Here is a 143472-nt window from a genome sequence, read left to right as displayed (position 1 = left end):
CATCCTCTGCATTGTAACTGTGGAAAAAACGCCAGAAAAAACGCCAAGGCAAAAAACCCACATGGCTTTTTCATGGCGTTTTTTCTCTCCCATAGACTTCTATTGGAGAAAAACGCCAAGATTTCCTTGCAAAAAACGCTAGAGTGTCAACATGCTGCGATTTAGAAAAACTGCCACAGAGCCCAAAAAAGCAGAAAAACGCCAAAGAGGACTGAAAAAACGCCAAACAAAAAAACGCCAAGTGGATATGGCATTCTGCGATTTCCTATTGAAGAACAGCTAACATCTGGCTGCTGCGTTTTTTTCACTAAAAAAACGCCAGGTGGCGCTATTGGCGTTTTTATGGGCGTTTTTAGCTAAAAAAAACCAAGTGGAAACCTAGCCTTACTGTATATTTTTAGTTTTCTATTCTCTTTCCTCTTTCCACACCCCGGTGGCGATTAATCTCATCGCACCCTGATACGTAAAACCATTTGGCGCTTTCTCTGAGTCATTTTTTTCCATGTGTTTCAGAATCACCATCTGTCCTAATACCTCTCCTGTCGTGAGGCTCATTACTTCTCCTCAACTTTCCCACTGACTCAGAAACGGCCATCATATTAAATATACAGCGTGTCGGCCTGAAGACAAATGGATTGTATCATACTAGGCAGCCTCTAGAACTTTAATAGCTTTGGACTAAGCTTTGTTAGGCTATTTGCTGGCTAAATGTCATAGGAGTTGTTACAACAGTTGTATAGTTAATCTTTTATAAGCAGTACGGGCTATTTTGTAGTTCTTCCCTGTGCTTTGTGCGCTAAAAGTAACTGCTTGTCCTATTACGCACGATCATGTTGAAAACATGCATTTACCATTCACTTACTACAATACCTGAAAATTTCCATATGGGACAGGAGGGGCGGGGCCATCCTAGAAGGGGTGTGGCCACCCACAGGCACTAGTGGTAAAGGTAGAAACATAGAATGCGACGGCAGATGAGAACCATTCGGAAAGGCTTGTCTTAGATTCAGGATAGAATTATGCTTATCCCATGCATGTTTACATTCCCTTAATGTATCAGCCTCTACCACTTCTGATGGGATGCTCTTCCATTTATCTACTACCCTCTAAGTAAAACTTCTTTAAATTATCTCTGAGCCTCTGACCCTCTAGTTTTAGACTATGATCTCTTCTAACATTTCCCCTCCTTTGAAAAAAACCTTCCCTCCTGTACTTCGTTAAATCTCTTTACGTATTTAAATGTTTCTATCACTTTCTAAGGTAAATTATATATAAAAGGCAAAGAGTGGGTTTAGCTAAAAGCCATTTCCCTTAACCCTGGAGACCAAAGACTACCCCTGGTAGCCAGTTGTTATGGGGTATCCACAACCTACGGGGCAGAACTCCTAAACACGCTTCCTGCATCTGGATTGACTTTTGACAATGCGTTGTTAATGTACCTACCTATAAACACACTATACACGGTTACATTTATGTATCAGTTTTTATTTATTATGTTTGGCCTTTTTTGTTTATTTATGTTGCTGGTTTATGTAAAAGTTGCGTTTTCCCAGGCTGCGAGTGCGGACCCAGAACCGCTTGGTACCCGTAACAGAACATTAATTATGTATGTGCTTTGGGAAGAACAATGTGCGCCGGCCCGCAAACTCTCGCTTACATAATAGTGACATTTGTAACAGAAGGGTCCCGTACTTTTTTTATTTTTGAGTGCCCAATTTCAGTCATCTGACTCATTTTGTCCCACATACCAAAGAGTTAATGAATAAAAATCAAATATAAAAATATAAGGAGCTCTCAAATACTGCATGACACTAAATCTAATCTATCTACTTATCTACCTATCTATCTATCTATCTATCTATCTATCTATCTATCTATGTATCTCTCTATCTATCTATCTACCTATCTATCTATCTATCTATCTATCTATCTATCTATCTATCTATCTATCTATTTCTATCTATTTATCTATATATCTATCTATCCATTCATCTATCTATTTCTATCTATCTATCTATCTATCTCTCTATCTATCTATCTATCTATCTATCTATCTATCTCTCTATCTATCTATCTATCTATCTATCTATCTATCTATCTATCTATCTATCTATTTCTATCTATCTATCTATATATCTATCTATCCATTCATCTATCTATTTCTATCTATCTATCTATCTATCTATCTATCTATCTATCTATCTATCTATTTCTATCTATCCATTCATCTATCTATCTATCTATCTATCTATCTATCAATGACCCTTATGAAAACCATTACTTCCCAGTAGATAAAGATATTCTCGCTAAAATCACCTGTGTTAAAGCAGAAAACCGTTGTACGCCAGTAAGAAAGGCAGACTAACCATGAATGGCTTTAGAACTAGGAAACACAGAAATATAGAATTTGGCGGCAGATAAGAACCACTCAGCCCTTCTAGACCCTAATCGGTATCTGGCCTCGTCAGGGTAGTCATATGCCTATCCCATGCTATTCCATCATTGCATTCGTTTCTACAACTTCTGATGGGAGGCTGTTCCAGTTATCTACCCCATTTTGTAAAAGTCACGGTAATTTAAAGGAAAGTATGCCGTTCCTGTTATGAAAAAGGAAACTTATATAACATTCCCTATTAAGCACACAGCGATGTGTTGGTCTGAATATATTGACTTTATTGTTCATGTAATTTTCCCAGCTCCTGTTTAATAATTAACTATGTCCTACTTTCTGATTCCTGCGGCCCCCGGAGGATCGCTGATTATTATGTTAAAGCTGGAGACATCTGCTGTTCAGAATGTGAATCGGTGGAAATCGTTCACTTTTTTTACATGAGTAAAAACTACATTGTAAGAAAGTGAATTCTTGTTTTTCCACTGAAATAGAGTTAATTTAATTTTACATAACGAAATTCTACCATCTTTAAATCAGCATACTTTATAAAAGTATTCTGCCGTTTATTTAAAAAAGTAACAAATATTTATTTGAGAAATAATCAGACAAAAAACAAAATATTGCAAGGATCTGCGTGAAAAAAAAATTAAACTTTTAGGGAAGATTTATAGCAGCGTTGGCTTATATCAAGTAATTTATTAACCTCAGAAAGGGGGGTTATTCTGCATCTTGCTACTTATGCTTGATTTTATCTTGGGTGGCACCAGGGTGGTTGTAGCTTTAATCAAAAAAGATTTAAGGGGGCCGATCTGCAATGTAAGTTATGATGTTAATATATATATATATATATATATATATATATATATATATAATTTTTTTTACATCAAACGCAATGATTATGATCCAAAGTTTGTTTTAAAAAATGTTAGATTACAGAGTTTTCACTTTATTAGGATTCTGTGTCACGCCCCTTATAATAGGGGGATCCCATAGAACAATATGGGCCTTAGGCGGGTGCTTAATCTTAATTATGTGGGAGTGCCGTCTACACAATTATCTCATATATGTGTCCATTATCCTGACCTTTACTTCTTTTGATGATCTGGTCAAATCTAAAAATGGTATCCATTATCATAAAAAAATAAAAATAAAAAAAATATTCTTTGATGGGCATAAATGTTCATTATATTCTTATCAAAGGTATGTTCTGATCTGTCCATGGTATTCCTAATTCAAGATCTTGAGAGAATGTCCTCTTCTCTGTGCCCAGGAAGAACGTGATAGGCCCACCATCACCTGTTCATCATCATCATCTCTTGGTCATGCAGATGGGGCTTCCATTGATTCACCACGGTCCTCAACTGTAGTATTTAAGCAAATCTAATAATGTTATACATATCGCCTTGTCCTTTCACCTCATACGATGCACATATTAGGTTTCTCCTTGGCAATATTTCTGGGGAATAGTCATCAGCTCCTACATTTTCTGGTATGACATATATTATAATAATTATCTTGTTTTGCTAAAACATTTTATTAATTATGTCACTGAATACCTTTTATTTGGTAATTTCAACAACATTTATTTTTGGTGGCACGTTATGCTTTAAATAACTTTGGTAAAATATTTGTTTGAAAGCAGGAAAATTAAGCCTACTTTTATTTTAAGAGACACTAATTATTACTAATTAAGTGGAACAGGAACAGTTCAGAAAAGCAGTAAAGAGTTGGATCTGCTGTGGCATCCATTACCTATCACTCTACTAGAGTTCACCCCGTGTGACAGGGGGCATTATATGCTGTAGGGGATGGCATAGAGAGGTAAATCTGATCTACAGGAGATCAGATTGTCTGATGACTGCTCAGTCTCCCGTCATTATACTGACACCATTTAAATGTCTGAACAGGATTACTTTCCTATGATGCCACAGCTGACCCTTCGGGAAACACTGGACAGTCTAAAGGTCTAAAACACTGGAGGTCTCTCATGACTGACAGGCGCATAGTCGATCCATGGGCCTTCTAGGAAAAAACCCACCAGAATACCCAAACCCCCCAAAATAAGACACTGACACCATAATTGCAGTGGAACATTATTTAAGTCCACAGCTTAAAAACACTATTCACAAAAAAGTAATTGTCATACAAAATACAATAGAACAATAATATCCCGACACCACCCACACCATGACAATGACCACAAACAATAATTTAACAATAACCAAAACAATAACAATAAAGTGCCAATAATTTACTTTGCCAAACTCCTAATAGGGGTATACCCAGATACCCCTACACCCCCATGTTCTGAGCCACAGACCAGCTTGAAACCTACGAAACATACCAACCAACAACCTTTAGTTAACTTTTACCACGAAAACCCCCATTCAAACTCTCCAAACCATAAATAGGGAGGGACAACCACAGGTCTGAAAAGCTGATTATAAAATGAGCTCACAAAATGGCTACCACCTATTTATATGACCCAGCCCTTAGCCTGGCAAGCCAATAAAATTAAAACAAAACCCCTTAGGCCCACCTCCTAGCCCTGTCAGGGCCCCCTCCACTAAGCTGCGCTTAGTGATGGGAAGTTCGGATCATTAAAGTGAATCGGATCATTTCGACTCGTTCACTGAAATGATCCAATTCATGATCCGAATCTTCGGATCACTCAGTGTGACTCACAGGAGTTACTGTTTTCCAGTAACTCCGTGCAGGCACACTAACGATTGGCCCCGCCCCTTTCATTAGTCAATGAACCCTCCTGCCTGCCTACTCGAGTGATGTCAATGAAGGCAGAGAGTCGTTCAAAGATTCGGATCTTACAGGGATTCGAATCTTACTGTAAGATCCGGATCACTGTAAGATCCGGATCTTTGAACGACCCTCTGCCTTCATTGGGATTCGAATCATTCAGATAATATCACCATACTTTTATAAATAAATACATTAATAATCACTGCCCCCAGGATTTACATTCCCCTTTACCTGCAACTGCACCTTAAGCTAACTTTATTAAATTAATTAAATTAACCCTCACCATTAAATTAACCCTTAACACCCCATCAACCATGACTGCCCCTAAAATTAACCCTTAACACCCCATCAACCATGACTGCCCCTAAAATTAACCCTTAACACCCCATCAACCATGACTGCCCCTAAAATTAACCCTTAACACCCCATTAAGTATAACTGCCCCTAAAATGAACCCTAAACACCCCATCAACCATAACTGCCCCTAAATTAACCCTAAATACCCCATCAACCATAAATGCCCCTAAATTAACACTAAAGACCCAAAGAACCATACCAATTTATTAGGTAATTTATCTGGAGTACATGCAATTAATTTAGGGGCAGTTATGGTTAATGGAGTCTTTAGGGTTAATTTCAGGGGCCGTTATGGTTGATGGGGTCTTTACGGTTAATTTCAGGGGCAGTTATGGTTGATGGGGTGTTTAGGGTTAATTTAGGGGGAGTTATGGTTGGTGGGGGCTTTAGGGTTAATTTAGGGGCAGTTATGGTTGATGGGGTATAAAGGTTAATTTTATGCTGATGACTGAGGGTTAATTTAATTAATTTAATAAAGTTAACTGAAGGTGCAGTTATAGGTAAAGGGGGGCAAACTCAGGGGAATCTAAATCCTGGGGGCAGTGTGAACATTATTAATGTATTTATTTATAAAAGTATGGTATCAGTAATATTCTCTGAATGATTCGAATCTCTGTAAGATTCGGATCTCTGTAAGATTCGAATCATTTGAATCATTTGAATCATTGAATCATTTGAATCATTTGAATCATTTGAATCATTTGAATCATTTAATCATTTGAATCTTCGGATCATTCGAATCTTCGGATCATTCCAATCTTTGAACGACTCTCTGACTCTATGAGTCATCGTTCCTCTGTGAATTAATGAGCTGTAACCTGACCCCAGAGTCTGTGTCTGAGTGTTCTGCAGATGACTCACTCTAGGATCAGGTTACAGCTGCATGATTCACAGACCGAACCGCTACAAATGAATCGTTCAGTCTACTGAACCGATTCATCTGGATCACTAAAAAGAATCGGATCAAATGAACGATTCGTTCATGATCCGGACATCACTAGCTGCGCTTGTTCCAGAGGCTTCATTCTTGTTGCTAGTCACTAAAGCTGAGCTGCAGACAGTGGCAGATTAAAAACAAGGCAATTGGAAAGGGGCCCTCAATTGCTGCAGTGTAATTTATGTATGTGTCTGCAATGCATAGCAAGAATACAGTAGTTCTTGTGCTCTGTGATATGGGAGCCCAGATGGGGGCCACATGGTGCATTGTGACCAAATACGGATTCCATTATGGGCATCAGTGGTTCATGCATTATCGACTGGCCTGTGCCTTGATTGTGTAAGAACAATAATGTGGTACAAACATTCTCAGCTCCAACAGCAGAAGGGGATCAGTTCAAAGAGGCAGGGCAGGGTAAAAACTGCCTCAGGCGCCGCAATGTGAGGGGGACGCTTGAGCTGCCAGGCTTCAATTGCCCCGCAACTCCTTCAGCTTCCAGAAGCAGGTGTAATGACAACATGGTGAGGGATCTCCTACTGTGCCCAAGACGCCTTGAACCCTAGTTAAAAAAAGAGAAAAGAGGAGCACATGATTTTGGTGGATATATATATATATATATATATATATATAGTGTGAAGGAATAAAGAGGGGAATGTTTACTAAATATTTACTAAATGTTTTATAAAGAGGGGAATATTTGTAATATGAAAAATGTTCACAATATTAACATTTTTAAGACATTCTTGGTTCTTCAGATCGACTGAGCTTTAAAAAGACAAGCAATAGTTAACGTTCAATCTGGTTGTTCAAGTCACCCTCGGTAATAATAAATGAAAAAATAACTACTATCAGGCACATTTGCCGGCACCCTGGTGTAAATGGGATGTGTGAGTTAATACTTATGAAATACTCAGCCCTTGCAAGCCCAGGCATGGGGGGAAGGAGCTGCATTCTAGGTGTCCCGGCGGCATTGACGTGAAATGAGAAGGCTGACCATGTTTCTTGCACATGTTTGGGTGGCAGGACTGTGGAGAATAAAAATAGCCAACCCTTGGCATTACAAGGGTGAAGTCTTTCAAAAGATGTTCAGACTAATTGCATTTGTACTCAAGATGATGAGCACTTTCCAGAAAATAATAAACCAACAAAACAGATTTATAGAGCAATATCATAATATATATATATATATATATATATATATATATATCAGCTCCTACTGAGAGTGAGTGCCACAGGGGAGACAGTACTGCGATGGGTAAGAGGGAGTAGTGTGTGTGTGTGTGTGTGTGTGTGTGTGTATGTATGTGTACTGTAGTGTTAGTCAGTGTGTGTATTTTAGATACTGTATATATTTCAATAATGTGGCCCTAAGTATAACTCATGTGATATACAGTATATTATATATGTATGTATATAACAGTATATTATCTCTACACAGCCATAAGTACTTAATAAAAGAAGTCTTCTAAAGTGGGTCATTAGATATATACATAAAATGTAGCATAACATATATACAATATATTTATATTTTCCCATACTAAGGAAATCCTACTAACTTGTTGGCTTTCACATTGGCTTTTCCTTACAAAGCTCATTGCCTGTTATTTTAAATAGCGCGGAAATGAATCCATTTTCATGGAAGATGATATTCTTGAGTTCTACTATCATCCTGACAAGTTAACCAGATGGAATAATAAGGTCCATTTTTGTGTGGTTTTTGGCTTGATAACTACTAGCAATGCATTTTGCAAAAGTCTTTCAAACATTTAAAAAACTCTTATTGTTTTCATCTCCGTTGGGCAGTCAGACCGCCTATTGTGCCGCTGCCCAGTGGGCCAGTTACAGTTACAGCCTCCATTCCATCTCTCTGTTGGAAGATGGAGAATGCGGAGTAGTAGGTCAAGGGCAGTGGCCTGGGTGATGCCTAGGGCACCACCAGAGGTACCAGAGGTCTCTGCGTGCACACCCATGTCTCTATGCACCTAATAAATATAGAAAATCACTGTGCTGCTCATTATTATTATTTATTATTGTTTTATATAGTTGGCTGTTCTTTTACAACTTTCATATGTAGATCTATTCGTATGATAAAGACAAGGAGGAAGGGCTAACCGTAGTATCAAGTAACAGCTGCTGACATGAAAGATTAATGAAGAAACATCTGGATCTAATCAAAGCCCACTAAAAAAATTGGCAACCACCAGTATTTTTTTATCAGACTAAAGCAGTCTATATGGAACAATAAGCTAGTCTGTGGCTTGTGTTCTCCTTAAGCTTCAAACAAATATCAAGTTTTGTTCTTAAGAAACATCACAAGATACGAGGACGATATGGAACCTTACAAATTGTGCGTCCTAATTCTATTCGTGTTAAATGTCCCTGAAGAAATGTTTATCACAGCTCAAAACATAAACTTGATTCATTACATCGAGAGGCGGATTTTGGCTCTAGAGGTATGTTTCACATAAGCTATCAATTGTTACATTTTGTGTTAAAGCGTTTTTTTGATCTGTGTATAGGCTCCAGGATTGCCACATTTTTGCTTTAATAAGCAGGATTATATTAAATTCCATCCTTACGGCTTAAAATATTATTGTGGGTAGGAGTTTTGTGCATTTCTGCGAGGTACATTTTAGTTTTAAACTCTTTAATAAAAATGTACAATTATATTTTTAGAATGCTGACTTGGCAGAGCTCACCGTGGTGTTTTACATCTAAAAATATAAATTATATGTCGTTCCACGTGTGAGAAACCAGAACTCATTTACATGCAGTCACATTATAGAGATAATAAACCATAAGTGTCAGAGATATGACAACAAACACCTTCCCTATGCCTGGTAATAAGTAATTAGAAAATGAAGTCTTTGGGGGCCCATGGGACCTGCCCCCTGCTTCGGTGGCCTACGTTATGCCCTTGGTCTTATATATTAAATAGTAAAATTGGAAAGTCACTGTTAGAGCTTATGAGAACAGAATTGGAAAAGGCACTCTGACAATCTATCAGCTTATATATATATATATATCACATGCATCGTATGAATTATGGAGCTAAAATACAATTGTTAGTAATGGGGGGGGATCCCCTTCTCACAGCCGTTTTAATCTAGCCCCCCCCCACACACACACACGCTCACACCATATATTTATAGGACCTACTAGAAAGAAATGTATATGTGAGCATTGTTAGAATTGGAACAGCCTAGACAAGAGGTGGGAATGAGAACTTATATAAAGCACCCCCCATCATAAAAGTGTCATGCCTCATTAGAAAGGCTCTCCTTTCCTTCACCACGTTCTGTACTTGTCAAGCTTGAGTTGTATCAATTTCAGCTCTTCAACAATTGAGTTTTCACAAGAGCTTCTGTTGTTTAGATTTCCACTTATTGGTAAATAGTAATGTAATCATTTTATCTTTTACCTTGAATGACAGTAGGCTTCTAATGCAATTTTTATGGAAAATAAAGGAAAATTAAATAAAATGTCCTGGCAGTGCTTTTGATGGAGGCAGACGTGATGTCACAGTTGGAAAATATGAATCAGAATAATTCTGTATGTGCTGGATTCAGCTGTGTCTTCTATTTCGTGTGACAGTTCCCGTTTAAACTATGCATTATTCCAGGTACAATAAGGATTTAAATTTCCTTAGAATGGTATATTCCTTATTTCCATAGGAATGGTATATTTTGTAACTTGATCAGTAGACATGTGCAAATGGGCCAACAATTATTCAAACTAATTTTTCTTTTTGGCCCATTTGTTTTCGGGCAACAAATTCCGTTCCCTGTCCATCCGCTTTGGCTGAAAAATAGTTTGAATGTGCCGGCATTTTGTCCTAACTTCAATTCAATATGTTCCATATGGTGCCGCTCCCGGGGCGTCCTCTCCCCGATCTTCTGTTTTGGCGGAAGGGTTATGTCTGCAGAGATGCGGACATGTTTTTGTGATCTACAGCGGTCACTACCTATCAAAAGTGGTCCAAAGAAGGAAAATCGGTGAACCAGCGACACTGTCATGGGTGGCTAAGACAGGGTCATGGGTGGCTAAGACCGTAGGCTTTCTAATGTAATTTAAGAAACGTAACTGTTGGATTTAACCACACGGGCCAGCCTTTGCCCCCTGCATGCCCGTGTGGTCGAATCTGTTGGATTTAACCACACGGGCCAGCTTTTGCCCCCTGCATGCAGGGGGCAAAGGCTGGCCCGTGTGGTTGAATCTAACAGTTAAGTTTCTTAAATTACATTAGAAAGCCTACGGTCTTAGCCACCCATGACCCTGTCTTAGCCACCCATGACCGTGTCGCTGGTTCCCCGATTTTCCTTCTTTGGACCACTTTTGATAGGTAGTGACCGCTGTAGATCACAAAAACACCCCACAAAAGCTGCAGTTGTGGAGATGCTCTGACCAAATCGTCTCGCCATCACAATTTGGCCCTTGTCAAAGTCGCTCAGATCCTTACGCGTGCCCATTTTTCCTGATTCTAACGCATCGACTTTGAGGACGAAATGTTCACTTGCTGCCTAATATATGGCTAATTAGTGTTTTTCACTTCACCTGTCAGTGCTCATAATGTTATGGCTGATGTATATAGTATATATATTATTTTAGTACACATAATCATAAAAACATATAATAAACATGTAATAAGTATACTAATTTAATACATTTTAGACTTAGAACATGTATTTCTTATGTAAACAAATGTATTATGTGTTTCAGGACAGACTATCCAAATGTGAACAGGACATACAGCAATACGCGCTGGAATACAGGGAACTTGCACATAAGCTTTTAATTCATCTGGATGGTTTCAGCAGATACAAAACGGAAGCAAAGAATGAGATGGACAATTTATTGGCAAGAGTTGAAAGAGCCGAGTGGGATATTGACTACCTCGAAACGACTGCCTCCTCTAACACATGTCTCGAAGTTGATGAACAGCTGGTGGAAAAACAAGAAGCAGAACATGAAGAGCAGAAGAGAATTGGTCTGAAACTTAATACAAGTAGGTAGCTAGCAATCTTTTAAAGGGTGATGCCAGACAGCAGGGCAGCAGATCGGGTACTGGCCATTATTCACAGTCCAGCCCTGGTGAAAAGGTCCTCTCCGCTTTCCACTCGTCACCCCTGTTTTGGTTGCTTGCAGAAGCCAATCACTGTCAGGAAAGCACTCCAATGAAAAAACAGTTGTATTGGGTTGTACCCCTGCTTATAACGAGAAGTTACTTTACTTAACTCCCTGCAACCAGTGGGCTAATATATCCTATATAGGCTGTGTTCAGAACTAAATATGTCATCGGCACTGATGCCGGCCTGTGGTTTAGGAAGCCAATGGCAGAAAAGGTTGCTGTCTGAACCTCAGTTTCTATATATGAATTTTGTAAAACTACTATATTTGCTACATGTTGGTCTTTAGTACTTTACTTCTTTTAAATGCTTAATATATTTATATTTTTCTTTAATGAATGGCATTTAGTGTTAAGAAATGAAAACTTTGTAGCAGACACTGGATTAGGTTAAACCCATAGGTTATCATGTTAGTTATTATATGGGTTATTTTAGTATTAATACATGTAAGGAGATATATTCTGTTGTAAGAATGTCTTTTTTTTAACGTGCAATTAAATATTCACACTTACTGTACACACTTCAAACATAAGTTATCTCATGCAGTTTAGATTGCGATTGCAAAACATGGTTATTGATGTGTTTTTCCACCTCTTTTATCCCAGGCTGTACCAATATGCTTGAGAACATAAAATCCCAGAAAACAGTAAAGAGAGTCAGCAGCCATATTGGTTCTTGGATGAGAAATGCGGCCAACCAATCAGATTCACAGAAGATATTCTTCTTTAATGGGGACATCAATAACACATTTTTGGAATTTTTCAATATTGAGGATTTCACAAGCACAGATTATATGCAAAGGGCTGAAAGTCATTATCTTCCGTTCTTCTGGCAGGGTACTGGTCATGTCGTTTATGATAATTTCCTGTTTGTCCTCAAAAATGGTACAGCCAACGAAATTGTGAAGTACGATTGGCAGAAAAATGTTACCCAGTCCTTGGAATTGTCTGGGGCTGGAGAAATAGCACCCTACCAACTCTCACCTTTCACCAAAATCGACTTAGCGGTGGATGAGCAAGGACTGTGGACTATTCATGCAGATCCAAACAATGATGGCTACATTGTCCTTACCAAAATTGACTATAACCACATGGTTGTTGAATACGCGTGGAACACGTCTTGTGAAAGTACTAATGCTGAATCAGCCTTTGTAACCTGCGGAACATTGTATGTCATATACAACAGTCCAAATGGTGGCCGGTCCCACATCGACTGTGTATATGACACTTCGGACATCATCTCCATACATCAGACACCAACTTTATACTTCCCTAAACGTTACAGCCATCATTCCTCTGTGCACTACAATCCACAGGACCAGACGCTCTATGCCTGGGATGAAGGCTACCAGACTCTGTACAAATTTGATACAAAAGAAAAAATGTAACTCATTAAATGGAAAAGAGAGCTTGGATGCACAAGATATAATCGGGAAAACGAAAATGTTTTGGGAAACTGAAAAATCAGAAGAAAAGAAAATGTTTGATTAAAGATAAAACGAGAGGATTTGTTAATGAAGCAAAAGTTTAACTATGAATTTGTGTAACCAAAATTCTGGGACTCTGACTTCATTCCCAGTGTACGTAGGAACTCACAATGAAGTCTTCATAGACTTCTTCAAGCTCTTAGATGCCTGATATGGTGATGCACCTTCAATATTATCCACGGTGACAACATTATCTCATCAAAAATTGTAATTAAGGCCCTGATTGCCCTGCTACGCTACAAAACACACACAATATAATAAATTCCTGAATATATAAAAACAAACAGGGACAGACTTAGACAAAAATTGGGATTTGATCCATACCAGCTCATAGTTAACGTGATTCCATGCGTCCCTGCCCACATTCTGTATTAGTAATCCAGCAGACCTGAGTTTTTAAATTCTGAATACACCTACATGTACACCCACCATTGATATTTTCAGGATCCTTTTTCTTTTTTAACACAACTTTTATTTCAGAGAAATCCTGTACTCTCACTACTTTAAAGATGCTGTAGAGTTGATTGTGCCAGCATGGTAGGCAAATAAACCACAGCAGATGAAAACAACACAGACACCTATGAAAAGTCTTTCTTATTTTATTTTAATGGTAACACCCTTTTTAATGTTTGTTTTTTTGTGTCACATGACAATTAAGTATGTCCTGTAAAATTGTGAATGAGGCAACAAAAAAAATTCTGGGAATGGTTTTTGCATCCAGAATACTGACATTTCTAAAGTTATATTTTATTTATAAAAGTGTTAAAATGAATCAGTAGGTGGAACCATGGATGCCATTAGCTGCAGTTTCAGCATCAGCCTGGAGATGGCAGTAGAGACCAACATTCCTTCTGTGCTATACAGTAAGCCAGAATATCTATTTACTGTTCTATTTAAGTATTCTGTTACATAAATCTCCAAAACACCAGGGACTGAGTTTAAATGGACACACTAAATACATTAGGTACTTTAATACGCATTCATTAAACCTGCAAAAAATACTCACCTTTGGGAGAAGCTGTTCTGCCGAGCACATCTCCTGCACAATAAATGATAGAAAAAGCATTAATATTTTACAGCTTCAGAAATCTGATTGCCTTTTGGAGTCAGGAAGGAATTTCCCCCACCTAAGTGGCAAAAGCAGAAAAAATAGCTTCATTGTTTCCTTAGCCTTCTTTTGGATCAAAAACAGGAATGATAGAGCGAAGGGTTGAACTTGATGGATTTAGGGTTTTTTCAACCTAAATGTATGTAATATGTGGGAATTCTACATATTCAAGAAGAGGCACCACAACAATTTAAAGGGACCACATGGCATTAATAGAAAGTAGTTGTATGTTCTCTCCATTACCTCTACAAGGTAAATTAAATGTATGGTATCTCTGTGGATTGAAAGGTTTATTTACTAAAGGCAGAGTTGTGGTTTCCACTTGACTTCACTATTTATCTTAAAGGGTCAACATTGGCAGGTGTCTCCAGCTAGAAGGGCTGAGTTGGCCCTGTATAATATATAAATCAGTGGGTGAGGAAACTTTGGCAAACTCTCAACAATTTAACTATGCTTTACATAGAGCCAGCCAAGTCCCTGCAGTAGAAGCTTAACGGTTTGGAGCTTCATGATGTAAATTGAAGTCAAGCAGTTGGAACCACAACTGTCCTGCAAAGTCTCACGCCAACTGTCGCTTTAGTGAATAGGACCCAATGATAAGCAAATGTATATTACTTAAATTCATTTTCAGAGCTCATGTGCTCACCATGAAGTACCCAACAGCGCAGTAGGGAAGAACCTGATGCACATATGATAAGACGTGATATGATATGATGTCATATGATATTACATTTGGTTTACAGTCTACACACCTGCATATGTTTGATTTGATGCTTATGTAGTCCTAAAAGTCATTTAGACGGGACAATTTCATGTAATGACCGGTCCTGGTAATTCTGGGTGTGCCAGGGTGGACTTGAGCCCCAGAGCCGGAGCCAAGCAAGAACTAGAACTCAGACGAACAGCTTCAAGATAATCAAATAAGGTACAGCTAGTTGCAGTGAGTGTGGTTAGAGGGATGGCCATGGGGTTAATTTATATGAAATCCATTAATATGAGTAAAATGTTACTGACACAGTTCTATTTCTACACGTTTTACTGCTGTTTAAATACACATTATTGTGACTTTTGATCCTGTAGAACCCTGTGACACACTCATACCCAGCAAACATTTTGAGCTCCTAGAAAAGAGGGACATCAGGGGAGACAGAGGCAGTCGTAAAGAGGGACTGTTTTTTCTAAAGAAAGATACTTGGAAGGTATTGCATATTGGAAGACAACACTTTGATGTACGGGATCTTACTGGACATGAACACAACCAGTGCACCGCATACCAAAGTTTAGATCCCACGCTGCCCACTTGGGGAGGCTGCTTGAAAGAGAGACGGAGATTAAAGGATGGGAGGGAGAAAATAAAAAGGGCAGATGAGAGAGGGAGGGAGAGAGGGAGGTGGGGGCAAGAAAAGAACGGAATGGAGAAAAGATGAAGAAAGGGGAAAATAAGGAGGGGAACAGAGAGTGGGCTACGGGGAGCGCAGGTCTCCTAGAGCCTTCTGGCACTGACTGGTCAGTACAGACCCAGCTGCCGCTGTCAGGCTGTAAACAGATAACTAGGAAGAGGGTGAATCGGAGTCCAAGGAATATAAACCCGTCACCTGCTGTGCCCGAGCCGGAGTGGGCTGTGACGTCACAGGTAAGAGGCAGACATTAGGGCAACAGCAACAGGATAGCACTCGGAAATGTGATAGAGATTTATACAGGGTGCCATGGAGTGGCGACTAAGTGACATGAGACAGCTCACTGATATAGTGTGACAGACATTGACAGCTCAGTGTGACAGAGACAGCCAGGGACAGCTCAGTGACACAGTGTGACAGAGACAGACAGTGTCAGCCCAGTGTGACAGAGACAGACAGCGTCCACTCAGTGTGATTGAGACAGACAGGGACAGCTCAGTGACACAGTGTGATAGATAGGTACTGACAGCACATTGTCAGAGTAAGAGACCACCAGGGATTACTCAATGATACAGTATGACAGAGACAGGCAGCGAGAGCTCTCTGTGAGAGCTAAGGGATGCAGTGAGACTGAGGCAGTAGCAGCTCTGGATTACAGAGTTACAGACAGACAGTGACAGCTTGGGGTACTTTGACGCAGTGGTGGGCTAAAAAATAAATGGTCATATAGTATGACGGAATTCCCTATATTTATGCCTTAGGTGTTTTTGAATGGTATTCACTGGGCATGCGCTGAATTCTTTGCATGCTTTGTTGTGTGTATTTATTGGTCATTATTATTCTAGTAGCAACCCAGGAATCTGAATGTTTATGCCTTTTATGCTATTTATGTTGTGCGCTCCCCATATATTATGTGTGGCTATCTGCAGGTTCTGACCAAACCTTGGGCTTGAGCGGCCCCTCCAGCCATACAGAAGCCTCATTAATGGAGTCCAGAGAAAGCTTTAAATTGCTTAAGAGTCTCTTTTGGGTTAAAATGCAGTCCAGTCCCACTGATTCAGCTCCTTGGTAAGCAATACAGACGTAAAAAATTAGATAGGACTCGATAAACTTGGGGTTCTTTGACGCATTGTCGGGGGAAGCAATATATGGGCATATAGTGTGACAGGATCCCCGATATTTATGTCGCAGATAGGTGTTTTTTAATGGTATTCGCTGGGTATGTTCTGAATGCTTGCCTTGTTTAGTGACAGCTCAATGTCAGACAGGGACAGCACAGTGACACAGTGTGAATGAGACAAGCAGTGACGCAGCCTTAGCGATACTGTAGCTGTCCTTAAAACGAGTGAAACAATTCATGTAATTTCAAGGATTCATATGCTGCTTTGGCACCCTAATAAAATGTTCTCCAAGGCATGATTCGTTTGGCTTACAAATTAACTGATTTTATCTGCTTCCTAAAATATACTTTCTCAAATCACATTCCTTCTTTCTTTTCCCGAGTTCAATCTTGTAAGACTACGGTAACTTTTAAGGATGTTTTGTAAACCAGATATGAGAAAACTTGAAGTTTATGCTGAGTTCGGCAAATTGGCTCAGGGGGTCAGATCTTTCTGACTAACTGCTAGCAAACAGAATTTGTAGACACATGAGAAATGATTGGCTTCAGAGCAAATAATATTATTAATACATCCAGCGCTGGCCCTTTGCGATGCTTTTCTTCCACTAAAGACATTACAATTATATTTTTGCTAGCAATTTTTTATGTAAATAACTCTTTTTAACAGGGGGGCGGGGGTACTGTAAAGGCAGCTTTGGTTATTTAAGGTAAGTTTTGGTGAACTAGAAGCAAGCATTGAGTTTGAGGTCCCTGACGTTGGTGATTTTTTTCTCTAGAAATAATGCAGATGTTCTTCCATGTAACTAACAGAGTAAATTGGGTGATGTCATAGACCGATGACACCCTACCCATTCAGACAATTAATAGCTGTGTGATCAGCACACGTGATAGCTCATGAATTCAACTGTGTTTAAGATAATAATGGGACTTTGTACGTCACCACTTGTTGCTTGAATATCTTAAGAATTAAAGAACAGTCTGTTTATCAGAGAATGAAAATGAAGAATAATTAAGAGTATTCATTCATTACATTTACACCTAAAGCAAACCCTCCTCTACATGTGAAAGTACTCCGCCGTATTTAGAGCCCCTTCCAATATGGAGTTTAAAGTGGAACCAATTTATTTTCGTTACTGGTATCAGTAATGTTTTTGCATAATTTAATGTTTTCAGGCAGTTGTATATTAGCCATGTTATATGTAGTATGTTCTAGTTCTACCTCTGCTATCTCGGCCTACTCTACTAAACCCCCTGACACCTTGTCATTCTGTCTGGGGTAGTAGAATGGCTCAGTGTTAATTATAAGGTTGAAAACTCTCATTCCATTGCCATAAAGTGTCAGCTCAGTGTGGTGTTTGAGCATGGAAAGTCACCCAAAATATCACATGACCAACAACAATGGTGGCCTCTAAGTCTGCAGATAAGGAAAGTTCATTGTAGTTAAATTAAATAAAGCAGGTCAATGGGGGGGGGGGTGTTATGTGAAAAACACACTTTTTAAATTAAGGGACAGTCAAGTGATGGATTTATCAAAAATATGTCTTCTTCTGATTTTGTATTTGCTAGGCATGGATGGAAGAACTGTGTATCTGCTACATTTGTAACAAAATATCACATAAGTGTCATCATTGAAGTTCCTCAAAAATAAAAATTACAAATATTCATTTGTATGAGAACTATTACAACTATTGGAATCTATTCACCTCCTCGTAGCCTTTCCACCCTATCTGTTCTCAAAATATTACCGCTTCGATACAACGCCAGAGCATTTCACATTATCCCCTAATGGGATCTGCATTTTCCACTTTTTACTTCCAGCAACAGCCAGTTACAGCTGGTTATGGTTCATATGTGGCCTGTAGGTGTTGGGATTACTGGAAACCAATGAGAGGTTTTGTTTTCTACAATTAAACTCATGAATAAAACAGTTTTGCTTTGAAATATTAGCACAAGACCTGGCTTTACCACCATAATCCCAAAATAGAATATTTAATGGAAACTATAGCCTACAGGGGAGGATTGTGTCTAGACACGGAAGTCACTTCATGAGCTGTTTTCATGGAAAATTTATTTTGTTTGTGCCACACTATCGCACCTCCAAATATCTCTATTTATGAGGACACGCGTGAGATTTCATCCCACCATCTATCGGTGGCATTCTTGACTAAGAAGCTTTCGAGATCTGTCCTTATCGGTTGATCTAGTGAAAACAGAAGGAGCACTGTCAGCGATAGTCCTAATCACTCTTGGTAGTGTTTCCAACTAACTGATATTTTCCTGGCAAGCCAATAAAAAATGCTTTAGGGCCGGACTGGCCCACCAGGTATGTGACCCATGTGCCAAATGGCCCGTCCAGGAGAAAAGATGCTTATTGAAAAACATGGAAACAGTAGAACACCTGCTATTTTTAAAAAAAATGTTTGAAGTTTAAGGGAAAATATTAAAGCTATTTCCATCCCTGCTAAGAAATATCCTAAAAACCCATGTTTTTTCTTAAAAGCCTTTCTCCACATTTACAAATTGTGCTCTGACTTTGTCAAAGTTCTTTAAATACTCAATTCTAAGGAGCTTTAGTCGTCATCCGCAATTAAAATTGAAGTCTGAAGACAATCGTCTTAAAGGTCAATATAACTCCAATAAAGCAGATCTGTCATATTTCCAAATACTAAATGTTACAGTTTATGATGCTAAAAAAACCTTTGTAATGGCATTTACAGATAGAAAAAAAGCAATATATATGTATGAGAATGTTGAAAACACACTATTTAACCTCAGTGAGACTAAAATGGGCAGAACTTAAATAACAATTTCCTATCCTTAAGTTCTTGATCCTCACTTGCCCTTTTGCTGAAGCAATCAGTTTCTACTAAAGGGGACGGATAACAGCGATTTTCACAAGAGCTGGGTTTCTCAACAAAATACATATTTAAGATAAAAGAAGGACATAGGTAGATTTTATACATGAATTTACAGCTAAAGTCTATAAAGTCTGGTTTTTTTCTTGAAATCAATTTATTTTGTCATCACGAATGAAAAAGTATGTTCCCTGTAACGAGCTGTTTATTTTTTCATCCGATCTGTTCTTGGTTATACTTAGAGATTTCTTCAGATAGCGGTGTTCATTTTGTTTTGTAGGAACTGTTGACAAAGCATAACCTGTGCCAAGTCTGTCCTGCATTTCCTTCCACGAAATTCCTAGTTTATTTAAGGAGTGCAATTAACAGCATCGGGTGTCTGTAAAATGTCCCTGTCAACTGTCAGAAATAAAACTTACTTAATTTACTTTTTCATTACTATTAATTCTGTTACCAGTTACATTAATCAACTGACTAAGTATATTCTGTATCTAAGCAAACAAAGTCAGGTTTGTCCCGGAGTCTCTGGGTAAAGTGCCGTTATCTTGGGTCTCCGGGTCAGTTTTGTCATTCTTTATAGACGGGAGCTGGGTTTAGTCGCAGGTACTTCCGGCCAACCTCTGTCCTCCTCTATCCCTCTATAAAAGCTATCTAGGGCTAGCCCACCCTACACATACCTAGCCATGTATCACGGACAACTATCCTTGCCCCTTCATGAAGTCACCATCAACAGAGGAGGTTTCTCTGCACACCATGAATGTTGCTATTTTGAAACAAATGATAATAACCCTAATTATAAAGACAACGCTTCATTTTACAAAGTAAAACATGGTGTTTTGTTATTGTGATGGCCCATAGAGATAATTCTGGAATACCAGCTGGAGAATTTACCAAGCTGAACCATGTTCATAGCCAAGGGAACTTAGCAGTTTAACTTGGCAGGATCCAGCAGCACCTAGAGAATCACTGCTGAGTCAATGGGATCATCAGCCAACTGATATTTGCTACAAAGAAGTGACCTTTTGAGATGCGGGATCCCAGTGGACATTACATTGGTTGCTATGGTGATAGGACCACTTTTCAAGCTTCACACCAGAATTGCTTTTTTTTGAGAACTAAGGCTCATTGTATTTGGTTATTTGTAGCGGGTTTATTGATGGACTATTTACATGTCCGCCTAAGGCAGTTAAGAATATTTAGTACCAAACAACCAAATAAAGATGTGTACGTAAACATGTAAAGGGACATTTTTTTTTATAAAATAAAATGCGTCTTTCTTGTTTTGTTTTATTAAGCAGCAGATCAGGGTGTGTTTCTTTTGCGAAACAAGATTTCCCAAGATCTGAGAATCTTTATGCGTTTAGCTAATACTTGCTTAATGAGCTGTACAGAATTTAAAGACAAACGCCGTTTGCTTAGATTGATGTACCCCAAGCTTTTTGCACCTCCTGGCATTGTGGAATGCATTGTCACTTTCTATGCTAACAAAAAAGTCTGGTTTTGTTAAATGTCCTGAAAATCAATGTTGTATTTTTCGGTAATACCGTCAACAACACTTTTAGTCTGCTTTACACAAAGGTATACAGTGTAATATAATTCCATTATGGATTCTTCAAAGAGGTCTGGGAAGCAAGGGGCCAATTGTCCCCCTGGGCCAGTACAAAATCTTCAAACAGTCACAACTCACCAAAGCATCTTCTAGAGGAGCAATTTCATCAAGACACAATTGTCTTTTTTGTAGCCCAGTCCCAAAGATCACACTTGGTCATAATGAGCACACTTGGTCATAATGAGTTACGGATCATGGTGTAAGTTTCATATATAACCCAAAAGAATGAAACATGATCAGAACGTACAATTTCAACAGCAGAAATTCTAGACTTCTAGAGAGGAACGACCTCTACATCTCTGCATTCAGCGTCCAGGTAGCTATTGGTGGCTTGGGTCGGGGCTTGGATTTGATGGTTTACCACAAAGAGCTCGTTACAGTATGTGCGCTTGGAGATACCCGAGATTTAAACTAAGCAATACATTTATCCCATTTATTTAGCTCCTTCATTTTGCTTCATTTTTTCTGCCTCCACTTGGAATCATTTCCTTCAGGAGTTAGTGTTGTCAACTAGATTGTAAGCTCTCAAGAGCAGGGCCCTCTTATTCTTTTGTACCAATTTGTTATTGCGTGTCATTTTAAATAATTTTACTGACTGTTGTAACAGCGCTAAGGAATCTGATGGCGCTATATAAATAAAAGTAATGTAGTGTGTTGACCTGGGCCAGGATTTTTGTGTTTTGCAAACAACTATGGCGTTTGTTGAAGAAATGCTGGCAGAGAAGTGAAGTAAACTTTGACAGACTTGCCCGCTGTTACGTTTTTCAACGCAGTGACATTTTAAACTACTCTAAAAATAAAACAGCAACTGAATCCCATGCCTTGCAAGGTCGATGGGAAGGGAGCCAGGCCCATAACACACCATTGTTACACTGATCGGCTGAACAGAAAGAATCTTTGTTGACGGAGAATATCCTGTTGTTTCTTTCTGAAAATTACAATTATCTTGGTGTTAAGAATTATACGGGGCGATCTGTTATGAGGTGGCTGGAAATCTTTTTTTCCAGATCAGATAAAGGCTTAACCCTGGGCAGCGCTACCATCCTCACTTGTTCCATCATCCTCATTGTAAACGGCGGGATTTGATGCCACATTCTGGCTCTCTACTTTTTAAGGATGCATGGAGCTGGGAGTAAGTAAGCCATGGACTCTTCACAGTCCAACATAGTCTTAATGGGCCAGTTGGAGACATCATTGATCTCTCTTTTAACCAGCTATGCTATTCAGCATTGGTACTGCCGAGAGCCTAGTTGCCCTATAGTATAACCGATCCAGAAATACAAATAAGGAAGAGCTTGTACAAAATGGGTTATTATTAAAGTCACGTGTTCTCTATGACACCTGCGAAAAGTGGAAATTAAGCTCTCTAGAAAAGCCCAGTTTGGCAGAAAAACTAATAAAAGCAGAATAGGGTTTTTAAAAAATATATTTGGATTCTATATGTTCTGTTTTATAAAATAGGCTTTAAATTCATGTCTACTTTCCAGGACAGATTATGTTTTAGAGTTTTGGAAGTATAACTAATGCACTCATAATTGACAAATTAAATTCAATTGGGGATACCCAAGCATCATATTTAATTACATTAAGAACACTCCTTGCTTGTAATGAAATATTGAAAGCACATTTAAAAAGCAACAAAATGCATTTCAGAGATGGACCGGTTATTCTGTCTTGATATTTAACATTTGATTTGATGATCTGCACATCCTTTCTTCTGCAAAACTTTTACTTTATGAGAACCCCTGGGACTTTCAAAGCTATGTCTATACGGCTGTTCTTTTTACTTTTATGAGGCATGTGTCTTTATTTTACTAAAATCCTCCGATCCTGCCCTTTCGTTTAAAAAACACAAAACATCTTTTTCTACTCCATAGCCAACAAAATAAGGGATCTTTGGGGTTGCGTATAAAGGGATTCATTTGAATAGTTTGCTCTAGCAAAAACTAAAATGTTCCTTCTGACTGGACCATTTCGATGGTTGCTATGGTGATAAGACCATTTTTAAAACTTTGCTCCAGATCTGCTTTTTAAAATGCTTTTGGTTATTCATAGTGGTTTAATTGAAGAGGACACACATGAACAATGTTTGTATCCATGTGAGACGCTACAAGCTCATGCATTTTGTGAGTTTTAGCACAAAGGGGTACATAAGTTGGGATGTTTTGATAAGTAACACGCAGCTTTCATATTTCCTATTTATTAAGCAGCAGATCAAGGTTTGTTACCTTTTTAAGGCAAGAATTCCCAAGATCTTAGAATCCGTACCTGCTAAATGAGCTGTAAGTGCTGTAAGCACTTTTTGCTTAGATCGATGTATGTCTGATGCTTTGATAACATGTGTCACTGTGGAATGCGTTGGTATGTTCTATGTAGATGTTAAAAAACATCTACAGTGCAGGTTGGTTTTGTTAAAAATATTCTGAACCTTATGCTAATTATTGCTTTTTTTATTAAAACATTAATACGCATCAATATAATTCCATTATATAGTTTTTTCATTTTTGATGGATTGCAGACCACTGCACAATTGGTGCAGTTCTAATTTAATTATGTAAATTATTGTACAGTAAAGGCACTCGTCTCTACATATTTCTAAGAGACATGCAAATCAATGGTACATTGATTTCATTTTGTGAATGACTAAAAAACAACTGAAGAATCTGTTAAAATCGATGATGCTCAGACAGCAATTGCCCTCACTCTCCCCCTTACAACCCATCCTTGTGGTAGATGCAGCTTAAGTTTTCACATTCATTGTGATAAAAGCTGTTTTGCAGATTTACTATTCCTTGCCCAGAGTTTAATAAGGTTAATGGATGGTCTGGAATTTATTCCCAGAAAATAGATTTATGACACATGACATAATGAGTGTATCTCTCAAATTACTCTACAGACTTTCTTCCAGAAACGCTTACAACGGGGCACCATTGAAGAAGCCTGACACCTAACGGGGTCTTTGCAATAAAAAGTTAATTGGTTAATCTGGTTAAGGGTAATTCAACTGACTTGCATGCTAACACTCATAATTCAGTGCACTCACTAACCTGTGGGCTGTTTTTAATAGCATATGAGGTCATGCGACTTTTTATGTTTTAGGCGAGGGAGTGCAAGATCAATGAGAACTTCGCTGTCATCACCTGAAACTCAATGGAAAGTTTACACACCCCATAATAAACAAAAATAAGAGTATGTCTTTTGTAAAATTATGTTCTGTCTTGACATTGCTTGATACCCTACTCCTGTTGATTAATTGCCCGCTTAATCATAGACCCTTTCCCCAAGATTCATTCTAGCACTACTTCGCTAATCTCAGTAACCAATCTACCTGTCTCCGTGTGATGTTAGTGTAGGACCACGTGTGTCTGGGCATCAGAGTCAGCTGAAATCATTGTGGAATAATAAAATAAAAAGTACATTGTCCAGGTCAAAAGATATACACCTCTCCCACAACAAAGTTTACTGAGATGCTACAGCATACTAGTATATTTAAAGCGTGTGGCTGGGAATATATCCAGCTTGTGGAAGCAAACCGCGGCACCCAATCTGTCGCTCCAGTATGTGATGCTGATGGCCAGCGTATGTGCCAGATAGTCTGTCCTGTTTGGGACCTTCCTCATTAGAGATCATACAGCTTCCTCTTCCGCATTATATAAATGCAAAGCAAGATTGTAACAACCTACCCTATTGAAGCATTCAAAATATTGCATGTGTGAACAAGACCACCTCTTGGGTAAAATCCAATTACAAATTATATCCTGAATTTAAGTGGCCTTCTCAACTTCCTCCATGGGTATCTGTCTGTGGTGAGAATTATTAGACTGGATATCAATCACCAGGATACAGTATTTACGGATGAATGTCACCGGCATGGATTTCTGCATTTCCTAAATATGCGGGGTGTTGGATAGCATGAATAATTGTTGTACAACTTGACGTTCTATTTCTTTATATATACACAGTTAAAGGGACATTCTACCATTTTCTTGGTCCCATCGATCACAATATCACCAGGTATAGTAAGGTTTGGAAACCCTCACTCATTTGTTTTATATCAGATGTCCCTATACTCTTAATATCAACATGATATTAAAATATTAATAAAATATTAATAATTAATAAAATATTAATAATTAATAAAATGAAAGGAGGAAATACATTTCCTTATGGTGTCTAATATATGAAATAGTTAGGCCACTGGAATTGTGCTGGCTTGTTTTTATTTAGTTTTCTGTGTACATAATATATATTTAATTGATTCACGTATCAGTATTGAAAGAATGTTAATTTTTGAGATAAGACCTTATTTGGGCCCAGCAGTGATAGCCTCCAATCACATGTGGTATTATTAAAAAGGCATACTGTCATTCCCATGATCCCTCAGCATTCATCATTACCTTTGTTGGGTGGGAGTGGCCAGAGGCAGGGAGGGGTCAGAGGTGAGGATGGGGCGGGGCCTTACTGGAAGCATTAGCATGCGGCGCTCTGCGCAAGTCACGTAGGAGCTTCGATGGAGCACACACTCCCATTTATATTTACAACTCCCTGGGCTGGTCATTGGAGATAACAGAATCTCCCTTGATCCCCACTGCCCCCAAAAGTGAAGATTAAATTAAATCTGTCATTCCTGGGACTTCCTGTACATCCAAGCATTTTAAATGCGTGGGGGGCATTTTAGTTTTAGGGGCTGTGGTTAGTGGCATAGCTAGGGAACAGGCCTTTTTAAGCAACATATTAATATCTATTATGTAACTGAAAAGATCTTTGGAAATTAAAGAATTTTCTTATTTATGGACGTAGAACATTGGCATATCCATCAAACATTCTGCGCTCCTACAAAAGAGAAATCTCATGGGAGGAAAAGAAGAATGTGGGTGCCTAAGAGGGACTCGCCCTTCTAAAGAGGGACACTTAGTTATGATGCAGATGTTTAAAATGTGATGTCACTTGCACACACCTCGACTTCTGGGCTAGGCCTACCCCCCACTTACACCCATTATAAAAAAAACAATACTAAAATTATTTTTGGGTAAGAAAAGGCCACAGCAAATGTATTTATTAAAGTCATTGTCAAACCTGACACAATAAACAAAGACAATGACTCCACAAACATGTAAATATATACAACAAACCCAATAAGCTTTCCAAGTTATCCAGATACGAGGGCCAAACAACAATTAAGCAAGGGACATACCCTGAAGCCCCCACCCGGACCTGAGGTTCCCAGCACCAACAAGCAATGTAAACCTCCCACCGGTTGTTACCAACAATCTGATCTTTCCACCGCATTAACCCCCTGGATACATGGCAACCTGCTGCCCCCTGTGACAAACATGCAACCCAGGTAAAAATGGCTTCCAATTCTGGGAAACCATCCCCTTAAATAACCTCCCACCTAAATCCCCAATTCCTGCCAAAAGGATAAATATGTCGTCAGATGTAGGAACTAATATGTATAATAATTCTAGAATGTGATCGCTCCTAAACTGTACAGATTTGTAGGTTTTCCAGGTATGCATTACCTGAGACATGAAGGGGTTAAATAGCCAGACACGAACAGGAGATGCTCCTCCAGCTCGGAGACCGTATTTTAATCTCTTGGCTCAGAAGGGCTTTTCAGGGAGACAGGATTTCACGGCAGAAATTTGACAGCAAATATTTTTATGCTGCGTCTGTGTTTAGGAAACGAAGCATTTCAGATATTACAGAACGTGAACTCCTGGGGGCTGTTGGTGTTGAGAAGGAGTCACTGCAGCATTTCATAACACAGCCCGTGTATTCTTAAGCATTACTTTACTAAAACACGGCGTCGGATAAAACATGTATTACCGGTTCTGTTCTCTAATTCATGTATACGTCTGGAAAACAGTATTTGGATCATATTATCCTTAAAAGCAGCTCAGATGAAATTCCTAAAATTGTTCTAGGGAGCCTATTTCCCAGTCTGGCAATAATACTTTTCACTATCTCACATTTAGTAAAATATGTCACATGGGTTTTTTTTTTCATTCTTGTACATAGATACATAGAGCCGAACTGGCCGCACATTACAGCTGGAGAAGCAGATCAGGTCAGTGTGGCACTGTTGGCCACCAGTCCACTGGGCTTCTGATGGGCAGTCCGAGCCTGGTTAGAAGCACGTTCAAGAATTTGTTAGTCTTTTTCTCACCTTTCTGTTCCTCTTTTTGAGAAGTTATTTTGGGAAAGCAGTTTATACCTTGGAAGTTACAGGCTGCTTTGTCAAAGCAACCGGCTTGTAGCCAGTAATCCGGTCACCAGCAGTCCCTTTATAAGTACGTCATCACCTATACGAATAGGTCATCATCATCATCACACGTCGTGATATTAGGTATGGTAAGCGCTTTGCCCCAAGAAAACCAGAGCCAATATGATGATGATCCAGGTCTGACTGTCTATATGTGTCACAGACTGGTACAGTTTACATGCACTCACCGGCCACTTTATTAGGTACACCTGTTCAATTGCCTGTTAGCACAAATAGCTAATCAGCCAATTATATGGCAGCAACTCAATGCATTTAGGCATGTAGACGTGGTCAAGACAACCTTTGTTGTTTTGTTCAAACCAAGCATCCAAATGGGGAAGAAAGGGTATTTAAGTGACATTAAACGTGGCATGACAGGCTTGTATTTACATGATATGCATCTTATTATTAATATACCTCTAAAATGATACTGTATCCAGGGCCGGCCCAAGGCAAAATGCCGCCTGGGGCGAATTTTAAAATGCCGCCCCCCCCATCCACCCTTTCTCTCCCTCCGTCCCTGCCGCCCCCCCCCCCCCCATTATCTACCCCCCCTTGTACTTACCTTTCAGCAGTCCTGCGGCGAGTCTCCCTGTTCGGTCTCGGTGCCGACTTGTAATGCTCAGCATTTCAAGCCGGCACCGAGACCGAACAGGGAGACTCGCCACAGAGGAGAGAGAGAGGGGTGCCGAGCGGGTACTGACAGCTTGGTAAGCGAAAACCACTCGGCGCCCCTTTCTCTGTCTTTCGCTTTAAAAAAAAAAAAAAAAAGGGCTTGGGGCGGCAAAGTGCCGCCCCTTCAAAAGTGCCGCCTGGCGCGGTTGCCCCACTCGGCTCCATTGTCGGGCCGGCCCTGACTGTATCAGCATACCTGGGAACTTCTGGGCTCTGGCTACCTGGAGCCTTCCCTTGCGGGACGAGGCCAGAACTGCACACTGACGTCGGTAGGCGGTCCTGCTGACGTCGGGGAGTTCCCGCTGACGTTGGGGGCGTTCCCACTGGTGGCTGACAGCAGTGGGAAACACCCCCATTAAAAAGATAAAATGGGAGGATTCGGGTCTTGACCCGGAGAACCGGAGGAGCAGCGCTCACCCGGCAATCTCCGGGTCAAACCCGGAGAGTTCCCAGGTATGTGTGTCTCATTACAGACATAGAAAAAGTGATTTTTTTATAAAAACATTTTACAATCTCAAGGTGTTCCTGCCTTTTAAAGCTGTGTTGGCTTCCATTTGGATAATAACAGATTACTTACATATCATGGGGTCTGGATGAGATCAAAGTTCTAGGGAGTCATTTCCACATGGGTTCGTCAAAAGCATTTTCCCGCAGATGTCATTACTACCTATCTGAGTGAGATAAGAGTGTTTTTCTGTGACATTCACCAGTGGGCATTCCATGGTTTATCTACACATAGTTTAACCTGTGTGACATTCACATTCCATCACTGAGAACGCCTTGCTTGTAAGATTTAACAGCAGCACACTGTGGAGTAATTTACCTCTTTTCAGGATATAATTATTCTGTTACATCCACACCAGACACGATTTCAGCCAGATTTTTATAGACGGTGTGCCCTGAATCATTAAATCTAGAGATCCCTGTACAGGTCCAACTATTTTAACTGTGGTTACATTCTGGTATAGTTTTGGAATCATACGGATAAATCAAGTCATATTTTACGGTCTTGGTGAATATATTTGATGAACTAAAATGGTCATTTAAGCTGCCAAAAAAGATGTTTCTGCTGCTGTGATACTACAATCCTTGAACAATCTAGAATTTGCTGAAATTATTTATACATACCTACCAAGTGTCCCTGTAAGCCTCTTTTTTTTGCTCCCAAATCCCTCTGTCCCTCGTTCTTCACCTCTTTTTGTTGAGTATGAGCGTGCAACAATGCTCTACAGCCCAAAAAGCCAAAATGATGTCTATATAAGCACAGAACATGTTTTTGTGTTAACTCATGCACCTTAAATGCATTATTATTCTTATAAAATCATTGTCCGTGTACATAAAAATTATTGAAAACAATCACTATGCCCCAAAGTTACATAAAAAGTCTCAGTACAGCCGCATCCTGTAGCCATGCCTCTAACTACACCATAGAACCAAAGTGTCACCATTTGGACGGTTGAGAAAAGGGCAGGCTGAGGTAAGGGCCAGCAAGGCTGCTCACACAGAATGTGTATGTAATGTATGTATATTTGAGTGTGTATGTAAGTGTGTGTAAGTGTGTGCTGGGGGAGTGCATATGTTTAAGTGTAGAGAATGTGTATGTGTGAGTGTAAGAGAGTGTGTAAATGTGAGAGTGGGTATGTAAATATGTGTGCCAGTCCGTATGTTGGTTACTGGGGGGTGGGGACAAATGGGACCACTTCCAACCAAGCCAGAAGGTGCCAGTTCTCCCCTTGTTGGGGGATGTGCTAAAGTATGATTTATAGATATGGCTACTAATAACTGTCGGGGGAACCTATGCGGCCGGTTAGAGGAAAACCTGTCCCCGAGCGTCTACGCTTTATCTGTAAACCTAATAAGGTGACATTCCATTCACTTGTTGTATCTCCCATGTTTCAGATGGCCTTAGAGGGAACTGACGATTACTGTAAACAGTCACATTTCTGCTGCCATGCCTGTTATCCAAAACAAGATAATCCTTTAGAATGCTAAACTACATTTATCAGTGTAGCTTTTAATATCTTTGTTTTTTTCATTGGTAGAGAATATTAATGGGTAATACTTTCTGTATCTACAGGTGTTATACAAAAAACAAAAAGGGGAGGAGGTTTAATTGCACTTCCCCCAACACATTAATAAGGTTTTGGTAGCAGTATAAACTGCTTTGTGTGCCCACTATGTAGGAGGTGAGCGTAGGTTCTCACCCTATTGAGAGTGTGCCTTGACGTGGCGGGTGAGCTTAATTATGCTTTGGCCAATTCATATAACCAAAACCTCTCATTTATATTATGCTTATATATTTGTTGCCAACTTTATTAGGGTGAGAAGCGCAGACAGTTTTTGTTTTTTGTATACATTGTACAGCCAATACACTGTTTTTGCAGCATGCTTACACCTGTTTGGTATGCCTCGTATTATACATTTGTATTATTTGAGCCTGTGACTAGCTTAGCGCACCAACATTTTTTCTTTTTCCTGTCTACAGGTGTTATGTAAGTAGTACTACATTATTATGTGTTCATTAATAATTTGTTCACACATCACTATGTGCATTTTAAGATATAATTGTGGTGAATACTAGCTGCAAACAATAGGACAATAACTCACATTAAGCCCAAAGGATCATACAGCGAATGCACTTACATGTGGGGACGACTACAGTCACTGCAGGTGGTGTAGGTAGCCATACCATACCATACCATAGACAGCTCTCCATGCTCTCCATGCCCTGTGGACCACTTATTTTGCTGGTCAACAAGCAATATAACGTGCACCTGCTCCTTTCCAGCCAATGGAAGCAGAAAATTAGAGCAGTGGATCAACCACTAGATGGAGCCACATTCCCCTACCATTGATGAAAAGTTAGGTTGGGGAAAGTTTGGACCAAGAGAGGAGAAACCGGAATAGGCACCCAGTAGGATTCCAATGCTTGCTTCATTGGGTTAACTATACAAAGACCACAGTCAGCATCCACAACCCTGTGACGTCTGTGATGGACCAAGTTAATGTCTGCCAGTAGGTCAAATGACCTAGACAGAAGCTGAGGTTCTCATTTAAATCATTTGTCCATTGATGGTCCTGAATTGTTCAAGTGTAGGCCCTATAACACTTTACAGTGGTAGGTTTAGACAATGTAAATGGTGTACCATAGTGTTAGTGTAATTGTGCTCTACTCCACTGCTTTGCTTACCATTTAGAACTTTACCTGGTGATATAGGTAGGAATTCCAGTTCTCTAATTTTCATCCATTAGTGTTATACGTGTTTTTTGCAAATTGATACCCTATGAAACCTTGGCTTTAGCAAACAATGAAGATTGACACAAAAATTTTGCTCACGTGTAAGCAATTCATCTACCAGCGAACAAAACCAAAAAAAGAATTGCTACGAACACACTTACCAAGCATGTAATATAACCATACCCCAAAAATGCATAAGATTCCATTATGAGCCTGAAAATGTTGAAGGAAAAACTCTTAACTCTTAGTGGGGGTCTTGCCATAGCTGAAGCTCATTACAGATAATTTGGTACAAGCAATAATTTTAATGTTTGTCCATGTTTGTTTTTTTTATGTTCTGGAATTTGCTTGTAAAAATGCACCCCTATAATACTAATACTGTGCGCACACCATTAAATCACTTAGTGGTACTTGACTTCTATTGATTTCAGTAAAGCTTTTTTAGTGGTTGCAGTCTAGAATCCATGACCGCAATTAGGCATTTGGATGCATTTTTCATCACCATTAACAGATATTAACGTTAAGATTGATGATTGAATCGAGATCCTTGTTGTTGGTAAACTTAATTTTAAGTTAGATGAGTATTTTATAGAACGGCTGTTCATATAGTTAACAAAATATCTGCTTTTTACTTTGGATTCAGATTTACTGTAATGGAATAGAGCATTCCTGCCACTGTGTTGTAGTTCACTCTGGGCAGAGAAAGTGTTTCCATTAAATGCTCTCAGAGTAAACAGTGACACAAGCAATGTGCCTCTCAAGTCACATGTGAAAGTTGGATCTTCATGGGAGAACTAGGGGTATTCTTTTAAGGTAACTTTTTCACTTAGAACTGTTCCTTAAACTCTACAAAAAATATTTTGATTAAATCATTTTCATTGTTATAAGTGAAACTTCCTACTGGAAGATTAGGAGTTAAATAAATGATGTTTTGGGACATGTGTATGTTTTGATGAATGTGTCCTGTAACTTTGTATAGATGCTGTAAAAAAAACAATGTTTAAAAAATAAAACATATAATAATAATAATAATAATAATAATAACATATAATACTATTTTCCAGAGGGTATAACTTTAAAGTAACCCTTTCAGCTCAGGTTTGTTGATTAACCGTGAAGTGTAGATCACAAAAAGAGCAGACAAGATATCACTGTGCACTTCCCCGTCAGAGACAGAAGAGGCTGAGCTTGAATATCAAAATTGAATTGTAGATGTTCTTGTTTTTATGGGCTGTGTTCAGCTTTATTACAAGCATGTGGTTTTGGTGTGATGCTCTTCTTTCAAAGCTTGTCATTAGCTTCACAAATAAAGCAGCGTGATGTGATTACAGGAAAGACTTTCCACAGATTAAAGACCTAAAGGAAACCTACAGCTCAAGAATAGAAGGAACATAAGGTAGGAAACGACAGTAACTTGTAAGGTGGACTCAGAACAAGTCCGTATGGTGTGTGTTTGAAGGATCGTGTCCGGTTGGTGTTGGTCTCATGGAAAGTTGAATGGGTCATAGATGAGGTCATATTTCTTTAACCAGTTTAACAGAAGCTCGGATATATCTATGCATTATTCATTGCTTGATACCTGAGTAGACTTTAAAGATAGAATGAAATGTAGTTAAGTCAACATATACAGTAAATGCAACAGATGCCAGACTCTTAGTACTTTCATTCAGTTTATTTAAAATGTCCAGAATTTGTCTTGATGCAGAATTAATTTAACATACGTGATGTATGGTGATACCCTCGCAATAACCCCTTCAGTGCCGGGGGGGGTGCAGCATATGTTTGGTTAGGTAGCATGAAGACTTTCTATGTTTTGAAGATGATCAGAATTCTTAATGGTTTGTCGAAAAGGGACAACGCTTCTGATTCTGGCGAAAAAGGGTTACTTCCTATATGTTTGCAAAATAGTCAGTGTCTTTTTTTTCTAGAATAGACCAATATAACTGGTAATACCAGAAAAGGTGTTGGTGCCAGCATAGAACGTATTCTCGTTATATATTCAGCAATCCACCCATTGCTTTTAGGCGTGTATTCGTAGATTTTGGGCTGGACTGGCAAATTGATGCCTTGCTGTGATGTGACACAATTTCTATAGAGGGCTGGGTAACCTGTCACCCAACACCAATCACCCATTAACTATTCAAGTGCTGCCTGAGGAAGATGAGTTCTTAATACCATTCTTAATCTCATACCTCCCAACAGATCAACCAGAGACGCTTTTTAGAAACATAGAATTTGAGGACAGATAATAACTTTTCAGCCCATCTAGTCAGCTTGATTTCCCTGCTTTAAAAACTCAAACCTTAATCAATCATGGGTCTCATCTTAGATTCAGGAGCTCTATGCCTACGCATGTATCTTTACATTTACTCACTGTATTAGCCCCTACCACTTCTGTTGGTAAGCTGTTCAATTTATCTACCACTATCTCAGTTTTTGCACAACTTTGTTACTTATTGATATTTATGTAATTAAGTAAAACATTCAGTAGATATTATTTTATCAAGTTTATAGCATATTTATTAAAACTGATTACATGTAATGGTATGACAGACAATACACAATACTTAGAATTAGGAAGCTTTTCAGCAGAAATGAGGTCAGCAATTCCACAGCTATCATTATCATAAGACCATTACCATCACAACGTATTCATCTGTACTATATTTTAACCAAAATGTGTCATATTCTATTAAATGTCCTGCTCAATGCAACAGATCTTCCAGTAGATTTACCATCTGAATTCACGTGGGAGTATAATTAACTCAGCTACTAAACTGGTGGTTCCCTCCTTTATAATAACCAGAGCTATATAAAACCCTGTGACATGTACACTTCATTAGTACTGGTGGTACTACTGATTTACATATTTTTCGTTTGTGGTAACTAAACATAGAAACAACACTTTCAGTAAGGCTGTTCCACTTATCTACTACCCTCGCAGAGAAGTAAAACTTACATTACATCTAAGCCTCTGATCCTCTAGTCCTAACATTTGTCCTCCTTTGTAAACAAGTCCCTTCTTTTGTACTTTGTTAAACGTTTTATGTATTTAAATTTTTCTGTCACATACCCTCTCCTTCAAGCTGTACATTCTGAGATACTTTAGTGTTTCCTGCAAACCATTTACCATTCTAGTATTCCTTCTCTGAACTCTCTTCAGAATATCTATATCCTTCCCAAGTCCATGTGTAAGTATGTGCTGTATGTGTTAACATGCATGTTTATGTGTGAGTGCAGGCCTGGACTGGCCATCTGTCACACCGGGAACATGTGTGTGTGGTAGCCCGAGTGTGTATGTGTTAGCATGAGTGTGTATGTGCAAGTGTGTATATGTTGGCAGGATTGTGTATGTGGGAGTGTGTCTGTTAGCATGAGTGTGTATGTGTGTCAGTAAGAGTGAATATATGTTACATGGATGTGTGTGTGTGTGTTAGCATACATGTGCATGTGTGTGTTAGAGGGAGTGTGCGTTAACATGAGAGTGTATGTGTAAGTGTATGTTAACATGAATGTGTATGTGTGTGTTAACATGAGTGTGTGTAAGAGGGAGAATGTGTTACAGGGATGCATATGTTAGCTTGATCCTGTATGTGTAAATGTGTGTGTTAGCATGAGTGTGCATGCGTGTGTTAGCGGGAGTGTGTGTTAACATAAGAGGGTATCTGTAGGTGTGTGTTAGCATGATTGTCTATGTGTGTGTCTGTTAGCATGAATGTGTATGTGTGTGTATGTAAGAGGGAGTATGTGTTACAGGGATGTGTGTGTAAGCATGAGTGTGTAAGTGTGTGTGATTGTTAGCATGAGTGTGTATGTGTGTGTGTGTTAGAGTGAGTGTGAATAAACAAGCAGTAAACATCTCTCTTGTTATTGCACGGGATGAGAACGCACGCTGTGACATAAACAGGTTATGCAATGATTCAGTTTGTGCAAAATAACATCTTTGCTTAGGGGCAAATTTTGACATCCGACTGGAAAGACAGGTTTATTATTATTTTTGTCCATGACAAATTAAGGGGTTTATCCTTTTTGATTGTTTCCAAATGTTCTGCTATAGGTCAGACTTCAAGTAGTTGATCTGCGGGGTATACTGATACCATATAACTAACGGGGTAGGCAGGTATGAACCTCACAGGTAACATCCAATTTTAAGGAAATACATTTTTTTCATGGGAAAAATATGGACACTACCAGGTGTTGTGACATGCATGGCATTATTTTTTTTTGTCTGGTTCTGTTTACCTATAATTTCACATAATTCCAAGAGGTAATTTAGAATACAAAGTAGCAAAATGTATGAACAAGATTATTGAACCAGTACTTGATTCTTGTGTTTTTTCTATGTATCCCCTCCCTTTAGTAAGTGCTACAGTTGGTGTTTGTCGCGTTTGAACAAAGACATTAATTACATTAAAAGTAAGGCTACTTCCAGCTCATACATTTAATTACACAATATATTCTCCCTGCAGACAGAAGATCTGGTGCAAGTATGGCTTCTGAAGCCAGTCACATGCTCGAGGCGGCCTTAGAGCAAATGGATGACATCATAGCAGGTACGTTTTCATCCACAACATCATTACATCAACAAAAGCCACAGTGGTACAGCTCGTTACCTCTATTCTTGATTGTTTTAAAGAACCATTTCAAGGAAATTATTATTATTACAGTGTTTGCTTACTATCAACAAGTCTTAAACTCAACTCACCTTCAATTGAGTTTTAAACAAATCCCATATATGTATATTCTATATCCACTAAGTACTGATTCATTCAAATCCATCATGCCAATAGAGTAGCCAGGCTGGTTATCATTGAACTATACCATGGCAGTGTCCGTATGGTACATACTTACATGCAGAATAAATTGATTCCAGTTTTGGATGAGTCTATACTGTTTGTAAATCTGACTGTCTGGACCGGAAATCCAGTTTTCTGTTGAGATCCCTGAATCGGACGGTCACATCTACCAACACTAATGATGGCTGACTGACATCTAATTTACCTATGGAGTCATGCTTAGCTGCTGAATAGTGTCCATTCTATTTGGTTTCTCTTGATATTATTAGATAATAGGACCATGACGTTGGATGTTGTGTTTCATTTCTAAAATTAAAGTCAAAATGTTTAACAAACTTTTCCTGGTTTATCCTACACTAATACACAGACTCCATTATCCCTGATAATGCTTTAGAAGTCCATGATGCCTAGTATGACATTTCCATGTCCACATTTTGGTATAGCTCTCTTGACTTACCCTACACCTCACTGTTTAGAAGACAATGTTGAAGATAACTCTTTGGGCGTCACACACTAAACCATGAATTATCACTTTGAGTACCTGCTAAACTCTAGTTGGCTGAACTCACCATCTCAACTCTAGAGTCTTTTGCCACCAACAGTCTTTCTGAGGTTAACTGTGAGTTATTTTGAGCAGCTAAATTTCCATAAAGATATGTCATGTTTTCAAGATGGACTCGAGAACAAAGCCCTGACCTAAAGTCAAAGGGACTTAAATGAAAGTTCACTTTAAGCTAAACTGAGTTACAGCTTAAATAAAATACCCCGAAAAATACCACGGGTTCATACTTTTATGAGTATAAATACTTACATGCTGAGGTTAAACAATGTACTGAGTTTCTTACCCCACCAGCACTAAAGGGTTAAGAGCACCAGGGAATATTATTCTGCCACATGAAGTTTTCCTCTTATTAATCGGATTATGCTTCAGGATTTATCTACTGTGGAATGTTACAGTTGTTTTATCAGGTCCAAAAGTTAATTAATCATAGGTAACAGTGAAACAGCTTGGTGCCCGAGAAGTGGTTTCTATTTACCAAGGATTAACAAAAACTATGTTCATCTCAACTTGGGTTTCATGTATTTTTTTTAGCTCTTTCTTCTTTTAACTAAAACTTTAAATGTAACCATCGCCAGCGTTAAACGCACAACCTTCACCTTGCCTTGTACAAACAGGCTTCTTAAATCAACATTGACTTAGTGAAAGCCAACATGATGGGAAAAGCAAAGATCCTCCTGGTTATTGCAACAAACTAAGAGATAGTATGTTAATATTATTAGGAAGGTATTGATATAGAAGCGAAACTAGAAGAGGTCCGCAATGACAGATCCCTAATTGTCTAATGGACCTTCTATCACAGGGAGATTAACCGCAAGGCAATTTAGGCTACTGCTTAATAAACAGATATTTAGAACTATGTGTTTATCCAGAGAATGTCGGTGATAACAACTGGACATCAAAAGCACCTTTTAACTTGAAGTTTATGGAGATACGAACGATTTTGAAAATGTACATCAAAGGTTAGATAGTATAGGGTATGTGTAAAACTAGACAACAGAGGTCCTTCGTGGTGCTCATCACCCACAGCAAACATAAACTCTGTCCTTTACCCTTAGGAGATGCAGCACCCAACCTCTTTGGCCTAAATTCCTCACCAACTGCTTGAAGCAGCCAATCGGTGCCAGGAGTGCTCCCGCTTTGATATTAATGGGAGTACTTTCTATGCATGCGCAAAGGGTTTTCGCTCTATGGCCATGAGTATACCACATGAGCTCTGTTGATAGATCCCCTGCTAGTGATTATAGGGTTCTTGAGCAGCTTCAGTATTTCTGATTAGGGTTACCCCAAAATGTACATTAGACCCATTGGGCCCATCCAGTCTGAGTACTTTCCTTAGTACCTGCCCTTATCCTGTATCTCGCTTGGCCTTATGCCTATCCCATGCTTGCATGCATGTCTTTACTGTATTAGCTATTGGATATTATTGGCTGGTGCTACAAATGTTTTATTGCATGACATTGTAAAGCTGGTGTTTTACCGGCCCTGGTGCTTTATAACTGAGATAAATATGAGTGATCTTAGGGTGTATATTTTACTTGCATTCTCATTACAAGCGCTCCCTTCAAGTCAAATTGTATAATCGGAATAATTTGAACTGCTCTACAAGGCTGAGTCGTTTTGACAACCAGGTCAGAGCTGGCAGCATGTTGGATTTTGATAATAGAAGGCTGAGATAGATTTTGAAAGTATAGAACCCTGAAATGTCAATCATTTATGTTTTTGTCTTTTTGATCTGCAAAACTGGTGCTATTGCTTGAAATCTCAATATGTCCTCAGTTTCATTGTGGGGCATTTAGGTTTCTTTACACAAAAACATTCATCAAGTATATAATAACAACAACATCAAAACCAGACATAGTAGAGGCCAACTCATGCCTCACCCAAAAAAGTCAAAAGCCCCCCACCAAGGATGACTGCCTGAAACAAAAGGTGTACGGTGATTACTTAGCAAAGTTTGGGGTTAGGTTCCCTGCTTGCTCTCTGATGCTCCACGCATACATTAGACCAGGTTTAAGTTTAAGAATAATTTACTGAATGTCTTACCTGTCCAGCACCCAAAGGGTTAATAAGATGTTTTTATGCTAAATGCCGTGTTCCTGTGATAAACCAAATTAATGTTAGGAACATTGAGTACACGTGGATCTATATCTGGGGAAAACATTGTGTAAGCCTTTCCCTAGGGCTAACCATCAATACTGCCCTCGATCTGCCCAACGCTCATACTCATAAGCCTCCAGTGTCTCTAGAAGGGTGACTACAGGGTAAGGAAATACCCTTCTAGGTGCCATAAGCAATTCAATCAGAAGGCAAGACTGTACCATACACGGGTTCTAGACAGTATTTGTCTCACAATGATTAAGGGAAGTATTAATTCGCCAAAACCAAGGAACTCATCTTGCACGGTCAGAAGAAAGCATCCATCAAACAGGTTGCTCATGCCAACTTTCAGCCATAATAGTATTATTATTATGATGAAAAAATATACTCTTCCTTCTTGTTGTAACTTGGATGTGTTCCACAGATGCTTTTTAATACCACTAAACTTCTTTACCTTGTTAAAATATGTATTTTAAATACCATCAAGACATTATAGTGTCACATTGTGTAGGAACCTACAGCTCATCAAATGAGAAATCCACACAATGCGACACTATGAGCAAATCAAATCAGAGGTTCCTTTTCTGTAAGTTAGTAGCAAGTTTGCTTTTCCCACAAGTTTATCGGCTTAAATTCACACTGCCTGCACTTTTACTAGCGAGTGGGGACACCCAGTGGTTACCGAAAGAGCACTAGAATCACCAAGAATAAAATTGATGATTTACTGAAAATCATGACCTCTAGACTCCCTTTATTTTAAGTGCCGGAGACGATGGAATGTGCATATTAGCATCATTTTGTAATTCAGTTTTTTTTTATTTTTGATGCCACTATGACTTCATGGTGACATCACCCACATTTTCTGACATCAAAATGGAGTTACAGGACTGCATAATGCTAAATGAGAGACTAGAGGTTGAATTGGTCATTTTTTTATGAAATAAACACTGCATATAAAGTAACATTAACTCTTAGAAATGTTATAGAACACGCTTAAATTTTTTTTTTATTGTATTGAAGGTACAAAGGCTGTCACTGAGTATGCAAATGGGGTCTTTGAAGCTGTGTCCCCGGCGGAATACTTTGGCTCTATATCAGTTTTGCACTTGGTCGAAGAGTTGAAATTATCTCTGGAAATGGTTTCCAGTCCTCAAGAAAGGGAAGCATTACGGAATCAAATACCGAATGCCACAGCCTCCTATGTCATGGAGTGGCTGGAGTGTAACTTGGTGAGTAACCACAGGTTTTATTTTTTTCAGATACGTAATCTTTTTCACGCTTGGAATTTTGCTGTCATAATTATGCAAGCAATCCAGATCTGTAAAAAAAAAAAATGCTTCTATATATATATATATATATATATATATATATATATATATATATATATATATAGGGACCTAGTAAGCCTAGACCAGAGTACACCACTGGGCCTGATTCATTTGGTATAAATATACTTAATCCTAATGTGTGCTCAATGACCAGTAACACACATTTAAAAAAAACCCATAGTATTTTGCAAAACATTACTCGCCTCATACGGCACGGGCAATCAGCATACCTGGGAACTCTCCAGGCTTGACCCAGAGATCTCCGGGTGAAGCACCGCTTCTCCGATTCTCTGCATCAGGACCCGAATCCTACAGGTCGCGGGGTCTGGACACTCCCCGCCCATTTTTCCTTTTAAATGGGGGTGCTTCCCGCTGCCTTCAGTGGGCAGTCCTGGCCACGTCCCGCAAGGGAGGGGTCTGGGTAGCCGGAGCTCCCAGGCATGGCAATCAGCATAGATCACCCCAAATGTTAGTCCATAAAATACATGATTGCGTCAAAAAATTCCCCTTCCTCCCATTGAAAAATGACCATACAAATACCATTGTAAATAATTACAATAAAACACTGACTTCTCTCCAATGTATAGAGATCTTTTGTACGCATTCCTTATACACTGGAAATATTTTACAATATTTTTACAATAATTATAATAATAAAAAAACCCTTCTAGGTTATATGACAGGTTTAAGAGACAGAATCTATCAGCTACCTGAGCTGTAGGATTAGCTAGTCATGTTTTTTCGAGCTCCACCCAATGGATGTTTGAGGTCAATGTTTACCGTTACGTCATTGGCTGTTAGAGGGCACATGATCAAAAAGAATGCCTGGTGTGACATAAGGAGCAGGAAAATACAGTTGCCGGTTTTGTCCCCGATTAGATATTGTTTTGAGTTACAAGTGTGAGGTGTGCGTACCTACCAAAGGGTATTGTTCTTCCGCTGTGGAAGCTAACGTGCGAAGGTAAGCACTTCTTCACTGGGCTGCACTGTATGGCTTTACTGGGCTGCACTGTATGGCTTTACTGGGCTGCACTGTATGGCTTTACTGGGCTGCACTGTATGGCTTTACTGGGCTGCACTGTATGGCTTTACTGGGCTGCACTGTATGGCTTTACTGGGCTGCACTGTATGGCTTTACTGGGCTGCACTGTATGGCTTTACTGGGCTGCACTGTATGGCTTTACTGGGCTGCACTGTATGGCCAGGTGTGTTAACTTTTCCCAGTATATTGCAAATCTTCTATATCTTTCCTATATAAATCATTTAATGTCCAAATTCCCTTACTACATCAGTCCTCACCCCCTCTGTGATATTATTGGTGTAATAGTATCGTTTACCTGTTTCTCAAGCTCCTATTGGTTGAAAAAATCTTGAATTTACCATGGGAAGGGTTGGTTTGGCGACGACAGGAAGGCCCTCGCGCTTTAAGGCCGGCACCGTCTGATGACATAGGTGCGGCCGTTGGCTGGATATGCACAGCCACACTCAATATTTTTATGCTCACAGTGGAGTGGCAGATCGAGTGAGTGTGTGTGTGGAGTTATATAATTAATAAAGAGCAGACATTGCTCTGCATCATATGTGTCTTTCTGTTAAACCATAGTAAATGGTATTGGTGTAAAAGTACATTATATAGATCAGGGGCGTCCAATGTGCGGCCCTCCAGCTGCTGCGGAACTACATCTCCCATACACCTCAGCCAGCCCCTTTGCTGAAAGAGCATTATGGGAGATGTAGTCCTGCAGCAGCTGGAGGGCCACAGGTTGGACGCCCCTGATCTATATGATATAGATGTTTGCTCACAGGGTGGGGACACCTGTATACCTGCCATACAACAAATCAGAATTAATAATAATCAATATAGATAACTCTACAGACACAAATCTGTTTTAACAAAAAATATGACACCTTTACACTCGGGGTGGCCCCAAGATCCCCAAAGGGTAAAATATCATACAAAACAAATTTGAAACTCTCAACCAAGAATGGACAGCCGCTTCATCAAAGCCTGTCCTGCGGTGCGTCACCGCTTGGGGGAGTCTCCAGCTCTTTTGTGTCATTACAGAGGAAAAAGTATGTCCATTCATAGTTGAGTGTATGTAGGATATTATGTACGTATGTAATGTTTACTTTCATGTATATAGATTGAAGTGCATTGTTCAGCTACACAGAGTACTCTAATACATCATTCTGCCATAGCCGGACCCATATGTATACAACTATCCATCGTTCATCATTTTGTACAGAAACAATGTTACATGTGTTTATATTATGTCTATTTTGCTGCCTACCGTTGAGCCAGAGCAGACGTAAAAGCCATCGTTTCTGCATTAGGACATTTTCTTTTTGCAGAAATGAGAAAGATTTTGGTGTTTCAGCTGGAACAGAGTAGGAGCTCGTAAAGCAGTATGGTGCACCTCGCTTAGAGCCCTGTGTTATGGTATCATTTGTAGACATCAATCCTTTTACTTTTAATAAATTATTATTTTTGTACACTTTCTTACAATGGTTTTTATTTTTCTTCAAGAATTAAGATCTGTTTGCCCCCTCCCTTGAAAGGAAAGGGCAGACAGGAGTGAAGGAGGTTTATATTTCTGTAAACAGGCATTAAGGGAACAGCTGGACTTTGCATTACGTTACAGGCTCTGCTGATGCAGCTATTCTGGGTCTGGTTAAAAGAGTATTTCTGAAAAGTTCATCTCTCATTATCACATTAAGAGTATAAGAGTTCTGTGCGACCCTAGAGGCATTTTTATTGTAAATTAACCCCTTAAATTAAAATCAGCCTGAGCAGGTGATGATGGTGAGTTGGGTATAGATGGGGGCTCCTTCCCAAGGTTAATTTTATATCACTGCAAAAGGAGTGGGGAAACTCCCAGTTTTAGGAATATACCTCAATATACCCCAAGTATAAAGAGTAAAGAATTTCTAGAGGAGACAGGGAGACCTTGTCGGCTGTGATCCAAAAGCCGCCGTGGATCTGTTATATCCACTGCCTGACCTCACAGATCTGCACCGTGAGACTCGATATCCGAGAGCTCTGTGTATTTATAATCGTAATATTCCGGGCGCAGCTGTGCTGAAAATGTGTTTATTAAGCTCATATATTTCCACCACATTTGTGCGGAAGCTCCGCTTAATACATATTTGTATCCGAATAATATGTCAAGCCAATCAAATCTCCGTATGGCTTCTTCCTAGCATTTGTTAAAGAGAGAGTAATGTGTGTCTTTCATGCTTAATGAAATGGCTTTGTTATTTGATATCCACTTAACTTTTCTGACAGTTGCTGTGGTCTGAGACAATATATTTTTGTGCTTCTGTCCCCTGCATCATGGAGAGCTTGAAGAAAATACCATTAAATAACACAAACATGTACTTAACAAGAAAAATTGGTATTGCTCCCCAATATTTTGAAGGTATATTGATTTTTAGGAGATACAGGACCAGGTATTCCAGAAAGAACAGTTAAGCTTTCTGGTTAGCATCCAAAGAAAGGTTGCCATGGTGATAGGACCACTTTTTAAACTTTGGACCAGAAGCACGCTTATTGCGTAACCCCGAGCTCACTCACAAAATTGATCTCAGTAATTCCACTCAACTTTTTCCGCGTCATCAGCTATCGGTAGAATAATGCTTCTTATCGATGCTATTTAAAATGTCACATCACAACAAGAAAAGAAATAAGTAAAAATAAGAAGAAGAACAGAAAAAAATAAAGCACAAAACTCAACTTTCGACCTCCACTCTCGACCCCCTTAGAAAACCTGAACAATGTTGACTATAGCTGAGTTAAACTTAAATGTCTAAAGTATTAACCCGAGCCCAGCATCTAGCATTTGTAACATGTTTTTGCCATTAAAAAGATTTATGTGTTTGTGTGGAATGTACAAGGCACACTTAACCCTTTGCTGGTTTTCATTTAACATGTTACAAGCACGGGGTAGGCACAAAAGCTATCGTCCATCTAAGCCGAGACCAAGGGCTGATTAGGATCAGACTAGATGGGCGAACGGTTCTTATCTGCCGTCAACATTCTATGTTTCTATCTCTATACTTTCTAAAACATCGATGAGGTTGTTCAAGGAAATAGCCACCCTGCCCCTTGGTTGGATACGTTTCGCGCCCTCCAGCAATGTTTCTTAAGTTAAGCACCGAGGAATAGTTCCTGTTACGAGGTCTGCTGTCACAGGCTGAGTCTGGCATGGACCGAGGATGGCGTGTCGTTATAAACAGCGAGAGAAATCGAGACAGGAAGTAGGGGGTCTTTAAGTAACGAGTTCCAGGCGAGCTAGACACCGACGGAAAATATTTCCCCCTTGGCTGCTTTGCAATATTTACCCTCAGCAAAAGATCTTCGTTACCACAGCTTAAGACTAATAGAACAGTCCTCCTTGTTGTAGAACGGGTTGCGTGTTATTGAAGTATTTCTGCCGTGTTAAAGGGATCGGTACATGCAACGTACAGGCTTTAGTTCATTCTGTCTCCCTGCGACAGTTAAAACCACTTTGGAGTCAGCCTTCGGGGCAAAACAAGGAGACTTCGTAAAAAAAAATGTGATCAGATATTTGTTTTCCTGGGAAAAGAGAAAAAAAATCTTACATTTTCCTTCATGGAACAAAAGCGATGTCACCGGTGGAACTAGTGGCTCTGTTTAAAAGTAGGATGTGATTTTGCGAAATGGACACAAAGAATGGATGTTGAAATCGATATTTACAAACACTTCAAGTGGCTTAAAAGGGTGAGTTTCTTATACACAGAAGCCTTTTATTTTAACATCTTTAACCTTTCATGAGACTTTAATGATAGATCTGCGTCATGATCGCATATATTCACTTTGAAGTTTATAATGACATTTTCTGAAAAGCCAGTAAAGTTGGAAAAATGAATAATATAAACGCGTTACAGCAGTAATATTAATTATTGTAATGCATGTCATCTTCCGCTGGTGTAACTTTTTTCTTTCTTATAGTTTTAGTAGATTTGTAACATTTTACATCACACTGTTAATGTTAAGATCAGGATAATTAAGATTCCAATAAGCAGCTGAACTATCAATGATATAAACCTCCATAACCATTGCCAAATCTTCCCTGGGGATCATAGGAATTGTAGTCAAATAACTGCTGGAGAGCTGTCCACTGGTTACCCCTGAGTTACAGTCTTCTAATTGAGTTGCTTGATTATTTTGAGTTGTTTTACTTGCTTTTTTCGTCTACCGAGGGGGTATTGTCCCCCGGACTGCCTTGATTTGCAGATTTTGGGACCAGCAAGTCAAAGGGGTTTTTATTTTTGGAAGGGAGGATTTTGCCACTCAACCATTGGGGTGTCTAGAATAATACGTTATTTCGGTAGCACGTGCCCAGTGGCTGGATGTCTTGGTGCTGCGCAGGATTAATAGCCCCCCTGGGCTGAAAGCTAGCAACCTTCAGCTGTCTTTTACGCCACAGGTGATTTTATAAAGAAATAATGATATCTGTAGAGTATGACAAGCATGTGCTCAGCTTAATGCTGGCTGTGGACCATGGATGTTTCGGTATACTCGTGTTGGAACGTATCATTTTATCACCCCATTAAGCACCCGCCTTAAATCCATAGACTCATTAAAGAGCAAATTAGGTCTGTTCTTTGTTTTGGAAAAAGTTTATGCTTTTTGTGGTTTATGTTTTTTTTGTAGGGGGGGGGGGGGTTAAGCTTTTTCCAATATTGGATTTCTGAATTTGTGCTATTAATGCTAATAAGTTGCTTAACTACATTTGTGTAGAATAGGGGAGATAAGATCGGGGACTGCATTCTAAGAACATAATAGGCACAGATACAATTAACCATGTATGTAACCATGTATGTAACCATATGTAACCAGATTATAATACAGTGAATAATATTGTATTTAAACATCAATACTATTTCAAAATATTTTTAACAAGTGATCTTTCCACCCAGATCCACTACTTTCAAAAGGCACCCATAATAGCTCCTGCCCCACACAATAGTTTCTTGTGTTTGTGGAGGCTGTGTATTGTAGCAATCACATTCTTTATACAATGCCTATTTGTAGTCCCTTTTGGAGCAAATTGTGTGCTCAGCCTAAAGCAAGGAGTGTATTGATCGGGCCTTTTGTTGGCTTTCAATGCCCTACCTGAGCATTGTCCCCATACGGTGCCGCTCCCTCTACAGCTATTTAGACACTGGGTGGGTTTTTCTTTAAGTGCCAACCTTTTAAAAGGCACATTTTAACTTTTTCATTGCCAAATGTATCGGGCAATATTACAGCACCGAATGTGTTAATTCTTGATATATAACCAAAGATTAAACCTTAGAATCTGACCTACCTTAATGGCAGTGCCTGGCACTTTTATCTCCAAACTTTCCGAGAATTAAAGGGGCCGGGAGGACAAAAGCTGCTTCTAAATTCAGCTATTTTGAAAAGTTTTTCAAATCCTAGATCATAGGTAATGTTCAGTTATATTCAGGGCTCTTGGCTAATGCAATATTATGTGATGATCCTGAAGACCCACATGTTGGCTATCCATATGCCTATGCCAATTCACTGTGTAGTTCCACTATATGCCTATACGTGTGGGGTAAGCCTGAGACATACTTCTTAATTCTAGGGTTCAGTCCATAGCATATGGAGCTGACGCCGAATGCAGCAGGTGTGTGAAGATGACCACATTAGCCATTTTCCACCTATTGCTGACCAGCACACGTGAAGTGCCACCTTGCTGCATGATGGATAAATGAGCCACGATCAGGCTCCCCCTGTAATGCCCCCCCCCCCCCGAACCTGTCACCCTATACCAGGGTTTAGTCAACTTAGACCAGAATAGGCTACTGGTCAAGAGTCCACAAGCTTGTCATGGGCATTTATGTTTTATTCAGAGGTTAATACATTAAAGAACTGGGATAGGCATATTTGAGTCTTTACAGGGGGACAAATGGGCAGACTAGATGGGCTAAATGGTTCTTATCTGCCATCAAATTTTATGTTTCTATTCCTGCACCAAAAAAGAAAGAAGGAATCCAGTTGCTATACATGCCAGTATATTCTTTCAGCACTGCAGCTTCCATGAAGAACTTTTCTTTTGGCCTCATATAAGGTAGAACCATCTTCAAACAGGAGAAACTTAAAAGGAATGAAAGGTCAGAGAGGGGAATGATCAGGAGTACACGTTGGATGTCCATTGTTTTAGATGTTCTTTTTGCTGTCAAGAATAGTGAATACTTTCAAGAAAATACTTTATACTGAACATAAAAAAAGTTTGCAAATTGTGTTAAGTTTCATACTAGTAGGTCATTGATATGTCGTGATCCAGTATTGGAATGTTCTCACATAGCTTGTGAAACATGAGGTTTTTGGAGCTAGATGATCCTTTCAAAGGCAGCTATTATTTTTAATAGCTGCTAAATTTTGCTTAAATCCAAAAAAAAGGTAAAACTGTGAAGGTCATGCTCACATTGTTACAGTGGAGACGTGTGAGTGTTAAAGGAACAGTCAGGGGGATACTGATGAGCGTTCCCAGTGGTCTTCATAAGATTCTGCACATCCGAAAAATAATTTAATTAACTGATTTCTGAAAAATGGGTTACGTTTGTCCCATTAATTTTGCTCACTGGAAAAATCCAAATAAACTATAGATTTAACCTTCCAAATACAAGTATATAAACACGGAACTGAATCCTGCATTCAAGTCACAAGTGAGCACTACAAATACTACCATATTTACATCTTTATTAACGCTGAGGTATTATGTGATGGAAAGAGATAAGCAATTTGAGAGAAAATAAGTACAACTTTTTTACAATCAGTAGTGAAAATACTTTGTGGGGTTTAAACATTTTAAACATTTAGTCCCCCTTTTGATTCTAATTAACTTGACTATAGTTGTATTATTTTTTTTTTAATCTACGATTTGTTATAAAGATGCTATGTTTTCCTTTTGTTTGTTTTTTCTCCATATCGTGGAACATTTTCTTTCACATTACAACATTAAAAAATACTGCTTATTGATTACAATTAACCAAGGTTTCTGAACCGAATCACAGAAAATAATTGCTTAGCATTGGCTAGGGAGCTAGGACCAGCATAATTCAAGAAGTTGTCCTATCACCATGGCAACAATGGGATATTATATCTGATTGGACCATTCAGTTAGTTGCCATGGAGATAACACCACTTTTCAAAGTTGGATTCAGAATATTTTTGTATGCTTAACCCCTATTGTTTTTTTATTAAAAAAGACTATATTTTGCCTGCGGGTTTTGTTGAGGCTTTAATTTTTTTGTAAAATAAATCAGCAAAAATACACTTTTTTCTTAATCACATGTGTGTGTACAAGATTAAATAACATTATGTATTAGCACATATGTTTGTGGACATGGAAATATATATATGCTGACATATATGAGGCTGTAGCTTTCATAAATTGACAAGCAACGTATATACACAACCCATGATATATTGGATCTATAAATGAATCAAACATTTCATTGAACTCCTTCATTCTCCAGTAACCCAATGATTCACACGCAGCGTTCGCTGTTCTTATAGATAACATACGGGATTTTATGGCCAATTACATGGCTATAGTTCTAGGTTTATTATTTGACACCGCAGCATGCGTTTACTTACCTTATCTCGCTTGTACAGTGCATTTACTATCACAAGCAACATATATATATTAAAAAGGCATTAAATGACCCATAGTTTAATTTTGTCTCACCCTTAGGCTTTTGGCTCCTTCACTCATGCTATATATATATATATATATATATATATATATATATATACAGATACAGAACTATTGTTGATATATACCCGTATTGGCTTGAATATAGGCCACACTTTTTTCCCCCACTTTAAGTCTTTAAAGTGGGGGTGCGGCCTATATTCGGGGTCTAGCGCCCGACAGGCAGTGGGGTTAGGATACAGATCGCCCGCAGCGGTGCAGGGGACCTGCATCCTACTCTCCGATACGCTCAGACAGCCTCCCCTGCCGGCACTTTCCACGGGGGGGTGCCGGCACGGGAGGTTGTCTAAGCGCATCGTGCGGACGGTCACCGGCAGCGGAGGTTGTTTACCCGCATCGCCGCAGCCGGTGACCGTCCGCACGATGCGTTTTACCTCTGCCCCCAAGACTTACCAGAGCAGACTCCCGGGTGTCTTGCGGGGCCGGTGGGGGACATCTACGCAATACGCGTATACAACTTCCGGTGCCGGCACATCCGCTGAGTGCCGGCACCGGAAGTTGTATACGCGTATTGCGTAGATGTCCCCAGCCGGCCCCCGCAAGACAGCCGGGAGTCTCCTCTGGTAAGTCGGGGGGGGGGCAGAGTGGCAGCATATCTTGGGGGGGGGGGACAGTGGCAGCATATCTCGGGGGGGGGGGGACAGTGGCAGCATATCTCCGGGGGGAGAGACAGAGTGGCAGCATATCTCGGGGGGGGGGGAGACAGAGTGGCAGCATATCTCGGGGGGGGGGGAGACAGAGTGGCAGCATGTTTTTTTGGTGCTTTTTTTAAAGAAAAACACTTTTTCTTTAAAAAACCACCAAACTTTTAGGGTGCGGCCTATATACGGGGCCGGCCTATATCCGAGCCAATACGGTATATATATATATATATATATATATAACAACATCCAATATTGGATTAATTACAAAATATAGACATATTGGTCCAAAACAGCCACTGTAATACTCTGCATTTGTAATGATAGTGTCTTAAAGTCAGTCCTAGAATACTGAATTCCTGTCAATTCTATAATTACATTAAACTGGTGTTAATACACACCCTCTTGGGTGTTGTTAATGTTGTTTCTTTTACTAATGGTCCAAAACTGTTCCCTTATATCTTGGTTATTTTCCAGCATTTTAGAGCATTGATGTGCAGTTTAAGGCAAAGCATTGTCTCATAAGATAGTTATGTTTTAACAATCTCTACAGAACCAGACTTTTGTATTTGCAATCCCTCCTGTGGCCACAGGGGGCTGTAGAGCCTTTGGGATGCCTTTTCAACATCATGGATTCTTTATGTGATCATTCTATACAATACATTTAGGTGAATGCCAGCATGCATACAATTTTTTTTTGTGGCTGAACTGTGAGACAAATGTTAATTTGAGCTGTTATAAATGATCCTTTTTGACTGGCATGATATATTTCCAACAGCCGTCTGTCAGGGAAAACTTCAATAGCATTATCAGCTCCTTATGACAATAGGCAGGTTTTCATGCTTATGCAACCAATTTAAATGTTTTGGGGGTTTTTTATGGATAAACATATACTATTATTATCTTTTATTTCTATAACGCCAACAATTTATGCTGCGCTTCTTAAAATACATATATTTGAGTTGAGTTTGAGACTAAAACTGCGACAGAGGGCCCAAGCTTACAATATATATATATATATATATATATATATATATATATATATATATATATATATATATATATATATAAAATCATTTGTTAATGTCATCAACCCTCAACAAAGCAGCTTCTTTGTGGAAAATTGATCATTTACTATAAGCATTTTGTATTAAAAACGTAGTGGAAAATCGGTCCATAAGCAATAACTCAATTCAACACTGCAGATGATATTAATAATAATATATTATATATATATCCAGTTTTACATACAGCACAAAAAGAAAATATAGGCCATTTTTATATTCTAAAAAAAGAATAATTAATATGTTGTAATCGTGTAAGAATTAGGATCGGGTATAATTTGGGGTGTGACAGTTGCCTTTTAACTACAATAAATGTTTTGGCAAATTGCTATAGTTTTAGTGGCTTTTGAAAAATGTCACTCCATATAAATCAACAGCTGCTAAGTTTGACGACAACCATTCATGACTGTTGAGTGGAGAGAAAACACATACGCTTATCTGAGAGCTCTCGTTTGAAGTTTGCGGCCAGTCATTTCAAGGGGCTGGAGTTTGGTCGTTATGTGAATATGACAAGCATGGTGACACATGCCACCGCTCCCTTTAAATTGGCCGCTACCCTAACCATCCCCGCAGTGATCTCAGCCTAGTTCCGCTCAGATCATGTCTACAATTTGGATATGACCTCCATGAAATTATCCTGAAAGTGTCTCATGGGAACGATTTTTTCTTCTTCCCTGCAGAACAGAAGTAGTTGACACAAAGAAAAATGTTGACATTAGCGGAGTAACTTTTTTTCCGACTTCTTAAAATAGAAAGGTCTCCCATGAAGCTGCATTTGTGATTTGTGCTGAAGCTATTCCAACCCTTTTTCTTGCGTCCAAGGACACAAACCACTCTGCGTATTGCGGTAACAGGAAGTAAACATTATAAATACTTTGTAGCAGAGGGCAGTTGGATTAACTTCAGCATAAAACTTGTGCTTCTCTGAGAAAGACCATGGAACAGAGAGTCTTAACCCATTAATAGCTTGGTAAGTACTCACTCCTCTGGCCTATTAACTAATGGTAGGATGCCCTGAGTTACTAGACCTTAGGGGGTCTATTGTTGCTTGTTGAGTTGAATCTAAATTCATTGGCATTCCTACACCACCAAGCTGCTCGTCTTAGATCAGTCTTTATAGAGTTGTTGTCGTTTCCTGGTGAACATCAGAAATGCTTTACATGGACCATAGGACCACTTGAGTGGGGACTCATCGGATCAAAGGTCAGTAGAAATAAGTGTGGTCCACCAACCAAATGTCACAACTGGATCCAGACAAATTGGCCTAGTTATTTTGGTACCGACAGATATCGACATTTAAACACAGGGGATGGATGCCTCTAGGGTGTAATTCCCATCATGGTGGCAAAGAGTCAAGATAGTTGGTAGCCAACAAAGGCCACATGGCAAAGATACTTATTGTTTTAATCACACTGTATGATGATTACAATAATTTACTATCAGATTAACCTCAGAGAGGACACAAACAGGCAATTTTCTGATAAATATTCTTTTATTTTACAGGTTAACCTTACAGTTTCAAATAATGAAACCTATCAAGAACGTCTGACACGATTAGAAGGCGACAAAGAGTCTCTGATATTACAGGTAATCGCGATGCTTCCAGTTTATAGCTTTGTTATGTGTATCAGAATAGGTAACAAATATGCAAGTTACATTTAATCATATCTGGGATCTACCTGGGGTAGGCTACTCAGAGTTCTCACTCTAGGTTGTTGCTTCATGAGGGGGCACGGCTAGTGACACGGAAGGACCGGGCTAGTAGCAATAAAACATTAAATGGCTTAGGAATGGAATGGCTCGTAGTTCGCCTACCCGGAGGAGTGAGGCTTCACAAGGACTAAAGGCAGCATTTACCTTCAATTTGATCCCTTCTGAGCTCCATTTTTCTATGCTGTGTATTTTGGTAGCCCGAGAGCCTACTGAGTATAGTGCCTTCCAAATATAGCCCTATATTACAGAGCAGTTCATCTAGATTTGCCCCATCTACCCCAGTCAAATGCTGCCTGCCGTCTTCCGGCGCACACGCATTGTAATCTTGCCTCTTCTCACAGGTGTAGCAGCTACCCCATTAAAAAAATTAAGCATCGGTTTGGGGCCCCCACCAACCCATGGGGCCACAAAACAAGATAGAGGGGAGCAACCTGTGTAAGCCACAGTCTGAATTAATGACTACTAGTGGAGCTTATTCACTAAACTGCAGGTGGGATGCAGCATCTTAGATACAAGATCCCCTGCCTGATCCCAGGAACTCTAAGTGATTACGATTAAACCAGTAAGCCTCCTCTTTCCACTGGTCCGTAGTGGTGTATGTTTAATAATAACATTGTTGCCGAGACAAACACGCAAGAAAAATCCAACAATACCATTAACTAATTGAAACCAAATCTATTTCTAATCCCCAAAGCACAGCTGGTGCAAAGACTGTGCTATACGGAGAACACCTTCTGTTTAACCCGGGGCTCTCGCTTACCGACGCAGTTTGCCGTCTTTGCGTCCGGATGAACTTCAGTAAATAACCCCTAAATAAAAAATGTTGCGCGCTGATAGTTTCATTTTCTATTGACAGACTTCAGCATTTCTTTTTGACTCATGCAGTAACTTGCAAACCCACAGAGATGAGCTCAATAAACGCTTAAACATGCCCTTAACACATCACATCCTCACTAAGGAGAGGTAAGCCCGCTGCTTTATTAGCGAGAAGCAAAACAACTGCTTCTCCCCCTCCAAGAACCGTTTTTTATGGTTTTCCCCACTTAAAAAGAGCGTTGAAAGGGCATTAGTGACTGTCACGCTGGATTGCTTAACTACTTCAAGAAAACAGGTTGTGAAATAGCTTCTGCATTAAGCTGTTTGAACATTTACTTGTTCCTTTAAGTCCAAAACAGGAGGTAAGAATGTATTTTTTTTTGTTTGTTTGTTTCGTAACGTTACCAGTCTGTGTCAATTTTCCCTGGTAATGTTACTAATCCTTGTTTTGGTAAAGAAGATCGCAGCATTGTACTTTTTGTTTGCACTGGGTGGTGGATCGCTGGGATCTGTAACATATATGTTGCTGTCCTGTAGGTGAGCGTCCTGACGGATCAGGTGGAAGCTCAAGGAGATAAGATCCGGGACCTGGAGTCGAATGTAGAGGAACACCACTTAAAACTTAATGCTACGGAGGAAATGCTCCAGCAGGTAGGCAACCGGAATGAATCTGGGTCTTTCAGACAAAGCTCTGCTCTCAACACGTTCTTAATGCTTGTAAACATGCTTGGGTAACACCTGAGAATCCTCCGGGTGAGTGGGAAGATAAATATATTTATATGATATTATTGATAAATCAGGATCTTATGGGTGGATCACATTTGAAATCGCTGCTTGAGCACAGGTGACTAAATTCAGAATATCGTTTCCTCCAAACTAATAGTGGTTTTCTTAGTTTGGTTTTCCACCGTCGCCATGTCTCTGCAGTAGAATATATCTCACGGCTCGTTAATTGGTTAATATTCAAAGAGTCTCAGTGCCAGCTCGTTCAGAAAGCTGCCAAGTATGTTGGGAACGTGTGTTTTTTGTGAGTAGCGTTTGATTGCTGCTAGAAAGATTACATTTTCTTACAAATATACTGAAATATTTAACCTTTACTTCTGTGATCTGCTCTAAACTGTGTACATAACCTCTTTTTCACTTAAAACAAATGAAATGCTCTTTCCTGTGCACTTAAAGCATACAGAACTGTGATGTTTTGCACTCTTTCAATGCCAGAGTTGCAAAAAGTTACTCTATTCCTATATTCAATTATAAAAAAAAACAAAAAAAAATTAATTTATTTTATAACTTTTTTTTCCTCCTAAAAAAACTCTTTTAGGTGTGTTTGCACTTGATAAGAAATAGTTCCATACCACCCTTTTTTTTTTTTTTTTTTTTTTTTTTTTTTTTTTAGGGACTCCCTCTATATAATGCTGTTTTGGTAAAAATAGGTTATTATGACTATTTGATTTTACTGAGAGGGTGGTAGAAAACCGCTTCCCAGCAGAAGCGGTAGAGGTTAATACAGTGATGGAATTTAGACGTACACGGGATATGCATATAACTTTCCTGAACTTAAGGTGAGATCAAGGACTGTTTACGGTCTGCGCAGACCAGACGGGCCGCATGCTTCAATTGTTTTTATATTTTTTTGTATTGGGAATGCTGGCCGGCGTGGGTATTTAATTCCTCCCCGACTATTATCATGTGTGTATCGATTCCTGTTTTAAATTGAAATGTATACAAAAGACCTCTGTGTTGTTTGTGGATCAAAGGTGAAGCTGTGATAGGAGGTGGGGTTGCCTGCTTTTCCAGGTAACTTGTTAAACAGGTTACTCATAAAGCCGGCTTTCTGTAATCATTCACTGGATACGCTAGTTTAGTTTCTGCTCTCCGTTTCTTCCCGGGGTAAGACTTTCACGTGGTTCTCAATTATTCAGAAGGTTCACAGTCACATATACCATAGAACACACCGCATTATTATTATTATTATTATTATTATTCATATACATTGCACAAGGCATTTGGCAAGTCTGCGTTCTAGTTGTTGATTCACATGGCTGACATTATAAAAGGTTTAATTAAAGTCCCCGTTTCATGCGCTTTTAATGTTTTCTAATCATGTATCCTACGGGGTTAATGTATAGGGACATAACTGGCGTGTACATGACATAATGGTACGTATGCATGGAGCTACCAGGCTTTGGGAGGTGGTGGATGCGATACTGCCAATTAAGTGGATTTTTTTGGGTGCAAAACAAATATTCACTTTGACATTTTTCATTGAAACGCCTGTTTTGGTGCATGTGCCACAGGTTATTATTTATAGAGCCTAGCAGATGTAAAATACCATTACTTTAATAATGATGCCTTTTATACATGACCCCCTATGTGTTTTAAACTACTGCAAACGCTTGATTGGAAATTTGTATACCTTGACTTCTCTATACATTATCACCAAGGAGCTTCTGCTGCAGGAAGTGCTTGACTGGCCCTGCATAATGTATAGTGAAATCAGTGAGATTTCTTACCCTTCTTGCTGTTGAAATCTGCCGGCGTTAACCCTTCATCGTGAATACTTAAACCACATCTCTCCCTTTGGTGCTTTGGAGCTGTTATTGTCTTTGGCATCCCTGGCATTATTATTTTTTCCGATTGTGATATTGCATAGCGCTCGGTCACCAGGTTTTACTGTTTGCTATAGTCAGGACGCAGAAACCTGATAACAGATTGTAACATACAGTAGATCACTTTGTAACGGGCATCGGTTTATTCCCGTAATAATCCGCATCTACCGGCCAATGCAGCTCCATGGAAGCCGGGCTCAATACCGTAAATATGTAACGATGCGACTTGTAATGATAGACCTATTGTATGTAAAATTATTCAATGGGAACCGAGAGAAATAAATTAAAAAAGCCGCCTTTCTTCCCTCTACTTTATATACTAAAAAATACATCACGGGTCTTAAAGGGACAGTAATTCCTTTTTTCTTAGAGGCCTCTTTGAAGCAACAAATTATTTCCACAATGTCATCCGTTGGCACAATTGTTATTTTACTTATTTAGAAATTATTTATCATTATTATGCTCTTTCACGTGGAACCATGGAGCATGGAGAGGCGGGGGTTCTTAATTTGTGTTTTAAAATAAAGGAAAAGCAACATAAGTTTGACCTTTCTAAAGGATTATGATATCCACAAGGCAAACTGGCAGAGGTTGTGGTAGCAAAAGATCTCTATGGGTTAATATTAAAAGGAGTGAGAAAAATGCTATAAGGAAGTAATTCAACATGTGGACAAACATGACCAGATCAGAGCAGATATGTTGGGCTATATAGAATAATAATAATAATATAATATGTCCTAATGTGGCGTGCAATACTTTCAAATTAAATATGCAGATTGTTTATTTCATGTTGATTGAAGCCACCAGAACGTCTTGTAAGCCTCTGTCACGTGGAATCTATCTGGCGGGTAGGACGCAGTAAACCTGTTTAGTAAACGCTCAGCAGGTTGCGGGTTTTGATTCGGTATTTTGTTTCCATTTGGTGTTTGCTGTTTGGTTCGGGATTAACAGGCCTAGGGGCTGGGCTGAAGAGATGGAGGCCCTGGCACCTTAAGGCCAGCAGCCACCTGATAACTGGCCATACCCGGTCCGTAGCCACACTCTGCCGGTCGGGTGAATATGTGACGCATTTGCCCAGGCCTTTTTAGTTAACAACTCTACTTAAGAGTGCTTCTACCCCCATGTGTGTGTGTGTGTGTATGTATGTGTGTATGTATGTGTGTGTATGTGTATGTGTATATATATATATATATATATATAACTCTAACCCAAAGGTCTTGTCTGTTCTCTACATTAGATACACAAACAATTCTTCGGCGCCACCAATGCCAAATATCGCTACGTACGCATTGTGTTATATCTCAAAGAACTCAATGTTTTAACTCTTAAACGCAGTTTATGTTCCTAATCAAGGCCGAGGGGCGTGTTTTTCCCATGCGAGCTATGAAAATATTTACATTTTTATTGGCTAAAAGCCGGAGGCGTCTGATAAATCAGACCGTTTGGAATCTTGTACTGGGGGGGGGGGGGGACATGAAATCTATTTTGTTTTCTTTTAATTACGCAAACTATCCAGTGCGGAAGGGTGTCATTTTTTAAAGATTAAAATGAACGAGTGTTGTGTTCTTTATGTCTCTTTAATTCTTGTTAAAGTTGGCGTGTAAATGATTCTACTTAACTTTAAGCGGGGCCTTAATGCAGGGTGAGGGATGGATTACCATCCACAGCGTGTCGCCTGTTCTGATGGCGTAATGCTGTATTTAATTATATAGACGCGGCCTGCGTCAGTGTACTGGAGACGAACTGCATTTCTACATCGCCTTAAGTAAGAGTGCTATATATAGACTTCTTATAGACAAAACATACTGCACACGATGTATAACATGTACTGTCCCGGGGAACCGGCTTGATCAGCCCTCCGAAGGGTATGAGACGATGCTGAGAAGTCCATCCTGGTGCAGATATATTAATCATGGCGGGTGAATGAGACGGCATAGCTTTATACTGCATGCCAATAGTATGTACAGTAGTTCGTATGCAGCCTCTGACTCCCCCCAATCTCCTGTAGCTCCGTGATGATGGAACACATTGCAATAATTGATGTTTTTTTGTTTAATACCAATAAGAACGGAGCTCCAGGGTGGAAGTCCTGCTGCGCATGCAGGGTAAGCTGCATGTGGATCAGAGAGAGATCTCTAATGACAATGAAGCCTGAGGAACCCTGCCTGGTTGACTCCATGTCATAGAAGCTTCTCTTTTTCTAGACTCATGGACTCAAACTCCCTTTATTCATCTCAGAACTTTGTATTTAATGCGGTTCAAGGATCCCTTTGGGAAAAGCTATCGACCCTCAACAGTAGAAATGCCTTGAGTTTTAGCAGATGTAAATAAAATTTAGCAAAATTGTCAAAATATACTATTTTTTTACATTCTCCTGGTTAGTATGGCTTTGGTAAATTTAAGATGATGGCTACTTTGGTAAGTTTTTAGTGATGAGACGACTCTTTTGAAGTTGGAATAAACTCTGATATACAGTACACAGTTCTGGGTTCGGTGTAAACTCGCAGCGCTGTGGGGTTCGATTACATTCTATATCTGTCACTTTAAAAATAATGTATGAACGTGTGTTTATCTGGCAGTGCAGGATGGTGACTTCCTGTGTCGGGCGAGGGTTACGAGGCAGACGCGCGGGTGACCCACAATGCACTGCAAATAGCAATCGCTTTCCCCACAAAGTGCGAGGATGTTAGTAAACCTTGTTTTAAAACGTTACCAGTCATTTTACAGGCTGTTGGGTAGCAGAATGTATAGGGTTAAAACAGAACTTTGTAATATGGGATTCTATGTATCTCTTTAAGAATTAACTGCTACGGAGATGTGCCAAATATATATATAATGTGTGTACTTTGTGTCATTCACTATATATATATTTATATATGTACTCTATATAACTGGAGATACTGTATATATTGGATACTTCATGGGTTTAGTTACATTTAGCATACGGTGCACTCGGCGAACCCTATCCAGACATGCCCTCCACACATTTAAGAAGAACTGCATAGAAAATACAACACTGCGGAATATGATGGCGCTATAACAATAAACAATAGAAAAATAATATAAGGCGCACAGGAAGGATCCATTCAGGGGTAAATTCTACCTTTAGCCCTTGTAACTGTAGATATTGTGGTGTCCATATGTGGAATTTTTTAGTTGGCACCCAAAATGTTTACATCGGAGAAGCCCGTGGGCAACTGCCCTCCTTGTCAGCCCTCCCCTGAAACAGTGTATAGAAATATAATACGTAATACGATTACCTCTCATTTTGGAGACGGCCGGCACTGAACTTCCAGTCGTTGCTTCTGCTTTCTCGTTTTGGTACAGTTTGTAAGTTCTAACGATCCGAGCCGCCACACTCCTTCCCTCTAATGTTCTCTGATATTTATTAAGACCCCGGAAAAGTGTAAAGGGTTACAGAATCTGTCGGAGAAATATATAATATATATATATATATATAATCTCTCTACAGGGAGGTGAGAGATACTATAAAGGGTTTAAACTTCACTCAGAAATAATAAAGTATTGTTACTTTTAATTAAACTGGTTTCCAGGCATGACCTGTTACTGGACGGGTATATCATTTTAGAAATGCTGGCAAGCAATTCTTTGACACCCCCACCTGCCTGCGGATCCGCAGGCTTAAGTCCCGAATGCTCCCTCTCGTAACATGACCGCGCTCGGCTGGTGGACGCGTACACCTGTCTTTTGAGCGCAAGTTAGTTGCAGTAAAGAGCCAAAGTTACAACTCCCATGATTCCCAGCTCATCATTGTGTGTCTGAAGCCGTTGGACAGAAAGCGGTTAACGGCTGTAAAAGAAGCAGCCGTTTCTTCTGATGCAAACGAGATCGCTGAAATTACAATCCAATGTAGGTAGCTTTAGGGACCTCTTTACTCCGTCTAAAGAAGAGACCTCTGAGGTCCTGAAAGCTCATTTTTACTCTGCATCTTTTTATATTTTGGTCCAATAAAAGGCAACAGCTTCTACAGAAGCCATGTCACCATGACATCACTGGCTACAAAAATGTATGAGAGGTCTCCAAAAGGGCCGTGAGCCATACTGCACCAGGAACACCCCCCCCCAAAAAAGGAAAATATAATCTGCCTTCAAATTCTATGTTCCATATCAATCAGCATTCTCTGGCACACAAGCTGCTGTGGACTCTGACTCCCAGTGAGCTCAGCCAGTGTATTTCAGGAGTCCGAATACATAGCAGCTGGGATGCAGATGTTGCCTGTCCTTAACGTGGCCCCTGGTCTGAAGGAGAACTCCATCAACCTGTATGGCAGGAGCCAAAATGCCCAAAATACTTCCAAGCTGCCGGGGCCCACGTTGGATTTGGTAAAAGCCGCAGCGTGATCTAAATATATCGGCGCTGCTTCTCATCAGTGAATTACAAGCATTTGTTTTCTGTTTAAAGCGTCTCCGCTTGGCAGATGAGAGAGAGTTACACGTGGAGGCAACGTTCCCCATTGTTCAGTGCGAGGTTCTGCCTGCGCGACACATTTGGTTCTTATTTTCAGTGCACTCAGAAATAGCCAAAACCACAGTTTAGGTCTCAAAGCTTTTAATTATCTTTTGAAAATAGTACATGGTCAGCCTTTAACTCGAGCAGCTAGGTTGGCTTTTTTCTTTTTCTTTTTCGAGCGTTTTCATTTACCAGCCGGAGCATTTGTTGTCTTCAGACGTTTTCACGTGGAACTTGTTATCGATGTCTTCACGTTAGGATATATCGGCATGCGATTCCACCTTGTACCTCATCCCTCTGCACTTGCTGCTGGATGTGTTTGATCAGGTAGGTCGTATACCGTGGAACGCTACCATTTTTATTGACTATATAGGATTCCTCAGCTGTTGACCACTTTTTTGTGATCTCTGGGCAGCGTTTCCGCTTTGGTTGACTCCTATTTTGAGTTCCTTTCTATGGACAATTTAGAGAGGTTCAGCTCTGTGTCGGACATGACAACCCAGTGTCCAGGCTGCCATATGCATTTTGTGGCGAAGTACTTGTAGACCATTGTATAACGTGGCCACTACCTACCTGGAAACTTTTGAATAGGCTGACCTCAAGACTTTCCATGTATGAACCCTTTATGTGGCTGTCACAAAGACCTTATTGTGGTGACTTGCTTAGGGTTGGAGCCAAATGGCTATAACAATGATTCTGTTCATTAAATTAAGTCACCTGTATTCAGACAGGAATTTTAAATGTGGTACCAGTGAAGAAAGTACCAGTCGTGATTGTATTATTTTTTAGTGCTCAGTAAATCAGAGCGTAATAGTAAAGAGTCCGCTCCATACTGCGTGACCTTGATAGACTGCTCATTCTCCATAAGACCATGAGATTGGGATGAGACAACACAGGGTTGGACACTGAGGTATGGCTGTGTCCTTTGGAAACCACACATTCGGGTTCGGGTTTGTCACCGTGGCTCGTGGAACAACTTGACCCACAACACATTTCATTATATCCATGTCCAATAAACCAAGTCAATGTAGTAGTCTTAGTTTTATTAAACATTCATCAGTTACATATTTGTGTGGTTTTGTGACTCAAATTTGTTCTAAAAACCCCTAAGGATTTGTATAACAGCAAGTTATTTTTTATTAATGTTTTGTTTTATGATTCTGTATGTTTTATTTGTAGACAAATCACGTGTCAGATTTGTTAGATCGGCGTAATATGAGACGTACAGCACATCTGAAACCCTATTTTTCAGGGATACTAATGGAGTGTAGGTTTTTCTCTTTCTGGGGGACTCTTAGGGTTAAATTGATGCCTTGTCAGAAAATGCTTTCCGATTTGTACATTGCTTATGATGTGTGATAGCCATCAATTATTCCCTCGATACAGAGTTCTTTGGAATGGCAGGTGCTAAGTAGAACCCTATTACATTAAACTGCTTTCATTGGTGTAGTATGTTAATAATACTCGGAGGCCAGAATATGGTTTCATAGACAATTTCACACAAAATCTTGCAAATCCTCTGCTTTCTTTAACCCTTTAGTTACATCTGGTACACGTTACCAATGTGCTTTTCGTGACATATTCGTAGTGTAATGTTATATCGATTTACAGCTCTACTTGGCCAATGGCGTCTGACGTCTTTGCTCTGCAGTCTGTATTTAATGCTAAATGTTTAAATATATAGGATGATTTAGCGTCATCGTGTCCCTGTACCTATAATATAAGCCTGTCAAAGCAGGGCAGACGAATATCAAGTCTATAATACCCCGTAATCGCATCATTCAGAGAAAGTCGGATTATATACAGTGTGCACCCAAAGTTAGGATAATTCTGTTAATAAAATATATTAAGAACCTTTAACAAAATGGTATCCGGCCATATTGCCTTTTCCGAGTGCAAAGTTTGAAAAGTGGTCTTATCATCATAAGCAGCGAGTGTTCCTGCTGGTTGGATGGCTCTGTTTGTTGCTATGGCGATAACACCACTTTTCAGACTTTGCACCAGGATCCCTTTGTATACATCGTACCTGTTGTGCTTTAAATGAAGAGAACAATGATGGTACAACGTGTTTAAAAGAGCAACATCGCTGCCGCCGATCGAGTATCTGTCTCCATCATAGTTGCTCGTGATATACCGCCTCTGCCCGTAGTACCCAAATTTTAGTACTTTCTACTCTGAACAAATGTACTGCTTTTCTTGGCGAAATGAGATTCAGCGAGGAGTGACATTTTTGTTAAACATTAACTTTGGCTTTCGCCTCCTCAGGAGCTTTTGAGTCGGACTGCGCTAGAATCTCAAAAGCTAGACCTCATGGCTGAGGTTTCGGATCTAAAAGTTAACTTGGCCAGCCTGGAAAAGGACAGGAATGATTACGAGGAATCGTACAATAAAGCAGAGGTGAGTCTCCATCGTTTCCTTTTGGTGGATTTTCTCGTGTAAATGCATAACTTGTTTTAATTGATCAGAATTGCACCTACAGGGAGGTCTTTTTCGAGACCACCCTAAGTGGGTTTATCTTATTTTTTTGCAGAACGTTAATAAACTGTGTAGCGTGCACATGGTTTTCCAGATCACCATGCGCGAACACAGTCAATTATTCTATATTGTGGCATCGATATGTAATCAGACACAAGGGGGGCAATATTAAATCTTTGTTTTTTACTTTCTTCTCTAGAGCCATTCATTTTCTTACTGTTCTTCTAATGAAATTTACAGATATTATTATTACCAGTAATAATAATTATTATTATTATTAGATTTCAGGGACATTAATGGAATGTATTTGAAATGAGTGAAGTTATTTTTTGTTTCATATGTTGCATTTATCTTTGGTGTTATAATCACAGTATGTTCATCTTCTATTTTTTTTTTATTATTTTTTTTTGGTTCCTTTTTTCCCAAAAATTCCTTTTTGTAACAAAATCATATGGGTCATTCATTTCCACAGAGAATAAATGCTGTGAGTAATAAATGTACAACTAATCCTTTTTAAAAATACATTTTAAAGTGGGGAAAAAAAAGTGGTAAGGGGACTTTTTTAAAGGTGCGGTTCCACTTAGATTAAACGTTAATTGCACTCGCTATTGCTAGGCAAATAAACCTAAGCATGTATGTGTTCTTCTTTCCTGTAAATGATCCCCCATAAAAGCAACCAAGAACGTTTGTAAATGATAGAACCCTAAAAAGCTTATCGGTGCCTACTAGTGTCATGTGACATTTAAGGGCTCCAGGAAGAAATAATTGAAGGATACATTTATAGAACTATTTACGTTTTTGGTAATTTAACAGTGCTAGTAACGCTGTTTTAAATTAAGTAGAGTAGGTGGAACAGCACCTTTCCATAAGTCTGGTAGCCATGACAATATTAATGGAATCTGTAGTCAAATAGTATCCCGCTGAGCTTTCGTTATTTCCACCCCAGACTGTGGCCACTAGTGGAATTTTCACAGCTGTTTAACTATTCTTTTTTGCTCTAGTAACCGACACTCGATCTTATAAAGGCCTCTTGAGGATATTAATTTCAGAGTGTGGCGGATGTTAGCATGCCATTTGTCATCAACTCGTCATGTGCAGGAGCTATATATACTTAAAACTATATTGGTACCAGCACACCTCTTGTCAAAGCAAGCTCGGCTTAACTTAAAGTACAAAGAATCATGTCGGTAGAACCCACCGAACGTCACCCGGCACATCGTTCATCTGACTGGCGCTCAAAGGGGTTTATTCACTAAACAGTTATGTTTCAGCTCCCTCACTAAACGTTATGGTGGTCTAACCCCATTGAGCTTCTGCTGCAGGAAGAGCTTGGCTGGCCCTGTATAATGTATAGTCAAACCAGTGAGAGTTTAAAACCACGATTCTCCCCTTAGCGAATAAGCCCCCCAAAACGTAAAGGGACAATAAGAAGTTATGGCAATTAATGACAGTCCAAATTAACTTCAGTACATTGACCGTAAAGTTCTCTAAAAAATATTAAAAAGAAATTGTGCCGGTTTTTTTTCTAAATACAAGTATTTAATGATCTGAGTATCCCCTATTGGAATCCCACCTGTGCTGCTAACCTTTAAATAACATTTATTACCGAGTGCTGATGTAAACTTTTATATACTGTCGCTGATCCACTTAACTCCAGAACCTGAGTCTTCTCAATGTTCAGATAGCACAAATGGGATTGGCTGCCACTACTCCCAATTAAGATGTCCCTTTGGGAGCGTGTGTGCGCAGGAAGTGTACTTAAGTACACTTCCTTGTTCCAGCAGAGGTAGCTGGGGGGGGGGGGGAAATGAGACAGAATGGATTCAGTAAAATGTATTGCAGACATGTATATCACAGTAATATAGTTTCCTTAAGGCAAACTTACATTCCTAAATATTCTTTATTTTATGCATAAGTACTTTTTTATTACTTGTCCAAATGATGAGACCACACTAAATATTTTGGATTAGGACCCCCTAAAAAACTTAGAGCCGCCCCTGGTGATATTAACCTGCAAGGTTTTTATTGTAGACTTTGTTGATTTTTATTTTGCTTTTGAACCCAAGTAACTATTCATTTGAATTGCCAGGAGGTTTCTCCTCTGTCCTCTAAGCCTGACGAATGTTGTCTCTTACCTTTTGCAGTCGGTAGTGAATATGATCAATGAGCTGCAGGAGCAGATGTGCAAACTTCAACTGGAGATCAGTTATAAGATTCAAGAGAGGGACTTGCAGAATAGCAAAAGTGACCTAATTAGGACTCTTCATTCCAACACAAATGGCCTTGTTGAGCTCCCCCGACTGATGCAATGCCCGGGGTGTGAAGGGAACAATGTACGAAGTATTCTGTACCTTTGCATGATTCATATTTATAAATGCATTGCGAGAGTCAAAAAGAAAAAACGTTTCCGGCTGCCAACATGTTTGTTTTCCTATCCAGCTGCCCGGTATATTTAAACCAGTTTAACCCTGACAGCAGGTGTAGAAGGCATCTGATAGGAGTCCCTAATCCTTTACTGCTCACACGGGCTACTCCTAAAAACATAAAGCTGAGATGGGTGTTAAGGAATAGATCTCCTACCGCATCAGAGCAATGGGAGTTATAGGTCACAGGTGTTACCTTTTTGTGGCACCTAAATGACCAGCGAGCTTTCACACTGTATGGATCAGCTTATTAAACCTTACTAGATTTACTGCTTACAGACCTACAAAGCTAAGCTGTCATATCTTACCTGGCTTATGGCTCTACACCGCGGTGGCCGGACATGAGGGTTGCACTAGCCGAGATTCATGGGTTAAATATATATCTAACCTTGCCATGTTTTATATCACCGATTTTAACGTTTTGATGCAATGCTGTTAAATCCATCCCTTAATAGGCATCGCTGTGTGTTCTGTGCCACTTTCTTTTAACCAATTAACCTTTGGTAGGGGTTGCATGATGTACTAAATCTCCATGACCGCTTAGGCCTATAGCATCCATACAGAAATCGGTAGAATAACTTTACTCTTCCACAATAAGGTCACCAGACACAAAAATGTGGGCAAGGGCTCGGCCACAGCTTTATTGAACACATATTCACCTCCAGGCCAACGTGAGGACATTTAACCACCTGCCAGCTGATGGCTGGCACAATTACAGTCAACTAATACACCAAGAGCTTCAAACCAGTATTGCTCCTCAGCCCACACTGGCTTAGTCTCTCACGATTTCCGCAGTTGCGGAGACCATATAGTCCTCTCAGGCACTGGCAAGGTGACCACAAACCACAGCTGTGACTAAACAGAATATTAATCCATGTTAATCACCAGAGAAATTAAGGTAAAAACCACTGCCACTGCCAGACTACCAACCTAGCATGTCAGGCAAATACACCCAACGTATTCACCAAGAGCTTCAAACCAGTTGTATTGGCCACCACTGCTGCTGTTGTGGAAATACCAATATTAGTCTTCTTAGCAATCCATTTCGTTAAATATAATTCCCCTTTAACTGTTCGTTAAGAATGAACAATATCAAGGCGACTCGCACTATGCTTTGGATTCCAAGATGCAAGCCCCCTCTATTTTCGACACTTGGGTGCTCTTGTCTTGGTGGAAGAAAAAAACCCTTGTTTCCTTCATTAAGAATGACCCTTTTTTCCTTTTTTTATATAACTTTAATGTAATGTGATCTTCTGTTGCAAAAGAGACCACAACAAAACCAGTCAAGAGTAGCTATTACATGTAGGACTAATGGAGGTAGAGGGGTAGCTCTAGGCTTTTAGGGCCAAAAAGAAAAACATATTTCAGGGGTTTTCATCTTCAGTACATTTGATCATATTCTGTAAATATAATGGGGATTTGTGTTTTTCTGTCTCCCTGGGTGGGGGGGGGGGGTCTTGGACCAATGGCGGCTCTAAGCATCTGCTTAATGTGCCTATATGGTAGCAATACCCCTTGTAGATATAATGGATACATAGCATTTGGTCCGTCTATTCCACCCATAGTCACATCCTGCTCCTGGTTGGCCTTTTATTTAGAGCTGTATCTATGATGGGGGGGGCAGAGGCAGGGACCAGGAGGGGCACTCCCAGCAGCTCAATAATGCGTGTTCTTCCATGTAAAACAAGCAAAAGCAGACGGTATGTGTTTGATGTGGAAGCTATGCATGGACTTGCTTGGGCATATCGTTGAATGCTTATGTAAGTGATCTCAGAGCAGATGAGCAATATTTTCGTTCTTATGCGTAACTTCGGAATCAAGTGCGAACAGGCCCCTTGCGTGAAAACAAGTGGACGGGAACATTTTAATGAGTAATAGGTTTTTGTAAGGCATGCTGGTTGATTTGTGTCCGTGCCACTGAGCATCCGCAATTTGCTGTTGTACTATACAAGGGCGTTTGCTATGAAAGTGCCCATCCCTGACGGAACATGTGTTTTTTTGTTTTTTTTGGGTTTTTTTTCTTTCTTAATCAGAGTTTGCTGCAAGAACTGAAAAATCTCAAAATGAAAGTGGAAGAATTGGAAAGTGAAAGAGCGCAGTATGAATGGAAGCTGAAGGCAACACAAGTGAGTTGTGTTTAATCTAAAGATGTTGTATTTCTCTAAAATCAAAGTCTCTCTGGACTGGCCACCTTAGTGGAAGCACTGGCCACAGACAAGGTTTTGAAGCCACATTTAACTTTAGAATACGGACTGTGGCTAATGGCTTTACAAGAATAATGTTTGACTGTACAATATCATTGGCACAAACCCTTTGATCCGTCTGTAATTGTGTGTTTCAGGCTGAAATTGCACAACTTCAGGAGCAGTTGGCCTTAAAAGACGCTGAGATTGAGCGGTTACAAAGCCAAATATCATCCAAGACCATAGCACAAAACGAGTCTTCAGAAAGAGGTACAGACTATGTCAATAATATCATTACATGGCTGAGCACCGCTTTCTGAACTGCATATTGGGCATCAATATGGTGGACTGGGCTGGTGCCAGTATAGGCTGTTCTTGGTTAAGGGCTTCAAAGTACGTTCTATGTAGGCTGCTCTTTAGTTGGCTCAGGTGGATCTGTCACCTACAACTGAGTGAGTGACAGAACGTTCAGTCTCGACATGACCGATGCTGAAAACCTGGACTGTTTGTCCTTGAGGACCATAACTAGGAAACGATTGAGATTATGTATAAACAAGTGATTTTGATTTGGTGTGTTAAAAAGAGATCCAATCGCCATAGCAACCACTGAAATGTTCCTTCTGATTGGACGATTCCTTTGATTGCTCTCGTTCAATCGTTGTACCAGGATCACTTTAACGCAGAACCACCGATATTCTGCAGAATAATGTTTCTCGCTTTTAGGTTTTACGTCTACTTTTCTTCGAGTTAGCTTTGTGCGCCGAATATTATGATGTTAAAATGTAACGTTGCGTTATCTTATTTCTCTTTACCCTTTCCCATTGTGTAGAAGAAGTATTTAGGAGAAGGATAAAAGAAAAACGTAAGCCAAAAGACTGTTACTGTCTCGTCCTGCTTCCACCAGTCTGTTTGTGATGCCACCTTGTTGCATTAACCGTGTTTTTTGTTACGTGTTATTGTGTGTTCCGGTCGCACAAATCGCAGAGGGCTAACATCACGTAACGCCTGCCGCCCCGTGTACAATCCCGTCGGATTGCTATAGAGCGCTTCAGTGTTGGCACATTTCATGTACTCGCCTTTAACTGTTATAATTAGGCAAACTGGTTGCCTGCTACGTGGTGGTATTGGTAACCAGATTGTAAGTGTAATCCGCGGTTCTTGACGTGATAACGTTATATGGATGGATGTGTATGTACGTTATGTGTATATCAAATATATATAATCCGTGGCTGCTGCCGAGGCTGCTCTGGTTTTAAACGCTGGTCAATAACTCCCTATATTTGTGGGTTTTTTTCTTGCATTTACATATAAAAAAGTTCTATGGGGAAAAAACCTACCATCGCTTTAGAAAGTATTTCCATTTAGTTGATCTTTATTTTTCGGGGATTGGATAGAGACGTAGACATTGATGGCACACAAAGACCCATTCAGCCCACCTAGTCTGCCTTAAAGCCTCAGTCCTTGGTCGAGTCTTTGGGCATATGGCTATCCTGAATCTACCCTGTGCATGTTTACATTCTCTTACTGTATAACATCTACCACTTCTGCTGGGAGGCTGTTCCACGTATCTACCATAGAGATGTGCCAAATGTCACTCAATCTTGATCTGCTGGTTCCAATGGCAAAAAGTAATTGGACCTACAACCAGGACCTGATTTACAGCTTATCGTCTCACTAATTTTTAACTTGTGTAAAATGTGTGATTTTATAGTCGCTACTTATTCTCAGATGCCAATAACACGTGAAAGCGTGCGTAAATCTAAGAGAACGGGGAATGCGTTCTGAAGATCTTTGATTTACAATCTACGTATATAATCTATAAATCCGGATGAAATGGTTCTTGATTGCCCTAGCTGCTGCTTCTTTAATCATCTAACATTCAGCATTAGAAATTTCTGCTAAATGATGAAAAATATGCAATTGATTTCCTAAAATGCAAAAAGATTGCATCACAGGCTATAGGTATATAACCCAATTTGCTTTCCCCCCCCCTGACAATTAGATCAAGAAGTCCAGAGGCTCAAACTAGGAATGGAAACTTTATTAGCGGCAAATGCAGAAAAGGTAAGGTCGGCAAACTGTTTTTGTTTTTTTAAATATGTTTTTGGTTTGTGAATAATTGTAGTTCACTTTGCTGATGGCCTTTGCCCACCACAGCAGGGTTTGTATCCTTTGTCCTCGTGTGAAACCCCTACAAAATGATGTGGAATTTGGATAAAATCTTCCCATTTTGTAAATATTTATGAATCCTACATTTTGTGGTTCAGCACTCCTAATTAACATATTTAATGGTTTCTATAAAATAAACATGTGTAAGAAACCCAACTTCTTCTCCAACAATGTTATTATTTTTCCTCCCCATGAAGTTGCTCCTCCCTTATCTTATGCTAATATGGAATTCCCTATTTTCAAAGTAGTTTGGTAAACATAATTAATTGATTATGCTAAAATAGACAATTTTTTCCTTTTTTTTTTTTTTTTTTTTTATTCCTTTTGTGCTGTTTTATAAACCTTTTAATCCAAGCAGTTAACCCTTACATTTTTTGGCTGCTTTTGTATGAAATGACCCTTTATCCTCCGATGCCACGAAGCTGCGCGGATCCGTTGTAAGATATACCGTAAATTAGTTTGAGATCCAGGCTGGATTGATCCTCTCTAAACTATATAACCCAGATTGATTTTCCGACTCCTAGCAATAAAAGTGACTGTTATTTTGCGAGCTTGGCGAGTATCGTCTCGGGAAAGACTCGGCATCTCCTCTGGAAACAAAATTCCAGATGGAAATCTTAAGCGTTAAGCCGTGAACTCTGGAACCTGGAATCAATTTGGAATAAAATTCCGTTCAGGCAGACTAATCATTTCTGTTACTTCTCATGCAACTTGGAGCTATGCGGGGCCTATTTGTTAGAACAGTGTTGTAATTATATTAACTGTGAAAAAATGGTTCTATAACAGTAACAATATATATATATTTTCTCCAGGACCACCGGATAGAGGAACTTACGGTTCTCCTAAGCCAGTACAGACGGGTGAAGAACTTTGTGATGGCGGCTCATGGTAACTTCATGTTTAAATAATTCTACTCAAAATCTGTGCTGTTCATCTCGGCCAGCAGATGAAAATACATTGCCCAGGTTTTGGAATAACTTAATGTGTTTCCTATATAATTATACATTCATTTTCACTACTTGAGCCAAAACAGACACTGACCACTGGTGACTTCCCACTATTATATATTTTAGGAACCCTTAAGGGAAACATTGCGTTCTTCTCCAAAGGGTTATAGGTTATTGGTTTGTGTAGCGCCATCATAGTCCACAGCACTGTACAATGGGCAGGTGGAATATAATAACCAGTGCATCGGTTTGGACTCGTAGAAGGAAGAGGTGATGAGGGCTTTGCCCAAACTTACTCAAATCTGGTAATTCACTTCTGCACAAGTTCCTCATCGGATGGATTTTCCCAGCCCGTTCCGACAAGCAACGTTTTAGGTTATTTCAAATGAATAAAATGTTATTAAACATGCGTTAATTTTGAGGATACCGGGGATAAATCATGAGTAATAGCTCGCTAACTTCTCTATACGTAATTGCGATTATTTTATCAATCTTAATTCCCTCCTTTTTTGGGGTGACGGATACAGTGCGGGGGGGGTGTTGTGAAGTGCCTCTTTTTATATTATTTTTATATTTAATTTTTTAGGCTCATCTGAAAGAATACTTTCTGGAAGCAGTGATGATGAGGTGGAGTCGACGCTGAGGAAACTCAATCCAATGAATAATCAGAGTACAGAACCCGTTAAATCTGAGGTAACGTGAATGTATGCACACGCGTCTCACATTCCCGAAGCCTACATATAATAGTGTTTACAGATTAAATAAAGGAGTGTGAACGTTGCTCCACATACTTTGTGTTACGTTACTGTTCCTTTTTGGTGGAAGCTGGTTTATTCTGGGGAAATTAGAGCGTTTTGGACCTAATACGATAGCTTTACCATGTATTTCATTGTAGTTTCCCCAAAGTAAATTAAAATAGTTCCTTACCGTTTATTAATGCCCCAAAATGACTTCTTCTTCCTAAATCTAGATATGTTCCAAGGATCCTTCACCAGTCGTGTCTTCTTTGTCTCTACAAAATAATCTGGAAACAAGGTAATCCTACAGCAGTTGATTACCATCCTATGTTTTAATTCAGAATGTCTTCTGAAAACACGTGCGTGTCTTTCTCTCCTGCTCTCGTTCCCTTAGACTTTTCCATTTTTTGGATCCTTTTTTCTCCCTTTCTGCAGAAGTGATAGGGGCGGAATCAGTGTAGAAGTCTATTCTAGAGATAAGACAAGGTCAAGCACAAAATAATGTTTTAGGTTTTACATCAGACTGATAAGGAGGGAGCGTGGGCTTTAGAGGGGCTTCGTATTATGTAAGTGGCATGGGCCAGAGACGGACTGGAGATCTGTGCTGCCTGTCCTCGCTGTATTCTTCTGGGCACTATTGAGATGGCCTCAGCCGGTTCACGCAACAGCTTGGCTCCTTCCCCTATTTATTGACCTGTCCACTTTTAAGTTTCAGACTAGATGGGTCAAATCGGGCTAGTCTGCCTGTTTTTCTGCCCTAAGACCAGTTGGTGTCTTGTACTGGATGCCCCTTTGTGAGCCGGCTCTTTGCATCTCTTTGCTCTGAAATGTTACTGGAAATGTTGCACTTTACAGTTAACCCTGCTAAATGTTAAATATTTTTTATATAATTTTGACAGCGTAAACATGGCATCTACTCCCGACAGCCCTGTCTCCCCACAAGAGGAGCATTCCGAGAACAGAAATAGGTAAGAAAACCCATATGTGTGACTTTACTTTTGCCAGCCTCGCTTGCATTTAAAAGCTGTAATGATCTATAAATATTTCTTACAGATATAGAAATTTAGCATTGTCAGTCTTTTTCTTCTGATTTCCTTCTTTTCCACAGTCTGTTCCACAGTCCTAAAGGACACAATAATTTGTATAAAAACAGAAGAAATGTGTCCCTCTTTAGACATAAATTTAGTATATAAATAGTATATGTAGCTCTTCCAATTATATACTGGGTACTTGTAGATGTTGAGGGTATCTAAATTTATTGGTTGTATATGCTTCATTTGTACAGAACTGTATTTTCACAGAACAAAGTCCTCGATGTATTACTCAATTCTTTAAATTTGTAAAATTATTTGTTTCTTGTAAAACTAAGCAGATACCTTTTTTTTTTTTCTTCCGAAATTGTGTAGAATTCAGCCGAGAAAGCTCTCTACTAGTTTGGAAGATTTGCAGAGTGGATCTATCGAAAAGGTAAACTGTGATATTCAATTAAATGTATTTATTTGCTTACGTTAAAATTATTTTAAATGTATAAAGCCATTTCTAAAATATATATATATATATATATATATATATATATATATATTCATACATAGAGCTGCATATAGCCTTTTATACACTGGGCCATATTTTTAACAAGCAATCCTAATGCATAGCGTTTTATCTTCTTGAAACGGGGACTCCTGCCATCATACGTCCCCAAGTAATTTGCATCGTAGGGGATGTGTTTGGCTGAACACATCGCCCTGCATGTGAGATGCTTACCGCCAGTCCTCTCCAGCGCTGGCTCGGCAAACACAGCGGGCAGCGGTCTGTTCAGACCCCCGTGCAAACGTGCCGCAGGCATTGCCATTGATTTCAATAGGAGCGTTTTGCTGCCACTAATTGGCTGCTTCAAGCAGCCAATAGGTGGCAACAAATGTCAGACCACGGAGGAGGTGGGCAGCTGCTGCAGGAGGACTGCAGCTTCTAGGTCAGGTAAGAGTTTTTTTTATTTATCATTTTGGAGGAATACGTACTCACACAGAGCACTTTAACGTGCGTTCTGGGGGCGTGACTTGCCTTGCTTGGTGATGGCTGCTTAGGCTCTTAGCTCCTCAGCGTGCCCAAAGAAATCCGCATCCATCCTCACTAAAAATTCGCCATGGGTCGCCCCTCTCAACAACATGAAGCTCCAGACTCACAACCCAGGTCATCTGGGCATTCTCTGCGGCAATATTTTCAGACCCCCGCGGCCTTGGACATGCAGCCGCCATCTCCCGCAATGGCGCCTTCACCTGCCAGTACATCATCCTCGGAGGAGAATCCACGCACCGTACCCACGAAGGATGTTCCGCCGTCGGCCGCAACTCTGCAGGACATGTTCCGATCTCTTCCCACAAAAGCCGATTTTAGCAATCTTATCTCCGAAATGAAACTCGTGTTACACGAGGAAGTGGCGGCACTGAGAGCTGATATCACGGGTATAGACAGACGCACTACTCACCTTGAATCATCGCTGGACACCACCCTGAACCAGCTAACGGAACTGCGACAAACCACGGCACAACTGCGCACCGTGACAGCAGACCTACACACGGTTGAGGACCTGGAGAATCGAGGTAGGCGCCACAACATACGAGTAAGGGGCATACAAGAACCAGAAGGCCCTGAAGACCTAAGGGCCTCACTGACCCGACTCTTTAACTCCATCCTGGGCCGCACGCTTGACTCCCCCATTAGGATGGATAGAGCCCATCGGGCCCTGCGGCCGCGAGGTAGGCCCTCAGACCCACCCAGGGATGTGATTTGTTGCCTGCCAGACTTTCTCCTGAAAGAAGAAATCATGGCGCAAGCCGGTAATTCACGCACCTTCGAATTTGAGGGTCATACAGTATCGCTCTTCCAGGACCTCTCCTCAATAACCCTGCGTAATAGACGCACGCTGCGGCCGTTGACGACCCTCCTGCGTGATTGGGGCATTCGCTACCGCTGGGGATTCCCCTTCCAGCTGATTATTCCACATTCTGGCACGACACACTTTGTGAAACAACCTGGAGATGTCGAAACGGTGGCTAGATTGTTGGGGATCCCCACGCCTCAAGTGGAAAACTGGCTCCTTGCCCCCGGTTCGGCCTCCCGGGAACCGCAAGCTCCTCGGCGTCCAAGGGCTCGACGCATGGGAGAAGTAACTGAAGGTAGATACTCTGCATTCACACACGAAGAATGAAGGGCTGACCTGCCCAGAGCTAACTCCCACGGATATCTCAGCTTTGACATTACACATCTGAGTGCATCCATTATATATATATATATATATATATATATATATATATATATATATATATATATATATATATAATATATATTTAGTTTTAATTTTAATTTTTTTGTCACCTGTTGGGCTAAACGACTCTGTCTCGGTGACGCTGTGGCCCTACGAGCGTCGACTAATGCACCAGCTGGACACTCCTTCTCCGCTGCAACAGACATCCACACACAGACGAGGACCGTCCCCTATTCAAGATAGCGGTTGACAAAAACCTACACTCACGGGTACTCCTTTGCAGCCGCACGCTCAATACTGATCCCATAAGAAGACTGCTCGCACTGATCCTCGCGGATGGTATTCCGAGTCTTGCCCTCAACGTGTTCCTGACATCTCGGGTCACCACGCTCTTCTACTGACTACATCGGCTACCCTCGGAACGCACTCAACTGAAGATCTGGGGGTCCCGGCCTCGGCGCATAGGATGCATGGGACTCATCATTTGACTTCCCTACTGCTGCTATACCCACGTAGTCTTCTCCGCGGCAACTGATTCCTATGGACGTCAGATGCGGTATTCTTTGTATAAAATTGCCATGTATTAGCTAGATTCTTCTATGGGCCAGGGGGGTGGAGGGACAGTAGGACTACTTGGTTACCTCTAACTTTTTTTTTTTTTTTTTAGGAAGCACTCCATTAACGGAAGCACTCGCTCCATAGTGCGAGATTCCGCAGGTTAATAACACTGTTATTATTTTTTATTTTATTGTTTATTTTTTTACACTTCCTGAAGCACTTCGACCTATTTTGGCTACTCGGTTACTCCCGAGACCTACCTGTTACTTGTTACATGAGTCGTTAACTTACCTGTTTACTGGGATATGTTTGCTGGTTTCATTGACTCTGAGACATCTGTACTATGTATTTGCTGTGTTATGGGTTTGTATGCTACTACTGATCTACTATGCGGGGACCAATGTTACTGCCAACATCACCACTGATTAGGCCCCCCATTAAATAACCAGACATAAACGATTAGACCTCTGTGGTGTCACTCATTGACTGGGTGCTTCTCGATTAGTGCTTCTATGTTTGTTTACTCCCTGCTGCTTACTCCAGAACTCAGGACAATTTCCAGACTTTCTGGCATTCCTAGACACACTCCACTGGCCCCTGGCAGTGGAGACTGACCACACGCTCCCCACACATGGCTTGGCGGGTGCACACTGTTACCTGGACTAGTTACCACACTGCTCTTGAGTCGGGACATGAGCTTATCTTTCACTGTTGGGGGGCACTGCTCCGGCGACCCCATTTCTGCTAACATCGGATGGTCAACTGCATTGTTTATATGTATATGGGCGTATGCTGTGGAGCAATGTGATTCTCCCTTCTTGGTTATTTTCCTGGAGACTGGATTCCCGGGGACTCTGAAGGGGGTCACTCCGGGCACGGCTTCCATTAAACCCCTGGCAGTTCGGGACCCTAACGGAGCGCTTGGTCTCGGCTAAATTCCATAGACCTTGCCTCCGCTCTACCCGATATCTGCTGCTGACCGCTCATTTTGAGCTTCCCGACCTTATTTCGTCGGAACCCTTCCCTTTTTTTTTTTTTTTTTTTTCTCTACCCTTCTCACAACCCTTCCCCCCCCCTTTTTTTTTTTTTTCTTTTCTCTACTCCTCCACCCCCCACCTACCCTTTTGTTGCCCCTCTTCTCTTGTCTAATTTGTGCTTCAACTCTCCTTCACCATGCCCACTCTGGATACATCCTTTCGCCCTTCCCCCTTGGTGGTAACGAGCCTCAATGTGCGGACTTAACACCCCCAGAGAAGCGTACTCGGTTGTTCAGGGAGCTCCGTCGGACTTCCCCCTCGGTGGTGCTGCTGCAAGAGACCCACTTCCGGGGATCCCATGCCCCGACACTCCGTGATTCGTTGTATCCCCATGTGTACATGAGTAACTACGCGTCCTCTAAATCTAGAGGCACTGCCATTCTGATCTCCCACCGGGTTCCCTTTCAAATGCTTGACATCCAGCAGGACCCTGACGGTAGATACACGTTCCTCAAGGGTACGATAAATGATCAAATGTTCACTTTCGCCTCCGTTTACTTACCCAACAGCAGACAATGCTCTGCGCTTTCACGTATTCTTCGGGTCCTGATGGGGTTCAAACAGGGTGCGCTGATCCTAGGTGGCGATTTTAACATTCCTCCCGATCCCCGGGTGGACACCACTTCAGGTGCCCCTGGCTTGTCACAGTCCCATCTCAAACACTTCAACTCTATTATCCGACGGCATAAATTAGTAGACTGTTGGAGAGCCTTCCATCCAGAGGGCAGAGACTATACCTAGAGTGGGCGGATGCTTGCAAGGGCTCTAAAAGCTAGACAGCAAAATTCGGACGCCCCGAGGACTGACCTCCCGCCGACATTGCTGACTCCTTTTGTCAGTGTTATCAAACGCTCTATAATCTCCCTGGAGCTAACGCGGATGCCCAGAGGGAGTCTCTCATTAGGGATTACCTGGCGACACGTATTCGCCGCAAACTCTTGTCGGAGCAAATGGGGAACCTTGACTGCGAAATCTCAGGTGACAAAGTTGGTTAAACACTGATATGAAGCTCTTTGCGAAGGTCCTCGCCACTGGACTCCAGGTTGTCTTAGGCTCCTTAATTCACACGGACCAGACTGGCTTCATCTTGGGCAGGGAGGGTCGTGATAGTACCTATAGAGTTCTGAATTCGGTTCATTTGGCCCAGGCGACTGGTCAGAGGCTCCTCCTTCTGTCAACTGACGCAGAAAAGGCATTTGACAGGGTCGCATGGGACTTCATGTTGCAGACCCTGCGGGTCTTCGGCTTTGGTCAATCATGGCTCCTTTGGATTGCAGCCTTGTACTCTGCCCTTTCCGCGCGTATCCGCATCAATGGCGCTCTCACTAAGCCTTTCACCATTCACAATGGCACCCGACAGGGTTGCCCCCTATCCCTGCTCTTATTCGCCGTGACCTTGGAGCCTCTTTTGCAGTCGATCCGCGACAATCGGGATATCCACGGTCTGCTTTGCTCGGGCAGCACACACAAGGTGTCGGCCTACGCTGACGACCTGTTATTCACGGTGACTCAACCCAGGATTTCCCTACCGGGTTATGGGTCGCTCTCCAATTTTAAAACTAATACGGATAAGTCCGAGCTTCTGGACGTCTCGTTGTCCCCTGATGAGGCGCGGTCGGTTAGGGGGTCGTTCGGTTATAGATGGTGTCAAGGTAGCTTGCGATACTTGGGGACCTGGATTCCCAGTGACTTGAAACTGGTTTATCGGGAGAATTTCCCTAGGATCTTGGTGCAGATACGGCTTGAACTGCGACGTTGGTCCCTCCCTCATATCTCTTGGCACGGTAGAGTCAATGTGCTCAAAATGAACGTTCTCCCACGAGTCCTCTACCTTTTTCAGTCACTCCCTGTTTCCATCCCGAGGGAGTTCTTCTCAGAACTTCGATCCCTAATCATCAGGTATGTTTGGCAGGGTAAGAGCCCTAGAATAAGGCACTCTACACTTATTCGGCCGAAGGAGAAGGGGGGGGCTTGCACTCCCGGACTTTCGGGGATATTATTGGGCTACTCGCCTTCTGCGCATGCTCGAATGGCGCTTCGCTCCACCCGCCAAGCTCTGGATCTCCTTGGAACAGGCCACTACGCAGGTCCCTCTGTCATCTTGTGTGGGGATCCGCCCTGGGGCTCTCCATTCCTCCAGGTCAGGGAACCCTTTTGTCCGCGCCACGTTGATGGTATGGCACTTGCGGCGCGTGGGTGGGACTCTCACCTCCTTCCCCTCTCCTCTGACCCCCATTGAGGGTAACCCTGACTTCCCCCCCTGGCATGGAGTGGGGTTTCCTAGACTCATTGGGGTTGCCCCCGCGCACGCTCCTCTCCGCGGTGTGGGGTCAAAACACTATCCTCCCTATCGAACGCAAAATCTCTGGCGCGGAGCTCACTCTGCTAAAACGCTTCCGATATGCTCAACTTACCTGTTATGCGTCATCTATCCTGGACAGACACCACATCTCTAGGGCGTTGACACCCTTTGAAACGCTCGCTAGCCGAGACTCGTTGCTCAGGGGTGGAATCTTCTCGCTCTACCGTCTGTTGATGACAGCAGACCTCTCCTCGCCGCCGAGGTTTGTTGGCTCCTGGGAGGCTGCCCTGGGTGAGACTCTGACCGAACCACAATGGGATGGGGTTTGCGCGTTGGCACATAAATGCTCCATTGCAACCAGCATGCAGGAGACAGCCTACAAACTGTTGGCGATGTGGTATCGGACCCCTGTGACTCTTTCTAGGCTCTTCCCCCGGCAGCAATCCCTCCTGCTGGAGATGCGGCGTGGAACCCGGTACTTATCTACATCTTTGGTGGGGATGCAGCAGTCTCAAACCATTCTGGCAAGGCGTATTTCAAGGCTCAGAGGAAGCGGTGGGTCGGTTGATTCCGCTCTCCCCGTGCCTTGCTCTTCTTCTGCACGGTGGGCCCTCACGGACCCTGGTTAAATCTACGGTGCAACGTCATCTTCTCAATGCGGCCCGTAGCTTAATTCCATTATTCTGGAAACGCACAGAGACCCCTTCTCTGCGCCTTTGGGTATCCCGCGTAGAGGAGATACGAGTAATGGAGGAGCTCATTCATATGTCTAATGATAATGGAAAATGGCTGTCTTATCTGTCGTCCGATTCGCTACGGACTCTTCTTGCACAGCCCTGAAGGCATCCGGTCGCGCATGGCTCGTTCCCACCTACCGTCCAGACTTCGTTGTCTTTCCCCCATAACCTCACCTGATGTGTTTACCATCCCCTCCCCTACCCCCCCCCTTTTTTTTTTTTTTTTTCCCAGCAACGTATTCCGCTGTATCTAGTCCTTTCACCTCCTGAATCGCAGTGCTCCACAAAACATTACACCCTCACTTTATGAGTGTCGGGCTCATTTTGTGTCACATTGTGCCTGTATGTACTGCACCACTCTGTATTAACTTGGACACTAGCGCGCCATGAAGCTTCGCGGCCCCCAACATCCTTACGTTGTGACACTACCTGTACCTATTGATTATGTAACATCGTGGTTGACTGTAGTGTACCGAATTGTAATGTTGTCACACCAGGCGGACCACGGTGCACTGCAGAACGTCACATCCTCCTGTTATGATCACATCTTTGACCTATGTTCGTGTCCAACTTCTGTTACACAATGGCTGTATGTATCATACCGTACTGTATCGTGCTGGATCATCAACTCTGATGTTGCTCTCCCTCTTACCCCTTTTCTTCCTGTACCCTTCTTCGTTTGACATGTTAAAACAATAAACATTGATTTACCTAACATGCGTTCTTCTTTAGAGCGGATGTCAGGGACATTAGACTGTCCCTTTTAATGAAAGGAACATCTTCTCTGGGAAAGATGTTTATCACCAGGTGTCAGGAGATGCTTTGCCTTGAGTCTAAGGAATGATCTTATTATTTTTTTTTTTTTACATATATGGTTTGGATATTTTAATGCATGCTTTTCTAAGAAGTCTGTGGTCGGTTTCTTCCAACGGACTAGCACAAAAAAATATTTTTATATATATATATATATATATATATATATATATATATATATATATATATATATAATATAATATAAACTTGTATATCATTTATTTTTATTTTTGCACGTGTACGAATAACAGGTTCAGTTTGCAGCAGTGTTTTTAGTTCTACACATCCTTGTTACTTTTATTAACATTGAAAAAGTAACATGACTGTTTAGTCATTTAAGGGTATTATTATTTGTGCGATGACTATTTATTGCATGTTGTGGTGATGGTTCATGTTACTGTGTAGTTTGTTAAACCCTCAGCACGTTTTCATGTTGTAATGAAGAGACTGTCTCTGATATTATGTTAATTTCTTCATTTCTGGTGTATTTGGTTAGAAGAACATGTGTTACCAGAAGTTGTAATCATATATATCATTAACTGTATAGGTTCAAAATATATGTGGCTTCAAGATATATGTGCTGTATATAGAGCAAAATAATTATATTGTTGGTCATTTTAGGACCATGGTGTCCATATTTTATTAAATGAATAACTCAAACAGCACTCAAAACTGAGGGTTTTTTTTCTATAGCGAACAGTTATCTGTGATCAGTTGGAAAGATCTTATCACCGTAGCAACCAATTGAATGTTCCTTCTGATTGGACCAATCCATTTAACGGATCTGTAATGAAACAAATGTGGTGTCTTTACAGGTCCTACAACCATTAAAAATGTCAAGATTTTGACGTCAATATCAGAAACTAACCAAATGTACCCCCGTCTCTGGATGTCTTCCTGAGGGAGGGGTTCATTTATGAAAGGTTTTACCTTTTGGTGTTCGTTCGTAACTAAGGGGTTATGTTAATGCTAACAAGTCTCAATGTTGTGTTCTTACTCCGTACTAACAGATTTCTTTTGTACCTTCTTTCTACATGTCTTGAAATTCCCTTCCCTCTCCATAGCATGTTGATGTGGAAAACCCAGAGCCCATAGTAACGCCGGAGGTATATTAATCCGCTGCATATTATTTACGTGTTTCTTGTTCTTTTGTACTTTGTCACACGCTTTGTAAAATACTTACCATGGTACTGGGTACAAGTCTGGTGCTACCCTGACATATATATATAATATAATGATGAGATGTAACAGAAACAGAGGAGGAAAGTTTATTATAGAGGAGGAATGTTAGAACATGTTTTACTTCACTGAAACGGTGGTAGATAAGTGAGATAAGTGGAACAGACTCTTATCAGAAGTCATAGACTCTGAAACGCGGATGGGATGTAAACAAGCATAAGAAATGCATAAAGCTGTTCTGAATCTCAGACAGACCACAGACGGATTAAGGTCTGAGTACTCTTGCATCAGGAAAAACAGGCAGACTGAATGTTCTGACTGGGTCTTAACTGCTGTCGAATTCAGTGTTTCGATGTTACTATCCAAGTAGCCAATGCCACCCTCAACATGTAATGAACCCATCGAATGCTCCCAGGCTTAGTAGAGTAACCGACCAAGCACTTGGTGCTGAAACAGGTCGTTTGAGCTTGTATCATGGGCAATGATAATTCTAGAATAGAATTCTTGTTTCTTCCATGACAAATACACCTTGTACAGTTCTTCTTAAATTTGGAGATATGAAGGGCAATGAGAAGTCATAGTTTGGTGCATGTAATTAATATATACCTGCATTCTACGCTATTGAACAGCGCATGAAAAATTAGTAATTAACTTAGTTTTTCTTATCTACAAAGTATCAGCACCCTTTGCAAATGATCTCATTTTTTTTGTCAGAATAAACCTCATATAGAGGACCCCAGATACCAGACTTTACCTGGAAAGCTTTCCTGGTCTGTTCACAATGGGGCACATGAAGCCAACCAGAAACTCAACTCCCAGAATCTCCTGCATGTCGGGAGTGAAACCAACGGGATCCGGAACTTATGTAAGTCTACCTGCCCGTCTTTGAAATTGTAAAATACGGTAACAGTGAGATGCGCATATGAGGTAGTTTATAACAGGTATGATGTCGTGCCCATATCAGCTCGTATGATCATAGCAATAATCTCCTTGTATGCGGTTCTTTTTGATACTTGAGAAATGTGACCTAATTCTGTTTTTTCTTTTCTCACTTTTTTTTTTTCTATTTTTTTTTTATTGTATTAATTTTATTTCACATGCCTTCCATCTTTCTATCTTTTTTAAATAATTTTCCTTCCCATCACTCTTTTTCTTCTTCTTTCCTTTTTCTTGTGGTATTTGAAGATTTTTCAAGGAGTGCCAGTGCCCCCGTTATAGGTATCGTACCTGTGACCGCTAACCCAGCATGCGTAACTCACCATAACCTCATAGTGTGGAATGTCTCGGACATATCTTGGAATTGTGTTATATGTCCTTTACTTTTGTATTCACAATAAGTGGATTCATACTCTGTGCAAAATGTAACTTTAAAAAAGTATGAATCCATAAAACTGAATCTTTGAGATGCTTTAGTTGTTGTGCAAACTAACAGTGTTAAAGGTTACAAACTAAATGATCTGATCCAAATATATATATATATATATATATATATATATGCCATGTTTATAATTAATCCTGGAAATGCCGTTAAACTAAAAACCCTAAAGAGGATGTTTTATCGTTTATACGCGGAGGTATTTCTAATTTTCTTAGATTCTCAGCTTTTTTAAGGTCTCCTTTAGCTATAACTATAATGGTTAGTAAAAATTATTTGGTAACGTTCAACTCACCTGCGAACTCATAGTTCAGTGAACGTACCCAAAATGTTAGAGTGCTATGATTATGGCGGGGGGATGTTGGATAACGTATGTTCTTCCTTTAAGGAAAATCCTATTGCGATTTGTTGATTATTGTCAGAGCCAAAATATCTGGCCAGCGTTTTTCTTTTGCGCAAGTAAAATAATGAATTTCATGTTTTTAATAATGTCTGCAGAAGGGACTTCAGTGTCCTAAAAGCTTTTGTAAAATACCATATTCTTAGTATTTGTGTTTTTGTTTTTTATACACTTTTATGATTTTGTTATAAAAGTACCTTGGATTTTGCGTACTAAGCAACAATATGGTGCCCCTTCCTAAAACTCCAAGAATATGAGATGTCACATATAGATGCATATACAATCTGCTTATGGAACGCTACATCTCTGCACCCTCTAAAGATGTGAATAGCTTAACAGCACCAGCTCAGTCGAAAGTGTACATACCCCCACCTGACATTTGGGTCTATTTTGGGCCATTTTTGGTCTTTTTTCTTCAGACCTCGGCTTGGCCTTCCATTTTTTCCTAATGAGTTTCCTTTAAGAGGAATAAATCATTGGCAGTTTCTGCAAGTCGCTGTAAATACAAGTTATAATGCAGTTAATGCATAATATCTCCAGAGCCCTACACTGTGAATGTTAAAACACCCTTCTGTCTCTTTCAGGTGAAACTGAGAAGAATCTGGAAATGACATTCAGTTCGAATGAATATTCTCAGTCATCCGGGACAGAGTCCAGTCCGCAATCTCCCGTGTCCCCTGAAGGCAAGAAAAGTCCGAAAGGCATTAAAAAGTTTTGGGGGAAGTAAGTGTGATTTAACAAACCTAAAAACACCGACATTTTTGTTTCCTGTTCGGGATAATGTAATAACGGAGGACAAATCAAGTTAAACACTTGCTCGCCAATGTATAGCTTCATATAGGATTCTAATGCCCAAAATATTTTTTACAGCCAAAGACAGCAGCATAAAAATTGAGATTAACAAGTAATAAAAAAAAGTGTTTCTTAGAAAAAGTTATAGTTCATTGATAGGTTACGATACATATTTAGCTGCCCCCTCACTCTCTCTCTCTCTGGCGTGACTATATATGATGGATCTTGAATGCATTGGGTATCTTATATCTCATTATCTAAATGTTTTTGCTCAGGATCCGGAGAACCCCATCTGGAAACTTTAATACAGACGATCTTGGATTGTCAGAATTTAAAAGAGGAGGCCTACGAGCAACCGCCGGACCAAGACTTTCTAGAACGAAGGATCCCAGGAGTAAAAATTGGTATTGGATTTTTTACCATGTGATTTTAATGCGGGTTTCAAAATTCTTGGAGTTACTTGCTGTTACTGTTAGTGCCGGAGGGATTCTCCAAATAGATCTAGAATTGCTATTAATTCCTAGTTGACAAAGGGGATAAGAGTATGTTTCGGTCATATGCATGCCAGAGCTTTACATTGTATTCTAATAAATATCATGACAGTATGGTGACGGCTATAAAGAAATGTCCGTGTTTCAGTACGATGGATCCGGTAAATCAATTCCGTCTATTATTCCCCACCTGGATATAAGCATTAGAGAGCTTAGAGTTCAATGCTCAGCAGACTGTTACCTTCAATTCCCATTTATAAATGTTTCAACCATAATGACATCTTTAGTCGAAGTTGATACCTTTTTATTGGGTTAATGTGGAAAAAAGATGTAAAGTTACAAAAGATTCTGGGACATTAAAGACCTCTTCAGAAAGTTATATCCATTTTCCTTAACTATAATGACTAAGTGCAACTTTGTGAGGGAACGCTTAGTACATCCGGTACAGAATGTGAATCATCTTGAATTACATTTTATTTAAAAAGCAAATGGACTGATCATTGTTGTTTTTGTCTCTAGCGATTATAACGCCCCCTTTGCGCAGTGGGGCAACGAGCAGGTCTGTAATTGGTTAGAAGACCTAGGCTTGGGGCAATATGTCATGTTCGCCAGACAGTGGGTGAACTCCGGCCATACGCTTCTAACTGCCACACCTCAAGCCCTGGAAAAGGTGAGAAATTATTATATATATATATATATATATATATATATATATATATATATATATATATATATATATATATATATATATATATATAAACAATACAATTACAATGCTAAAGGTTTTTGGGTTGGCTATTAACGTGGTTTGGTGGAATAACCGATAACATGTCTGGTTCGGTGGCACAAAGTAGAATGTGGCTCTAAACCACAATGTGTTCGTAAACTTTTCAATTATGGTACTTTTACCTGCTTTCCCACATGAGAGGCCCGTATAGAAGTATGGATTGGCTGCTTTTGGATTCTAGTAATCGGTGTACAGAAAGTTGCCCAGATAGGAGTCCACCCCAGCAGTCAGAGACTAAAGGCGGCCAACCCATGGCCGTGATATCTTAATAGCGCGTATTCACCAAGCCTGATCACCATCCACGTTATTGGCTTGTAAGATAATGTAGATGAAAACCCAAGTGTAGCCACCATTGGACAGAGGCAGATGCCACAGAATATATTTATAAAATTACCTAAGATTTCAGGTTTAGGGAGTCCATTTGATGTTGTCTTACGCACTAAATCTATCTTCTTTTTAGGAACTGGGGATAAAACACCCACTGCATCGGAAGAAGCTTCAGCTTGCCATTAGCGCCTTAAACTCCAAAAAAGAGGAGAAATCGGCACAACTAGATCATATGTGGGTGACGCGTAAGTATAATATTTCCTCGCTTCTTTCAAAATATCCGCATGTTTTTAATTCTGAGTCTGAGCATTTCCTCGTTTTTGTTTTTGGCAGGATGGCTAGACGATATCGGTTTGCCTCAGTACAAAGATCAGTTTCACGAATCGCGGGTCGATGGGAAAGTGCTTCAATACATAACTGTGGTATGAGCCAACGCATCCGTTTTACTTTTGCCCAAAGCTACCGGTTATTCTTTACTGTGGTCCATGTACTTCACAGGCTTTATTTGTTAAACCCATGATGGTTTTTAGATGCTCCCCTAAAATTAAAGCCTAGACCTTTGATAGAATGTCTACTAATTACATTAAAGAAAGCTTACAGGCCACACATCAGTTCTATATGATTGGTTAAACTGGTGGAAATGTGACAATAAAGCAGGCCTGTAGGTGGCTGTTGGCTAAAATATAGAGATTGGTCAACCTGGGTATCGACAAAGTGACCCAATAGCTATCCTGAACTTGGTAATTGAGGTCTACAAAGTCCATGGCTGGTGAAGCCCGCTGTTGATGGTATTCTGTCACGCAGCATCAACTCTAAACCAGGACATTTAAAAAACATCACGATGTTTGTAGGAGAAACGTGATCCTTTCCTTCGGCATGTTTTGCTCCGGAGGGACAGGTGTAGGGCTTTGGCAAGTACGGATCTCTGCGCTGGAGAAGAGGAAGGAAAGGCTTAGAGCCACCGAGCTAAAACTGGGATGTGATAATCCAATAAACTAGCCTGAGACAGATGAGAAAATATAGCAAGGAAAAGAGAATGTTTCACGCGGTGCTGTTGGATAATTAACTGGGGCAATTTTCATTAAAAAAAAAAAAAAAGTGTTTTACACAGAAGTATCTGCAGAGCACAGTCGGGATGGAGCTACCTTCATTGACTGTTCCTTTAATTATTTAATTATTACCCACAGCAGATGACTTCATAATGTCTGTATATATAAGCATAGATTTTAAACCGGAGATTAGAACAATTTGGCCCAGCTTTTGTGCCATAAAGACTCGAGCTCTGCTTTGTCCGTTCGTATTGTCTTAGAATCGCGATAGCCATATGCATATCGTGTGCATGTATAAATTCCCTTACTATATTAGCCTCTACCCATTCTTGCTGGGAAGCTGTTCCACCTATCTACAACCCTCTCAGTGTTTATTTGTGTAAAGCCAGCATGTGTGCTTTAGAGTATGCTGTGTATAAAATACCCAAAACGATCGCTATAAATACTATAGATCAATGTTATCTGTTAACATCAAATCTATTTCTGTTTTTAAGAATGATCTCCTGTTTCTGAAAGTGACCAGTCAGCTGCACCATCTCAGTATTAAATGTGCCATCCACGTCTTACACGCTAACAAGTTTAATCCAAACTGCCTGCGCAGACGGCCGGCTGATGAGGTATCGTACCTGGTATTCTATTTCTAGTGAAATGATGGAGATCATATATAAGGATGGGGTGAAAAGTATTAATCGCGTTGTGGTTCCTATTCGCAGAATGGCATCTCCCCTTCTGAAGTGGTCCAGTGGTCTAATCACAGAGTTATGGAGTGGCTGAGATCCGTGGATCTGGCAGAATATGCACCGAACCTCCGCGGGAGTGGTGTTCATGGGGGTCTTATTGTAAGATATTGTCCAATTCTTGCTTGTATTTTAAATCTATATGACATATATAACAAATAACATACGGTTCAAGCAGTCTTTCTCATTTGATATTTGCCAGTTTTAACCAATTCAAGATTATTAATCACAATAGTTTGTTAATAAAGGGACGCTCCAGCCATAGCTGAGAAGTCCCTTAAATTCCAATTGTGTCTCTTTTGCAAATGCATGGGGTGACTCTGCAGGACCCTCGTACGCATTTACCTACCCCACAACTATTTTCCTGCAGGAGATGTTTTCGGATGAACACCCCGTTACATACGATTTTATTTAAATTATTTTTATTTAATTTATTGGAAATAAATTTTATTTCACTACCTGTCTTTGGTGCCGGCACCTGCCAATTGTATCAATTTCTGTATTAAAATCTTCAGGGTATCTGGGAACAGCTCCAATCCGGTGGTATTTAACAGCCTTTTTTTTTTTTTTTTCCTTTCTTCTCTTTCCTCTGTAACCGCTATACCCACTCCTGGCAGGGGCAGGGGCACACGCTTTATATATCACAGCAAAATGTAGCCACTAGAGGGCGCAACAGGCAGATGTGTTCCGAAAGAGAGAGAAATCCCTAAAATGATACTTATGCCTATATTTTGTCTCTTTAGATGCTTGAACCTCGATTTAACTCCGACACGCTAGCCATGCTTTTAAACATTCCGCCTCAAAAAACTCTGCTGAGGAGACACCTCGCGACAAACTTTAACTTGTTGATAGGACCAGAAGCTCAACAGGAGAAAAGAGAAATTATGGATTCCACAACCTACACACCTCTGTCTACTACTGCCAAAGTCCGGGTATGTGTCTGATCCCATTCTGGGAGATAATCTTCCAATATCATAACATTTTCTTCTGTCTGGGCGCCTTGTGCACCTGAGAACATGATATAAATAATTTGTTCTATATAGTCCTATATATTTTTTTTGAATGTACTGTTTTTATATTGGTGCCAAAAATTATCGGTAGATGGATGATTATGTGGGTTAAATTCCAAACTGTAGTGGGTGAAGGGGCTCAGCTGGATCACTGGTTTTAAACTGATCTATAAGGAACCATGTTCAAATTAAAATTCTCCAGTCTTAGCAACGAAGACTAAGACCAAACATTGAATAGCGTAAGTTCACTATGGGCTGTAAATCACTCAATGAACCTTCTCGAAACCCTTGGAATTCGGAGGGTGGGAGACATCCGGCGCGTTTCACCTAATCTCCACATATTGTCAATATATCAGCAACTCCACATCAGCCACTAGGCAACATAAAGCCCAACTCATAATGCTAATGGTAACATAGTAACATAGTTCATAAGGTTGAAAAAAGACCAAAGTCCATCAAGTTCAACCTATATACATATTGTGTCCCTACTGTGTTGATCCAGAGGAAGGCAAAAAACCCTTATGAAGCAGATGCCAATTGCCCCATACCAGGGGGAAAATTCCTTCCCGACTCCAAATATGGCAATCAGAATAAATCCCTGGATCAACGTTCTGTCCCTATTAATCTAATATCCATAACTTGTAATATTATTGCTTTCAAGAAACACGTCCAGGCTCCTTTTGAACTCTTTTATTGAGTTTACCATCACCACTTCCTCTGGCAGAGAGTTCCATAATCTCACCGCTCTTACTGTAAAGAACCCCCGTCTGTGCTGGTGTAGAAACCTTCTTTCCTCCAGCCGTAGAGGATGTCCCCTTGTTATAGATACAGTCCTGGGTATAAATAGGTCCTGGGAGTGATCTCTGTACTGTCCCCTTATATATTTATACATAGTTATTAAGTCCCCCCTAAGCCGTCTTTTTTCCAAACTAAATAACCCCAATTCTGATAATCTTTCTGGGTACTGTAGTCCTCCCATTCCCCTTATTACTCTGGTTGCCCGTCTTTGAACCCTCTCCAGCTCCACTATATCTTTCTTGTACACTGGTGCCCAGTACTGTACACAGTATTCCATGTGTGGTCTGACTAGTGACTTGTACAGGGGTAGAATTATTTCCTTGTCGTGGGCATCTATGCCCCTTTTGATGCACCCCATGATTTTATTTGCCTTAGCAGCAGCTGCCTGACACTGGTCGCTACAGGTAAATTTACTGTTAACTAAAACTCCTAAGTCCTTTTCCATGTCAGTCGTCCCCAGTGTTTTCCCATTTAATACATATTCCCAGCCTGGATTTTTCTTCCCCATGTGCATAACCTTACATTTATCTGTGTTGAACCTCATCTGCCACATCCCAGCCCAAGCCTCCAACCTATGCAGATCCATTTGTAATCGTGCGCTGTCCTCTATTGTGTTAACCACGTTACAGAGCTTAGTATCGTCTGCAAAGATTGATACTTTACTATGCAATCCCTCTACAAGGTCATTAATAAATATATTAAAAAGAATAGGACCCAAAACTGACCCCTGTGGTACCCCACTAGCAACAGTCACCCACTCAGAGTATGTACCATTAATAACCACCCTCTGTTTCCTATCACTGAGCCAGTTACTTACCCACATACACACATTCTCCCCCAGCCCAAGCATTCTCATTTTATGTACGAGCCTTTTATGTGGCACCGTATCAAATGCTTTGGAAAAATCAAGATATACGACATCCAGCGATTCACCCCGATCCAGTCTTGAGCTCACCTCCTCATAAAAGCTGATCAGGTTAGTTTGACAGGACCGATCCCTTGTAAACCCATGCTGATATGGAGTCATACACTTATTTTCATTGAGATACTCCAAAATAGCATCTCTTAGGAAACCCTCAAACAGTTTACACACAACAGAAGTTAAACTAACAGGCCTATAATTCCCCGGGTCACTTTTTGTCCCCTTTTTGAATATTGGCACAACATTTGCTATGCGCCAGTCCTGGGGAACAGACCCTGTCACTATAGAGTCCTTGAATATTAGAAATAGGGGTCTGTCTATTACATTACTTAACTCCCTTAGAACGCGGGGGTGAATGCCATCTGGACCTGGTGATTTGTCTATTTTGATTTTTTTTAGGCGGCACTGCACTTCTTCCTGCGTTAGACAGGCGACATGTACTGGGGCATTTATCTCATCCTGCTGTATATTACCTGGCATTTCATTTTCCTCTGTGAATACAGCAGAGAAGAATATATTTAATAGATTAGCTTTTTCCTGATCCCCGTCTATAACTTCTCCCTCATTACTTTTTAAGGGGCCAACGCTTTCATTGTTAACCTTTTTACTATTTATATAGTTAAAGAACATTTTGGGGTTTGTTTTACTCTCTTTGGCAATGAGTCTTTCTGTCTCCAATTTTGCTGCTTTTATCTGATTTTTACATATTTTATTTTTTTCCCGATAGCTTTTTAGTGCTTCCTCACTGCCTTCCTGTTTTAGTAGCTTAAATGCCTTTTTTTGCCATTTATTGCCCCCTTTACATTTTTATTTATCCACATTGGTTTTCTCTTGTTCCTGACTCTTTTATTCCCATACGGTATGTACCTTTCACAGTGAGAATTTAAGATATTCTTAAAAATCTCCCATTGAGCGTCTGTACTCTTGTTTTTGAGGACATTTTCCCAATTTACAGTGTTAAGGGCTTCTCTTAGTTGATCAAACTTTGCCCTCCTAAAGTGCATAGTTCTTGTGGCTCCTCTAAGAGTTCCCTTATTGAAGGACAAGTTATAATGCATCATATTGTGATCACTATTTCCTAGATGTCCCCTGACCTGCACATTAGTTACTCTGTCAGGTCTGTTGGTTAATATTAAGTCCAGTAGGGCGCCCCCTCTGGTCGGGTCCTGTACCATTTGGGACAGATAATTATCCTTACTTATAGTCAGAAACCGGTTTCCTTTATGAGATTCACAGGTCTCGGTTTCCCAGTTTATGTCGGGATAGTTAAAGTCCCCCATAATAACCACCTCATTGTGATTAGCTGCCTTGTTTATTTGCTTTAATAATTGATCTTCTGCTGCTTCCATTATATTTGGTGGCTTATAGCAAACCCCGATCAGTATTTTATTATTTTTCTTTCCATATATTTCTACCCATAATGACTCCACATTATCATTTCCCTCACATATATTCTCCCGCAGTGTGGCCTTTAGGCTGGACTTTACATAAAGGCAAACTCCTCCCCCTTTTCGTTTTTTCCGATCCTTCCTGAATAGACTATACCCCTGTATGTTAACCGCCCAGTCATAGCTATCATCCAACCATGTCTCTGTTATACCCACTATGTCATAATTTTCTTCAGACATTATTAACTCCAGTTCGTCAGTTTTATTGGTCAGACTTCTGGCATTAGTAAGCATACAATTTAGAGGTGTATGGTTTTTTTCCCTATGAAGCCTATCCCTATTAACTATTATAACCCCTCCCTCTGCTCCACCCCCAGGTACATTTATAAGCCCCAGCTCTCTATCTACACTATCTTCCCCTTCTATATTGTAGTTTCCCTCCCCCCCTTTCCCTAGTTTAAACACTCCTCCACCCTTCTGACCATCTTCTCCCCAAGCACAGCTGCACCCTCCCCATTGAGGTGCAGCCCGTCCCTACCGTAGAGCCTGTATCCGACAGAGAAGTCGGCCCAGTTCTCCATGAACCCAAACCCCTCCTTCCTACACCAGCTTCTGAGCCACTTGTTTAGCTCCCTAATCTCCCGCTGCCTCTCTGGTGTGGCACGTGGTACAGGTAATATTTCAGAAAATACTACCTTGGAGGTCCTTGCCTTAAGCTTGCTACCTAAGTCCCTGATCCCTACGCACATCATAATAGAACACAGGTTGTAAAACCGTATACTTCGCTTTAAGCTAATGTGAAGTCTTTTGGGGAGATTTGTTACAAATATTACAGATGTACCATATCCTTGACTCCTGAATCCACCCTTCTAATTGCAAGCTTGTTGTTGACCTTTCAGCCAAAGAAACTTGGACTCTCCAATTTTGGCCACCTTCGTAAGAAGAAGTCTGATGACTCCACCGACTACATTTGCCCCGTGGACTCAAGTAACGGTGCTCAGAAATGCTACGGAGATTTCAAATCCTCAAGCAATGTTCCCACCAAAGAGATGGACAAACTGGACCAGGTGGGCAGACTAATTTGAAGGCATCTGCATCCGACATCCCTGTCCATTGTCATCAGCCTCCACCAATGCTTGCAAATAACCATGCATCTCCATATAACTCTTCTTACCTGCATCAACAGCATGTCGTCATCAAAGACTTTAATTTATATAGAGATATTTTTATTAAATGATTATTAAAAGCAAAAAAACGGGATCGGTTTTTGTATTTTTATTATTATTTTTTAACCAAAAAAGAAGCATGTCTGTACTGCAGCTGCCTGAACTTATTGATCCATAGACGCTATACAGAAAATAAATCTATATTTTAGGAACTGAATATACTTTTTAAATTAACCCTGTGTATTTATTTATACGTCTAGGATTAATAATTGTATAAATATTGCTGCTTTTGTGTATTTTATTGCATGTGGAATAGACAGTGAGTGAATTGCGGACTGAGAAAGATCTGTATGGATAATGTTACATGTAAACGGCGCAAAAAAGATATATATCTTTTATAGAGTTAATTTAAAACACAATAAATGGAAATCACTAAAAGAAAAACCTTGCTAGTGTTTTATCAAATATCCAAATGTATCCACCTAACGCAATTTGCATGTTGTGTGTGTTTTCTGAAATGCTTGGAAAAACAATTCGCTGGAATTTGCCTAAATCATTGGAAATTACAGAGATGTATACAAGTGGTTTTAAAGCAGAGCGGCCACATGAAAGACACTTTAATTACTTGAGCTGTTTTAAAGAATTTGAGTGGTTTTCATTTTAGATGTTTATAATAATAAGTTACTGCCCTGCCCTGATATCTCTAGGCTTCTACGGATGAAATCCATGGGTAAGGTATATTGACGACACAATACAGTTTCCATTGAATGTTAATGATCATCATCTCTGAGCAAGACATGCTGGTTGTCCGTTTTATCATTGTATTCCATTTCTGTAAATGTTCTGCAACTGGTTTAGGAATCAGGATAGAGTTCTGATAAGTTAATTTTTCTAAGGAGTAGGGGATGAGAAACCGGTGCTGTGTTAACGCACATGGTCTTTCACCACTGCTGTTCTAGTTATTTTTTCTTTCCTTTTTTAATGGCCCACAGTTTTATAGATAGTTGTTTTTAAGGTGAGAAATCCAATGTCAGCGCATAACCTTTTTGAAAGTGCAAGAAGAGGCACAACCCTATTTTGACCACTAGAGGTCACTGTTATACTGACTTTTCCTCGGAATTCCGTAGTCTTATTTATGAAGGTAAAATAATGTAATAATAATGTAAGTTGATCACTTTGCAGGTGTATCTTGTTTTAATGTCCTGTATGAAAGACTGCCTTGATTTGATTTTTTTTTTTCTTTTTTTGCATATAACTATGGATATGAACAATCATTGTCATTGAGTGAGACCAGCTTTATTTCTGCTATTTTCTTAACCTTTTATTGTTTCTTTTTGTATGGCATGTTTTTTTGTTTTTTTTGGGGTTTTTTTTATAATTCCTAATAGCACTAAAACTGTTATTTTTTTCCGAATTCCCAGGGAAAGCAGCCGCTAGCACTCCAGTCACTGTGCGTTCTACTACGCCTCCTTCGGTCATAGGCTGATGCTGTTGGAGCTTGATGGGAGTTGTAGTCCACAGTAGCTGGTGTTCCAGTGGTTGCCAATACCTGATTGATAAGTGCAAAAGCTTATCTCTAGTACATAATTATGCCATTAACGACTGATTTTACAGATGGAGCATTCAGAAGGCATGGTAAAGCAGATAGGTGCGTTCTCAGAAGAAATTAATAACCTCACAGTAAGTAGTCTCATTAATAACTTGGCTAGGCGTATGGTTCAGATAATAGCTTTGATTACATGAGACAATGGATTGCGAGTAATTTATGCGTAAGCAATCGCGTCCATAATGCAGAGTAAATACTCAGATGAATCTTTCATGGTCTATGAATTAAACAGCATGTTGCCTGCCACCATGTAAAATTCATCTGCTGCCATAATAAAGGTATTTCAGAGAATTTTACATTCTGCCGGGAGTGCGGCTGACATTTCAATTACACCAACTAAGCTCTAAAAATACTTTATTTTTTGAATGTTGTTTTGAAGAAGCCGGTTAGTTTAAGCTCTCTCCGGAATTGTGAGAAAACGCAGACTTTATTGGATATATTCCCAAGCGGCCAGGCTAGAAGCTCTCGCATTAGATTAGAAGATTATAAATTGAATTATTATAAAACGGTACATTTTTAATTAAATAAAATTACATTTGTTGGTTATAACTTGAAATTTCTCAGAACTAGAGAAGGTCCCATATGCCTGGAAAATTTATTCTAAACATTACTTATAGTATTATATAGTTTATACCAGGAACCGCATACCACCTAATGCCAACTTTGCTTTTAAATGTCCTTTACAGAACATGCTCAGCCAAGATGAATTACTGAATAATTACAGATTTTTAACCTCATACGATGCTTGGAGGTAAAACGTCGTCTTATTGGTGCTAAAAGTAACAAGAAACGGAGGAAGATTTAATGGATTCCACTAAATTTTGTATTGGTGGAAAGGTGTATCTGGGGTCTCTCTACAAATTGGATTTTGGGATATTGTAGAAAGCTGTACATTTTCTATCCAGTTTTTCTTTTTTACTTTTCAATGTAAATCATGAGTTTCTATACACAATAAGATGTATTTTTTTCATTAAGAAGAACTGTTATGGATGTTTGATTTAAAAGGACTGAATCTATTAATTTACAGTGCTAAGCAGGAGACTAAATTACTACAGCAATGTATAGGATGCTTGTCATGCCAAGATATATATATATTTTACTACTTTATGATGTGTGATGTCACAAAAGAGGAGCTTTTAGTTGAATGCATTGGTAATACTGATGACCTCATACTACCAGAAACAAGAGTTCTGATCCAAATTTCTAACCAACGTTGCAACCGCTGAACAGACTTTTCAACCAATAACAAATTCTAAACTTTACTTGGTCCTTGGTTTGGTTTTATGTTCCAGGCAGCCTCTATCAATTTCTTCACTTAATAAACCTAATACCGTATCCGCTGGAAAGCTACTCCACTTATCCACCATTTTTACTGTTTGCCTCTTATATTTGCATTTCAAGTTTATGCTGTCACATTCTACATGACTCCATACTTTCTCTATCAGACCTGTCTTGTTACTTCTTTAGATTGTAAGCTCTCGTGGGCAGGCAATGCATCCTGTAAACACTGTATATTCAGTTGCTGTATTCTGCCGGTGTACAGCATCGTGTTTCTTGTATATTTTGTAACCTTGTACAGTTCAGCAGATTATATTGTTAATCTATAAATAAAAGATAATTGTTACTGCCTTGACCATGAATTGCCACCAAAACACTCAAGCATTGGGTAGAGCCCTTTCACACATAGGGGCAATAATAAACCAAAAGAAAGGCACAGGAGGAAGAATCCCATGAGCTTCTTATCTAATATGCTTGTAGCTATTGCCTTTTCATGGGTTCATATCAGGATAGTAGCAATATCTCACTCGTTACAACATATATCCCAACGTGCAAGAATGAAGACAGTCACCGGCGTAACAAGGTTTCTTTTTATTTCTTCGATGTCACATCCAAACAATCTCGTATTGATCTGAAGGAATTGCTGCTGCACCAGTTAGGTTCAAATGAAAACTTTAAGCCTGTGGGATTGGGACCTACACCCTACAGTAAGAAATACCCCAAAAAGTACAGTGTTTCAGAAAATGTAAATGGCACAAAAATCCAATGTATCGTAAACCAAATGGTAGTCCTGAGTAATCCCAGACACTCGGCGCGCGGGACCGTCTTTCACAGCTTCAGAAAATATATAAAAAGGTATAAAAACACGGAACTGTAAATGTTGGAAGTTGCGTAGGGATGGCGGGCGCTCGATGCCCCTCGGAGGGAGCGCTGGAAGCGCAGGGATCGGCACAAAATGTTTAAGATCTCTTCTCTGCTGAAACCCAAAATAAAACCGATGCAGTCTGGAAAATCACAGTAACAATGTATGGAATGATCCTATCGGCAGGAAGATTCCAGCGTTCAGCACAATCAGAAATTTGTTAAAAAAAAATATTAAAAAACGTTTCATAAAAATGTAATTTTCTATACACAAACCCTTTGTGTGCAGAACCGGAATGAATCGGGTGTGTTTGTGTGGCTGTTGAGTCCAGATCTAGTAAGCGAATCTTCTGTCCTCGGGGTATCCCAGTTTGGTCAGGTTCTCCTGACACGCAAACTGAATCATGGGTGGGGGGCCGCACATCAACACAATGCCGTTATCTGAAGGAGGTGGCAGGTGGGCTTTAATCATATCGGCGGTGACAAAGCCAGAGTCGTATTTCCAACCTGTTGGAAGATATAGTGCTGGTTAACAAAAAAAGCGTGAGCATCAAGGGTGGACATAAAAATATTTTACACGGGTCCTGACTGGGGATTTAAACTGGTGTTATGTGCACCTGGCTTCCCGCTATGCCCCAACGCGATTGCCGTGTGTATGTCGCAGGGGGCTTCAGACTAAACACGGAATGAAGGTGACTTGGGGGTGCCACCAGCCCACAGGCAATACCTAGTTTGCCCCAACGGCCAGTCCAGGACTAGTTTTATCCAAATCAAGCACCACATGGATGGGCCGGTCACCATACCAAAAGCGCTACAACGTTTATCCTAGAAAAGAATATCGTTGAGTGCACTAAATTCACTAAAGCTCCTTAGACCACATCTCATATAAGATCCGCTACAGAACCTTTAACACACAGCCATGAGCGAGCCTGGTTTAGGTTATACTTCATCTTTCTTATAAACTGCCGCTTTACGAGACCCGGCGCTTTCCTTTTTGAATTTTGGGATTTACATGCAATAAATACAGCACTGAAGAGCCACGAAAATCATATTGTTTGTCCGGTCCCAGTAGGACTCAAGCAACCCCCAACCCTACGGGACGCGGTAAATCTCACCTTTGGATGGCCGATCCAGGGTATACCACAACTTAAACTGGTCCGGGTGGCTTTTGGCAACAGCTTCAAGTTCCGGACGCAAGAGAATGTCTTCCTCGCTCTGCAAGTGAACAGGAAACGAGAGCTTCGTCATCATACGGCATGCGATGTGTAATGTTGGAAAGCAAATAACATTAAAGCAGAGACAAAGAAATACAGTCTGTAGCCGCATTTACTAGAAGAATACGAACGATTGAATTTGACGTAATACACGGCTTAAACACCTTCTCAACTACACACTGCCTAAGGATTGTGGGAGTTGTATTCCTGAGGCGGCAGTCACTACGCCGTGCATTTTAGAAGGGGTTATGTTTGTTGGCATCTTACATGTTTGAGGATAACGCTGATCTGTTACCTGGTTAGCGAAGATGAGGTAGCATTTGGTATCATCGTTAGGATCCTGTGTGATGTGACGGATCAGCTGCAGCATTGGAGTGATACCTGGAGAGGGAATAGTTATTGGTATGTTATACACTACTTATTATGTCCTGCGTGCCCATTGTACAGCGCTGTGGAATATGATGGTGCTATGTATCATCTTTGCTGCAGTTAAAAGCCGCTTCCCTTGTATCACATCCCAACTGAACACTCGAAGAGTTAAATTGTCTAGTATTAAAAATACCGTTCTGGGCGATCACGATAAATCCAAAATGTTACGCAATATTTATTGTTGCAAAGGCAACAAATAAAGGATTTACAGCAAACCCCAGCTCGGGATAGATGCACCGACATCCAGAATACATTCTAAAACCGGATAATAAACTCGGGGAAGAAACAACACAATAAGATTTTTTTTCCCCACTAATTGACTTTGAACACTTGTTTTTTTGTTTAAAAAGGCGAATTAGCCTGAGAATCAGCTTGTAACACCTTTCACTCGACCAATGAAGCTGCCAACTTTAGTCCAATGAACCTGGTCGAAACGCGTTGGTAAGTGTTGCAGGTAGTGACGAGTTAAGCAAACAAGCAAAGTTGAATAAATTAATCAAATGCAGAATGTGCTGAAGTCAAAAGATGTTGTGGTCTTCCGTGGCTCCAGCATAAGGACTTGGCATTAACTGATCTTTACCCCGAAACATCTTTCGGCTTCAAGATATAAATATGAGATAGTCTGCGGGTATCAGCACTCACCGGTTCCTCCTGCAATCATTCCGACGTGCTTCGTGTGCTTTATCTGAGCTTCAGACTTTTTATCGGGTCTGATGGCAAATTTCCCTGGAAGAAACCGGTCAGGTACTGATCATACTGGTAAAAGGAAGAGGAGTCCGTGTTCTCCTTCCTGTGGCTTATTCTCTAAACATATTTAAAGTGATCTCAAGAACAGAGATTTAATAGTAATTACCGTATTTGCTTGATTACACGACAAAGTTTTTTTCAGAGCAAATTAAAAAATACCCCTCATCTTACATTTGAGGTCGTCTTCTAATCAGACCTCAAATAGGAGGTCTGAGTACAAGACTAAGATCCAGATCCCCCGCAGCGCTGCAGGGGACCCGGATCCTCCTCTCCGGCAGCCGGTGGAGGTCTGTGCGATGCACGCAGACAACCTGCACTGCTGCCGGGGCTTCTATGACGGAGCGCCAGCATCACATGTCCTTCGGGTGCTCATTCATAGAAGTCCCCGGCGGAAGTAGCGGAGGTTGTCTGCGCGCATCGTGCAGACCTCCACCGGCTGCCCTACTACACACCAAGGGGGCCAAGTCTAAGGAAGCACTGGTATAAGGGCTTTCTGGAGGCATATAGGGGGTTAAAAGGAATATCAGGGAGTCAGAGTGGCATATGGGGGGGTATAAGGCATATCTGGGGGGGCAGATGTGCATAACTGGGGCAGGTTGGCAAATAAAAGGAAATAAAAACAAAAAATGCATTTTCCTCAATCATAGTTTTTATTAAATATGAAAAATTACTTTACATGTGAAATAACATTTACTTTTAAAATGTTTTTCTTATAGGGTCGTTTTATATTCAGGCTCCCTTTTTTTCCTAAATTAATATTCAAATAATACACGAAGCTCTGTCCGTAATGTAAACGTATCCAGCATCAAAACAAACATCCTACCTTTGCCTTTGTAGACAAGGAGACCGTTCGGCCCCCGGAAGTCAATCGTATCACCTATTTTCAAGCTGTCCAAATACTGGGACATTTTCCCTCCTTCTGGGAATTTAGGGTGCACGTTTTTGTAATAAACCTGAACACAGAAGAAAATGAGGCAACGCAACCACGAGGGTTTCTAACTGCAGACAAATTATATATATATTCAAATATTTTCGGAGATATTTCAGCATTTTACCTTCACAACCAAATCGACGTAGCCTGTGACCTCGTCGCTAGACACCGGGGTGTACGCCCGAATCACAAGGTTACCGTTGACTTTCGCAGAGAGGTAAACGTGTTGGCCTGCAGATACAAAAACAGACAAAATCCTTGAAATACTTCCCAAAATGCAGCGTCTGTAATATAAATATATTGGTATATATATATATATATATATATATATATATATATATATATATATATATATATATATATATATATATATATATATATATATATATATATATATATATAGGTATATTGGAGAGAAAAAAAATAAAAAATTATAATATATATATATATATATATATATATATATATATATATAGTTTCTTGCGGCACATTACCTATAGGGAGGCCCAGAATGTGCTCAGATGAGGGGAGGCCGAAGCGGAACTTCTTGGTGTCGTGACTGATTTCCTGATCATTGAGAGAAAAATAACTTAACCTACTTACAAGTAAATGAGCAAATTCAGAATTTGACATCATAGATTTATGACATTAATCTGGTGAATGTACAATAATTTAAAAAAAAATGTGCGTCCCGAGAGATATCCAGCCCAGGGATTGTTTTCTCAAGTTACATTTTGAAGGTTTTCTGCTCTCTTATTATTTACATTTAATAAATATACTAATATTATAAATTATTAAATTATTTAAACCACCGTGAACTACAACTCCCAGCATGCACTGCTAGCCATAAGGCAACCGCATGAAATATAACACTGGATCACGTTCACTAACTGCATTACGGTTTAGTTTTATTCAACTCTGCGTTTGTTTCCATTAATTCATTATTATTATTATTATTTATTTTTTTACAACAAATAGTTGAACGCATCTCCGCAACGCAAAAGGCCGGGGAGAGGGGAAGGAGATCAAACGCATTTAGGGGACCCTGATAAATCTCTCTATGCAATTGTAATTTATGGGTTACACTCCGCTATCATATGCTGGAGGAGAGGAGCGAAAGAGAGCGAAAGAGAGCGAAAGAGCGAGAGAAAGAGAGCGAAAGAGCGAGAGCGAAAGAGAGAAAGAAAGAGAGCGAAAGAGAGAGAGAAAGAGAGCGAAAGAGAGAAAGAAAGAGAGCGAAAGAGAGAGAGAAAGAGAGCGAGAGAAAGAGAGCGAGAGAAAGAGAGCGAGAGAAAGAGAGCGAGAGAAAGAGAGCGAGAGAGAGAAAGAGAGCGAAGAAAGAAAGAGAGCGAAGAGAGAAAGAGAAGAGAAGAGGATACAATAGAAAGATTTAAATAATTCAAGTGCAGGAGGGAAGTTTATTTAAAAAGGAGGAGATCTGTTAGAACAAGAGGTCATAAAATGAAGCTAGAGGGTCAAAAGCTTCGAAGTAATGTAAGGAAGTTTTACGTTACTAGGAGGGTGGTAGATAAGTGAAACAGCCTCCCGGCAGAAGTGGTAGAGGCTAATACAGTTATGCGTGGGATAGGCATATGGCTCCTGAATCTAAGACAAGATCGAGGACCGATCTGAGTCTTTAAACAACGGAAAAAGGGCAGACTTGGAGGCCGAATGGTTGTTACACGCAGACAGATCGTACGCGAGGGATCGGTGTACTAACCTGTTTCTCGATGAGAGGTAAGGGATACTTGACGTTGGGATCCAGCAGGGTGATCGGCCCTTTCTTGCTCTGAGATCCGAAGGATTTGATGAGGAAGAAGAGCAGTGTGGCTCCAATTACCACCAGCGCTATAATTACATTGGTGTCCTGAAAGGAGTAATAAGCAGCAACCGGTTATTACATGTCCTGCGGCTGAGGATCATAGGAGTTATAGTTTATATACCAAATATGGAAGAAAGAAATGTTAAAAACACTGTTATTGTAGGACAAAATACCCCTTTTTTACCTTACTGGGGGGTTTAAGGAATTTCCATTTCCTACAGTAGAGTGATTTGTAACGTTAGACATTATAAGTGGTATTGGATCGGTCTATAGGCATCTCACATAGTGGAGCTGGCATTTAACTGGTTAATGTACACTAGCAGACACCTGGATTAATATGTATTGTAGATCATTTGATTGACATTAAGCTGCGTTACATCTGGGTTACATTGTTTCTTCTTGCCGTTCCATGTGCATCACGTACAGAATGCTAGCAGTGAAAGGGTTAAATGAGTGATTTCCCAGAATCCCTTTTCCACCTCCTCCAACCCTCAGCAGTAACAGTGAGATTTGCATACACTCTAGCCCCGCCCATGACCTGACGCCACCTCACATCAGACCAGCGCCACGCCGCCTGCCCAGAGGAGGCTTGTGGTGCACCAATCACACACCGCTACCACATTGGGTTAACCCTTTAAGTGCCAATTGAAACACTTCCAGCACTTGACATGCATTTAACCCGGTAATGCGCATATATCAGCGACTGAGTGGGTCTATTCTTCGCAGGTATGTGTCGGTAAGCCGTTATATGCAGTGTCACTTTACATAAACCAAAAAGCATCTCACAGCCTTATTTATTAAACACGCTGTTTCCATGGCAATGAAGGGGGGTCAGTCATAGTAATGAATAGAGGGGTCAGTCATGGTGCTCATGGCAATGAAGGGGTTACTGGTTAATCTTCCCCAATGAGGGATATCTCTTGTTGTTATGTGATGCATTAGGTGCTCTGTTCTGTTTATCCATTGTACAGCGCTGCAGAATATGATGGCGCTATTCAAACCAATGCTCACAATAGATCCGCGCGCCAGTCAGTCTGATCATGCGGGGAATTAAAGTCTATTCATCTGTCACGGGCAGTGGGATGTATACATTACACAGTCACAGAGTATGACTACAGCCCGTACGGCATATACAGCATGCACTTACCAGGGCAGCCTCCATGGTCTCCTAATGACTCCAGCAGACCAGCACCAGCAGAATCCCTCCGCTGCCTCCTGCTTTAACCTGCCGCTTGTTCCCCGCCCAGGCCGCGCCCCATCCAGTCCCGCCACACCCACCGGGCAGTGCCAGACCGTCTAACTGGGAGGGGCGTGCCAGTCTGCGGACACCCAACTCCATCCTGTGCGGATTACAACGCGCAGTATCCTCAGCCCAGTGGCGGATCTACCGGGGTCGCAGGGGTCGCGACTGCGACCGGGCCCCGGCGGCAAGGGGGCCCAAGCCAAGGGGCCGCCCGAAATCTTTTTTTTTTACGTTTTTTTTTTTTTTTTTTAAATGAGGCAGGGGCGTCCAACATGCGGCCCGCGGGCCAAATGCGGCCCGCGAGACCTCGAGGTGCGGCCCGCGTAAGATCGGCAGCCAGAGCAACCGATCTTACACGAGCCGCACCTCAAGCCCTGCTACTTACTTGTGGGAGGGTCTTCTTGACAGCACGGAGGAAGCGGAGTTCACGTGACTTCCTACTTCCTCTGTGCTTTAGCAGAGAAGGCAGAGGGAGGCCGCGCCCCCTGCTGAAGTCTGTGAGCGGCATCGAGGGAGCTGCAGTACAGGTAAGGGGGTGGGGAGGGTGTTTGAATGAGTGTGTGTGATTGAGGGAATGAATCTGTGAATTAATGATTATATGAATAAATGAGTGTGTGTGTGTGTGTGTGTGTGTGTGATAGCATGGATGTGTAAGTGCTGGAACCTAGGCATGATGGGACTGTGATTGCTGTTAGCAATCACACTCCTATCATGCCAAGTCAGCCAGTACATGCTGAAACCTGGCCAGCTGCCCCCCTTGTGTAGTGATAATGCCAGCAGTATGGGGTCTGCACTTACAGCCACCCTGTACCAGCATGTACTGGCTGACTTGGCATGATAGGAGTGTGATTGCTAACAGCAATCACAGTCCCATAATGCCTAGGTTCCAGCATTTACTGGATGGATGTGTAAGTGCTGGAACCTAGGCATGATGGGACTGTGATTGCTATTAGCAATCACACTCCTATCATGCCAAGTCAGCCAGTACATGCTGAAACCTGGCTAGCTGCCCCCCTTGTGTATTGATGCTGCCAGCAGTATGGGGTCTGCACATCACTTACAGCCATCCTGTACCAGCATGTACTGGCTGACTTGGCATGATAGGAGTGTGATTGCTAACAGCAATCACAGCGAGCACAGTCCCATCATGCCTAGGTACCAGCATTTACTGATTGCCTAGGCTAACAGCAATCACACTCCTATCATGCCAAGTCATATTGCTAATTTTGTCCAATTGCGTGTTACCTACTTTTATTAAACATGTGAGTTTTTATTATTATTTTTAAAGGTGGGGGTCATTTTCGGTTTTGGCTAAGTGAACCCTGAATGTTTTGGTCCAGAATTTTCATTTTAGTTCATCCCTAGAATAAATCTAGGGAATCCTGAATTTGTAGTCGCAAAACTTTCAAGGCCCAGAAATCAGTGAGAGGAAGAGTAAAGGTTTTGTGTCATTTTACTTTATTTTAATCTGCATATTTTATTAAAGGCCATATTTTTTGTCACAGTGAAAAATTAGTGCGGCCCTCGCACGTATACAATTCTGATGAAGTGGCCCACTGCAGAAAAAACTTGGACACCCCTGGATTATGCCCTTTGTACATGCGCCCCTTTTTCTTTGATTATGATTCAATATGTAAATTGAATTTGTTGAATTAGTTGGAAAAAAATTGTTGGGTAAAAATCATGTTTTTTGGGGGGGGGTGAGGGGGTGGGGGGGCCCTTAACAGATTCTCGCACCCGGGCCCTGAGGCGTTTAGTTACGCCCCTGCCTCAGCCAAATGCCCCGCACCTCTTGTTACAACTGAATGCACTACATTTCTTTAATGAGAACGGTGGCTCAACACTATGAGCTGTAGGGTACCTGCTAAATGTCCCTCTTTTGGAGGGACAGTCCCTGTTTTGCCTCCATAGCCATCTGTCCCTCTTTTCTATTGTGTCAGAGTGTTTGCTGGGTATGAGGGTATCCCGGCGTTCTACGGCCCTAAAAAAAATGTGTTTATTAATGACACCGTGTGCATAAAATACATTCTTCATCCCCTGAATGCCTCAATCAGTCACATAAATAACCAGAGGGCATAAAGTCACATGAAAGGCTGGGTTAAAGTGACTCTCCAGCCATCATATCAGCCCTAATGCACATGGCAGCTGGGTGGCCCTTTTACATTTTAGTGATGCCCCCTTCTGCACAATCCCCTCAAAAGCCTTTGCCTATGATTTTCTTTCTGTTTGAAGCAGCCACTCAGTGGAGGTGTTCTGCTGCAGCTCTGGAGCTGCAGCTTCTTCTGAAGGCAAACGTATATACATGTATATTATGTATGTGTAAAGTTTTAATGTGATTTCTTTGGTCACCGGAACATTTCTAACCGCACCGACAGGACTGCCTCTTTGAATTGTTGGCAGGTATGATGCTGCTTATCATTTTAACCCCTCCTAGGGGGTGCCAAAAAGTTAACCCTTACCTTGAATGGACGGGACAATTTAAGAGCTGTAGATGAATTAGAAGGACTGTGGCTGTCACGCAGTACATCTCCGTTTACGTTGGATTTGCTTCCTTCTGATTAAATAACATCATTATTTCATGCCGCGCCGTGAATCAGATATTGAGTTTCAACATTTAGAGCCGACAATAAACTTTTAATATTTACTTAAAGCTTTATTTCCCATTCATTGTAAAGCAAACTGGTTAACTATTTCTATGACATATAAAAAGTGACATAATCATTCAAATCAACTTAGATAAGGAATTGCGATTACAATATGCACCTTGTGGAATAAATATACAGTATATATAAAGGCTATATAAGATCTATATAAAGGCTATAGAAGGTCTGTATAAGGTCTATATAATCTATATAAAGGCTATAGAAGGTCTATATAAGGTCTATATAAAGGCTATAGAAGGTCTGTATAAGGTCTATATAAAGGCTATAGGTCTGTATAAGGTCTATATAAAGGCTATATATGGTGTATATAAGGTCTATATGAAGGCTATATAAGGTGTGTGTATAAGGTCTGTATAAGGTCTATATAATCTATATAAAGGCTATATACGGTATGTATAAGGTCTATGTAAAGGCTATATAAGGTCTATATAAGGTCTTTATAAAGGCCATAGAAGGTCTATATAAGGTCTATATAAAGGCTATAGAAGGTCTGTATAAGGTCTATATAAAGGCTATATATGGTGTATATAAGGTCTATATGAAGGCTATATAAGGTGTGTGTATAAGGTCTATATGAAGGCTATATGCTTACAAGGCTATGAAAAGATAACATAGATAACATTCCAGGGGAGGCTACCCAGAGCTCTCCCTCTACAGGGAGGAGTGGCTTTGTGAAGGAGGTGTGGCTAGCCTCACATAGGGGAGGGACTAGCACCAGACAACCTTAAGTGGGCTGGGAGTAGGAGGGAAAGTGGGTGGGCAGTGGACGCAGCCAAACACAAACCAGATCAAGCCCAAAAAGGTCCCAGGTATGGCGATCAGGAGCATGTTCTCCAAGTAGCTTTATTTTTGGTCCCAGAGTAATATCATCTTTGTAACTCTCCGGCAAACTCCCACTTCTGTGAATAGTTCCAGCTACTCACTTCACTATGCATTGTGAAGAATTAACCTTTTCACGGGCAGCTGTTGCAAAGATGACTTGTCCCTACAAAACGCATATTAGTTCAATGAGACGCTTAATAAATCTCATTGATTATCCATGGCCAACCAAGTGTCCCTTCATGGCGGCCCTTCATAACGCCTCGTGAAATAGCAAATCTCCTGCAAAGTCCAGCTTAAGTGCAAAGAAATCTCCGAAAGAGTTCCCGGGGGTGAATGATCGTGTTCAATGGCGTCAAAACCAAGTCATGAACTGCGCTTGTCCAAAAGAGTCAAGAATTATAATAAAGAGGAGGGATTGAAAATCCATCATGTTAGAGCAGAGTGTTTATTATTATTTTATTAATATTATTATTATTGTTATTATTATTATAATTTTGTATTATTAATATTTATTATTGTTATTATTATTATTACCGGTCTATTTATATCTTATAACAATAAAACAATGTTATTCCACAATGTGCATTTTATTAGACTGTTCATTTATTACACTCACAAAGTTATTTTAAATGAAAAACCTAGGAAAGCCCGATGGAATAACTGAACAGGTTGGAAAACCCAAAGATAAATTCAATAGGCTGAATCACTAAATGAAACTATTCTTTTATACTGAACTATATTTTTGGACGAGATTATGACATCAGTATAGGATAATTAGACATAATTAGATAGTTAGATGTGATTATCTGGGGCATGCATGGAATCAGGTTTGGCTCCAACACATTGCAAAGACAAGAAGGTAGGTTCTTCTTGGTATGGTTTGTGCTGTCAATCAAATCACAGAGGTAACGTGACTAATTAAGTAGTAAACCTCCAGACAGCACTTAACCAAGCCAAAAACACTTATGGTTGCCAAAGGCTGAGTCGCAGTCGAGGCGAGTGCCATTGAGTTAGATCTTGCACGTCTCTTTTGCTGAGTTACTGTTGAGAAGAACTTGTCAGCCGGCGATTGATAATGGAGTTTGTCATCATATTGAGTGTAACGAGTTCTCTCCTCCAAACCAGTAACCAGGGCCGGTCCAAGGCAAAATGCCGCCTGGGGCGAATTTTAAAATGCTGCCCCCCCCACTTATCTACCCTTCCTCTCCCTCCGTCCCTGACGCCCCCCCCCATTATCTACCTTCCCCCCCCTGGTACTTACCTTTCAGCAGTCCTGCCGCGAGTCTCCCTGTTCGGTCTCGGTGCCGGCTTGTAATGCTGAGCACCGGAAATCTTCTCTCTGCCGCAGAGGAGAGAGAGAGGGGCGCCCAGCGGGTACTGACAGCTTGGTAAGCGAAAACCACTCGGCGCCCCTTTCTCTCTCTTTCGCTTTAAAAAAAAAAATAATAATAAAATAAAAAAAGGGGCTTGGGGCCACGAAGTGCCGCCCCTTCAAAAGTGCCGCCTGGAGCGGTTGCCCCACTCGGCTCCATTGTCGGGCCGTCCCTGCCAGTAACATTTGTCAAGCTGAGAACTCTTTGAAGTTGAGCGCCAACCTAACCTCTAATCTGTATGAACGACTGCGGTTGAGTTGGCACTCGAGCTTCTCAGCTCCGTTGGTCGGACACAAGTCACAAAGGTGGTGGTGACTAGTAACATCTGTAATTCACTTCTTCAGGACCAATTCATCTGAATTACAAGCATTCTAATGGCGTTCAGACCAACATAAACTGTCCAGGACATTCCCACCATTGTCCCAACTGGCAAAGAAATATAGACTACACATGTAGAACATCACAGAGCAACTCTACTCTGATGCCCCACTGGGCCATTCCATTCATATTGAGGATAATAACTCAAAAGTGAATGGAACCACTTCAAACACTAAAGGTAGAGCTGGTTGGGGAGATTGCAGGGGAGTTTCTGTATAAATCATAATTCAATGTTTAAGGAGACTGAACAAAGTATGCATTATACAGTGCCAAGAACGTTCTTCCTGCAGCAGAAGTTCACTGGGATTGGCCCTTCATAATGTATAATAAAGCGCTCCATTTTAGTGAATAGACTTCAATGGTAGGCTGACCTAAGAGGGCAGGTAGGCAATTGTCCCCAAATTCTTTCAAAAGGGTTGGCACAACATGGTCACTAATACTGGCATAGCCTGCACTCAAAGGTGGGTGCTCAGCGAGGATACAAACAGAAGTAAAGACATGAACCAGCAAGGCAAGGTAATTGAGTGTGTGTGTGGTCAGGGAGGGAGAGTGTGTGTGCGTGTGTGTATGTGTAAAGTGACATGAGATGGGAGGCACTGATGATATTTATATTTTAAACCTCCTAAACATATATTGTCAACAAATATTACTCACTTTATTAAAGTGCCACTCTTTAAGAGAGGGAAATTAAACTGCTTTTCGAATATTCTTTTGCTGAAACATTGCCCTTTTTTGTGCAGGTAAAAAAATCGCGAAAAATGTGAACTTTACTAAAACATAAATTTTTCTAATATCGACTTTTAAACTCCGACACTATAGCAAGATAAGCTGACAAGAGGAGAGCTACTATCATTCTTGAGTTCTTGAACGCGGCAGCGAGGGAAGGGCAACAAAGCCAGAGATCAACGACCTCACTTAGCTAGCAAAAAAACAAAAAAAAAATTTAATTGTGGATACTGTGTCAATAACTTTGTTTTTTGAGACCGCCACTATAAAGACGTTTACTTTAGGTCATGGAAACTGTAGACCATCCAAAATTCAAGCTCAGGATCGGTGGTGGTGGTCGAGAACTCGATGGTGACAGCAGAGCCCGAGGACCACGTGGTGCATGGAACCATGTCTTCTGTTAGCTGAGCTGCAAGGGGAGAATCCACGGAATTTACTACAGGTTACAGAGCAAACACGTTCTATCAGGCAAAGGTGAACACCGGTGTTTATCTACGGGACAGAGTCCGGCGCGGGCCATGCAAACTCACGCAGCTCTTCTAAACGTCCTGCAACGCTGCAGAGTATGATGGCGCTATATAAAACAATAATAATAATAATAACTTTATATAAATAACAGAAAAATACTGCGTCCATAATCAATAGGACGCAGATGCGCTAATTACATCCGGGCGGCCATTAGCCTTATTTGCTGCACTTTTCTTTCTCAAATAATATTAAGGGCAGGGGCCAGGGCATTCCCAGGGGCAGGTTTAGAGGGCTAGGACCCAGGTTTTTGGGGGCTTGACTCCTCTTTATTTGAGCCGTTTACCACCGCGCCACCTTGTTTTTGTATTGATGTATATTTTTGCGGGTACGGGATTATCTGTGGGGGGCTGTTTTAAGCGAATTAACTAGGTGGTGGGTTCCCCCCAGTAAGTGGTGTCCCTAGTGGTGCCTGGTGCACACTACAGCGCTTTTTAGAACGCCAGTATGTTATTCCTAGGTTTGCAAGAATACAAGTATGTCTGGAGCAGCCGCCTCTCCCTCATATATCGGTCACAAGTTCATTTATAGTTTACAGGCTATGTTTGATCAGTGCTGACGTGCCGGCCGGGAGGTGTTTCAAGTTCTTCTGTTGCTGTTATGTTGGCATTATGTTTAATAAACGCTTTGCCCTGTTTAAAACCCAACATTGCCTCTGGGGTCTTTATTAACAAACGTAATGGTGGACTTGGCTATTGGAGAATACCTGCCCTTGACAAATACGCATTCAAGTGCCAAAAACCCAATGTGCAAAAAATAAATACAGCAGCTCCTGCAAATGAAGCCTGTTACATTGCAACATGTTACTCAGATGGCAAAGGCATCTTTTACCTAAGCTGTGAGAAGACATGAATCCACTATATGCCAACGTATGTAATGCAGAAGAGTTTCTATGATCTGCTTATATGAACACTTCGTCTCCGATTCTGCGCTGATCTGGAACTAAATGTAATAAACTTCTTGGCTAATGTGATACGATCCTACAGCACACATCCAGCCATACATGATCCATAAACCCACAGCGGAACGATCTGTGTCAGGCTTGGGAATAAGGGACGTCAAGGGAAAAATCGCTTTCATCAATGATTTCATGAAACACAACTTCCAGATGCAGGAGGACCTCATCTCTTAAGAGTACTAAATAATTGTACTAAAGACTAGTGAGACCATTTTTGGGGATTCAGCTTCCTTTACGGCAGCTTCCATGATCGTCTGCCAGGGAAGAGGAGTGGCGGGAATATATTCTTGTAGAACCCTTTATGTTCATTTTAACAAATAGCAGGAGACTATAGTAGCATAAAATGCTTCCTGACGGCTAAAGAACGGCGAGCACAACCCTTTCCACTTAAAATCACATATCAAGAACACACCAGATCATCAATCCAACTGCGTAAATGTATTATGTCCCACCTTTCAAGCTTTTATCGTTGGATGCTCCCTCGTAAACCGCCAGGGAGTTACAGCATTTTCGGTTGTCTCTGGCCATGTGTAGGTGTTTAAGTTCCAGCTTTATTATTTGGTCTTTTGGGGCAATAATTCTCCATTGACAACTGCAAACAGAAATAAGCAATCGCGTTAGCTCTTAAAGACTTTTCTGTATCAAGATATTCATTCGGGTGTAATCAGAATTGTAGCTGTGACCAGGTCCATGATCTTCTGCACCCATTCACATCCTAGTTGACCACTTAGTGGTCAACAAGGACACAGGAATATATGTGTTCTTGACAAATATTTCAGTTGCTGCATCTTCATTGGTCAACATGCTCAGGATACCCAGGTATTTTGCCCATTTTTAGGGCAAAAGTAACATTAGTTTCTCTTTAAAACAGGGTACTACCGATCTTCCTTCTCGCTTTCCCTGACCTTTAGTGAGTGTATCTCACTAAACTGTAATTGCTGATGCAATACTTCTGACATTCAGAAGAAATGTACTGGTTTACTCCTTTAGTTAACTTGCCAAAATAATAAATACTATTTGAATCTATTAAATGTGACCTTCTTGGAGGGCAGTACTGACATCCAGTGGTCATTCGCGGGAACAGCAACACGCTACCATAACCTACTGTGTGGCAACATGTTTACCAAAATCCAATGTGTGAAATGTGTGAAAGCGCACAGAGCTCTGAATCACGGGGTTACACAAGGAATTTGCAAGGGACATTGGGAGGAGAGATTTTGCAGACCATAACAATTACGGTAGAGCATTCAATAGGACTGCATCATTCTGAGAAATAAGACCAAACATCACAAGTTATCTCGCTGTTGCCTGGCTTTCTAGGGCATCAGGAAAATGCATTGCATATAGGTGGCTGAATTGTTGTGTACCAAGTATTCATGAAGTGTTCTGATCCTACGTGCAATGCTACACAGGCAAGCCCAAGGTGTAACACATGTTACTAGCTAGATCTGTGTACATGGCTAACGGACACATACAAGTCTAAAGCCACTTACTTTCCGCGTCCTACTTTGCGCGGTTTCAAGTTACTTTTTTTCTCGAAAGTTACATGTTTCACATGTGCTGGAAAGGTTGAGACCTCTGTTTACTTCCATTTAATTAAAAAAAGCATTTTCTAAACTAATCACTGATAATAAACAGCCAATGACTCTTCAAATTCTTTGTAAAACCAAGTAAAGGAGAAAAAAACTAATTACTATGTGGCCTTCTGATTGCAACATGTACCTGAAGCCATTTGGGTAGACATGGCCCTTTGTATCTAATTTAATTTCTCCCGGGGATAGCAGCAGAACCACATCCTCGCAGCCAGAGGCAAAATAGATGTCCTGAGAAGAGCCGGAGTCATTAGAAGAAGCCATGCCTAAAAAAAATAAAAAAATAGATTGCCACACAAAGCAGCGAACATGTATACAGTGATAGATCGAGGCAAATCGAGGAATTAATAGTACATCTGAGTATCAGGAACCAGAATTAGCACATTCTAGACTGGATCAAACAAGTGATCCAGATTAGCGCCTGGGGCAACCGGGATTTGATTTAAAGCCATTGCTGGAGCCAACGGGGAATGACTTTGTACCCCAGTGTCAACATTAATAACAACAACAAGGACAACCTGCAAAAAACAAGTTATGTAGCCTCAACATCGGATCTGGGCGAAAGTCAACTATAGAGGACTGGGTTGACTGAGCAGAGTCCTCCATAGTGTTAATGGGCCGGCTGGGGAGAAATATCTGTCCCGAGTAACCTGATTAAGTCCATTGTGGTAATACTAAATCTGAATATTTTAGATCTTCTTTATGGTCCTTCTTAAAACATCCTTCTGCAAGTGTATAGGTGACTGGATGAATACCTGCACGTTCATCTTGATGAGTAAAGTGGCTATGGCCATATAAGCCCAAGATTGAAAGGAGTCTATGGTTGATACCTTTTATTTGACGAATCATATTTCCACCTGAATAAGAGACCTCTGAGGTCCCAAAAAGCTTGAGTAACTTAGCATCTTTTACTATGTTGGCCCAATAAAAAATATCAACTAAAGACTCTATTGTGGGATAAACAACATTTATCAATATTCTATGAACATAAAAGGACTGTCAAATATATGACCCTTTAAATAGACACCTGGGAGCTCTCCCTCTTTTTCGGGAGAGCAGCTTTATGTAGGGAAAACGCTAACCACAGATAGCTTTTAGCGGGAGGGAACGGGGCAGGACGCACGGAAAACCGGTCAGGAAACAGAGAGAAAGTGGCTGTGGCCAAACATCGCTCCCCTGCTGCAAATTAGAACAAACTGACTCGGAGACCCCGGGAGGAATGTCTTCAACCGGAGACTCCGGGTCCAATGTCCGCATGTATATTTATATACCCAAATTTTACCATTCTCTCAGCCTCGCTCTCAGCATTGTTTCTGTTCTCTGTATATAGTCAATGCTCAATGTAGATGAAAAGACATGGAGATACAGATTACAAAATACACTTTGTTAGACCAGGCTTTCTTCAGCCTTCCTACATATAAGGCTTCTTGGTTAGAAACAAATATCCCCGTAAGCGACTTTCTCAAAACAAAACTTTCCCCTCTTTTGTTTAATAAAAAAAACTACAGCGAACCTTGGAGTAAACTGTTGTTTGTTGCCTGGGTGTCTTGTTCTTCTCCATTTCTCCTAACGAAGGGATTCCGAAGGTCAGCACCTGATTTGTCTGATTCTTTATATACTTCAGTAAACAAAAGAAAAAGAAAGTAACATTTAGACAGATAACTACAAAAGATTTTCTGCAAAAGGGACCAATTGGCCAAAAAGTAAAACTCAGAGCTTTGTCTTATGTGATCGCACCCTTCCCAGCCCTTTATTATTTGCTGACTTTATGGCAGCTGTGGGTGGTTTTAATTCAGGACAGGTTGCTTCTATAATGACAAGTTTCTGTACAATATCTCTCACTACAGATAAAATAGCTAATAAAGTTTAAAAAAAAAAAAAGATGTAAATCCAGCATGTTTAACCGATCCAACATATCAATATCTGCGAAGTTGCAAGGACTGGCTACCCAGACCTCTACTAGCTAGTTGCACATAGGAGTGGGTCTAATTCTTGAGTGTGCGGGAAGTAGGCGCTAATCATGAGTGGATGTAGGGGGAATTGCTCCATTGCCATGAAAAGACAGCAGCATGTTTTATGAGTAAGAATAAAGAGGTAAGTCTCGAGCCCCAGAATTACCTCTTTATACCCCTAATTTCAAGAAGAAGGCAGGGTTGAGCAAAGTCGCTTAACTCATCATGTGTGCAAGCTGAATTCAGGACAGGCTTAAGACAGGGTGAGTTGCGTGTGTCTTTCTGGATGTGTGTCTGGTTGTGTTAGTGTGTATGTCTGTGTAGGTTAGTGTTTGTGTCTGGGTATGTTAGCCTTTGTGTTTGTGCGCCTGAAGAAGCTTGTGTGTCTGGGTATGTGTGTGTGAGTTAGTGTGAGTGACCTGTGTGTCAGTGTATCTGGTTGTGTTAGTGTCTGTTAGTGTGAGTCAATGTCTGGGTGTGTTGGAGTTTGGATGTATGTGCTAGTGTCAGGGCACGTTATGGTTGATTGTCTGGGGTGTGTGTGTGTGTTACTGTGTGTGTTCATGTTGAATGTCTAGTTGCGTTAATATCTGAATGTGTGTGTAAGTGTGAGTGTCTGTTTACATTAGTGTGTGTGTCTGGGTGTGTATTAGCGTGTGAGAAAATGTGTCAGTGTTGAGTGTCTGTGTGCTAGTATGAGTGGATGTGTGTGTTAGTGTGAGTGCCCCTGACACTAGCAGATGAAGAGTAAGTGGGTAGCACCTTGGTGGGGAGCAGTTGTCCTCAAATGCCCATCCCCTGCCACGAAATTGAAGATACTGACCCAGATCGAGCAAAACAAAAAAAACAAGATACGGTACCTGTCCCATTCATCATCTGACTAATCCAGTCAGTAAATACGGGAACTTTGGTGTAAACACCGGGTTTGGGGTTTTCCTTGCAGTTAACTCCCCAGCTCACAATGCCAAAAACCGAGAAGATCCCTGCTGTATTCTCCATTAGGCAAACCAGAGGCCCTCCGGACTGGCCCTGAATGAAAAATAGCATTTATTGTGTTATATAGTAAATACGTAGTTAGAAAATGCCAGGACTTGTCATTTGGGATCATTTTGTTTGGTGGAAGATTGCAGCTCCCGTACTTAAACAATGTAAACGAATGAAAACTTGGCACGGTGGCAGCCAGCTCTAAAAAAAGATTATATCAGTTTCTATAATCTATAGTATATCGGAGGGCATTAAGAGTTAAATCACAGGTTCTGGAACATTCTAAAGATTTGTGAATAGTGGGGGCGGATACCTGGCTATATTTTCTATTATAACACCAAACAAGTTACAAGTAAAAGCAAGTGGCACCGGGCAAAAATACCTTAGTTTGAATACATGATGAAAGACCAGGTGCCCTCCTCCTGCCCTGTTGGCCAAAAAGCCCCCCGCAATTGCCCATTGTAAAAAGTGGCTCTGGTTGCATGGGCCCCTTCTGAGCCTTAACAAAAAAACCTTACATTCTTTGTACTGCTCAATGGCTAAACCCTTGGCATAAAAAAGCTAAAACCTTGCCTTGTTCGTATGTTTTTCAGAAAAATGTATGCATTTTATATGCCTGACCAATAAAGCCATTTGTTTTCCTTTTTATCCCAAGTGTTAGCGTGAATGAGAAAAAAAAACACACTACATAAAACAAAGGATCCATAAAATATCCAGAGCTGTGACCCAGGTCATTGTGTCTCCTGCCCAGAGGGTAACAGTGACTCCCCTCTCTTTAGACAGAACAGACTGTCTGGCACAGGCTCAGTCATGGTTTATATAGCACTCCTCTCGCTTAGGGTTGTTGGGTTAACCCATTCTGTTACTTATTCTAAGCAGGCATTAAGGCAGTATACAATTAAAATGCACCCATCACAGTAGTACCCTTGGTCGAAGATGACTGGGACCTCTCTCAGAATGCAGGTTTTGGGTTTAGCCTCCAGGAACCCTGAGCACCAGGACTGAGGGCACTCTTAAATCAAAGCCTTAAAACATGCTAAAGGGTCGGAGCCACCACAGATCTAACCCGGTCTAGTTCGAAAGCCAATGTCAAAACTGAGAAGACACTCAGCACACAGACAAAGGCTCACTACACAGGCAAGGAGTAAATGTCTGAACGTACATCAAGCAGACATGAAAGATGCCAGCGTGAATGCTTGTGGGGCAGACATGAAACCGCGACCAGGAAGATGCTGAAAAGCGCAGGCCAGGACAGCGCCACCTCTGGAACACAGAAGGTCCTGCGGTTGGAGGTAAACCAAAGGCAATCGTATTGCTTGAAATATTTATTCACGTGTTCCTGGACTTGAAAATACTTACTGAGCAAGTATCATTGCTTTGTCCCACAGGAAATCCAGCGCAGAACATCCGTTCCGTGATCCCACCAGGATGGGTTTTATAGTAGCCTCTGCAAATATCATCGACAAGGATGGGAACTTCAAGCTGGTGGAGTTTTGTAGACTTCCCCTCTTCTGCTGTTTGAAAGAGATTGTAAAAAATTTAGGGGACAGATAATCCTGCCCCCTCATGGGGCAAAGTCCACCCTTCATGAAGCAATTCCCCAAAAAAGTTCCCAAGTAGGCAATGGCCTACCAGGCACTTGTCTGGGTTGACCAATGGCCAGTCCAGGCCTGGAGAAAAAGTGATACATATATAAAGATGGCTCACTCTCTAGACTGTGTTTGGTCTATGTATGTTTATACATTAGTTTAACATTAAGGGTAGGGGTGTCAAACTCATCCACAAACCAAGCAGCCATAAACAGACCATGATTTCCTAAGATGCCTGCTTGAACATAGGTGAGATAATCAGTGTCAAACCTATGATCACGAAGGGCTAGTAGGGAGCCCTTGAGAAACAATATACCTTTCCCCTGAAGACCCCATCCAGACACGACACACAGACTGGAAGGCTGTAATTCACTGCTTTTTTTGGAAAGACATACGGGTCGGAGGTAAGTATTGAACTGGAAGGGTTCTGTTAGTTGGAACAAAGCGATGTTATAGTCCATTGACTTCGGGTCAAATTGAGGATGAACAAATATTTGCTTCACGGAACGCTTCTAAAACAAAACATAGGAGGTAATGCCTCATTAACAACAAAATTGGCATTTAATATAATAAAAGAATAAAAGGACAGGAAGGATACTTAACCCTTGCAAAAAAGCCATATATTGTTTCATGAGCAACCAACAAAAATATATTTTTTATAAAAAAAAATTTTTTTTATAATGTGAAGATTTAAACATTTTCCTTACATTGGTTGCAAGCAAATACATAGTATTAACATACATTGTATTAATTAGTATTTATTAAAATGTATCCCTTATCCCTTTTCTAACACATCACCACTGACAACTTTGAGTTAATAACCTAAAGTTACCCGAAATACCTTGAGTTACCCTAAATGAGTGTGAGAAGGTTATTTCCTAGCAGGGATAGCAGGGAGGCAGTCTCGTGTACCTGAACGTGTTCTTTTTCATTCAGGTCATGTAATCCAGCGATCACAAGCCATAAATCCTCGACGGCTTTTCTAAAATAAACAAGAAGTTGTAAAAATTAACAAAAATAACGTTCCCTTGCTGTTGTACCAAAAAATATACATTTTCTATTCTATACATATAGAAGAACGCCTTTCATCCAGGGTTATACATTGTAAAGGGTATGACGCCCATTGGCTAAAAAGAGACGTTTTATAAGTAGGGTAAGGTTGTATCATTTTCTAAAACCGTTAGTTTTCTGGAAAACACATTGTTTGAGGATTTTTAACTTAAGTTTCTTTAAAATCACCACTGACCGCTCAAAAACACAAAAGGCAGATGTAAGGATCCATTCTTCGGAAATGATTGCTCCATCACATATATGTTCGCCTGCAAACTGTAAGCTCACGTGCCAAGGCCAGGAATAAGGCATTGCTTCCTCTCCTCCAGTAAGCCTATTGTATAAAAACCTGGGTGGGGTCGGAGACACTCCGCAGGTCTTGTCTATTAGAAAACAAAGCAGATAACTATAAACCCCTCAACACTAACAACATATGCGAATCTGTCTATAAACGGATCCTGTGTGTGTTGCCAGTAACCAAGAGCATGCGCAGCCAACAAATAGTTCTATATCTGTTAAAACACAGGTCCCACTATGTTCTGCTACTTTTAACATTGTTTAAAGAAGGTTTCGGCAACATCTACCAACTGATGTCTACCCATTTTTTAGACAAAGGTGTTATAGACAACGCCAGAATGTGGGGCCAGAAGATTAGAAGACCTGGCATATCATTTATTGGCAATCATCCATTTTTGTGTTTTTCTCCCCAGTAATTCCATGCTGACATTATTTATGGGGACTCTGGAACCTGGGACCTCCCATTCACTTAGCTATTTGCAGAGGAAGAACGAATGCAGCAAATTTACTTGCCCGAAATATCCATCTCTTTCTGATCATTGCGTGTCTGATTATACTCCTTCCAGTATGTTTGACTAAGAATGAAAGCTGCAACGTTAAATAACAAAAGAGCCATCAGCAAATGTATTTATTGTAATAGATATACACTTCCTGGCCACTTTATTAGGTACACCTTGCTAGTACCAGGTTGGACCCCTTTTGCCCTCAGAACTGTCTTCATTCTTCATGGCATACTTTCTACAAGGCTGCTGGAAGCATTCCTCAGAGATTTTGGTCCATATGGACATCATGGCATCACGCAGTTGCTGCAGATTTGTCGGCTGCACATCCATGATGTGAATCTCCCGTTGCACCGCATCCCAAAGGTGCTCTATTGGATTGATATCTGGTACCTGTGGAGGCCATCGGAGTGCAGTGAACTCATTGTCATGTTCATGAAACCAGTTTGAGATGATGTGAACTTTGTGACATGGTGCATTATCCTGCTGAAAGTAGCCATCAGAAGATGGGTTCACTGTAGTAATAAAGGGATGGACATGGTCAGCAACGATACTCAGGTAGGCTATCGTGTTTAATTGGTACTCAATTGGTACTAAGGGGCCCAAAGTGTGCCAAGAAAATGTCCCCCACACCATTATACCACCACCAGCCTGAACCGTTAATACAAGGCAGGATGGATCCATGCTTTCATGTTGTTTACGCCAAAGTCTGACCCTGCCATCTGAATGTCACAACTGGAATTGAGACTCATCAGACCAGGCAATGTTCTTCCAGTCTTCCATTGTCCAATTTTGGTGGGCCTGTGCTTAGCTGACAGGAGTGGCACCCGTTGTGGTCTTCTGCTGCTGTAGCCCATCTGCTTCAAGGTTCGACGTGTTGCGCAATCAGAGATGTTTCTCTGCCTACCTTGGTTGTAACAAGTGGATATTTGAGTTACTGTTGCCCTTTCTCCTCTGACCTCTGACATTAACAAGCCACACAACTGCCGCTCACTGGATATTTTCTCTTTTTCGGACCATTCTCTGTAAACCCTAGAGATGGTTGTGCGTGAAAATCCCAGTAGATCAGCAGTTTCTGAAATACTCAGACCAGCCCGTCTGGCACCAACAACCAACATGCCATGTTCAAAGTCACTTAAATCCCCTTTCTTCCCCATTCTGATGCTCGGTTTGAACTTCAGCAACTTGTCTTGACCACGTCTACACGCCTGAATGCATTGAGTTGCTGCCACGTGATTGGCTGATTAGTGATTAACAAGCAATTGGACAGGTGTATCTAATAAAGTTGCCAGTAAGTATTTGGTATTTACAGTATCCCCTTTGTATAACAATCAATATCATTTTTACCAATTCTTTGGTGGAGAAAAAAATATTAAAAATAAGGCCTTACCAAACCAAAATAAAAGTAATGACGTGCATATTCCTTTGATATTGCACATAGGGGCTCTCCTGCTCTTTCCATCACAAAATCGATAAACATATAAAGGTTGATGAAGAAGCTTCTATAGGTGGTGATTTATAAAGGTGTCACGGGTAAGTAAATGGAGAAATAATGGGCAAAACTACATCAAGTGTGCATTTTAAGATTGACCATAACCGTCTAGGAATTCTGTGTTACTGATGCATTCTTAAAAGTCTCACTTACTGCTCGAGGGCACAAATGAGAAGTATGCACGGAAGCCTATGTAGTTCTCCGTGGCGTCAGAGGAAAATTTTATGTGCATCACATTGCTGGAGCTAACAACTTGTTTTGGAATAGAAAATCCACAGTATCTTCCTACGGATAAACAAAAAGGTGGTAACAATGGCGAAAACAGCTGAATCCAATCAAATGGGCCCGCCAATCAAATAAATATATAAAATACCCACCCAAGGAAATGAAAATATATTAATAATAAGGGACTCCCTGACGACAGGACTGTATTCTAAAATCATCCAAGAATGTAAAGTATAACCAATTAGGCAGGCACCATGTAACACAAGCAGTAACAAAGGAAATACAGTGCTCGAAGAAGGTTTCAGTAACTACCTTCATCAAGAGGAAAGAGTCAATTAATACATTTAATCACGAGCTGACACTTGACTGATCCATACATCAATATTATTGTATTGAGTGTACTCATCTGAGACAGGACTGAAATAATCCGAAAGATCGGGATCCTATTAATAACATATAGACTAACCAATCTCGTCTTCTGCACCCAGGTCCTGATACACCCTCACACTGTCGTAAAAACAATCTGGACTCGCTTCAATTTCAAAGTCCTCAAAGGTGAGCTAGAGAAAAATGAGAAAACGATGATATGTTGTACATAGAGGAATAATTTAATTTCATTGTTAAAAGGGGCAAAAGATTTTATTGCAAAATGTTAAACAGTATGTGTTCTAAGAGGGATGACAATCTATCTTTGCGCTTGATGACATCACAGCAGAGGACAGTATATGTGGGAATCAGGATTGGAGGAGGCATGAACAGAAGGGAGACATCTAAGTCCACATTGGAATAATTTATGATAGTACATATACTCTATTTGGGATGTATAGTAATTGAGTTTAAAAATAGTCCATTAAGTTCAACCCTGGGGTTTACCCAGAAGAAGACAAAAACCCCAGACTGGAGTGAATTCAAATTATGCCTCAAAAAAGGGGAAATATGTCTACTTCACACCAAAATGTAATGAAAATCTTGTTTCTCACTTGATCAACACGCTATAAGTAATAATGACCTCATAACCCATTATAGCCTTAAATATTCTTTGCTATGAGATATTCCCTATCATCCTCCCCCTTCTTCATCCATATCCCTCCAGGTTGTAAAAGCCTTTTAGCCCTTTTTCTGTATTAACCTTACTATTTATTAAACCACAACTCAGTCCTGTGCTATATACCTTGATGGTGTGAAATTTTGGAGCGCTGATAAACCAGTGGCAGTTGGCAAAGTTGGCGTAATTCTGAGGGTAGTTCATACTTTGTATCTGTCCTTCCTCAAAGTGGACAGCCAACGATCCACACTGGGAATCTGGAAATATATATAAAAAAAAACACCACAACTATATAGGTAATATCCCATGCACAGAACTGACCGTCCATGATCTAGCGTATTACCGATACTTGAAACTAAGAAGGTAGCGATAACTAGTACATGTTAAAAATAAGAATACTAGAAAACTGGCACAACTGGATGGGAGAAAAGAAATGAAAGGAAATGTGTGTTAGCATTAATGTGTGTGTGAGCATGAATGTGTATGTGTGTGTGTGAGCATGAATGTGTATGTGCACACAACATACTCTGGCCATGTATTATTATTGTGGATTTATATAGCCCCATCATATTTTGTAGTGCTGTACAATGGTAATAAGAGGTAATTTAGAATTTAAGAAACAAAAGTTGAGCAGGGCCCTGATTAAATGGGCTTATAATGTAGAAGCAGGGTATATTAAACAAGAGGTGGATGCAAATATTAAAGGTGGACCAACCACACAACTGTACCCCATTAAATAAAAATAGTATAGTGGAAGATACCCAACAGCAGCAGAAAAGTGAGGCGGGGGTAGGTGTCCTCTTTCAGGGTGCCCATAATTAATTAGATTGAGTCCTGGGCTGAAAATAAGGGTGTTTCTTCGGGTAGCCGGAGTTAAGAAATTCCCAGGTATGCAAATATGTGATGACTTGAGTATTCACTAAAATCTAAGACATAGCTTAGAAGCTAAATTCAGCAAATGAGATGTTTCCGAGATCAGTGCAAACCATTCTAACACATCCCGCAACCTGCCGTCCGTTCTACTGAATGCTGAAAAGGTAACTGACTTCTTCAAAGTTTTAAGTAAACAATTTGGGGCTAAAAAACATAGTACTTGGTGAATAAAACCATTACTATAACAGTCAGGCCTACAAAACATTTCGCATTCACAGAACCTGTCCAATAGAAGATGTAATGTATTGAAAAAGCAAACATATATGAAAACAGTCCCATCATCAACTTTAAAATGACCGGTCACATCGCAGCATTAATTGTTCAGATTCTATTTTAGCTCCTCTGTGACCGTACAAAGGATAATCTCACCTGGGAACGTGAATGGTTCCACTGCAGAGTAGCTTAACACAAATCCTGTCCTGTACTCCTGGAAATCAGAGAGGAACTTCAGCATGATACTGTTGGACGAAATGAGGATGGGCCGAGGAGAAACACTACCACAAAACTTTCCTGCAAACAGAGAACAGGGTAGATTTTCTCTACTGCTAAAAGCTCAGGAATCAAAGGAATGATGGAATCAATTTACAAAGTTATGGCATTTCTGTGTATAAATATCTTTGTACAAAGACAGCATTCCCTAAAAGATATATTGAGGGGAGGACTAGCACCTTCTGGCCTGGGGCAGGTAAAGTCAAGTGGCCCCATGGCCCCTTTGCTCCTCCCAGAGAAGGTCACACTCACTCTCGCACCTACACATTCATGCTAACACACAAACACATATGCTCACATACACACATTATGCTAACACACACATTCATGCTAACACACAATTACATATACATTAATGCTAACACACATTTCCTCTCAATTTCTGCCTTTTCGGTTTTGATAAAAGGTTTTTTTCCCTTTGGAAACAAAATTATTTGTCAGTCACCTCCATTCACTCTCCCATGCTCTTTCTCAATGTCTCCCTACCTCATCCGCCAACCACCAACCACTGCGTCCCCGTCTCCTTTTCCGCAGCTCCACTTCTTGTCCTGCCTTTTCTTGTTCTCTTTCCTTCTGTATCGGCTCTTCTGTCTTCTTTCTTGGTCTGCTTCTCCCAGCTATCCACTCTGTTAACCTTGACTCCCAAAGCACTTTCCACAAAAGGTGGAGCCACTGCATCCCCCTCGAGGACAGCCTCTCCCCAATCCTCCAATGTGCAGGCGCTTTGGAAGACCTGGACAAAGCAGGCTATGGCGGGGAGAAGTGGACCAAGAATGAATACAGAAGAAGCTAAAAACAAGAAGCGGCAAGACAAGAAGCTGCAAATAAGGAGATGGGGACATGGAAGTAGTTGGCAAAAAAAGGATGCAAGAGTGTGAGAGAGCATGAGAGAGGATGCAAGAGTGTGAGAGAGCATGAGAGAGAGTGTGAGAGAGCATGAGAGAGAGTGTGTGTGTGTGTGTGTGAGAGTGGAAAATCCAACAAAATGTAAATGAAAATTCAGAGCTCTTTGCTTCACTTTTAGTTACATAGTTACATAGTTAATTAGGTTTATTAGCCCATCAAGTTCAACATTCCAAAAATGGCTATTAGTTGATCCAGAAGAAGGCAAAACACCCACATTTATGGAGCAGATTTTGTACCATTTTTACATCAAAGTATACGAGAATAGATTGGTACTTTTCTCCAGATTAATTTGGTTATGATGAACCAGAAAAGGGAAACTGTCATACATTTTTTGAAAAACTGAATTACTTTGTAAAAATTACCTTTGGGGTGATATTAAGTTTAAAAGTTCACCTAATAGAGGCGGAAATCAGTTTTCGAAGGTCTGGCACAGAGAACATTAAAAAATAATTTCTGGTCCTGAAGTTCTCTCCCTTGTTTTCACCCAAAGGCTCTTACAAAGGCTTTCCGAGCCAATAAAGAACAATCAGCAACTCAATAATATGGGAGAGATAACTTGTGTTTTGTCTCAGAATAAAATTTTCTTAATGAAAATGAAAATTCTACTTTGGCTATTACATCCGCGATCTGGATAAAGATACAAAACATTTGTCTATGTGAATTTTGTTATATCATTCGTGGGAAAAAGTTGGGGGGGTTTTGAAACATTACAAAATGTATTTTTTTTTTTGTACATCACAAATTCTGGATTTTGTGATCTGATGTTTGATTTATTTTTCACTCACCAACAAGTCGTCCTTCCTCAGAATAGATAGCCAGGTAATCCAGATCACAGGAGTAATCAGACTCCACATCAAAATGAGAAAAATTCAGCAAAATCATCATTCCTTCTGGAACATTTATATTCCATTGGCAACGCCTGGAAACAAACAAGGGTTCAGAGTACAGTTTAAATCCGATTTTATATTTATTATTTATATTATTATTTTTTATATATTCTGTTTTCTTGTTCTTTGTTACATTATATTTTTTGTTAAGGAAAATAAGTATACGATATTTATCTAACAAGCTTTTGGCTCTGATTTGCATGGGGCCTCCTATGCCTGTAGAGTGCAGTGGTTAGATTGGATACTCACATATTGTTTGCGTAATGCGCCATGCCATTATCAGGAAATATTATCATTCCTTCAGGTCCACTCAATAAACCATCTTCCACACTACAGCTCACTACATGATACAATAGATAGTTTTTATATGCAGGTAAAAAGATCCAATCAGGTTCATTACTCTTGTAGAAGGTACTAAATGAACTTACCTTTTGGAAAAGTCAGGCTGGTTGTATCTAATTAAAGGAAAAGAGTTGGAATAGGTTACATTATTATTTTTAGACATATTGTCCACGAGGGACCTGTCCTAGTACCTGCCTGGGGTGCCCGAATCAGGGACAGATGGCCACCAGTCCTAGCTTTAACTGGAAAGCCCAGGATCAAAGAGGCAAGTTCCTTAAGGGGTGGGAATGGTGGGTTCTCAAGATGGCCCCATGAGATTGGCAGCTTTGCCTCATTTGTGGCCTGTAAACTCTCCTTATTGAGATCCCAAGCTGGGGAACACCAGACAGTATCCCTGCCCGGGTTCCATTTGGTCTAGGACGGTATGAAGAAAAAGAGTAATTTGGTATGCTTGTGTATCTATGTATTTTGTTGCTACCCTTTCAGTTTGTGTCTCTCATAAACACTCATATTAGCTATGATGTGAAATAATATATACGGTATACTTTTATCACGATGTGGAAACTTGTTGTGATGGTTAGTATTGGATGGGAAAGACAAAGTTAATGTCCAGATCTTTTGTGATGTCCATTGAGATAGCTGGGGTCATCTCCACAATGCTTGCCACTGGCTTTCACCGCTTGTGTTTAATCATAAAAGTCTAACACTTAAATTGAGCCTCTCTGGAAGCCTTGGTGGATCTAAAACCAACAAAGCTTGGGCAGATACACATGGGCAGATTTTTATAAGTTTCCTATTTTATGTTAAACACGGTTATTTGTGATTCAGCTCATTTGAGGCTTCTATGAGGAACCTTAAAAAAGTTAAAATCGTGGCTCTCTTTTGGTTCGTAGTTGTACAATCTACACAGTGCACAGCTCAGCAGGTAATATTATAATCAATATTATAACAAATAAAAAATAACACTTCTACATTCAGGTTTGGATCTTGATCAAAAACTAGACTTATCTGGGATAAGTCCTTCTCATTTTGTCACCTGTTGTTGTTCCTAAAGAAGCTGAGTGGTGGTCCTGGGCCCATGATTCAATAACTTACACTGTTTACATGTTCAAAAGTTGGAACTCATGTATTATAGTATTATAAAAGTGAAAGACTCTCCAAGGTTTACCTAGGCAAGGGCTGACAGGTAATTCCTAAACAGAATGAAACCCAGAACAAATATTGTTTTACCTCTGTCCAAGTTGATATAGACCCAGAGGAGCACTTTCTGGATGTCCGTGAAGATTCCTGGGGATCCTCTCTTCTCTGGAAGCTGCAATATGTTTCTGTCCCAATTACGCCCACAACCCATTCCCCAAGATGTGACGCCAACTAAAACCCAGCTTCCGTGTGGTCTTTGGCAGACCAGTGGGCCACCGGAATCACCCTGCAATGCAGCAAATGGCTCAACATACATATATAGTACTTGGTGGTTGACATATGTGTGACGGCCCCGGGTTAATCGGTACCGTCTGTGATAGTTCTTGTTTGTGATACCTGCATTTCCCGGTATATGTTGTTTTTTTTTTTTTTGTGACGGCCCCGGGTTAATCGGTACCGTCTGTGATAGTTCTTGTTTGTGATACCTGCATTTCCCGGTATATGTTGTTTTTTTTTTTGTTTTTGTTTTTTTCCACGGCGGCGTACCCAGTCGGGGTACAGGTCGGTCTCGTCACATTGGTGGCAGCGGTGGGATGCTTCCTCAGAACCGGGAGATCCAAACCACCACCGGGACTACACTCCAGTGAATGGAGCGTCGTTACGAGGGCTTGAAGAGGCAGACGTTGAAAGACTTATTGGAAGCCCATGGGCAGACGGCCAGCAACAAGTCAAAGGCTACCTTGATCGCGGAGCTAATGGAGGGAGACCGGAACAGCCTCGCCTCATCGGAGGGCACTGAAACTTCAGAGCTCCAGCGAGAAATCCGGTGGCGTATCAGCCTCCTGGGATCAGAACCGCCACAGGCGCTCATCGCCCAGATAGTCAGCGAGGCCACCCAGCTTCGCATCACAGAGCTCCAGAGAGATAAAGAACGGGCGCCCACGACAGATCGGAGCGGCCCCTCGAACAAAGCTAAACTACCCTACGACGCCATTCCCCGATTTCAAGATGGCGTGGATGAGATAGATAGATACCTTCAGATCTTTGAGCGACAATGCGAGTTGCAGGGCGTGGAAGCGGCAGACTGGGTGACACTACTGGTGAGTCGGCTGTCGGGACGAGCCTTGGAGGCTTATGAGGCCACCCCAGATGCGGACAGTACCAATTACTATCGGGTAAAGGAACGCTTACAAGCTCGATATGGTATCACCCCCGAGGCCCACAGACTGAAATTTCGGAGCCTCCGACGCGCAGATGGGCAGCCCTTCACCGAGTGGGTGCATCGCATGACCCGGGCAGCCGAAGGGTGGATCCACGGGTGCCAAGCCTCCTCCGTCACAGATGTCCTCCAGCTGATCATACTGGAGCAATTCTATGACTTGACCCCCCCTGCAGTAAGAGACTGGGTACGTGACCGACGACCCCACACAGCAGACCAGGCAGCAGTTCTAGCTGACCAGTATATTGACTCCCGGAGGTCTACCCCACTGGAGCACCGATCAGGGGCCCGCTATGTACCACCCCCACTTCGGCCACCTCAGGCTCACCGCACCGCACCTCGACCCCCAGCACAACAGCGGCCCACTACCTTCCGGGACAGTCGACCTTCGGGTGTCCAGTGCTTCGGATGCAATTGAGTCGGGCACATACATAGGGAATGCCCCGCTAACCACGCTGCTAGACCGGGAGGGCGCCCACCAGCTGGGCCCATCCGGGCAGCTGCTAATTGCCTGGAGGCTCCATCATCCTCCCCACACCATGACTGGGTCGAAGAGGATTTCGGGGCACTATACGAGGCCGACCCGGTGCAGGCCGCCGCCTCGGACAATCGACATCATCACCGACAAGTCGTATGGCTTAACGGTCGCCCTGCTCAAGGATTACGGGACAGTGGGGCTACCATTACCTTGGTACAGCCACAGATGGTCGCCGCGACCGAGCAGACCAGCCACTCGGTCGCTGTACGGGTGGCGGGAGGAAAGGTGCTCCGAATCCCAACCGCCCGGGTGCATTTGGATTGGGGAGCTGGCGCTCGCGAAGTAGTAGTAGGTGTCATGAAGAACCTACCCGCGGAAGTTCTACTGGGCAACGATCTGGGTCACCTAACTACCGCGTTTCACCCGGATGACACCGCCGAGCAGTGTGGAGCCATCGCTCGCCAGCAGGCACGGAAGGCGGACCACGCCCTCGAGGACGAGACCCGGGTGAGTACTGTTAACCCTGACATCCCTCCCGACTATTCCCCGACGGCCCCTACTTTGCCCTGGGCCTCCCCCGCTGACTTTGCCCAGGAGACCTTACATGACCCGACCTTACAGGGCTATAGGGACCGGGCAGGGGCGGATTCGGGTGGGGACAAGGAAGACAGAATTGAATGGAGCCAGGGGCTATTATACCGACTTACGGATGGGCAGGGAGAGACCCGTGTGCCCAAACGCCAGCTGGTCGTGCCGCAAAAGTATCGGCAAGAGATCATGCGTATTGGACACGACATTCCCCTGGCAGGCCATTTGGGGAGGCGACGGACCCATCACCGAGTCACCCGGTCCTTTTTCTGGCCAGGGCTGTCCAAGGATATCCAGCAGTACTGTAGCACCTGCGACACCTGCCAGCGAATAGGGAAGGGGCGTGGCCAGACGAAAGCCACATTACGCCCGCTACCCATCATAGATGAACCCTTCAGCCGGATAGCGGTGGATATAGTAGGGCCCCTACCCCGGCCTAGCCCTTCGGGGAAAAGGTATCACAAACAAGAACTATCACAGACGGTACCGATTAACCCGGGGCCGTCACAATATGTATCTGGACTCAAACTTCAAATCATCCTCATCAACACACACAAAGGGAAATGAGAAAATCAAACTACGGCCTGGTTTCAGAAACATCTCATACTTCTTCTGATTCTTAATAAATAGCAGACTACATGGCTTTTATGCGCCAAGCAGACCACGACTGCTTTTAATAAAGGTGATATCAGTGGGGGGACTGGCAAAAGGGGGAACTTATTTGGGTTGGCCTAATTACCTATCGTATACTCCATTTCTGTCATCACCAACTCTAGACATTTATTGGCAACATTTGGCTTTCCCTAACCATAACAATTCTGCTAATAAAAGGATATTCTAGAGCAAAACCAGTCAACAATTAAGAACACACCTGGCAGGCATCTCTCCCGCCCTCTGGAAACCCAGCGCATAAGATGCTTTGAGATTGTAGGGCTCCTTTCAGAGTCGCCATCACATTTGTGCATTTCCTGGATTCAATAATAGGCAGGGAGACTTCTTGTAATGTAGTAGGGAGGACACCATCTAAAGGGCAAATACATCGTTAAGAGATACAAAGAATAATAAGAGGTATAAGCGCTCCCAAATCCCCGGCTGGATGTTTTTTTATTGTTTGATTAGATGTTTATTGGTATGATTCGATGTTAGTTGAGAAATCTAATCTGACAGCATTATTACTACATCTGGCAGGGCTAACTCTAATTTAGTTTCTCCTGCAAACATTTGGTCCTTTCTAATTCATAGATAATATGATAAAACTTGAAGGTTTTTTTATCAACTCGAGTAAATATTGACAAAGCCGCGTTGTAAAATTATTTTTATTTATTGATTTATATAGCACCATCATAATACACAGCAATGAAGTCGCTGAAGACAATTCTAAGTCAGATTTGGGACTACTGGGAAAGAGGGCATAATGATCAGATACCACATGGTAGCAAACGCCATGAGCAGTGATTGATGTTTCATTTAGGATGGTAAGATGAGCTTACTTTCTTTCAAACGTCCCCATCCAAGTGCAACGCACAGGAAACCAGGTTCAAATACATCATCGGGGTTTGGTAGACAACTAGGCTGAATCGTTTCATCTGGAAGAATACAATATATATGGTTTCAAAACCTACGACACAGAAAAAAAAAACCTTGATATCTATTGACTCTTCTGAGAAACAATGTAAATATATTACCAAAGGTTATGAAGCCTTCCAGCTCCAGGACTGCAATATCAAAGTTGATTGGCCTACTTGGGTTAAAGTTGGGATGCTTCAGGATCGATTTAACTGTGAATATCTTCTCTGATGGTTCCTTTATTGTAAAATCATAGTCACCAACATGAACTCTTATATACACCAGGACATATCTGCGAATAGTAAGGAGAAAATGAGTGTCAATAAGGGTTAAGCTCCTAAAACAGAAGGGTCAGCCGATACTCCGCCATATTGTATCACTGTATAGACTCCTGTTTGATTACTGATGTCCCATATGTAATGTATGCTGAGGACCATTCGATAATCTCTAGGACCTGCAGTAAATGCCCCTGGAAGAAATAGATTATTTAGCTCTGGTAATAATGGAAATATCTGTTACATACAATGTGTTCATTATACATTTAATATATATTTATTTTATGTATAGAGCACCAGCAGATTCTGTAGCATTATTACAACATAGGACAGGTAACAATAACATTATCATTGATAATATACGATTCGACAGTAAGATTGCTTAGAAAAAAAATTAATGAAACATATGATAAATTGAATTCATGGAGTTAATTCCCAACATTATATTTTGGCTTAAGCTGACTTAAACCACAAGTAAAGGGGGGCAGCCCCCATGACCCATTACATGGGGCAGGTTCCACAGTCGAGTGAGCTGCTGCTCAATTAGTGAGAAAGGAATGTCTCCGCTAAACAGGGACACTTGGGAAGTATGGAATTGTGGTAATGAAATACGCCTCTGAATCCCACTGACTGCAGCCTTGGCCCTCATACAATGCCAGCTCACATAGGGTTAAAAGATTCAGCTTATAATATTCAAGTCTTCTGGGAAAGACTTTATATTAAATTCTACATTTTTTTGTATTTTTCCTTTTTTCCTCTGATGCTGTTATTCCTTTTAACCACAACCATATTATTTTCTTTGTAGGAAATTGTGCAACTGGGTCACGGCGGGCGACAGCATCCTTTTAAAACCCCTTGAATGAAACATGTTCTGAATACTTACTTATCCGTTACACAGTGAGCAGCTGTGATAACATGGGTTGCGCTGACAATAGTCCCACCGCAGAAGTGCTTTCCGTCGCGTTTCAGAGAGACCTAAACAAGAGTTTTAAATGAGATCCGCAGTCGTTTCCAAACGCCTAAGCAAAATCAGACGGAGCGCTCCGTATAGCAGTGAAAGGCACCTTACGGCAGGTACCTTAATGTGTATCATTACAAATGCTTCATAAAATATTACTAGACCTTTTAACAAATTAAACAAAGCTCTAGATAATTTGCAAAGTTCTGTCAGTTGGGGCAATTTTTTGCACCAGGGCCCGGTGGTTTCTAGTTATTATTATTATCTTTTATTTATATATCGCCAACAATTTACGCAGCGCTTAATACACTACATATTGTTCAAGGGGTATGACAAGACGAGACTTGACAGACTAAAACAAACCCATACATTAGGTGGAGAGAGCCCTGCTCGCAAGCTTACAATCTTGAGGGACGCCCATGGAATTGGCACCTTTAGCCTCCAGGTGGAGGAACGATGTGTGTTCATGGCTAATTCCTCCCCAGACTCTCCCTACTATCATCTAATCCACAGACCTTCCAAGTCTAAGTGGGGCTAGCCACACCACACACCCTTACTGCAGCTAATAAAGAGCAGGGGAGATCTCAGTCTGGCCAGCAAGGCCTAAAGGACTTCCCGGGTATGAGCGTCTGCCTGTTCAAGCTTATGAGACTGAAAGTTGCTAGGCCACCCTGGTAACAATTTAGCAGACATGTTTGAAACCAAGTCAAATACACGCTGGCTGGTTGTACCCAACATAGAGTACATCACTATAACTATAGCACACAAAGCCCATGATAGGAGCTCGAATCATATCTGGTCATACTATGAAATCCAGTCTACAGAAAATGCAGTTATTTTAAAGAAGAACTATGTGGCTGTATGAGGAATTTCAATTAAAAACAAAAAAAAAATGTTCAAATCATTGCATTTTAGAGGTTTATCGATCTATTACACACTGCGTAACTTTCCACTGAATAAATGATCACACAATATATTATACATTCACTCACCATCCAAGGATGGCGACCTTTGCCAGTCGGCCGACCACCGACAATTCTAGATAGGATTTTGAAATCATCTGGTTGATTGGCCAAAGATAAATCTCCACATCTGGAAGCTAATTTGGAAATAGGTAGACATTTGGTCATTATACGAGTACAACATATGTTTGACAGCTTTGGAATTACATTCTGTTTATTAATTATATAGAAAAAGCAGATTAAGTAGAATTATATTAAATATCATATATATTTTTAAATTCTTTCGATTTCGTATGAAATTGGCATTTAAAAAAAAAAAAGAATTCCATTATTCACTTTCTCATACAGGTTGTAGTAGTTTACAAATTTCTAGACTTACATATTACAGAATTAGCTTTAATTTCAGGTAGCATTAATTTAAATTATAAATCTGAAATTATCCTCTAATCATCTAGAAAATATACGTTCTTACCTTTGTTGAGGTTGCTACGCAGGGTACCCCCATTCCCAATGCCAAACCCAGATGCCAATGCTAAAAGGACGAGACCTATAGGTGTTTTCAGTGCTGGCATCTTGGCACGTTAAGCAGACCAGGGAGATGTCTGCGGTAATTTTATACCGACTAACGTAACACTGTGGGAGTAAGGATGCTGACCCAGTTAATCATTGACCACATTATTTTTTTCCTTCTTTTTTATTTAATATAATTCTTCTGATTTCCAAAGAGTGATTATCTAGAACTCACAGGCAAAGGGCATAGTGATATAATCACACAGTTCTATACACGTTCCTTAAAATATCAAGAAATTGATAACATTGTATTTTTTCACAAAGTTTTTTTTTATTATTTTTTTTTTTTATTTTAAGTCCTTCAATGGTGTTCTTTTTCTAGCTAAAAGGCACATTCCCTGCTGGCAGACTAAGCTCATTTCTCTCATATTGTCTTTTGTTTTCAATCCAGAACTAGATATATCTATGATTATGAATTATCAATGTATTTAAATTTTTTTTCATTACTTACTCCTAAATTGATCTGCAACAAACAGAAATACAACATATGGTATGCTGTTTATTTTACATATAATGTGCCCTTATAACTGTAAACTAACAAAATAGAGGCAGTATCAATCCTCATGCAAATTTTTTTCTGTTTTTTTTTTAAATCATTTCTCATCTTTTATTTCTATAGCGCCAAAAAATTTTCTTACAGTCCATACATTGAAAGGGTCCAACAGAACTAGAACTGAGGAACAGATACATTAGATAAAGATGGCCCGGCTCGTAATCTTACAAATTGTCTGCATTTTATGGAAATGCAAACTTATTATTGATTTAAATTCCCATCAAGCACGTTATTTAAAACAAAATTACTGCCAATCTTTTAATGATGCCACAGGTTCAACACTTGTATCTAGAAAGTCAATAAGACCAAGTTATGGCCACACTAATTCATTACCCTGTAATCTTTCAGATCATCAGTTGTTTGTCCATTCTGGAAAGGTCACTGAGCTGATAGGGGCACCACCATGGACTCTTCTATGTTAGTAAGCAAGTGCCTCTACGTGGTTGGCGATGAAGACATAGCTGGTAACCGGTGATGCTCTTTCACGCCAGCCAGGCGATACAGAGCTTTGGATATGAGGGAGGAAACATTGGCCAAATCTTAATTCCATCATGAATTTGGAATTACTTTTCTGTGACCGGTCAGCCTTGGGCATTTCCAGCAGCTACTGAATACCAGAAGCCATCACACCAATCATGCATTTTATTATCTTAGAACATCGTTTTCCCGGTTTCATAGCAATGGTTTAGCATCACTGACCAAATAATTATCTCAGTTCTGCTTGGTACTAAATGACCCAATATAGTTAGTTAATTTTTTATTGTATCACAGAATGTTCTTATCTCTTAACTAGTCAAGATGGATATAATATTTTATGTTGACAGAAAGTTAATGATGCTTTTTACACTTTAAAAACTAAAATATACAAAGGTTGAGGGTTTCATAGTTGTGTTTTTTTTTTCTATTTCAAATACATTGCTTATGTTATAGCCCTAATTTCACACTTCCGTCAGTGAGGGTTATCCATGAACTCGTTGAAGATAATCCATTGTCATATTAGGAATAGTTCCGTCTTGCCCTGCGCCAATTGAAAATCTTCCACATCTATGTAATTTTCTAAGTTTGGAATAATTTTCCATAAAGATGGGAGTATATGGAGCAAAAGCAACATCAAGTTCCAGATGTGTTTCAGAGATTCTCAAGTCACGAGGGGAACGTGGCATCATTTTTATTAGGATCTGGAATTTCATTGCCTATAGTTCCAATAATTAGGTGACTGATTCTACCCTGAACGCGAAGACTTTCTGGGTTCTACTTTTCCTGGGTTTTCATAGAGTAACATGGTTCTTGCATAAAGCAAGCAGGCAACAGATGTTTTTTAACAAGTAGACCTTAAGTTCTTTCTTTAAATGCTTAAACAGTAATAGTCGCATTATCAATGTGTCTCTCAAGGCAGAAGTAGCTCAGCATGGGATTTTTTTTAATGCTACAACTCCAACTGTTTCATTCAAACTCTTCTTTTTTCCAGGTCTAATAGGGTGTGACTGCCCTTGATATATCCAGCCTCAGCAGGTGGCCAGAAGTATTATATGTCAATAAGTTCTTAATTATACACAGAAAAGGGACAACCACTTAATAAATAAATACTGGGCCTACGGAACTGATTTGAAACACCATTACAACAGAGTATGTGTATTGTATCCAGCGTGAGTCACAGAAGAGTCTGCAAACCAATGTTCTTCTGCTTTGTATAACAGGTATGCTGAAGTTGTGTAGGCCGAAGCGGTATTTCCAGCTCCGAAGTGTGAAACCATGGGTTGAACTTGCTATCATTTGGTTTGGATTTAAACACAAATACACCATGGGCTTTTTTCCATTTTCACAAGCAACATCCTATCAGTCCCTGAAAAATTATGAATAGGCCAATATTTTATAGACATATTTCTAGGAAGAGTTTGGCCATTCAGCAATACTAGGGATGATGATGTAATGCTGCAATTTGTGATGACACCTCTAAACGCATTACAGAAAATGCAAGGTTATGCGACTTTGTTAACTAAATAGCTTGTGCAGCAGGAATGCAAGCCAAGTAGAAAGAGGTTCCAGCACACAGATGGGAGGACGGTCAAAAATTGACTTGAGAGCACCTGACTTAAGTCCGCACTTAACAGAACCCTTCTTCGTCATGTTTCATCATTAACAATGTGGTCAATGGGGTTAGAGCCATAGTTGGAAGAAAAGCTTTATGAATACTTTTTATGTATTTGTGACCTATGTATAGTTTCTTATGTAATTAAGTAAGGTATTTAACAGAATAATGCTTTTTATTCATACATTTTAATTTATAACTCAATTTACTGCTGTTTGATCATGACTTTTGTGGCAGTAGAACGCTAATCACTACTCAAACTTTTCAAGCGCTAGAAAAGAGGGAACTGGGGTATTTGGGTCAAAAAGAAGTACTGTCCCTCCTGATCAGGGACACCTGGGAAGTATGAATGCCCACTCACTAGCTTGTAATGCATATGCAACTCTTTCTAGGGCGAAACCATTAAAACGTTAATGCACCCAAAGATCATGGCTTCATTCAAACTAATTTTAAATCTGGAACTCCAAATATGCTTATTCATTCCAGCAAAGGACAAGTTAAATATACAAACTCACACTTTCTGTCTTGTATTTGTTGGTTCCACGGCCGATAATGTCAAATTGTCCTCATTTTGTCACCGAGTAATTGTAAGTGTTCTGATTTTACCCCATGCTGGGAAAATCATCTGTTCTCTCTTGCAGTCTGGGGTTCTGTCTGCGAGGGTTTCATATATTAAACCTGTTCATCCACTACTTTCCCATGATGAAGAATTAAGTGCAATATGAAGGCTGTCATATCAAGAACACTGAGATTCTATTCTGGGAACATTTATTTCCTGCCAAAATTTTGGGAAATATTAGAGTAGATGATTAATGTTACGATGACCGAGGACCCAATTTGGCAATAGTTTAAAGCAACTTGTTACATGTAATACTTTTTTGTAACTATTTTCTTAATGGATTGCTTCCCATAGATGGAGGGTCTCGCTGTATATAAGAGTGGATCGAAGACTTAGCCTCTTCTTTGGATAAATTCTAGAAAATACATAACGTAGCTAAATGAGAAATGGTAAGAGCAAAAGGTATAGGGTAGGCTGGGATCGTCAGCAAAGGATGACCGACAGTGGCCGCCCGAAATCTTTTTTCCGTTTTTTTTTTTTTTTAAATAAGGCAGGGGCGTCCAACATGCGGACCTCGAGGTGCGGCCCGCATAAGATCGGCAGCCAGGGCAACCGATCTTACGCGAGCCGCAACTCAAGCCCTGCTACTTACTTGTGGGAGGGTCTTCTGGACTGCACAGAGGAAGCGGAGTTCACATGACATCCTACTTCCTCTGTGCTTTAGCAGAGAAGGCAGAGGGAGGCCGCGCCCCCTGCTGAAGTCTGTGAGCGGCATCGAGGAGCTGCAGTGCAGGTAAGGGGGTGGGGAGGGTGTTTGAATGAGTGTGTGTGATTGAGGGAATGAATCTGTGAATGAATGATTATGAGTGTGTGTGTGTGTGATGTGTGTGTGATAGCATGGATGTGTAAGTGCTGGAACCTAGGCATGATGGGACTGTGATTGCTGTTAGCAATCACACTCCTATCATGCCAAGTCAGCCAGTACATGCTGAAACCTGGCCAGCTGCCCCCCTTGTGTAGTAATGTATGGGGTCTGCACTTACAGCCACCCTGTACCAGCATGTACTGGCTGACTTTGCATGATAGGAGTGTGATTGTTAACAGTAATCACAGTCCCATCATGCCTAGGTTCCAGCATTTACTGGATGGATGTGTAAGTGCTGGAACCTAGGCATGATGGGACTGTGACTACTGTTAGCAATCACACTCCTATCATGCCAAGTCAGCCAGTACATGCTGAAACCCCTTGTGTATTGATGCTGCCAGCAGTATGGGGTCTGCACATCACTTACAGCCACCCTGTACCAGCATTTACTGGTTGCCTGGGTATGATAGGAGTGTGATTGCTGTTAGCTATCATGCCAAGTCATATTGCTAATTTTGTCCAATTGTGTGTTACCTACTTTTATTAAACATGTGAGTTTTTATTATTATTTTTAAAGGTGGGGGTCATTTTCGGTTTTGGCTAAGTGAACCCTGAATGTTTTGGTCCAGAATTTTCATTTTAGTTCATCCCTAGAATAAATCTAGGGAATCCTGAATTTGTAGTCGCAAAACTTTCAAGGCCCAGAAATCAGTGAGAGGAAGAGTAAAGGTTTTGTGTCATTTTACTTTATTTTAATCTGCATATTTTATTAAAGGCCATATTTTTTGTCACAGTGAAAAATGAGTGCGGCCCGCGCACGTATACAATTCTGATGAAGTGGCCCACTGCAGAAAAAACTTGGACACCCCTGGATTATGCCCTTTGTACATGCGCCCCTTTTTCTTTGATTTTTTTACAGATATGATTCAATATGTAAATTGAATTTGTTGAAAAAAAATTGTTGGGTAAAAATCATGGTTTTTTTGGGGGGGGTGAGGAGGTGAGGGGGTGGGGGGGCCCTTAACAGATTCTCGCACCCGGGCCCTGAGGCGTCTAGTTACGCCCCTGATGACCGATGTAACAAAGATGTGATGTGATGATGGGATCTGCACAACCGGTCACAATATTCTACTCATGATTTCAGCCAGCCAATTAAATATGGGGGATTGTATCTACTCCAGACCAGGAATGGAGCCATAAACCTATAAACATACCCTATTGACTCAGAACCTACAAATAATAACCATATACCCCACCTTCATGCTAACAAAGAGTACAATTTCTTCCCTAATAACCTCCTGATTCTTTTCAATCTGCTTTCAGATTTTGAGAAAAGACTCTCGGGATTCACAAAGAACTGCCATAGGAAGCCTGGCTTCGAAAATAATCACTCTCTTGTTTGTGACAGAGCAATAACGCAACCAATTCTGTTTTGGACAGCATCCTGGGGTATAATTCAATATGTAAGATCCTTGCTCTTGTCTAAGATAACCATATGCCTGTGCAAATTCCTAAATTACCTCTACAACTACAAGAGCAGGGGCATGCCTAGAGTATTTGACACCTGGGGAGGATCCTATAGTTGGCACCCCTGCACCCCATGTTATAACATCCATGCTCTCGCTCACTCGTTCTCTCACGCAGATAAAGATAGATAAACAAAAACGTACAAAAAAACTTTAAGCACCTATGGCAACAGCCTTTTATTTATACATGTGTTACATCCAGCAGTGCAGGTGGGCCAACATCTTTAAAGCAGGGCTCTGCATTGTGATGTCACACTTGTGTAGAATATAGGAGTCACTGCCGTTGGAGTCCTACTGCTGCAGTCCCAATGGCTACAGTTGGGGAGAAAGTACTTGCTTTCAGTCTGCATTCGACTTCCAGCACTCTGATGGCTGCCCCTGGTAAGTAGACAGGGACAACTAAATGGTATTTTGGTGGGAATTGGAGTGTGTGGCTGTTTTAGCGGTCTATGGAGACATCTGGAGCTCAAATGGTTTTATGGTTTGGCGGGTTTGTACATAACATATTGAGCTGCTATAAGCTAAAAGTGAATCTAAATTTTAAATTCACAAGAATCAAACCCAATTTTACTCACTTGCTCAAAGTAAGAATACATTGTGTGTAACAGATAGACTTTTTTGGTAGATATCTGTCTTTGTGGCTCATATCCCTCAGTAACATTTTAGCTATCGAGAACATAATACATAGAAACTTGTTTCACATTCTCCAACTATTTATTACTAAACATCAGGATTATGCCGAAATGACTTGCCCACTTTCATAAATGGCTTTCAGAAGCCTATCAAGTAAACAAAATCAATTAGCCCGTGTCTAGCATCCCCCCCAACCCTTCCCCTACAAAAATGTTTAGTTTCCGTTAAAAGTGTCCCTATCACTACCTGTTGGTAGAGCACTAACGTGCACGTCCGGGTACGTGATCTTCAGCTGGGATGAGCAGGTTATTTTCAAACTAAATGAGCTCATTTCTGTTCTGTTAGGTAAATACATTAAATTCCTTGTTTATTCTATATTTGTTGCCCAACTAACAAACAAAATTATTTGTAAAGCGTGTCTTCTGGGTAAGAAGGGTATTCGTGGCTCACATGGATTAGTTTTTTGAAAGCTGTAAACCTCCAGACTAAACTCTGGGTTAATCTATGTGTCTGTGATGGTACAGCGCTGCTTATATAAATAGTGCAGGCTGGGAATATGGCTAAATGTGCTGCTTTGTATTAGTTGACGTAAAGAGCTTAAATATGTAATTGTTAGTGGAGCTAAGTATGTCGGACGTACACAGGGCCGGACTGGCCCACCGGGATACCGGGAAATTTCCCGGTGGGCCGGAAGGTCCGTGGGCTGGGCGGCCGGCAGACTTACCATGAAGACAGCCGCTGAGCGGCTGCAAATGGCAATGAACGCCTCCCTCGGTGCCAGGGGCGGGCTGGGCAGGGGGGCAATTGCCCCCCAGGCTTCCCGAAATCTAATCAAAGCGGCCGCTGGGTGCTGATGCGGCCGGCCGGCATCAGCACCCAGCAGCCGTGTGCGATGGCCGTCTAGTGATGGGAGCAGTGTGAGGTGTGAAAGCTCCGCCCCCTCGCACTGACCTTTCACCCCTCACGCTGCTCCCATCACTATGCGGCCATCAGATTGCTGGGAATGTAATCTGAACGGCCGATGCGTGCTGATGCCGCCGGCCGGCTCTGCTTTAATACTTTTTTTTTACTTTATATGGCAAGCCGACCCAGCTTACCATATAATTAAAAAAAAAGTGTTAAAGTAGCTCCGGCCGGCGGCATCAGCACGCACCGGCCGTTTAGATTACATTCCCAGCAGTCTGATGGCTGCATAGTGATGGGAGCAGCGTGAGGTGGAAGCTCCGCCCCCTCGCACTCAGACTGCTGCAGCACCGGATGTCAGGTCAGTGGCATCCTGTCAGCATAGAGTAGAACAGTGTGCAGCTACCAGAGGACGGAAGTCAAGAGAAGTAGAAGGTGAGTAAAATAATGTATTTTTTGTACTGTATAATGTTTTTTGTATTTGTTAAAAACAAAAAAAATCGGCATGTGTGTATGTAAGTGTGTCCCCCTATATGCCACTCTGCCTCCAGAAATGCCTTATACCCCCCTATATGCCACTCTGTCCCATGATATGCCTTTTAACCCTTTTATAAGGCATTTCTGGATGCAGAGTGACATATAGGGGGTCAAAAGGCATATCTGGAGGCAGAGTGGGATAAAGGGGGTTAAAAGGTATATCATGGGGCAGAGGAGCATATAGGAGGGTATAAAGCATATCGGGGAGGCAGAGTGGCATATAGGGGGCATAAGGCTTTTCTGGAGGCAGAGTGCCCCATGATATGCCTTTTAACCCCCTTCATGCCACTCTGCCTCCAGAAATGCCTTATACCCCCTATATGCCACTCTGTCCCATGATATGCCTTTTAACCCCCTATATGGCAGAGTGGCATATAGGGGGTTAGAAGGCATATCATGGGACAGAGTGGCATATATTATTTTTTATTTAATATGGCAAGCTGGATCGGCTTGCCATATAAAGTAAACAAAAATGTCCCATGATATGCCTTTTAACCTCCTATATGGCAGAGTGGCATATAGGGGGTTAGAAGGCATATCATGGGACAGAGTGGCATATAGGAGGGTTGAGGCATATCAGGGAGGCAGAGTGGCATATAGGGGGGTATAAGGCTTTTCTGGAGGCAGAGTGCCCCATGATATGCCTTTTAACCCCCTTTATGCAACTCTGCCTCCAGAAATGCCTTATACCCCCCTATATGCCACTCTGTCCCATGATATGCCTTTTAACCCCCTATATGCCAGAGTGGCATATAGGGGTATAAGGCATTTTTGGATGCAGAGTGACATATAGGGGGTCAACGGCATATCTGGAGGCAGAGTGGCATAAAGGGAGTTAAAAGGGATGTCATGGGGCAGAGGGGCATATAGGAGGGTATAAAGCATATTGGGGAGGCAGAGTGGCATATAGGGGGCATAAGGCTTTTCTGTAGGCAGAGTGCCCCATGATATGCCTTTTAACCCCCTTTATGCCACTCTGCCTCCAGAAATGCCTTATACCCCCCTATATGCCACTCTGTCCCATGATATGCCTTTTAACCCCCTATATGGCAGAGTGGCATATAGGGGGTTAGAAGGCATATCATGGGACAGAGTGGCATATAGGGGTATAAGGCATTTCTGGATGCAGAGTGAGGGTATAAAGAGAGGGTATAAAGCATATCAGGGAGGCAGAGTGGCATATAGTGGGGCATAAGGCTTTTCTGGAGGCAGAGTGCACCATGATATGCCTTTTAACCCCCTATATGGCAGAGTGGCATATAGGGGGTTAGAAGGCATATCATGGGACAGAGTGGCATATAGGGGGTATAAGGCATTTCTGGAGGCAGAGTGGCATATAGGGGGTTAGAAGGCATATCAGGGGGGCAGAGTGGCAAGCCTGGGGGCAGAGGTGCATAACTCGGGGGTAGGTTGTCAAATGAAAGGAAATAAAAACCAAATATGTCTCAATCATAGCTTTTATTAAATATGGAAAAAATAGTCTACATGAATTAATAAAGAAATAAAAGTTTCTTACCAGAATATCGTGAAGAATAATGTGATCAGTGTTTTGTTCCACTAAATAAAATGGAACTCTTTCATCTAACAATGTTCGCAGTCGTAAATGTTTTGATCCTATTATGTGTAATGTATTTAATTTATTAGGGCCTTTTAACACTTTTGCTTTCTGGCATTTTAATACAAATAATGAGATAAAAAGAATTGCACATAGTGTGACTCGGGTGTGTATAAGGGGTGCGTGTGGGTATAAGAGCTTCACCGTGAGATAAACTATATGGGGCTGGTCTCCAAATTTTTCCAGGGCTGCTTTTCAGTCCCAGTCCGGCCCTGGACGTACAGGAACATTGAAGGCCATGCATCAGCGCAGTATTCTTGGCTACACCAACTATGCTAAATGGTCTTCGCAATCATGCTCCCTGACACGCCATTTCTCCTTGGGCAGGTTCGGAGATCTTAGTCAGTGGGGAGCACACTGCCGAACCGGTACAGCTTTCATAGTGACCTTATTCTGAGTCACACATGCATCACTTTGGAATATCATGTGATATCCCTGGGCAAATCATAGGGCAGCATTTAACCATTGATCTCCATAAAACAAAACTGTATTGGAAGAAGTGGGATGACCACATCCATGTTAGACAAAGTATGATTTATAGAGGAATTAGGTGATTTCATTTGATTTTGTATACTGTCCAAAAATTGTACATTGTGGGTATCTATTCATTGCCAACATTCTTTTAGGTGTTATAAGGATCTGTATTCCGCTGGTAGGCATGTTTTTGGAACATTCCTGCTGTGTTCAGTGTACTAATCATTGGTGATACCAGTCAACTATAAATTCATGATTAATTTTACAATAAAAATACAATTTATGCTTTTTCTTTAAACTGTGTGGACGTTAAAGCAAAACAAAATGCCCATGGGCTCCTATGGAAGATTAGACTATTACAAGTATTATCTTTCAAGAGTCTGTTTCAAGAAAGGTGCCCAGTAAGGAGCCTTTGGCAGAAGGGATCTGTTTCCATTTGCCAGATTATGGTTTTTTAGACCCTAATCCAGCATCCTAATTCCCTAGGGTTCAGCACACATGTGGCTGTTCCAAAGGGTGGAACTCCAGCTGCCATGTTCAGCTTCCAGTAGGCATGAAAGCCTCCTTGCGATGGTGGTTTCTCCCATTAATTTTGAACTGAACACTTTTAAAGACCAACCTGGCCCTAGTGATTCTGATCACTCCAGATTGACGCAGAAAACTCTGATACTTGGCTTCTGTAAGAATATACATTGCTGAACTAGTCAGACTACTTGACAGACCAGATCTATTTCACTAGAATGCAATCCTAACCGCTCAGCGCCCCTCGGTCTCCTTCGCGAGGCCTCTAACTCCGTCGCGGTGCGGGCATGTCATGCTGAGCGCCTAAATATTTCGGCGGTCAGCAGAGAAGCAGCGCAGCGGCAGAGCAGGAAGCAGCGGCAGAGCAGGAAGGTAAGTACAAAAACCTTTAACTACAAAGGGGGAGAGGGGGGTAGATAGTGGGGTAGATAGTAGGGAGGGGAGTAGATAGGGGGGAGAGGGTGGGTAGATAGGGGAGAGGGGGGGATAGATAGTGGGGAGGGAGGGGGAGAGGGGAGTAGATAGAGGGGAGGGGGGTAGATAGTGGGAGGGGAGGGGGTAGATAGTGGGAGGGGAGGGGGGTAGATAGTGGGGAGGGGGGTAGATCAAGTGCTAACACCTAGACTTAGCCAAGGCTTAGTACTATGCTCCGAACATGTATATCGTGAGGAGGGAGGGTAGATAGTGAGGAGGGAGGGAGAGAGGGTAGATAGTGAGGAAGGAGGGTAAATAGTGAGGAGGGAGGGGGCTATATAGTGAGGAGGGAGGGAGGGGGGTATATAGTGAGGAGGGGGGTAGATAGTGAGAAGGGAGGGAGAGGGGGGTAGATAGTGAGAAGGGAGGGAGAGGGGGTAGATGTGAGAAGGGGTAGAAAAGGGGGAAAGGTAGGTGAGAATGAGTGAGAGAATGAATGAATGTGTGGATGAATTGTCTGAATGAGGGAGATAATTAATGAGGTGGTGAGAATGCATTAATGAATGTGTAAATTTGTGTGAATGAGAGAGAATAAATGATTGTGTGAATTAATTATGTGAATGAATGTGTGAATCAGTGAGTGACTGTTAAAGTGTTTGTGTGTATGATAGATGTAAAATTGATTTGCGGAAAGGCAAAGATGGCACAAGTAGGATGTTTGAGCCTTGGGGACCAAGATGACACAGGCAGGGTGTTTATGGGACAAAGATGGCACAGGCCGGGCTGTTTGGGGACGAAGTTGACTCATGCTGGGCTGTTTGGGGACAAAGATGCTAAATCCTATGTGTGTAATCTGGGTGCTGGTCAGGTTCTATGTGGGCAGTGTGTACGCCAGAGCTGGCTTTGCGTTGTGCAACCTGTGATCTATGCCTGTA

At 40.9% G+C, this 143472-nt stretch overlaps 4 protein-coding genes across 4 annotated transcripts; 2 read left to right on the top strand and 2 right to left on the bottom strand.

Annotated features, from left to right (window-relative positions):
- Positions 1 to 8773: 8773 nt before the first annotated feature.
- On the top strand, positions 8774 to 12956 carry LOC149276952 (olfactomedin-like protein 3A). Its single transcript, XM_089503241.1, has 3 exons — positions 8774 to 8896; positions 11163 to 11448; positions 12175 to 12956. Exons 1-3 carry the CDS (start codon positions 8774 to 8776, stop codon positions 12954 to 12956), a joined length of 1191 nt encoding a protein of 396 aa, XP_089359367.1.
- A 22855-nt stretch (positions 12957 to 35811) lies between these two features.
- On the top strand, positions 35812 to 94593 carry LOC149276951 (liprin-beta-2-like). The gene is made up of 30 exons (XM_089503240.1): positions 35812 to 35875; positions 39798 to 40006; positions 47798 to 47803; positions 52064 to 52147; positions 53627 to 53740; positions 62434 to 62565; positions 67100 to 67192; positions 67408 to 67519; positions 68079 to 68111; positions 69252 to 69313; positions 70231 to 70306; positions 70952 to 71058; positions 73324 to 74275; positions 76174 to 76416; positions 77237 to 77577; positions 78686 to 78736; positions 80876 to 80917; positions 81705 to 81859; positions 82186 to 82208; positions 83350 to 83488; positions 83833 to 83961; positions 84568 to 84718; positions 85296 to 85407; positions 85496 to 85584; positions 86706 to 86828; positions 86925 to 87050; positions 87692 to 87880; positions 91966 to 92133; positions 93847 to 93912; positions 94525 to 94593. The coding sequence occupies exons 1-30, from the start codon at positions 35812 to 35814 to the stop codon at positions 94591 to 94593; spliced, it is 4260 nt and encodes a 1419-aa protein (XP_089359366.1).
- Positions 94594 to 96311: 1718 nt separating this feature from the next.
- On the bottom strand, positions 96312 to 102282 carry LOC149276950 (NADH-cytochrome b5 reductase 2). The gene is made up of 9 exons (XM_089503227.1): positions 102268 to 102282; positions 101019 to 101165; positions 99793 to 99865; positions 99423 to 99529; positions 99191 to 99320; positions 98263 to 98346; positions 97487 to 97572; positions 97093 to 97192; positions 96312 to 96484 (listed from the first exon to the last, which is right to left on the bottom strand). The coding sequence occupies exons 1-9, from the start codon at positions 102280 to 102282 to the stop codon at positions 96312 to 96314; spliced, it is 915 nt and encodes a 304-aa protein (XP_089359353.1).
- Positions 102283 to 108600: 6318 nt separating this feature from the next.
- On the bottom strand, positions 108601 to 131849 carry LOC149276949 (ovochymase-2-like). The gene is made up of 17 exons (XM_089503239.1): positions 131750 to 131849; positions 131308 to 131414; positions 130241 to 130332; positions 129202 to 129374; positions 129007 to 129102; positions 128388 to 128539; positions 125322 to 125517; positions 123648 to 123752; positions 121837 to 121977; positions 120661 to 120791; positions 119956 to 120049; positions 117172 to 117358; positions 116838 to 116907; positions 116242 to 116437; positions 115696 to 115847; positions 114213 to 114381; positions 108601 to 108734 (listed from the first exon to the last, which is right to left on the bottom strand). Exons 1-17 carry the CDS (start codon positions 131847 to 131849, stop codon positions 108601 to 108603), a joined length of 2295 nt encoding a protein of 764 aa, XP_089359365.1.
- Positions 131850 to 143472: the final 11623 nt, after the last annotated feature.

This window comes from Sceloporus occidentalis, unplaced genomic scaffold (assembly GCF_023333645.1).
Source record: "Sceloporus occidentalis isolate IW3139 unplaced genomic scaffold, rSceOcc1.0.p SCAF_223, whole genome shotgun sequence".
Classification (NCBI taxonomy): Eukaryota; Metazoa; Chordata; class Lepidosauria; order Squamata; family Phrynosomatidae; genus Sceloporus; species Sceloporus occidentalis.
The sequence above is the reverse complement of the archived record's forward strand: the minus strand, read 5'-3'. Positions and strand labels throughout refer to the sequence as shown.

Coding starts and splice junctions, on each gene's coding strand:
- LOC149276951 (XM_089503240.1), top strand. CDS start 35,812: ATGGCTTCTGAAGCCAGTCACATGCTCGAGGCGGCCTTAGAGCAAATG. Junction 77,578..78,685: donor CCCCTGATGAGGCGCGGTCG/GTTAGGGGGTCG, acceptor GACTCTTTCTAG/GCTCTTCCCCCGGCAGCAAT. Junction 86,829..86,924: donor GCAGACGGCCGGCTGATGAG/GTATCGTACCTG, acceptor TCCTATTCGCAG/AATGGCATCTCCCCTTCTGA.
- LOC149276950 (XM_089503227.1), bottom strand. Junction 98,347..99,190: donor CCTTGTCTACAAAGGCAAAG/GTAGGATGTTTG, acceptor GGTTTCTTCCAG/GGAAATTTGCCATCAGACCC. Junction 97,193..97,486: donor ACCTCATCTTCGCTAACCAG/GTAACAGATCAG, acceptor GTTCACTTGCAG/AGCGAGGAAGACATTCTCTT.
- LOC149276952 (XM_089503241.1), top strand. CDS start 8,774: ATGGAACCTTACAAATTGTGCGTCCTAATTCTATTCGTGTTAAATGTC. Junction 8,897..11,162: donor GGCGGATTTTGGCTCTAGAG/GTATGTTTCACA, acceptor TATGTGTTTCAG/GACAGACTATCCAAATGTGA. Junction 11,449..12,174: donor TGGTCTGAAACTTAATACAA/GTAGGTAGCTAG, acceptor CTTTTATCCCAG/GCTGTACCAATATGCTTGAG.
- LOC149276949 (XM_089503239.1), bottom strand. CDS start 131,849: ATGCCAGCACTGAAAACACCTATAGGTCTCGTCCTTTTAGCATTGGCA. Junction 120,792..121,836: donor GGAACCATTCACGTTCCCAG/GTGAGATTATCC, acceptor ATATATTTCCAG/ATTCCCAGTGTGGATCGTTG. Junction 116,438..116,837: donor ATGAAAAAGAACACGTTCAG/GTACACGAGACT, acceptor GTTTTGTTTTAG/AAGCGTTCCGTGAAGCAAAT.